General features: G+C 44.8%; 1 protein-coding gene across 1 annotated transcript; it reads left to right on the top strand.

The window, feature by feature from the left end:
• Positions 1–40,587: 40,587 nt before the first annotated feature.
• CLDN11 (claudin 11) lies at positions 40,588–137,391 on the top strand. The gene is made up of 3 exons (XM_069618765.1): positions 40,588–41,298; positions 49,152–49,316; positions 133,101–137,391. Exons 1-3 carry the CDS (start codon positions 41,073–41,075, stop codon positions 133,334–133,336), a joined length of 627 nt encoding a protein of 208 aa, XP_069474866.1. The 5' UTR covers positions 40,588–41,072; the 3' UTR covers positions 133,337–137,391.
• Positions 137,392–144,179: the final 6,788 nt, after the last annotated feature.

Here is a 144,179-nt window from a genome sequence, read left to right as displayed (position 1 = left end):
CTCTTGCTGACTACTGCTCATATTCTGAAGTGTGATATCAGTTATCAATTTATTTATAAAGTGTGATAGATATATATTGTTGAATTGTCCAAATAAACCTTTTTAATTTGCAAAAGAAACCTACTTCTTGGCTCAGTGGGGTCAGGGGGATTCTAAGTGGGGGGTGTTATACAAGGGTTGTCATCCAGAGTACTGAACTGGATATAAAAATACATCAATAAGGGTTTTCCTCAGCATCCCAGACTAGGCATTGACTTAGCTGTAGTGTTGATTGAATATCGCTTACAACGTCAGCGTGTAATTTGAGGAAAGGCCCTTAGCGTGTAAGCACATCTGTGACGTAATGCGCACGGGTGTTTCCCACAACATGGGTGCATGTTCATTGTACACGTGAAAAAACTGCGCGTCCGGGTGGCACTGTGTGTAATTGGAGGAAAGGCCCTTAGCGCGTATGCTTGTAAGTGACGTGGCACGTGTGGGCTGGCTTAAAAGGTACAAGTAGGACGCCATTTTCTTGTACGCGCTTTTTGTGGAGAGTGAGCGGGTGATTCTTGTACTTCTTGTCAGTTCACACGCGATTACTTCACAACGGTTCATGTTCGTACTCCCTGTTTACTCAGACAGAGTTCAAGTCTTCTTTTGGCGGGGGTGTTGCCAACGCGCACACGCGCATCTTTTTCATGTTCTTTTTTTCCAGGCAGACGGTGAGTCGCGCACATATTTTCCAACTGTGGTTGGCCCCATGTGTTACGTACCCCTTCAGAGGTCATTGTCGGCTGCGTGTATTACACATACGCTTATTTTTGTGTTTCTGGGTGCCACAGTGTAATGCTGGTTCATTTATCCACGCACGTTGTCTACCAGGGGTTGCATGCACGTTTCATTTTGTTTTTGGGGTGCCTGTGCGTTGCGTGACCCGTCATCTTCCCCCAGGGGTCACAGACAGCCTTGCTAGAGCACTAGGGTACGAATTCCATCTAGTACCCTACCCCTTTCCCCCCAATTTCCCAGGACAATTGTTTACTGCAACTCCCATACGCTCAACAACATCAGTGCCATAGTTGGGAGGTGATCAAGCATTAAGGGAGGCAAAGGTGGCCGACCTCCAAAAGGTGGGCGCAGTAGGGGACATGGCCAGGATGTGCAGGGTGGCCCAAGAGGCCAGTGTGTGGAGGACCAATCGGGGCCACCTATGCCCCCATCCCCCCAATGGTTGGGGGAAATGTAGCTGACACCATCCCAGTTCAGCCCTTGTTAAACAGGCCCATATTGTCAACTGAACCGGCACAGGATGACTCCCAGGCTGACTTCCGTGCCACCAAGTCTAAGCCACGTGTGGCGGTGAAAGTTTCTGTCACCAGGCCACGTGGATCTGGGGCAGCAATGTCATCTGCTGCCCCAAGTAGCCAGGGTGAGGAGGCTGCAGGGGCAGCTGCAGCTCAATCCACCCCAGCTCCGAGTCTCCCAGCCGGGACAGTGTCAGTCCAAGTCCTTCACACCGAGGTTGGTCCTGCCAACATCACCCTGCAGCCAATGCCTGCAGTGCGACATTTGGTCATTGTGCCTTTGCAAACTTCAAGTACCCATTTCACCTGCGCTTCTGCCCCTACCAACCAGAGTGGCGTAAGCCACTCAGGATTCGCACCACCAAGAAGAAGAAGGGTGCACTCCGGCACGTCAAGGAAGCCTAGCTTCAATGACGCCAAACTAGATGCACTTGTGGCCTATGTGTTGGCACATAGCCACAAAATGGTGGTGATTGCAGGGTGCAAGACTATGCCTGCTCCACGTAGGGCACACTGGCAGACTATCACAGACCACATTAGTGCCCTTGGATTTGTGAGGTGCACAGCTGATGATTGCTATAAGCGGTGGAATTACCTGAAACGCAGAGCAAAGAACAAGCTGGCTTCCAATCATGCCTCTTCTCTGGTGACTGGCGGTGGGTCTCCACCAGAGGACGACCAACTCACTGAACATGAGTCTGTCACTGGAGGCTTCATCACAGAGGAACAGATTCGAGGCGTGTGAGACCTACCAGATTTTGAAGCATTGTCCGGTGAGTGCCCATGCATGTGTGTGCAATCCATGTGTATGTTGCATGGGTGATGTGTTCTGATTGAGTGCCAGGTGAGGCTGTGTAGTCATGACTGGTATGCACTACCCATGTGGTCCCTCCAAACTATTCCCCGGTCTTGGGTTTGGGTATGACAGTATCCCTTCTGACCACAGTTGACAATTTGCACCAGTTTACTGCAGTTGCCCTTCAACTGTCATCTTGCAACTACATTGTTCAAAATGTTTTCCTGTTCATTCAGCCTGATTGTTTCAATCCTTGCCATTTTTAGGACACATTTCTTTGACGTACTGCCACAAATGTGACACACTTCTGTCATACATTACACCCCACAATGCCCCACGTTTATTACCTTGTTATGGGAATGATTTAACCATTCAGGCTGATTGAGTAATGGGCTGCACACAATCATTTTTGGGCCCTGTTTGAATGTTGAACATGACTGTTGTCTTCTGTCATGTTGAAATGACCAACCATTGATGTATTCATCTGCCTGCCATCACTGCATCAGTGAACACTGGATCTGTTGCAGCGTGTGGCACATGCGTGTTTTGTCACACTATTTTGTATGTTTCATCTCATCATGTCCATCTCACATGGATGGGTGACAGTACTTATTTCCTACTTATTTCCTACCATATGGCTGCACTTGTCAAATGTACCATGGCTATGCTACGTGCCATCTGTGTTATGGCATGTGTCATGTATGTGTATTGGACATGCCACTCACAGGCTATTGTGTGCTGCCAGTGCTATCCAGCATGCTGAACATGTGTTGCTTTTCCATCTTGGAGTCCTCAGTGTGTGCTTTTTGCCTCCCCTTCCAACTCATTGACAGTGCATGCCACAGTTATAGTCATGTGGGACATGTGCAATTTATGTACTGGATCTCTGCCTCGTCAGGCCTATGTGTGTGCTATGGTGCTCATGCCTGTTTCCATTTGTTGTCTTTCATGTTTTTGCAGGTGATGAGGCACTTGATGCTGTTGAGGACGAGGAGATGGTGCAGACCCAGGAGGAATCTCAGCCACAACCGGGCACCAGTGGAGGACCTGGGGTGGTGGTGGGTGAAAACCCAATCCTCCTGCAGACCATACCGTCCAATGGTGTCTCTGGGTACACATCCGCAGACCTCTATGAATCAGGTGCTGAATCGGACAGTGAAACATATGTGCCATCGCAGGTGAGTGTTTCTGGCAGGGATGCTGTTCTGTCCAACCCACCTGCACGGGGGGTAGACCCCTCTATGGGGATTTCAGTGTTGGAAAGTCCGCCTGTGGCAGTTATGGATGTAGAGCCACACTCCACAATATATGCTCCTGTTCCTGGGCCAGCAGATCAAAGGGGGAATGCAGTCCTGCAGCCTCAGGCAGTGCCAGCACAGCAAGGTGCAGATCACCTTGCCCCAAACAGGTGTGGTGCCCGCCAACACGGTGGTCATGCGCCACCAGGCAATACTGTGTGGGAGAACTACATTTACAGTATAGCAGCACAACAGGGGGCATCGTGTGAAATGATGGCTCAGGCAATGGATAGGGTGTCCACTTCCATTCTCCCCCCTGAAAGGCAGATGGAGCTCCAGCAGCAGTCACCAGACTCCATTTGCCACTCACACAGGGAGGACATGTTGGCGTCCAACAGGGACCGACGGGCTGCACTGGAGACTCTGCGTGCAGCCATATCTGTAGTGTCACAGGCCCACAGGGAAGCCCTGAGGTTAGAACACGGGTCCCTCAGAGATACTCTAGGTGAACTTGAGTTTCACGGAATTTTAGGTCAGAACAGCAGCTGGAGCAGCTCACACGTTCACTGTCAGCTGAACTCCAGGCAACCCGTCAGGAGATCCGGGCATCACGCGAGAACATGCTGCCTCCAATATCACGGCCACCTCCTGATGTAGCAGCAGAGGGTGATGACAGCGGCGGCAGTTCTCCCACTGTAGCATAGCCATGCAGGCCATGAGCCCATGGAGGTTTTTTTTTTGGATTTTTTTTTTATTTTTTTTATTTTTTACAGTGTGTTGCTTTGTGTGGCTCCCGTGGGCATCCACTGTGTATTCCAGCTGGGCACATGCAGGCTTGTCCTGTCTTTGGGTTAGATGCTTGGTTTCCTGACACACACATCCCTCCTGCTTCCCCTTTCCATGGGCTTGCAAAGGGTGTGACCAAGTGACAGTAACTTACACAGTGACATTGGGCTCCCATGAGTTGTGTGTGCAGTCTGTAGTCAAAACTGTGCGTACATCCCTAGTGGGGATTGTTGTTAGATTCTACACTGCATGGTGGATTGATATGTGCTTGTGCATCCATATCTTTCTCCTTATATACTTGTAGGTTCTTCATGTCTTCACAAGGCCATCTCCTTTGCAGATGCAGTTCATGTTGTATGCAGTACACTGAGCCATTTGCCTTACAGCAACACTCTGCAGTTGGAAGGGGGCGATGTGCTGCCTTAGTCAGGCTGTGAGACTTGCACTACTTTAATTTTTTGCTGTCATATATTGCCATGCTTTCATCCTGTACTGATGTTTTCGGTTGCTGGTAAGAATTTGTTCATGTGTGGTGTTTCTTATTGATTACTGAGAGCATATTTTCTGTGGAGTGTTTACATTAGGGACAGTGCACTTTGTGACACTTGTGTCATGTGTTGTGCATTCATTTAGTTGCTTTCACATTGTATGCCATGCCATGGTGTGTTGGGTAGCTGAGATGGGGAGGGGTTGGGTGACATGGCACAATTTTGATGTGGTATTTTGAAAGGGAGTAGTCATTCCTGCTACATGAATGTGTGTCTTTTTGTGACACAGCATTGGTGTCTTTAAGTAGGTAGGGATGCACACAATGTAACACTTCCAGGTGAACAATCTCAGGCTGGTATGGTTGTGACAGTTGACTGTCCCTTTTGTCATCATCATTGATTGTCAGCTGGTATGTGCCAGGCCTGTGTGCACTCCGCAGGGGTTGAATTTTAGGTGAAGTAATTTTACACAAGCTGGGTACGGGCTGCCTCACCATGTGCCCTTTCACCTCCCATGTGCAGGGGCCGTGCATGTGGTTGGGGATGTGGGGGCACCACCATTTCCACCGGCATGCGCCGGCATGTTGCAACGTTGTGCAGGACACATGCTGCCACTATGATCCTGCACACTAATGGGGGCGAGTATTGTTAAAGACTCCAATCAAGCATTCCCACTAGGTCAGTGCCTTGTCTGGGATTGCTCAAGGGAAGCCCTTATTTATATATTTTTATGACAAGTTATAATCTGGATGAAGATCCCTTGTATCACGCCCCTCTCTGAGAATCCCCCTGACCCCACTGAGCCAAGAAGTAGGTTTGTTTTGCAATTTGAAAAGGTTTATTTGAAAAATTAAACAATAGATATATATCACACTTTTATAATAAATTAATATTGGATATCACACTTAGACATATGACAGTGAGTGATCAACAATGGATGATGTTATACTAGCACACTGGTTTAATTACTTGGGAGTAGTATAGAGGATAAGGTAGCTGAGAATGCATTATATGGTACAAGGAAATGCAAGGTGGGACAGAATGCAACACAGAAATAATTTGATATGACTTCAGCAAAAGATAATATGATTACTTCTCTCTGACAATTCACTCCCCCCCTATGCAATGTAAGGAGATGGAAGTAACACACACAGTCTTCAGGAATACAATCACAGTAGAATCCGAATTCAGTTCCCCCCTAGCAAGCTTAGATCACAAGGATGATTTTAAACACAGGCAAAGTACTTTAAATGTGGTATCACAAACGGTTCAAGAGATACGGACGATTTTGTGAAGGTAGTTTTTCAGAAATGAAATTTTAAAGTTTCAGAATGACAGATGACAGTTTTGCAGCTTTGAATCAAAAGAAGGGACATGATTTCTATGATGCAGTTCTCAATAGGTTAAAATAGTTTGAATTATATTATTTTAAACTAAGAGATTGGTTTTGCACAGTTCTGGCTGAGTACTCACACTATATTTTGGAAAGGAATGCGACTGCGTCACGGATCAGGTCAGGATTGGCTGGACTCTGGTACTGGTTCTGCGCACAGCGATCTGGATCAGCTCTCAGCACTGCACAGCGATCTGGTCTCTCTGGATCTCTGGTCTCTCTGGATCTCTGGTCTCTGGAGATTGATGGATTTGAAGTCTGGAGTCTCCCGGCAAAGCGTCCCGCAAGAAAGTGGAAAGTGAATCTCCCTTTCTGGCTTCCAGTGGCTCTTTTTATGTCTTTTGAAAATGGGTGTGGATACTAACTTTCTGTGCCCAACCCACTCACGATTTGATAGGTCAAGGATTTCTCTTTGACCTGATTTGAGAAGGGAACAATGAGTCAGAGTGATGAGGTAGGTTTATGGTCAGAGGATCCTCCCCTTGTCAAATTGCACACAAGTCTATTTCTGATCCAAATACCCATTTATCTATGTATCATTTTTCTAACATTATATGTCCAGTTAACATATTTTCTGTAACACCAAACCATCCGATCCCTGTCTTTGTAAGATGTCGTGTCCACTTATGACAGAATTCTGCCCTTTTCATCAAGAACACAACCTCTAAACTTTTCCAGATTTTACACAAATGTGCACAAGGGATATGGGTTTCAGATGATAAAGTGTCAGATTTTTAACATGCATACATTTGGAGTAACAACCTTATTTTCCGCTACTACTCCCCAGAACATACCATAGAGTCCTGACACCTCTTAAAATGTGCACAGAAAAAGCACAAGAATGATGATATTATTTATATAATTTTTACAAGTCCGTACTATGAATTATCCATCTTTTTAAAAATGATGCTCTGGCCCCAAAGGGGTGTGGTTTTCCAAAGCACATGGTGGAATTTCTGGTTTGTCCACTTCCCCCAACCCAGTTTTCTCACAGATACAGTGCCCCTCGCCGTTTCCTTCCAAGAGGAAGCCATTTACGACCCCCCTAATTTAACATTTGCCTGGGCCAAGGAAGGCTCATTGTTTAGTGTCCTGCAGTCCCCAGGTGCTCCTCCCCTGATTCAATCAGGGAGGTGTCATCTCCTTTTGGTGGGGGCAGCAGAATGCAGCCAGGCCTGGGAAGAGTGGCTGAGCAAGTTTCAGCTCGGGGGTAGTTGCCGGGCAGAATTCACTTTCTTCAAGCCAGGCTTCAGCCAAATGTCACTTTGGTTCCCAGTTTTCTACATTCAATCCAAACTTGCAATTTTTACACATGCAGCTAGAACACTGATTTTAAGTTCAAAACTATGACATTTAAACAATTTCAACCTATGTGACACTCAAAAGTAGGTCACTCATTTATTCTAAACATTTCGATTTTAGTGGCTTTAAACCCAAATTCACTTAAGCTGCTGACATCCCCAGCTATTTTCAATACATACATTAGACAATGACTTCCTTCAATTCATTTCAGATAGTTTTACATTGTATCCACCTCTTAGTAAGTCTTTCTTTGGCCTGGTTTGGTTCATTTGTTCAGTTTTACACAAGTGTCTGGTGGTTTTAAAAGGCTTTCTGGTAGTGGTGAGCACCAGTATTGCATCAATGTTTGACATTAATAACAACAGATTTTGAACAGCACCATATTCCTTAGCACTGATTTCGCTCATGGTGCTTCTGGCCCCTCACACTCACACTGGTGGGTGGCAGGTCAGGCGACTGTTTTGGTGTGCGCACAAACTGCACGGTTCTCCTGGATTCTGGCGCAAATGTGGGCTTTTCCGCCCTCTTGGATGTCCTAAGCCCACAGCACCAATTGTTGCAGCATAATAGTCCAAATGTGGGTCATGACACCCAACAAGCCCCCCCGCCTGATTGCGCTTTGATTTCGAGTCGAGGGGGAGTCCGCATCATCTTCTTCCAATTACGCAGATGGCACAGTTCAGCATCTTTTCCTCCATCCGGTTGGATCGATCGGTTCTCCTCGCCAGTCCTGATGGGAATATTGGGCGGTACCCTGGGACCCTCGGATCTTTGCTCCCGGTCTCCAGGTCGTCTTCCGTGCTAAGTCTCCGGGTTTCATCTCTCCTAGGATGATCAAGCAAAGCGGCAATACACATTCCCAGACATTTTTCCACCACTATTAATGCTGTGGCGAACATATACATTTATACATCCGGGTACATTTTGAAGTATTATTTTAAAAAACAAGATATAACAGGAAACATTTTCATACCAGAATCATGATATTTTAGAGACTATATGCGGGATATTTTAGGGTTGGAACTGAATTACTCTGGAGCGGCCCCCTCTGGGATTCCAGAGGATTCCTCCAGTTGCTGCAGAGTGTGCCTAGGATGGCAACACTTTGGCTGATTTATATGGACCCACTTGTCTTCCCCTTCCACCAAACTACCTTTGGGGATGCGGATCTTGTATGCAACTGGGGAGACCTTGTCTATAATTTCAAAGGGTTCCTTCCATGTAGGCAAACATTTTCGCTGTTTGGCCTGGTTCCTTTGGAAATTGTATAGATAGACCCGGTCTCCCACATTATATTCTTTTCGGGTAGTTTCCAAATCATAGTGCGTTTTCATGCTATCAGCTGATCTTTCTAGATTCCGCTGAGCATAGGCAAAAGCATGTTGGAGGTGTTTCCTCAAATTGTCCACATACTCATGAGTTGTGGAGGCATTGATCAACGTCTGCTCTTGGGTCCTGTAGAGCAAATGCTGGGGAAGCACCATCTTGCATCCAGTCATCAACTAAAATGGTGACATTTTGGTTGCTGATGAAGGGGTAGATCTGATGGCCATTAGGACCAGAGGTAATGGGATATCCCAACTTGGCCCAGAATCTGCCACAAACTTTTTTAATATGCTCACAATGGTTCTGTTGTATCACTCTACTGCACCAGAAGAGGCTGGCCGGTAAGCAATATGTAGCTTCCTTTTGACCCCCAGTATCTCCCACATCTTTGTCATTACCGCGCTGGTGAAATGGCTACCTCGGTCTGACTCAATCCTTTGAGGTAGACCAAAACGGCAAAAGATGTGGTTAATCATCAGGGCAGCTGCTGTTTCTGCCTTTCAGTTTGGGGCCCGGAGACCTTCCACCCACTTGGTAAACAAGCATGTGACCGTCAACATGTACTTGTTTCCTCTAGACGAGTGAATCACAGGGCCTACGAAGTCGATTTGCAAATCTGACCATGGCAGTGTCATCCCCCTCTTTTGGAGAGGTGCCCGGTGTGTGAGGGACGTTGGCTGAAATTGTGCACACACAAGACACCCCTTCAAGTATTGGTCGCAGTCCTGCCCCATGTGTGGCCAGTATGCAACCTCTCTTAAGATTTCCAGTGTTGTGTGAAACCCCCTATGACCGGCGGTGGCCGCATCATGGCCGTGACTTAACATCAGGCTTCGGAATGAGGTAGGAACCTGTGATATTTCGTGCTGATGAACCCCTTCTTCCTCCCCTTTCTCCACACTCTCCTCACCTGAGCTTTCAGAGTAGTCGGTGTCCTGTAGATTCCGGCGGCTTAGATAGTCTCTTTCCTTTTTGAGAAGCACTTGCTTGTCATGGAAAGAAGCCACAGTGACTGCTGGTAAACAGCCGTCCCGGGACTCTTTTTCCGGAAGCAAGCCGGAAGAAGGGAAAACCCAACTTGGGGTAAAAAACCCTTCGAGAAGAGAGTCCTCCAAAAAGTCCAATAGTTCCAATGCGAAGCAGGCGGGAATGGAGGAAGATGCAGGACCAAACTTGCAGGCTGAAGGAGATGTGAAACTCCGAAGGCTGAGAACCCCCAGTGGACCCAGTGAATAGGCACACTGGCAGGAATGAAGTGAATGCTAGCCGTAGTACGGCTAGGACCGAGGAGCAGGGCCCGGAGGGGAAAGAACTGCAGGAAACTGGAGAAAGGAAGGGAGGAGGAAGAGCCAGTAGAGGGGAGAATCTCTACAACAGAGAGGTAAGCAGAAAAACACGGGAGAAACTACCCCGCCGCCAGAGCAGCAGCAGCGGGAAGAGGGAGAGAGACCAACTTGGTGCCGTGAGCGCAACAGCAGAGAGAGAGAGGCAGAAACAACCGCTTCACGAGGGGCGCGAAGCACGAGAGCAGAAAAGTACAGACCGCTGGATCCGGAAAGCAATGAACAGAGACCAGCAGAGAGACAGCACTGAGCGAGGAAACCTGAAAGGCACTGGAGTGTATCCAGCAAGGTTGCAATGCAGCGACTGCCTGGGAGGAGGAGGCAGATAACCTCCCGGCAGTCCTGCGCCTGTCCAATGGGCGGTCACCAAACACTAAGAAGGGACTAAAACCTTCTCCCACGCTGTAGTCTCCAACGCTGAAGAAGCCGCCATTCGTGACGGCGGATGACAGTATGCCCCCCTCCCCACCCAGCCGCCCCGGGCTTGCCTGGGTGGAGGCGGTGAAACCGGGCCAATAATCTGTGAGCTCGTACCTGGGAAGCTGGTTCCCATGAGTCCTCCGACTCAGGGTAGCCCTTCCAGGACAGGAGATATTCCAGCCTACCGCGATAGAACCTGGAATCGCGTATTTGGGATACCTCGAATTCATCTGACTCCGGCAGGTGAACAGGAGTAGACCTGGGAATGGGTCCGTGGTTTAAGTCAGGATAATGAGGTTTGAGAAGAGAGGAGTGAAACACTGGGTGAATGCGGCGAAGAGTGAAAGGAAGCTGGAGGCGATAGGCACCCGGATTTACCCTGGAGAGAATAGGAAAAGGCCCCAGAAATCGAGGAGATAATTTAGAAGGCCGTGTCCATCTGGGCAAGAATCTAGTGGATAACCACACCTTGTCCCCTGTCTCCCAAGCCGGACAATCCTTGCAGTGTCGGTCAGCACTGGACTTTGACCGTGTCCTGCTGGCTTACAGACTCTGAAGAGCTGAAGTCTGGTCTGCCTTGATGTTCCTTAGGACTTCTTCTGCAGCAGGAGAGTTAGTGTAGCTGGGAACTTCCAGGAACAACGAACGAGGGTGTACCCCATAGGTGCAGAAGAAAGGAGAGAGTCCGGTAGCAGAATGCTTGGCGTTGTTATAAGAGAATTCAGCCGTAGGAAGCAGAGAGACCCAGTTGTCCTGATGTTGAGTGACATAGCATCGGAGGTATTGTTCTAGAGTGGCGTTAAGACGTTCTGTCTGCCCATTGGATTCCGGGTGAAATCCTGATGAAAGAGCCCTTTCTATACCCAAGTGGTTACATAAGGCTGTCCAGAACTTAGATATGTACTGGCTTCCACGATCAGAAATAATCTTTTCAGGTAGGCCATGTAATTTAAAGATGTCTCGTGCAAAGACCTCTGCCATCTTGGCTGCCGTGGGGAGTCCAGGAAGGGGGGAGAAGTGTGCCAGCTTAGAGAAAGCGTCAACCGTGACAATGATGCAGGTACACGATTCTGAAACAGGTAGGTCGACAATAAAGTCGGTGGAGATAAGTCCCCAAGGACGAGAAGGTAACTCCACCTGAGTCAGAAGCCCCAAAGGTTTCCCCAGCCGATACTTGGCTTTGGCACAAACAGGACAGGCTCTTATGAAATCTGAAACTTCTTCCTTAACATTCGGCCAGAGAAAAGATCTTGAGAGAACATCCAGAGTGCTACTGGATCCTCTATGCCCCGTTGAAGGAGAATTGTGGCACCATTCTACAATCTTGGTACGCAGAGGACCCTCTGGAATATACAATCTCTTCTTGTAGAAAATCCAGTCCCCCTTCTGTTGGAAATGAAGTGAGGAACGTAAGAAGAGCCGGGGTCATTCTTGGACCAAAGCCGTCTTAACCTCTTGCAGGAAAGAACTCACCAGCACAAGAATCCGATTGCGGGGAAAAATGGGGTCAGTCCGACCAGAAATCTCCTCTTTGGCGGAGTCTTTGCGAGACAAGGCATCTGCTAGGCGATTTTGTGATCCCGGTATATACGTGATCTGAAATTCGTATTGAGAGAAAAGGTGAGCCCACCTGGCGTGCCTGGAATTAGTACACTCCAGTTCCTGAAGAACCTTCAGATTTTTGTGGTCAGTTCTGATCAGAAAACGGTGTCTGGCCCCCATGAGTAGGTGTCGCCATTCTTCCCAAGCGAGTTTCATGGCCAGTAGCTCCTTTTCCAGTACTGAATAGTTGGGTTGACTGGGAGAGAGTGTCTTGGACAAATACGCCACCGGATGTTCTCTTCCCTGAATCTCCTGGAGGAGAACTGCCCCAATTGCGATGGCTGATGCGTCTGTCTCCAGGATAAACGGTAGGGCTTGATCAGGGTGTTGAAGGATGGGAGCGGAGCAAAAGAGCCCTTTGAGATGACTGAAACTCTTTCCAGCTTCCACCGACCAGAGAAACGGAGAGGCCTCCTTTTTGAGGAGTCGTGTAATGGGGTACACCACTTCCGAGAAATTTGATATAAACCTCTGATAGTAATTAGAAAGACCCAAAAACCTCTGCACCTCCCGCGTGGAAGTTGGGGCTGGCCAATCCAGAATGGCTTGAACTTTGGTCTGATCCATAGCTATTCCTTCTACGGATAGGACGTATCCGAGATATTGGACAGATGGGACTGCGAATTTGCATTTTTCAGCTTAGATGACAGCTGGTTCTTTTGGAGCCGGGACAATACCTGGGTAACATGTTCCACGTGTTCTTGCATGTTGGAAGAGAACACCAAGATGTCATCCAGGTAAACTATGACTGATACCGAAAGGAGGTCAGAGAACATCCTATCCATAAATCTCTGGAAAGCCGCCGGTGCGTTGACAAGTCCGAATGGCATCACCCTGTACTCATATAGGCCGAAAGGAGTGCGAAAAGCTGTCTTCCATTCATCCCCTTCAGGTATATGGAGCAAATGATAAGCGTTTCTGAGGTCCAGCTTGGTAAAAACTCGGGCTCCTTGCACAGCCTCGATGATTTCGGTGATGAGTGGCTTAGGATAGCGATCCCGCACAGTGACCTTATTGAGACCCCGTTAGTCAATGCATGGCCTGAGGTCGGTGGTAACCTTCTTCTTGATAAAGAATAGAGAAGCTCCGGCGGGAGATTTCGATGGCTGAATGAGCCAATTCTCCAGATGTGTGTCTAGATAGTTTCGTAGCACCTTCTTTTCCATCTGGGTGAGGGAAAACATTCGCCCAAACGGAACTAGGGCGTTGGGTTCGAGATCGATGGTGCAATGTTTGGGCCGATGAGGTGGTAGTCGGGCGTGAAGGCTCTCTCGAAAAACTTCAGAAAATTCTGCACAGTAAGTGGGAAGAGCATGAATGCCCACATGGTCATCTGAGAGAATCCTGACAGACTGTGGAAATTTTTTTTCTCCTCTGGAAAACAGTTGGCAGAACAATACGAAGAACAAAAACTCAGCTGGTTCTCAGTCCAATTGATTAGAGGATTATGCTTGCGAAGCCAGGTGATACCTAGGATGATCGGAAAATGCGCCGCCCGAATGATGTCGAATTGGAGAACCTCGGAATGTTGGTCAATGGTCAGTTGAAGCTGTTCAGTGGTATGGGTGATGGGTCCTGAAGACAAGGGAGTCCCAACGACTCCTTCTACCTTCTGTCCTTCCTTCCGGGTGATCCGAGTCAATCCTACCCTATCTGCCCATAGGGTATCCACAAAATTACCCCCTGCTCCACAATCCAGGAGGGCTAGAGTCTTGATCTGCTTGCCCCTAAGATCCAGTCTCACAGAAACTACCATGAGTCTGGAATCTTCTTTATTCCCTGAAGCAGATACCAAAAGAGATACGTAGGGACACTGAAAAAGGTCGGAAACCCCTCGGTCACTGGCCCCTATTGGCGCTGAGGGTATTCGTTTCCCGACTTCTTGTCTGGTAGTTCGGAGCAGTCTTTAAGGAGATGTTGATCGGAACCGCAGTATGCGCACAATCCCTTCTCTCTTCTTCTTCGTCTTTCCGCAGAAGACAGAGGAGCTCTAGTTGCGCCGATTTACATGGGTTCGTCAGAAGCGTGGATGGAGAAGCGACCAGAGGAAGAGTGTGAAGGAGGATCCGCTGGAGTTCCCAAACCTCTTTCTTTGCGGCGTTCTGCCCTTCTCTCCTGAAGACGGTACTCAATGTGAAGAGCCGCGGCGAGTAAGTCCAAAAATGTAGGAGAACGGGGAGATCTGGCCAGCTCATCCTTAATCTCCTCTCTCAACCCTCTCCTGAAGACTGCGTATTGAGCCTGTTCCGGCCAACCTGCTCCAGCAGCTAGTGTCTTAAATGAAGAGATATAAGACAGCACGTCCAAGGAACCTTGCCTAACATCTAGTAAGTCTTCAGAGGCGGTAAACGACAACTCGGGACGTTCAAATGTCTGTTTCAAGAGATTCTGGAACCATGAAAAATCCTGAAGGATGGCATTACCACTTGTCACCAAAGGAGTGGCCCAGGTCAATGCGTTTCCAGTCATATTTGATATAAGGAATCCTACTCTGGCTTGGTCCATCTAAAAAGTGCGAGGCCTGAACGTGAAATAAATGGTGCATGCCTCCAGAAACTCTTTCACTCTCTTGGGAGAGCCATCAAACTTCCCTGAAGAAAGAGCCATGGGTGGCAGTTCCGGTGGGAGAGAGGGTTCTCGTGTAGCTACCATCTGTCTAAGGAGGGCATTCTCCGTCTTCACCGCCTGCATCTCTACGGACATTGCCTGAAAAGCCTTCCAAAGCTCCTGTACCTGTTCGTCAGTGGACATTCTGATAATCTTTGGCGTTGCAATCTGTGATATTTCGTGCTGATGAACACCTTCTTCCTCCCCTTTCTCCACACTCTCCTCACCTGAACTTTCAGAGTAGTCGGTGTCCTGTAGATTCCGGCGGCTTAGATAGTCTCTTTCCTTTTTGAGAAGCACTTGCTTGTCACGGAAAGAGGCCACAGTGACTGCTGGTAAACAGCCGTCCCGGGACTCCTTTTCCGGGAGCAAGCCGGAAGAAGGGAAAACCCAACTTGGGGTAAAAAACCCTTCGAGAAGAGAGTCCTCCAAAAAGTCCAATAGTTCCAATGCGAAGCAGGCGGGAATGGAGGAAGATGCAGGACCAAACTTGCAGGTTGAAGGAGATGTGAAACTCCGAAGGCTGAGAACCCCCAGTGGACACAGTGAATAGGCACACCGGCAGGAACGAAGTGAATGCTAGCCTTAGTATGGCTAGGACCGAGGAGCACGACCCGGAGGGGAAAGAACTGCAGGAAACTGGAGAAAGGAAGGGAGGAGGAAGAGCCAATAGAGGGGAGAATCTCTACAACAGAGAGGTAAGCAGAAAAACACGGGAGAAACTACCCCGCCGCCAGAGCAGCAGCAGCGGGAAGAGGGAGAGAGACCAACCCGTTGCCATGAGCATGACAGGGGAGGGAGAGAGCAAGAAACAACCGCTTCACGAGGGGTGCAAAGCACGAGAGCAGAAAAGTACAGACCGCTGGATCCGGAAAGCAAAGAACGGAGATCAGCAGAGAGACAGCACTGAGCGAGGAAACCTGAAAGGCACTGGAGCGTATCCAGCAAGGTTGCAATGCAGCAACTGTCTGGGAGGAGGAGACAGATAACCTCCCGGCAGTACTGCGCCTGTCCAATGGGCGGTCACCAAACAATAAGAAGGGACTAAAACCTTCTCCCACGCTGTAGTCTCCAATGTGGAAGAAGCCGCCATTCGCGACGGCGGTGGCGGATGACAGAACCACCCACTGATCATGGCCAGCTTGGGATTTCCTTACCAACAATCCGTCTTGGATTCGGAACATCTTTGGACATTTCATCAACACTCTAAGGTCCTCTTTCCCAATGTAATCGGTATCCGTCAGGGGAAAGTTCTCAGTGTCCTCAATGTGTTGGTAAACCTTACCAATTATTGGATCCCCCTTCTGAGCCGTAATGAAATCGGCATCTGGGGTCTCCTTACTCCATTGTGCAGTTGAAAGATCATTGTGAGCATTTGTCTGGGACCTAGTGATAGCAGTGACCTGGATTTCCCCCAGCAGGGACTCTATTTCTATTAGATCCCCTTGGATGCCCCCGGTTTTGGCCAGCTGATCAGCTAAGTCATTTCCAGTTTTGTCTGGTCCCTCTACTTTGGAATGACCCTTGATCTTTTTCCAGTAGATGGTCATCCCATTCGATGTGACCAGATCATCAATATCTTGGATTAACTTCCCATGTTTCAGGGGTTTGTTATTAGCACATAACATGCCTCTGGTTTTCCAATTAACCAGGTGCTCCACGAACCCGTTCCGTACATAATCCGAATCTGTGATTATGACCAGTTCATGGAGTTGATGTTGGACAGTAGTGAGGATGGCCTGATGCACAGCCATCAACTCTGCCACCTGACTACTTCGGGGACCAATTTTGTACCCAGCGGAGGGTTCTGGAAACTCCTTCACCCATGCATTCCCTACGCCGGCCACCAGTTCTTTCTCCCCATTGTTGTCAACGTGGTAAGAGCATCCATCCACATAGACAGTGGGCATTCCCTCACACTTGTCTTCTCCAAAGACTTTGTGGGGGGAATTAAGGTATGCCGCCATGTTGTCCTTTATTTTTAGACTTTCGTCCTCAAGACAGTTTTCTCTGGCACAATCATGCAAGTCAGCCAGACCTTGCGCGAGGGGACTCTTCTTGTTTTGGTCATATCTGACCTCCACAGGAAAGCCTTGCATTGACAGAATCCAGGAAGTAATTCAGGAATTACTCACATTTCCGGCCCGGATTCTGTCACTTTGGAGATATTGCAGAGGCTGGTGTGGTGTCTCCACTATGATGTGTTCCCGCTGGATGAACGGGTGGTAATTCTTCAATGCCCACACCATTGCCAGGAGTGCCTTCTCACAATCGTTGAATTTTTCCTCCACAGAGGATAAAGTTTTGCTCGCATAGGAGATTACTTTATTGACCTTGTCATGCTTTTTTACTGCCATCAAGCACGTATTAGAGAACCCTGTCTCCAGGAAGAACTCCTTGTTTCTGACAGGGTAAGCTAGGCAAGGTGCTTGTGAGAGGCTTCTTTTGAGTTGTCTTACTGCCTCAGATTGTTCTGGACCCCATTCCCACTTGACCCCCCCTTCAAGAGATGAATCAGGGGTCTGGTGATCTCTGCGTAGCCCTCAATGAACTTTCTGCTGTAATTAGTCAGTCCAAGGAGGCTCCTTAGTTCCTGCAGAGTTGTAGGATCCTTTAGTTTCTGGAGTGCTTCCACTTTCTTTTCCTGGGGACAGAGACCCTGAGGAGTAATCTCATGCCCCAAGAAATTAACACGTGTCCTACACCACTGTGCTTTTTGGGAGGAAAGTTTTGCTCCGGCGGCCCTCAACTGGGTCAGGACATAACAGATCTCCGCTATGTGTTCCTCAACAGTTGAGCTTTTAATGAGGACATCATCTACATAAGCCATGTTACCCCTTGCACCCAGTTCGGGCATGGCCTTGTGTAGGAAAATGTTGAATTCATTGCCGGAGTTGAGGTATCCGAAGGGAGTCCGGGTCCATGTGTACTGCTGGCCCCCAAAGGTAAAAGCCAGTTTGTATTGGTCCTCCCTACTGACAGGCATGGTCCAGTATCCATTGGTCAGGTCTATTGCAGTGAATACCTGTGACCCCTGAATCTGGGCCAGCCCTTGGTCAATGTAGGGCAGAGGCCATCGGGAAATATGGACCCGTTTGTTGAGCTCCCTTAGGTCGGCGCAGAGTCTCCACTGGCCGTTTGGCTTCAATATTCCCAGCACCGGATTATTGTAGGTGCTGTGTACTGGACAGATTATCCCCCGGGACTCAAGGTTCTTAATTATTTCAGTAAGGGACTCCATGGATGCGAGAGGCAAACGATATTGCTTCACAAACACTGGAGTCATGGCAGGGTCCGTGGGAATTGTTGTTGTGTGGATGACAGTGCGACCACAGTCATATGAGTCTACCACATAGAGATCTTGGAAATCCAAGAAAACTTGTTTCAGCTTTTGCTTCTGTTCCAGAGTCACACAGGCATCAGCTAGGTTGACTCTCTCTTCCACCATCTGCCTGAAGCCTGGAAAGACTTCTGGTTTTGCTATCTCAGCGGCCTCCTCCAGCTGGGTGGAGAAGTCCCTGGTCAGAGTGCTGATTTGGACTGGAGGCTTCAGGTGGGAAAGACAGCCCTCATGGACCTGGAAAATCACCTCATCCCTTCTGAAGTCACAAGTCACGTCTTCCTTGCCATAAGGGCAGGAAGTGTACACCAGGAGGTTCCAACGATGCCGGGTAAAGATCCTGTCTGGTGTTGTATTGTCATCACTGTCACTGTCAAAACAGTCCTTGGGGATTGGTCCTAACAGTTCATTTCCTAAATCAACGGAGAAATGTCGGTCATCAACCGCCATTCCAATAACGGTGCCTGCGGCTAGAGTGATACTTTTTAAGTCGCTGTTATCCACCTCTATTGGAATGGTGTCATGCTCTATATTGACTAATGGTGTTGGGTTTACCCCCAACCCTTGCTGTTGGAGAGAAGCATTTAGATGTATATAAGCATCAGGGTTTTTCAATTTTTGTCCTCTTTTAACTTTCACTTCCAGGGAGAATTGTCGGGTCCTTTCTGGGATGGTGACTTCCTCTTTAATCTGAATTTCAACTGCATAAGGTAGCAATTGAGCTGACCTAAATGCTTTTTCTGGATCATCAAAGCCCATGGGATTATCCGCTAATCGGGACCAAGTTTTGAAGTTTATTAGGTCCAAACTAATGGCAAAGCGATTGAGAATGTCATTGCCTAAGAAAAAGGCGGCAGTGACGTCTCGCACGACCCAACAATTATGGACTATGCTCTTGTTGCCAATGGAGATTTTGAGCATAGACCTGCTTGACAGGAGATGTTTGGAATTGGGTGTTTCCAGATCCATTTCCCATTTGTCTATCAGTTTGAATGTGGGAATGGCTGGATCTTTTGAGAGTTGGCGGAACATGGCTTCGCTAATGAAGCTCTTACCGTTGTTCACACACACTCGGGCAAGAACACAGTCCTTCCCATCATTTAACTGAACCGGGATGAATAACTGCTCTCCTATTTGCTGAACATCAGCCAGGCTCTGAGCTGATTTCACATCTTTCTGAACTATTGGCGTGGGAGTTTCTGATTGTGGATTGGTAAAGAATTTCAGAGTGTTTCCTTCCAGGAATAACACCTTAAACTGGAAGGAAGGTTGATTTTCAGAAATAGAGAGGACCCCCCCATTACCAGTCTGTTGTCCTACTGCTATTACTGTCACATCTGGAATTTGGTTGTTCTGGAAGTGAAATTCTACTTTGTCAGATTTTTGTTCAACCATGTGGCATGTGCCGTTTAGACTAACATGGTTGACACTCTGTTTTAATTTTATTGGTTGGCTAGTTTGGGTCCAGTGGACCTTGTTTATGCAATCTATTAGGGGTGACAACCTTCTCAGGAGGTCATTCCCTAGTAAACAAGGCGTGCCCTCTGGAGTCACTACTATGATCGGGTGTTTCAGCTGGTGTCGCCCAATTTTGATGTCCAAATCTGCAGTCCCCTCGACAGGAATTTCCTTCCCGTCAAAGTTCTGAAGTTGTCCAGGAAGAGAGGTAAGAGGAATGCCGTAATTCTCCCCCCTTCCTACATCCAGTGCATCAAAGGCCCTTCTGGACAGAAGGGTAGCTTGGGATCCAGTGTCCACCAGTGCCACAATTGTACCCTGCCTCTGTACTTGTACCGGGGCATAATATCTTCCCTCCTTCTCCTCAAGGGGGCACAGATAATGCACATTTTTGGGCAACTGGTTGGCTAATTTTTTAGTTTTGGACATTGCGAGAGAAAAGATTTGGGCAGACTTCTGTGGAGAGTCATGGGAATCTGCAAGAAAAAGTTTGCAACTGGATATTGATGCAGTTTTTGATTCCCCTGGTTCTGGTTCTGGGCCACCCCCCACCCCCTTTTTGGAGGCAGTCACCTGGATGGGTTTGAACCAGGGGTTTTTGGTCTTGTTGGTTCTGGGATAGAATGATGGGCGGCAACAGCCCAATCCCCACATCTATCCAGTCTAGGTTGGAATCCCTTGGGACCCATTTTTCCTTGGGAGGAGTTCCCCCATCTCTGAAGGAGAAGATCCTTTTCCCAGGATCCTCTGAGGATTCCCTCTCCCTCAAATTGGAAGACCTGTACCTCCTCCACAAAATGGGTCTGTTTGGGTCCTTTGTTTCTCCTACCTCCTCTTTGCTCCTTGGGTGGCAGACTTTCAGGGGTAGGAAATTTTGTTTCCAGTTCCTGGGTTTCCAGGGGCTATTTACAAGTGGGGTAGGAAGCTTCCTCCAAGGCTTTACACCCCCCTTCCCCTTTTGCCTCCTCCCTGGGAACCGGTGGGTTATCGGGGTGCTGCCCCCGTCATTGTTCTGGAGCACCAGGCCCAGATTTTGGGACATTCTGCGGTGGCATGCTCATCTGAGTGTTCTGTTGAGCCCTCAGTATGTGACCCAGATCCCGTGCCATATTTTGGACCTGGCGCTCAAGTTGAGAAACTCGCTCAGGCTGATACGGGGTTCTGTTTTCTCCCCTGGGCTGATCCCGGGAAGGGTAGCTATCCCTTCTCTGGTAATACCCTGGGTTGGGAAGATTTGGGTACCCCTCCACCCTTGGCCTCCCCTCTCCCGGATTAGGTTGCCTGGGCTCAGGGAATTGGGGAAAGAAGGATGGATGGTTTTGGGGTTGGGAATTGGGTGGATACCTGGGAAAAAATGTTCTGCCCAGTGTTTGGGGAATTTCTCCCCTCTTGCGGGAAGTTAGGAGGGAAGTTCCCTGGGTCAGGTGCTTGGCTGGATCCCCCCCCCCCTTGGGCTGGAGGAGTCCACACATAACCCAGGTTTGGTCTGTTTCCCTTGTAGCGGGGACTTACATAGTCAGGGGAGCGAGCGACCCCATTTGTGGGATTATCTCCTTGACTCCCTGTCTGTGACTGGCCTGAGGGCCTTCTGGCCTGTGAATTGTTCGGTGCAGGCAGGTATTTAGGCCCCTCCATCTCCAAATCTAAAACGGGGGCAACCTTTCCCTCTGCTACCTTGGCAGCAGCAGGGGTGCTGTTGGTTTTGGGGTTTTTGGGTTGATTCTTATTTTCCACCGGTTTCTGCACCTCATAGATGCGGGTGGCTTGCTCAATGACCCAGTCTAAAGATCTTTTCTCGTGAAAATCTCTCACGAGCTGGGTCATTATGTATTTGAGGAGTGCATGGAAAATTGTGTTGATGAATTCTCTGCTGTCCGTCCGCACCCTTCTGGTGGTCTGCGCAAAGGCACGCTTCAATTCTTGCACGAATTCTCGTGGGGCCTGATCCTCCCCACATTGCAAATTGTAGGCTGCCTTGCGAGCCTCTTGGGGATTCCGGTGAACAGAAAAATGTTTCAAGATGGCCGCCCTATAGGTGGACCATCTTGAATGATTTTGGTCCTTCAGCCCCGCAAAGAAACTGGAGTATTCTGGGGAGAATGTCCATTTGACGTACTGGATGCAGCTACTGCTGTCCTTCAAATGGAAAGTCTCCATCATTTGCTCATAAAGCTCCAAGTGTTCCCAAACAGAATACTTGGCTTTCTTGTGATAAGGGGTGATGACACTCCTTATTGCCTTGATCTGCTTTAAGGGCCCTTTTTGCCTTATTGGCCTTTTTGGTTCGGGTAACCCCGGTCCATTCATCCTCTGACTCAGAAGCACTGCTCCCACAGGTTCCCGTCTGATCTTCCAGGCTCTCCCGGATTCTGCGAGCCTGGGAATGGCTGGCAGAATGTGGGGACCTGGTCTCCTGTGTCCTGGTCCGCTCAGAGGAGTCTTCATATCCCTCCTTGCTGCCAGGATTTGATGGGTACTCCCCCACTGACATAACTGGGCAGAGGTTTTTAGGATGCCCTTAGTGGGCCTACTCTCCTGGGGTTCCCCACTAAATTGCACTGTGCTTAGGTGCCAATACCTGGATGCCCACCCATCCATTCCTGGGAGGTACTGGCCTATGAACCCCATACTTTTGGCCAGATAGTAATATGCCCTCCCTGTGGCCCTGTGCTCATGTGCGCCAGGGGACATGGGGGTGGCAGAGTCCAAGGACTGGGAGAGATGCAGGCCTCTGGTACTAGGGCTCCTGAGGTTATGCTCAGGTGTTTCCCTTTCCCAGAGAACTTCATCGCTGTCAGCCCCTGCTCACTGTTGCAATGCAAGAGCCTGCACTTTCAGTTCCTCAGTTAAGGCCTTACTAGACTCCATCAGTCTCTCCTGCATGGCTACCTGTTGCTGGAGCCTATCATTGTGCTGACAGAGAGCCTCATTCTCTCTCTGTGCCTCCTGATTGGTCCTGGAATACTGGGCCAGTCTTTGCTGCAGGAGGGTTACCTCCTGAGTCCCATCCCTACTGGCCTGCTCCTTTCTTGCCAGAGCATCTTCCACCGTCCTGGTGTGCTCTAACAAGTTCTGATGTTTTTTTTGGAGGTCACCCAGCCCCTGTAGGGCCAGGTGATTTTCTTCCATTTTCCTTTTTAAGTGGCAGGCTTCCTGGCCTAAGGTATCCCTTTCCTGAGTAAGAGCCTGCATCTGTGCCGCCAGGTCGTCCCTCTGCGGTTGAAGGGCACCAGCTTTCTGGCGCTCTTCATCAAACTCTGCATGGGTATCCAGGTCTTTCAAAATCATTTTATTGCTTTCCTCTTTCTCTCTGTCTAGTTGGATTTGCAGGGTGGCTACCTGCTCTGTGCATGCCCTTTTGAAATTGATCTGTTTCTCCAGCTTTTTCTGGCACTGCAGTAAGCAGTCCAAACTGTCTTGGTGCTCCTTCTGTAAAGCCAGAATGCTGGTATCCTGGTCAGCCTTTTCCTGTTGCAGGATATCCATATCCTCCTTTATTTTAATGATGTACTGTCTACTATCTTTTTCTGACTCCTGGCTCCTGTGCAGCCTCTGCTCAGAAGAGTCCAGGTCAGATTGGGCCTTCTCTAATGACATCAGTTGGCTATTTGCCAGATCTTGGCCTTCAGCACATTTGTCCTGTATGGCTCCCATATGTAAATATAAATATGCCGCTACCCTGGCAATCTTGTTGTGCTCATCCTTGGCCTTAGAGGCCATATATAGTTCACTCAGGGCCACATGTAACGGACCCTGATCCCTCCATATATCTGACCCTGTTCCAGTGATCTAGGGTGCGATTGCCTGCAACCAGACTGCCTGGTCCTGATGAGCCCACTCACCTCTTACAAATAGCTTATGTAAGAGGTGTTCTCTGGCTATTTTGATATCTACCAAGGTCCTCATTCTGGAACTTGATTTCCTTCCTGACTTACAGAAGTTTGTATTTTATTTTGCAAAACAGACAGTTTCCTTAGAGCGTTCCTTTGAGGGGTGTTTTTACAGTGTAACACGGCATGGTGATCCGACAGAATTTATATATTCTGTCAGTTAGCACACTGTATTAATCTGCACAAGTGATAGATCTAATCCAGAATCCCCGGCTACGAGTCCCCACTTTGTTAAAGACTCCAATCAAGCATTCCCACTAGGTCAGTGCCTTGTCTGGGATTGCTCAAGGGAAGCCCTTATTTATATATTTTTATGACAAGTTATAATCTGGATGATGAACCCTTGTATCACACCCCTCTCTGAGAATCCCCCTGACCCCACTGAGCCAAGAGGTAGGTTTGTTTTGCAAATTGAAAAGGTTTATTTGAAAAATTAAACAATAGATATATATCACACTTTTATAATAAATTAATATTGGATATCACACTTAGACATATGACAGTGAGTGATCAAGAATCGATGATGTTATACTCGCACACTGGTTTAATTACTTAGGAGTAGTATAGAGGATAAGGTAGCTGAGAATGCTTTATATGGTACAAGGAAATGCAAGGTGGGACAGAATGCAACACAGAAATAATTTGATATGACTTCAGCAAAAGATAATATGATTACTTCTCTCTGACAATTCACTCCCCCCCTATGCAATGTAAGGAGATGGAAGTAACACACACAGTCTTCAGGAATACAATCACAGTACAATCCGAATTCAGTTCCCCCCTAGCAAGCTTAGATCACAAGGATGATTTTAAACACAGGCAAAGTACTTTAAATGTGGTATGCAAAGAAGGGAAAAATATGCTAAAACGATTTTAATTCCCTCTAGAGGTTCAGGGTGAGTGAGAGATACTTTAAATCAGTTCAGGCCAGCCCTATCAATGATTCAGGGATGGTTACCAGGTTGAAAACAGAATTCCGTAATTGAAGCAGAGACAAATATTTTACACGTGGCTGAAATGAAGCAAAATGTCAGCTTTAAAATAAAAGTTAAATCACGCTTCTATCACAAACGGTTCAAGAGATACGGACGATTTTGTGAAGATAGTTTTTCAGAAATGAAATTTTAATGTTTCAGAATGACAGATGACAGTTCTGCAGCTGTGAATCAAAAGAAGAGACACAATTTCTATGATGCAGTTCTCAATAGGTTAAAATAGTTTGAATTAGATTATTTTAAACTAAGAGATTGGTTTTGCACAGTTCTGGCTGAGTACTCACACTATATGTTGGACAGGAATGCGACTTCATCACAGATCGGGTCAGGATTGGCTGGACTCCGGTACTGGTTCTGCGCACAGCGATCTGGGTCAGCTCTCAGCACTGCCCAGCAATCTGGTCTCTCTGGATCTCTGTTCTCTCTGGATCTCTGGTTTCTGGAGATTGATGGATTTGAAGTCTGGAGTCTCCCGGCAAAGCGTCCCGCAAGAAAGTGGAAAGTGAATGTCCTTTTCTGGCTTCCAGTGGCTCTTTTTATGTCTTTTGAAAATGGGTGTGGATGCTAAATTTATGTGCCCAACCCACTCACGATTTGATAGGTCAAGGATTTCTCTTTGACCTGATTTGAGAAGGGAACACTGAGTCAGAGTGATGAGGTAGGTTTATGGTCAGAGGATCCTCCCCTTGTCATATTGCACACAAATCTATTTCTGATCCAAATACCCATTTATCTATGTACCATTTTTCTAATATTATATGTCCAGTTAACATATTTTCTGTAGCACCAAACCATCCGATCCCTGTCTTTGTAAAATGTTGTGTCCACTTATGACAGAATTCTGCCCTTTTCATCGAGACCACAACCCCTAAATGTTTCCAGATTTTACACAAATGTGCACAAGGGATATGGGTTTCAGATGATAAAGTGTCAGATTTTTAACATGCATACATTTGGAGTAACAACCTTATTTTCCGCTACTACTCCCCAGAACATACCACAGAGTCCGGACATCTATTAAAACGTGCACAGAAAAATCACAAGAATGATGATATTATTTATATAATTTTTACAAGTCCGTACTATGAATTATCCATCTTTTTAAAAATGATGCTCTGGCCCCAAAGGGGTGTGGTTTTCCAAAGCACATGGTGGAATTTCTGGTTTGTCCACTTCCCCCAACTCAGCTTGCTCACAGATGCAATGCCCCTCCCCGTTTCCTTCCAAGAGGAAGCCATTTACGACCCCCCTAATTTAACATTTGCCTGGGCCAAGGAAGGCTCATTGTTTAGTTTCCTGCAGTCCCCAGGTGCTCCTCCCCTGATTCAATCAGGGAGGTGTCATCTCCTTTTGGTGGGGGCAGCAGAATGCAGCCAGGCCTGGGAAGAGTGGCTGAGCAAGTTTCAACTCCTGTCGGGGTAGTTGCCGGGCAGAATTCACTCTCTTCAAGCCAGGCTTCAGCCAAATGTCACTTTGGTTCCCAGTTTTCTACATTCAAACCAAACTTGCAATTTTTACACATGCAGCTAGAACACTGATTCTAAGTTCAAAACTATGACATTTAAACAATTTCAACCTATGTGACACTCAAAAGTAGGTCACTCATTTATTCTAAACATTTCGATTTTAGTGGCTTTAAACCCAAATTCACTTAAGTTGCTGACATCCCCAGCTATTTGCAATACATACATTAGACAATTACTTCCTTCAAGTCATTTCAGAATATAGTTTTACATTGTATCCACCTCTTTGTAAGTCTTTCTTTGGCCTGGTTTGGTTCATTTGTTCAGTTTTACACAAGTGTCTGGTGGTTTTAAAACGCCGGCTTTCTGGTTGTGGTGAGCACCAGTATTGCATCCATTTTTGACATTAATAACAACAGATTTTGAACAGCACCATATTCCTTAGCACTGATTTAGCTCATGGCGCTTCTGGCCTCTCACGCTCACACTGGTGGGTGGCAGGTCAGGCAACCGTTTTGGTGTGTGCACAAACTGCACGGCTCTCCTGGATTCTGGCGCAAATGTGGGCTTTTCAGCCCTCTTGGATTTCCTAAACCCACAGCACCAATTGTTGCAGCATAATAGTCTGAACGTTGGCCATGACACGCAACAAGCATAGCAGCTGCCCACCAGAGCGGTCAAGTGAGCGAAAGCATGACTTGAGCACTCCGAATGTGCGCTCTACTATGCTCCGGGTTGCAATATGGGCTGTGTTGTTGGGTGGTGTGGTGGGGTTCCGAATTGGCGTCATCGTGTAGGTGCTCAGAGGGTAGGCACTGTCCCCTGGGGAGGTGATGATGGCTATCATTAATGGGGTTGTCACATTGTTCAGTATCTAATATGCATGCATGTGCAGAGGCATTTATACTCACCAATCAGCCATGTGTCGCCATGCCGCCCAGCTTCCAGGTCCTGGTTTAGGGGTGACATTCTGAAAATGAAACTATCATGGCTTGACCCTGGATAGTGGGCATATACTGAAGTGATTATTCCCTTGGAATCACATACTACCTGCACGTTGATTGAATGCCAGTGCTTGCGGTTTAGATATATGTCTTCAGTGGCCCTGGGAGGACGTAGTGCCACATGGGTGCAATCAATGGCACCTAGCACTTTGGGGAGGTGTGCCATCCCGTAAAAGTCCTGCACCACGGCCTGCCATTCTGCAGGTGTTCTGGGCATGTATATGTGCTTGCGGACTGAGGGGCGTGCAGTCATGATGGCCAACACCTTGTGTAGGCAGCGTAACTGTGTGGCCTGTGACACACCCCCCACTATGGCACTTGTCTGCTGAAATTACCCAGTAGCCAAGAAGTGCAGTACATTGAGCACCTTTTCCAAGGGGCTCAGTGCTTGGGAGCACAGGGTGGGTGATGTGAGGTCATCCTCCCACTCCCTGACCAGTTCTAAGGTTATGTGTGGTGGAAACCTGTACCTCCCATACACCTGGTCATCAGGCATCCCAAAAAGGCTGGTCCAGGGTAAAAAAATGTGGGGCCTGGCTATCCTCCTCCTCCTGCGGTGTCCCACGACCACTGCTGCGAGGAACAGTATATTCATTTTAGCGTCTGAGCTTGTTTGTTGTTTGCACGCACTTTTATGCTGCGCGGGGCCGGTTATGCCTGCTTCCTGCTGGCGTACGTGTTTCCGGATTAGCGTGTCTTTTTTGGCACACTCCTTTCTCCTGTTCGATTCCATGAATATGTGTTGTTGGCGCGCGTGTGGGCATTGCGAGCCTTTACCTCCTGTACTTCCCCTGTAACACCCACATTTTTGCGCATTGTTCCCCATTCCGCATGTTACACCCCGTGTTCCGCCCACTTTTGTTGTGTGCGCTGCGCTAAGTGTTCTTTCCCTGTGCACGTAGCGCACGCCGTTTAATGACGTGTGCGCCCGTGTGTGCCACCCACGATTTTAGCGCACATCCCAGGATTTACACACGCACTGAATTCCATGAATCGATGTGCGCAGCTTTGGCACGTGTGCGCTGCGATTTTCACGTTTGCGCTCCCCATTTCGGCGCACATTTATTCCATGAATCAGCCCGATTATGATCAGCTTTTTAAAAACAAATAAGGATGGCCATCTTCCAAAGGTGATTTCTGGGAACTGGCTGGTTCCCTGGTTTTTCAGCATATAGAAATGTGCTGAGGGAGTAGGACAGGGAAGGGCTCCCTAAACTGGGCCAAGCTGGTAAAGATACGGAGTGGCGCTAAAGGGGGTCGACAATGATAAGGCCCGGTTGTGTCTGCCAAGTGAGGCCCGGCAAGATTGTGTGCAGTATCTGGGGTGGAGGCATTAGCCTGTATCGTGTATACCAGGTGCAACTCAGATTTAAAAGTAAGTCATGGGATGTGCGCACCGGGGATTCAGAGTGTCCAGGCTAGGGGCCCGATTTATGGAATCCGGTGCAGAAATGGTGCAAGGGCTGCGTGCTGAGAAGTACCCTGCACGAGCCATTGCACAGAAAAAAGACTGTGTGCCATGATTATTCATGGACAACAAGCTGCGTGCGGAACTCCTACTACACGCCCCCATGCACACCAAAATGCAAGCCGAATGACTAACACGGTGCAAGCCTCACGGCCACCCCTGGCCCAGCATCCAGTACCCCAGCGAAATTGCATGCCTCACCTCGCAATCCCTGGCTGCACCCCACTTAAAACACATGCCCTCCCTCGCAAGCCCAGGCTGCACCTCAGGGAAATTGTGCACCCCACTTGGCAATCCCAGACCGCACCCCAGAGAAAACACGTGTCCTCCCTCGCAAGCACAGGCTGCACCCCAGCCAAATTGCATGCCTCACCTCGCAATCCCAGGCCACATCCCAGTGAAAATGCGTGCCATCCCTCGCAAGCCCAGGCTGTACCCCAGCAAAATCGCGCACCTCACCTCACAATCCCAGCCCGCACACCAGAGAAAATGTGTGCCCTCCCTCGCAAGCTTAGGCTGCACCACAGCGAAATTGCACAGCTCACTTTCCAATCCCACCCTGTACACCAGCGAATTCATGCACCCCCTCGTAAGTGTGGACTTGCAAAAACGGGACTCTCCTACACCCTCAGCACCCATCCTATCCACATGCCCCCCTATTGCGCATGAACCACTGTAGTCCAGACACCACCCCTCAGCCCCCCTCAGCTGTTACATCACCCACATGCAGCCCACTCCAGACTGGACAACACCCACAGGCAGCCCCTCCAGACTGGACACCCTCCACAGACATCCCCCTCTAGACTGGACAACACCCCCTAACCCCTTCACCTATGGCACCCCCCTACAGGCGGCCCCCTCCAGACTGGAAACTCCCCACAGGCAGCCCCCTCCAGACTGGACACTACCGCACAACCTCCATCACCTGTGACACTCCCCCACAGGCAGCCCCCCTCACCTGTGAAACACCCCACTGGTAGCTCCCTCCAGACTGTACACCCACATAGGCAGCCCCCTCCAGACTGGACACCACCCATACCTCCCCTCACCTGTGACACCCCCACAGGCTGCCCCTTGCAGACTGGACACCACCCCCCAGCCTCCCATTTTATTTTTTATTTTACTTATTTTTTCCTTGAAGTGTTCTGTTAACATCTCAAGGTCATGACGTTTGCAGTGGTGGACATGCAGGCATGCATAGTGAGGTCACCTTGCATGTTTGCATGGTGGTGCACAGGTTGGCATGTGCAGGTAAATATGGTTTCTGTGTACCATGTGAATGGTACTTCACTATGCCTGTTGTTATGTCTTCTCCCATGTTGTTTCAGTAATCTGTGATCTGGCGGTGATTGCTGTCCAGGTGAGACACCCTGAAACCTTTGACGTCCATGCTCCCCATACCCTCCACCAGTCACTGCTCCTCTTGTACCTAATTTTGAGACACAGTTCCGGGTAAAGGTGATGCAGAATTCACACCATGCCAATGCATTCAACAGTTAAGCATGAGCACTGTCTTGCATGTTGAGAATGCGTGATTGGTCACCATGTTTGCTGCATGTGTTACTTAACTTATATGTGCTTTGCATGCTAACATGCCGGTATGGTTATTTAAGTGGTACTCATGCAACTGTGTTACCTACCTTGGTCAATTCATCTGTGGCCGCACCTACTGTGGTTTAGAGCATGTCATTATCCATCTCCAACCCAGGTAGTGTACTCCTTAATGTGGCATTTCTTTGGGCTTCCCTCTTTGAGTCACTCGCCCTCTCTCTGTTGTGGCATGCTCCACTCCTGAGCAGATCAAAATCTATGTCCTGTCACCCTCTTGCACACTGTGGTACTCCAGCAGTGGGTGCTTCCTGCTTAATTTCTGTATCAATTCATGTGTTGTCATGAATGTTCATTTTGTTTCTGTTGTCACTATGCATGTGGATTGCATTTAGGGAAGGCATCTCCCAATGGTGTGCATCGTATGCAAGGCAGGTGGGTACCCTGTACAGGTAAGTGAAGTGCATTAGCAGACTCTTGTGTGGTGTTTGCATGGGAGTCTTGCATCGTGTGTGATCACTTGGGAGTGACTTGTCTTGTTGGGCACCAGTACTTCTTCATGGGTGCATGTTTCACAGGGTGTGCTTCTGGTGATGGATCTGGGCATGGTGTTGTTTGGATGGATTGGTGGGGCCACTGGTTTTGTATTCTACATTGTGGGCGTTCAAATTGTGTGGGACTTTCATGGGTTTTTGGGAGTGGGTTGCATGGCCAGCTGTTTGTGGCCTGTGACAGGTGTTGATGGTCATGCTTTTGTGTGTCTCATGGCACTTTTAGCATGTCCAACTAGTGACACTTCAAATCCCTTGCCATGTTTGTGGGGTTATGGATCGATAGCACATTTGGGCTGTCTTGATTATGGATCAATGATTACGGGTTGCAGCACCAGTTAAAAGCCACAAACATTTGAGGATTTATGCACTTTTCTGGGATGCTATGTTGTGTACCAGCACATTAGGGTTAGTGGTGTTGGTGCTTTCTCATGAATGTAGCATGCATGCTGCACCATGGTGTTTGTAGCTTCAAGTTGACCGCAGCTGGGTGCATGGTACTGCTGCATTGCATTGAATGCAGTTTATGAACAATTGTATGCTGTGACAATATAGTCTGCATCGACCATGCACTTTTTGTTTGAATCCTACATTTAGCATGCATTTATCCTTGTTTGCTGGATCTCATTGCTTTGCGGTGTCTGTTTATGTCTTCCATAGCAGTTCCCTCCATGGCAAGCCTTCCATTGTGACATCGGCCTTAGTGAATGTATGCGTCAAGCATGCTCCTGCCGGGAGTGAAAGAGGTTAGTATTTCTGTACTTGCATTCTTGTGTTTTGCATCGCGGCTGACCTCTAAAAAATGTGCTGCCAACTTACAAACCCATCCACTGTATCTTTTGCCCCTAATCCTTCACAGTCCCTTTGTAAGGCACTCACATCTCACTTATTTTGAAAAATCCGGGACATACTGAGCATCCTTGGGAAATGCTCTTCCAACACAAACCTCCCCCCACTAGCTCCCTACCACTTACCCTCCTCCTTCCTCCTGCTCCTCCTTCACTCCTGTCTCCTCTGAGGAAGTCACCAGAGTTGTGAAGTCCATGAAGGTCTCTCTCCAAACAGGTGGGGCCATGCTCATCCGGAACCATCAAGGGCAACATCTCCTCTCTGGCCCCTGCTCTTGCTGATCTTTGCAACCAATGCTTTGCTGTTGGTTCATTTCCATCCTCCCTCAAGCACTCTCTTGTGCACCCCATCATTACAATACCATCTGCAGACTCTTTCTGCCTAGCCAAGTAACGCACCATTTCAATCATCACCTTCCTGGGGAAAGTGTTTGAGAAGTTGGCCCTCCCCCAAATCAATGCCCATAACTTACTTGTTTGCGGACTACATGTACACCAGTGTGGATTCAAAGCTTCCTGAGCCATGAACACTGCTCTCCTCAACACCCTTGAAGAACTTCTTGCATCACTCAATTCCTAATCACCTGCTGTCCTCATCTTCCTTGATATTTCCTCTGCATTTGACACAGTGAACCATTCCATCCTCATTATAATGCTCCATGATATACTACTTATCTAGGAGCAGAGAGTGAAGTGGCTCTGCTTTTTCCTAACCAACCATTCCTGCAAACCCATTCTTTGCCCTTCTCCTCCCCTACTTACTCCTCCACTATTGGTGTCCCCTACGTCTCCATTTTCTTTTGGCATCTTTGACATATACATTTCTCTGCTGCCACGCTTCATTTCCTCATTCTCCCACAAATTCCAGTGCTATGCTGACGACACACAACTCTTCAGCAAAGTTCCTACTGACACACTTGCATCTTCATTCATCCCCGGCTGCCTCTCAGCCATACTGGCCTGGTTCACTGCAGAGGACCTTGGCTTGTATGTCTTCAAAATTGAGAGTCTCCCTATTGGATCCCATGCAGTCTATTTCTTCCGTTTTCTCTGGCCTTCCGCCATGGGCTCACCCCTTGCCCCCTCCTCCGAAGCCAGGAATCTTAGAGTCATCTTCCACTCCACCCTCTCCTTCATCCATCATATTCTGGACATTGTCAAGAAGTGCCTCTTTCAGCTCGTCCTTCTCAAAGTAACTGTACCCTTCCACACCTTCACCCAGAGACTCAATTGTATCCGTGATCTGGTTCTCTCCAGGCTACACTACTGCATCAGCCTCCTCCTTAATCTTCCTTCGTCCATCCTGCAACCCCTCCAGCTTACACAGAATAGGGCAGCAAGACGTATCCTTGGCCTCAGGCCCAGGGGCCGCTTCTCTCCTGTCCTAAATAGCCTTCTCTGGCTCACGGTCTCAGCACGGATTACGTTGTAATCCCTGTGTATCATCCATAGGGCTATCTGGGGCTGGGTACTACTCTATGTTCAATGATTCCTGCTCAAATACTCCCCTTCTATAAACCTGCGTTACTCTGGCAACAACTCCTGTGTGTGAAGCACTTTGCTATAGAAAACGGTGTTGGTCTATCAGTTTCCTCAGCAGACTGCCTTCTGTGTAATAGCCTTGCTCTCCCTCTGCGTCTTGAGCAGGACCTCCCTAAGTTCCCAATAAGCCTCAAGTCCTTTCTCTTCTCCTCTTCCTTCTCCTCCTCTCTTTCCTGATGATCATACAGTAGTGTGACTGATGTACAGGGCACTTATGTATCTCTGGGTCCTGACCCCCCACATCTATCATCCAAGCCACTGTGTATATACTGCACTTGCTCACACTCAGCCTCACCACGGTCGGTTGCACTTATGTTTATCTTTTCTTTTTCTTAGCACTTCACCCCAAGCAGTTTTTTGTGGGCTCAATTATCTGCATATGTGATGTCTTCTCATTTTCATGCAGCATGTTGAATGATGCATGCATTGTGTATATGCCATTGCTAGTGAATGGGGCTATGTGACATGCACACTAGCTGCATGAAATTGAGTGGGACGGGCAGTGTGTGGGATGTTGTTTATCAGTGTGAGTGTTTTGTGTGTTTGCATGCAGTGTGCAGGTGTTTCTGCATGTGTGGTGGGACACATGTTGATGGTTGTCTTGTGAGTTGTTGTTTGCATATGTTGTATGTCACTGAGGGGTGCCCGTGGGTCTTGCATTTTTTGGTGCACGGATGTGTTAGCTGCATTATGTTTCATTTTGTTCATTGTCTACGGATCCTTCGATCAGAGAATGATGGCTATTTAATGGGATGAAATTTGACTGTCAACTGCATGCCAAGAGGACAGGTAAGATGTTATGATATGATATCAGATGATAGTTTATTTGTATAGCGCCTATACGCAATGTGTTTCAAAGCGCGTCAATGCAAAGGAGGGAACACAGGAAAAATACAAACAGTGAACATTCTTACTAGGTCTTGAACAATAAGAATGTGAAATTTACTATCGTACTCGGCATGGAGACATTTCACATAGTGCAAGAGTTAAGACACAGATAAGGGAGGGAGGATGTGGCTGGGAAGGGAAAGGGAACAGACAGGTGTCTAAGTACTAGGCCTGATGACATTTGTGATAGAGCCGAAGCATTACAAGAGGAGTGGGTGAGTGGAAGTAGAAGGAAGGAGAGGAACAAAACAAGCGACTAGGCCTGACTGCATTTCCGATCGTTTTGGAGAGGAAGGGGGAGGAAGAGAAACAAGGGGGGTTGGGAGACAAACGATGTAGCTATCATACTATGTCTGAGGACAGTTCTGATAGAGTAAGTGCATAGAGTAAAGAGTGGCAAGGGGAGAGGAGAGAAGGAAAAGGTAGAAGGGTAGAAGAGGAGAGAACAGAGTGAGCAGTGAGAAAGAGTGGAGAGTCAAGTGGGGAGAGACTTATGCAGCAGCAGAGTCGGTGATAACACATAATGTTGCAGGGAACAGCAAATGCAAGCCAGGATTCAGGATGGAAATGGCACAGCATGATACACGAGTGAAAAGAGTCCACATAGTCAAAGACAGACAAGCATTTGCAACAACACAGTGATGGGGGAGCAATAGTGTATCAAGACTAAACTCCTGCAGTGGTATGATGTGGGGGGCAGAGGGAGAGGGCTAAGAGGGATGGGACGGCAGTATAGACAGGAGTAAGCCATGGCAGGAAACACAAGCAAACAAGAAGGAGGGGCATGGGAACAGCACTAACTCATAGCATGTTTACCTGCTGTCTGAGCAGGGGTTGGGGCCCGGGGTCCTCCTTGTCCAAACAGATTCAAACAGGAATTGCCCTTTTCTTTGTCTGCCCTTTGCTTTCGATGCCCGGGTGAGAGACGCCTTTGATATACATTTAAATTGATCGTTGTGGGATGTTGAGGGACGTGTGGTTCAATACTGCACTGCTTATAGGGACACGTTTGCACGCTTCATGGACAATCAATGACATGTGTGCAGATATTTCAAATTGTGCGTGTTGAATTTTGTGTCCATGTAAATAGTTGAGGCCATGTATGACTTGCAGGTGAGGCATGATGTTTCAGGATTTATCACTTACACATTTGAATGGTACGTTAGTTACTCAGATCCACCAGAGCAGAAAGAGACCACTACTGTGGGTATGGTGTGCACGATACAAATACTTTAACATTACTTATGGGATGGTCTGGGTGGCACATAGGTGATTTAATTGAATGGTTGGCATGGTGGTAGTGGTGTACTTCCTCTTCAATGTGTTTCTTTTTGAAACACAAAATGAAATGTATTTTAGTTCTAAGGGATGCACACCATTTAACACTTCCAAGGGCACCTTCCCAGGGTGGTTTTGTGGGCACAGTGGATTGGCCCATTGTCACCATTGAATGGCACCTGGGATGTAGCGGGATGTAGCACTCCACAGGGGAGGGATTTTAGGTTAAATACAATTGCACAAGCTGGGTACCTGCAGCCTCTCCATGTGCCCTTTGCCAAGCCATACACAAGCGGTGGGCCTGCGGGTGTGGATAGGGTGCCGCCACCATGTCCACCGGGATGCCACGCCATGTTGCAACATTGTACAGGACACATGCTGCCACTATGGTCCTGCAGACTACTGGTGGGGCATATAGCAACACAGCACAAGAGTGGTCAAGGGAGCGGAAACATGACTTGAGCACTCTGAAGGTGCGTTCCACTATGCCCCGAGTTGCAATATGGGCAGTGTTGTATCTTACCTCAGCAGGTGTGTTGGGGTTGCGTATGGGCATCATCATGTATGTGCTCAGAGGGTAGGCACTGTCCACCGAAGAGGTGAAAATGTGAAAATGGTTGTCATTGTCATTTGTTGACAGTGGGCCTCATTACATTTTTACCAGCATGGCTACCCAGAAACTCGGGTCTGGGTCTCAAAAAATGGGAATTACCGGGCAAGTCTGACCTTTTCATGCCCGGTAATTCCCATTCGCGGGACCCGGACCCGGTATGTCCCCATTCCCATTTGAGCCCCCATAGGGCTCAATGTGAATGGGGAAGATGGTAACAACGGTCCCATCAATAACAGAACCGTTGCTACCATCCTGTTCTCCTAGTGGGTGCTGCTCTGCACGTCTGGTCTGACCTGGCATACAGAGCGGCTCCGCGAACAGAACTCGGAATGTTGCAGTGAGGTAACAACGGCGCCGGTAGCACTAACGGCACCGTTGTTGCCTTACCGAAACACTTATAATGAGGCCCAGTGTCTATTGGTCTGTGTACAACATGCATGCATGTGCATGGCCATCAATACTCGCCAATGAACCATGTGTTGACATGCTTCCCAGCTTCCAGGGCCCAGTGTAGAGGGGACATCCTGAAGATGTAATTATCATGGGTGCTGCCAGGATAGTTTGCCTACACTTCGGTAATGCTGCCTTTGGCATCACACAAAACCTGAACATTGATGGAAGCCACTGTTTCCGGTTGTGGTAGATGTGCTCTTTTGCTCCAGGTGGACATAGTGCAACATGTGTACAATGGAACATAGCACTTTTGGGAAGTGCGCAACCTCATAAAAATCCTGGCCACTGCTTGCCTTTCTACAGATGTTCTGGTCATATAGATATTCCAGCAGACAGAAGGACGTGCATTTATTATTGCCAACACCAGGTGTAGACAGCGTGACTGCGTGGTCTGTGAGATGCCAACGACTATGGCGGTGGTCAGTTCGAATGAGCCAGTGGCTAAAAAATGCAGTAGAGGGAGCACCTTTTGCAAGGGGCTCAGTGCATGGGAGCACATGTTGGGTGATATAAGGTCATCTTCCCGCTCTGTAACCAAGTCCAGGATGATGTAGGGGGAACCTATACTTGGCATAGACCTGGTCATCAGGCATCCCAAAAAGTCTGGTACTTCGGTGGAAGATCCGGGCCCTGGCCATCCTTCCTCCTCCTGTGTTGTCCCAGGGAGACTGCTGCAACAAATGGTGCATTCATCATGGCTGTATACGTGCATTTGTTGATCGCACATGCTTTTTATGCAATTGTTTGTGTGCGCATTGGTGTAGGTTTTTCGGGATTTGCACGTGGTTATTCGCACGCTGCTGATCCCTCTTCAATTCCATGAATAAGGTTGTTTTGCGTGTGTATGGCCGGTGTGATTGTTTGACGGTGGAACGTCCCTTATAACGTCCACATTTGCACTTGTTTTGTTTTTTTAGTTCATTTAGTTTATACAAACTTTTTGAAAATGTAAGAAAGAAAAAAAAAATAAAGAAAAAAAAGAAAAAAAAAGAAAAGAACATAGAACAAAACTATTTGTCGTTTTTTGTCCTACTTTACAACCTTTAAAATGATCAATTCATTCTACTCAATGTTACACTAATAAATGACTCTTAATTCCTTCCATTAGATCCTCATAGTTCCTTATCCTCTTAGTCTCGAGCTTCACTGTTCAAGTATAAGGGCTTTTCTCTAATTGGATTTGAATATGCTCTAAGAGTCTCATCGTGCCAATCATCAGCGCTTTACTTTCGCCAATGTGAAGATGTTTCCACCATTCTTTGGAGTTGTACGACTGGAATGAACTCTTCACCTTCCCCAAACTTCCCATTTGCACTTGTTCTTCCTCATTCCACGTGTCCCGCCTCCTTTTTAGGTGGCTGCGCTGGCTCGGCCGGCCCTTCCCTTGGGAGTCTTGCGCAAGGCGTTCATGGGGTTGCAGAGACGCGTTGGACCAGTGCGGATTCCTTACAAGTCCCAGGTAAGACCGGCGCATTGTGCTCCATGAATCGACGAATGAGGACTTGTGCTCGATTTCACATGCAAGTCCCCTTTTTGCAGCTCAGATTATTCCAGAAATTGGGCCCTGTGTCTGCCAGGTGCGGCAATGCAGGGAGGCAAACTGTGCGGGTGGCCGGGCTCTTAGTATGGCGCTCCCATGATGAGAGGAAGCACTGCGCTGAGAGCCCTGCCTGCAGAGATTATTTGGGAGAAACACATCCTCTCCTGTCATTGGCCAATTTGTGGGCCCGTTATCAGTATCTCCTTCTCTTTCTTAATGATAGGTGCTGTTCCCTGCAGGTAGCTCTTTTGCCTGAAAGGGATGGTAAAATGGCTTCTTACAGATATCAGCGCATCTGATATGGAAACAAAAGGAGAGGTGGGTGTACTGCTATCATTTTGGACCACCCGCTTTTACTTATTTTTCCTTAATGACAGGTCAGAAAGACTTTTCAGATTCTGTCAGGGCGCTGCCCCTGCTTGCCCCAGCCCACTTAAATACCTAGTGGGGGCCTAACTTGATTGGCAATAACTTGAACCACCTGAATTGCGGGTGGGTTTAGGTCCGGTGAACTCTTGTCTGCAGCACCCACATATTCCAATCTGTGGCTATGCTTTGCACGTCTCTCTTGCAATGCAGAACCTGTGTCCTAACCCCACCAGTTGCAATGACATGTTTAGGTTGGGGCTCCCCTGCTGACGAGGGGATTTGAGCTCTCCAGTTCTCTATTGCATTGCAGTTGTGTGCTCTGCACTCTCATGAAATAGTGAAGTGTTGGGGCTGTGCACTCCCATGTTGAAATGTTGCTTTTGTGACGTGCAATCTCGTCTTGCAGTGGGGTACTTCTGGTCTGCATGTCCCTGTTTCCGTGTGGCTTTTGTGATTTGCAAATGCCTACTGCAGTGGCGGGTGTTTCTAGTCCACACGCCCACATTGCAGAAGGATTTTTGGCTATTCAGTCCCCTGTTGCAGAGCTCATCATATCCAATACACTCTTGTGTTGCAGTTTTGTTTTTGTCCGAGGCACTCTGCTTTTGCAGAGTGAATTACTGCTCTCTCTGTACTTCTCTGTTGAAACTCAGATTGTGTCCTTCAGCAGTTTCAGTGCAGGACTTGGCCCTGCAATCCACTGCTACAGAGCTGTTTTGCTCCCTGTACGCCTTTATGATATAAAGTGTCATTTTTGTTTTCTGCACTCTCCTGTTGCAGTGTGGCATTTGTGCTTTGTTTTCATCCAGGGGTCGAAGTCCAAAAAACATTTAGTGGAACTATGCTCTCATCTGACCTGCCCCCTTGCAGACTCCCCCACCCCGCGTAACCAAACACCATATGTGGGGCCTGCCTTTCCTCCACTCCATCACACACCGCAATGTTTTACATGAGTATTAAATGACTACTATTGTTGTCAATCATTGCCTTCCAGAGCATGCAACTTTATGCACCCCACATTGGCACTTCTTAAGGCTCATACCCAGGATAATAGCCACACGCCCCGCCCCATTAACTGTGCAGACCACAGTGCTCAGCTATTCCTGCTTAATTTCAGAATAACAAGGAAGATAAATGCAGAGTGAGAGCTTTCAGCTTGCAAATAAGTCCCAGAAAGTCTATTCACATTTACAAACTCAATCCATCACCTGTGGGATAACGCAGGGAGCTCTGACACTGGATTGTTACCGGCAGGTTCCCAGCCCACTGCTCTGGGTGACTTAAAGTAAGGGAACAATGACAGGTTTCCGGGAAAAGTAAGGGAACGTAGTACCCTTTAGTTCCTGTCCACTTCGACCTCTGCTTTCACCCGCTGACAGGAAATGACTGGGGCATAAAATCAGCCCAGGCAAAATGAAAAAGTGGCAAACCATCACGCGTTATAATGTGTTCTTTTCCAAGCAAACTGAGTACTAGCCAATGGGGTGTCATTTGTAAAATGGGGTTCACATAATGCGTTAAAGTGCATGTTGGTTTGTAGCATTAGTTAAAACCAACGTAGTAACATATAAAACTCGCCCACTATGGCCAGAAAAGTGGAACGTTCTGGGCAACAAAATTGGCCCATTCTGCTCTCTTGGGGCGACAATTCAGGCATTGCCCTATTGCTCTTTAAACTCTCTTCCTCCGTCGCAATGAACTTTTAACCGCAATGTATGTCAAAGGGCAACTACATTGCTGTTTCTTTCATTCTTAAAACCGCCATCTTGTCTGCTGATGTTATCCGCATTCCGTCCGCACAATGAGCCGTGAGCACTGTTGTATTATTTGGGTGCTGTTGCACAGTGCTTTGATAGCACTCTTGCACTTTTTTTTATTGTGCTTTGGTTTACACAATGAAACCTTCATAACACATAACTATGCAACAAACGTGAACATAAAAAAGAACAGATACATCACAGTACTAAGATTGATTAAAAAATCTTTATAGAACACGTTTCTGTCCTGTGATGCTCGGGCAACTGGCATGTGGCTGATGGCTGCAGTACTTTGCACACACATCTGGCTAAGGGAATTTGCAGTACTGTTCTTTTGCGAGTGCATCAGCATAGTGCACGCAGTTATGCCTGTGTTGCTGTACTTTTCACTTGGCTGCAGTAGTGAAGTTGCTGTTTCTGACCTCCCTCGTAAGTGGTCGAAGTGAGCGGGAACGGTCGGGAGCGTTTTCCACTACTTTTATTTTTTATTAACAGTTTATTAACAGTTCGACCTCTTTTTGCAACCATGTTCACCATTTCGGAACAGTTCTTTGTTAAGTTAAAGCACACTTCTCCACTTTACCAGCTGATAGCAGTTACAGTTAAAGTGAAATTGGTTTTAACTCAATTGGCTGTCACGCAGCATGGCTGCAAACCTTGAAAATGTGTTGCACGTTGCTCCATGTCTGCCTACTCTAGCCCCCGTTTGGGTCACAGTTCCACTATTTGTTTTGGATCACGTCTACCACCGCCCTGGTGCCTCTGTTCTTTCTGTGCTAAGTTTTCTGTATAACTGTCTTGTCCCAGCTCCCATACTTTCGGTAGCGCTCTGTCAGACTCTGATTACAGAATCGCCTGCGCTGATTGGTCACCCGAAACCGCTACTTTCCTCCTCGCGCCCTATGATTGGTGGGCAGCTCTTTGGGATGTTCCGCCTGGGCCAGGGGCGTGCCTGGCGCCGCTCTCCATCCCGATGACCAGTGCAGCGGCTCAATAGAGTCTTCTGCATCTTCTGGGAGGCGGATCGCCCTCTGCGGCTGTGACTTGCCGGAGGCTCTGTGAGACTTTTTGAACCAGGAGATTTAATCGCACCCCGTGTGGCACATCCGTGACTGCATTGCGCAAGGCCAGCTTGCCATAGGACAGAAGGCAGAGGCAGCTGCCAGTGCTGTGGCTGTTGTTACGCGCCCCTAACTGGTGCTGCACCCTCCTTGCAGCTGTGTCCCCTGCTCTTGCTGCTGTTACCCTCTGTGATTACTGCTGCTGTACCCTGTTCTCAACGCTGGCGGACTCTGGGCTCATACCCCGCTGACCTGTGATTTCACACCTGCTTCCCTCTCCCTCCTGTCTCTGCACACCCTGCAGGCGCCCAGTGCTCATCCTGCGGCCGGCCAAGGTCCTCGCTACCTCAGAGCCCTTCTCTTAACATTGCAATCCCAGCTCCTGCTGCACTCCCTCCGAGTGACCTGCTGCATCGGGCATGGCTGCCACAGGGCTGCAGTTCGTAGCTTTCATCGCAAGCTTCATCGGCTGGATCGGGGTCCTCGTTTCGGCTACCACCAACGACTGGATCCTGACCTGTAACTACAGCATCACTACCTGCAGGAAGCTGGACGAGGTGGGGTCCAGGGGTCTGTGGGCGGACTGTGTCATCACTATAGGACTTTATCACTGCAAGCCGCTGGCCGACATCCTGCTACTGCCAGGTAAATACTCCCGCCGAGCCACCCTCTGCTAGGGCAGTGTGAGGGGCGCCTGCCTGCCCCCGAGGAAGTCCAAAAGGGGATGTTAAACTTTGGGGTCATCCGCATGTTTTAGGACATTCATTTTCAAATCTAACTTGTTGATTAAAATAACAGAAGTGACCGCCTTAAATAGGAACAGTAAGGTTGGGTGGTGTTTTGATCTTTGACCCAAAAGCCCCATTACAACCAACAAAGCGCCTATTAGTTGCATAGGAAAACTAGCACTACAAACTGGCTTGCATTTGACTGTTCACCCATTCCGATGTTTCTCTTCCTAGTCCTATTCCGTGATATAATGAAACATACAGCAGAAGAGAGAATGCAATACTCACAGACGGCTATGGACAGCATACCCCATAAACCAACCACTTTAATCGCAAAGAGCACAACCAATCCCCCACTGCCACCCATGCATTATAACCGATGATGTGTTTGACAGCCGCAAGTTGAGGTGGGGTGCTACTGCTATATAAAACAAGCACTGGCAAAGCCAACTGTTTCACCTTTTGTGTTTTTCTGGGATACTCGTTTGTCAGGCACTGCTATAATTGCACTGCATGGCCATAAGATGGCAACATTTGGAAATTGGAGTGAGTACATGGGCATATGATGTCAGTATAAGCCAAATGTCCAAGTAATAGCTATACATACACACGCCAATTCTGTTGGCTTTTTTTTTTAACAGGATTTCAGTGCAAGGAAGAGATGTGAGGACACATAATGATTATAAACCATGTAGCCGGTGGTACACTTTTTAACACGACTGCATTACCCTTGGAGCGCATTTACTGCTCCAATGAATCCATTTACTGTCATAAAACTGTCTAAAAATAACACCGGCACACCCTACACAGCAACCGCTTTGATGTTACTAAATGATAGAACAAGTTCAAAGATATTCCAGGAGGGTATGTTTTTGGCAGGGAGAGGCAGATAGTAGGTGGTAATGGCCACGGGCAGTCAATGGGTGGGTAAACAACCAAACAACACAGACACCCTGTGTGTGCCTCCTTACATTCCAACTCCCACTTCCCACTATCCCAATGGAATAGTCCTGCATTGAGGTGGCACAGCCAACACCAAAAACCATCGAAATATATAGTAAATAAATACTGCAGCAAAGACATAGCAGCTTTAAATACTAGATGACATTCCATATTAACAAAGAGTCATACGTCATAACAATACAGTGGAAACGTGAAACATGTGTGAATTGGTGCACAGCTATCATTAACACGTTCCTTTAACTTGTACCAATGGGCATTTTCTTGGGCAATACAATCAGAGGAATGTCCTGAATTATGTCTGCATATGTGTTACCAAAAGGTGGACGTAGGTGTGTTTTCTATTCACATAATGTTGAACTATTATTGAATCATGGCTTCTCCTCCTTGAATACAAGGTTTGATCCTGGGCAATTTTCGTAACGGTTTGAAGGCCACCATAAAGTCCGTGCATATACCCAGTCCATTTGTTCGCATTGTGTTATTGGTTTCCGTGCTCAGAAACGAGTCTGTCACTCCCTAGAGATATGCTTCCCCCGTTGGGGCAGGGCCGGGTGTACAAGAGATTACTCCCTGGCACCCAAAAAAATAAGTGGTTCACATTCGTAAATCACAATTCAAGAACTCTCTGACAAAAAATAAATAACCTGGTTGAAACATCTTCGGAAACGTTTTCCTAAATGGGGACTTTTAAAGTACATTGGGTAAATAGCATTGTATTGGACTGTAGTCATTGATGTAGCACCATGTTCCTATTTGGATGACCTCAATGTGCATTGTGGTTGGACCGCCCTTGGGGACCGAAGTCCAGGTATGGGAAAACGTTCTAAGAGTTGACTTTAAGATGTGTGTGTGCATTTGGCCGAGATTAGGTTTTGGGGGGACTGACTAGGCTCCAGTAAGCAACCCAAGAGGTCAGGTATGTGGGCATGTGCTGTAGGTGTTCAGGACAGGGTGGTAGTGCAGGAGACTCAATGCCAGCCAGACCACATTGGTCATAGGTTGTCGCTGTATGCTAAGGGCAGAGGTGTTGAGGGAAGTCTGGGCTTTCGGTGCGATAATTTATGTGACCAGCTAAACCGAATCTGTCATAGCCGTAGCTGCATTCTAGAGTGCGTGGGTGGAGAGCCATGCCTGTGGCAGATGTCCACAGAAGTGGTGCCTTTATATATACTTTAAACTCGGATGGAGTTTATCTTCGATGGCGCTGTGACAGATTTTTTCTGCCACTATGTGCCGGCCACCCCTAAGTCCCCCAGGGTGGTAGGCTGTTTGTCCGAGAGAATCTTCTACTGGGGGTTGAATGCTTAAAGTTCCCCAAGCTACAGGCTAAGAACTGGCTCAAACTAGTCTGTTGTTCTGGCCTTTGAGAATATGTAGGACAGTCCCAGACTACAATGGGCTGCAATCACTATTAAACATCCATTCTCAGGCTTGTCTCCCTGGCACCACTTGCGTCAGGAAGTAGCGAGTCATGTACATATGTTTATAAAACAACTGAAATTTGAGTTCAAAGCAGGCTCAATAACATGGCCATGTAAACAAGCACTGACAAAGCCAGCGGTTTGTGCTTTTATGTGGACATGCGATAGGTATTTGATGAGCACTGCCATAATTGCAGTATAGTAGCGGGTTCATGTGAGTGTCTGGCAAACAATATATGGACACAAGCCTAACTGGTTTACTTTGCCAGTGCATGTTCTTAAGAGGACTTCAGTGCAAGAAACATATGTGAAGGCATACAGATTGCTTACAAACCAAGAGTCTAAAGGCTCACTTGGCTAAGCTATGGTTTGGATATTTTTAACACCACAACATCATTTACAGTTGCAAGTAAGTTCTCAACTCTCAGTAGACTGGTCATAAATAGCGCTAGCAGGCACCGTGCAGCACACAGTTTAATGCTACTAAGTGATAGAGCTGGCTCAAAGGGATCCCAGGGTGTGTTTTGGGTGGTGAGAGGCAGGCTGTGGCTATGAATGGCTTAAAGTTTTTCCATGGCCATGTGTGGTCTATGGGTGGGTACATAGACAAATTACGCACACAGGTTGTTTATCGCACTCTGCGTCCCATCGCCCTCCTATGCGTTTACAATGCGACCATTTAGGCTGATAGGTCGCACAAAAGCACCATGGAACTGCCATAACTAACATTCCTATACTAGACACTGTAAACGCAGAACTCTTTCCCCCCAACATAACTGAACATTAAAACGAATTATGCATGGCGTGCCCCCGCTCCGACACCCCCACCAAACTGAATTATCTCTAGGCAGCAACCTTTACAATGGGGTCACTGATTTCAATAGTAGGCAAGGTATCGTACCTGGGCTGGTTGGTCCCTATCGGGGTTCGAACCTGAGACCTCTCCTTTTCCGAGTGAGCACTCCGCACATTGAGGCTAATCACAGAGCCTGGTGTCTGCCTAGCAGCCGATTCCATATATATATGTATATATTACACATCAAATTGATTCATTTCACCATTTTCCTTCTTGCGCTTAAAAAGATCAATCGTGATGCAAAAACCCCAAACTCCCCTCTTCCCCTTATCCCTGTAAGAATTGTATGGTGACACCTTTGAATGCGGGCTTTTTTTCCCTCCAATGGCTGATTTCTGTGGCACTGTTCTTCATGCAAAATACTAATGGACCAATTTGAAATTCCATCCTATGTTTTCGTTAGACCCAGTTAACTCCCAAGGTGACTCATAGCTGCTAAATGTGACTGCTTAGGCAGGTTGACGCGTTACAAACGATTTCTGCTGGAACACGTTGCAGCGCATACATACCATGCCATTTACATATATGGGGCACATTCTCAGCAAATCTAACGAAAAAGTGTTCAGAGGAAGTCCTTTATTAATTTATTTTTTACCTGCGAGGCATTAAAAAATGGGCAGGTCACCTTATCCATAAAGGCGACCTAAGCATTTCTGTAGGGTTACTCGGCAACACAAGTAATGCACTGGCCGTCAGCCTTGCACACATTAGTGTGTGGAGCTTATGTAAGACAGGTCGCTAGCACTCAAGTGGTTGTTGGGGGCTCATTTTTAAAAGCATGTCAGTGTGAAATGTCAACAAAAAGGGAAGCATGTTTCTATCCCTATTTAGGAGATAGAAATGCAAATGGGGCCGAAGCAGCGGTTCAAACCACTGGTGCACCACTTAGGAAAACGCCCTATCGTGCACTGCCCATCACTCGCTGCCTGTTCATGCATGGACAGGGGAATATGTTTGTTTTCTGCACATTTTAAAGCACCAAGTATTTGTGAATGTGTGATGCATTTTCAAATGTACAGAAACGGTCAGTGATTTGCACACACGTGAGAAGGAAGTTAAACGGGAAATCTGAGTGTGCACACCTATGGTTCCCTTTGTGAATGGGGGGCAACATGTGTGGGCGGAAATGTAGGAGATGCTCCATTGCATCTCCTCTTTTGCGCTAAGCAAATACACAAAATGTTCTTAAGGTTGAATGAAATTACCATCAGAGGGCCTGAATCTGAGCTGCATGTAAAATAGGAAAAGTGTAATTCTATGATGGTACAATACTTTTCTTATTTGCTCCATGTTCTGTATTTTTACAACAATTACACCCGGGGATCCAAGAAGGAGTCTGTCCGGGGTGCAAAGAATTTTTAAACTTTTTTTTTTTTTAAGTGCAATGGCCTCTGCAATTTTGTGCAAGCCCAATCTCCTGTAAAATAAACAAGATGGCCGCCGCCATAGAAAATAGAAAAGGGACCAAGCCCCCAACAGGTAAGTGAGGTAGGAGTGGGTGGGAATTGGGGTATGATGTTGGTGGAAGGGAAAGTGTTGGTTAAAATGCAGGGGTCTGGAGGAGAGGTCAGGGCATACTCAAAAAATGGCACTACCCAGAGAAGGGCTTTGGGTGCTGGTAAAATGCAGGCGGTACACTGGCAATTCTCACCCACGTTTCCAGCCAGCTGATTGGCTGAGCGCCCATCCCCGGGTGGCAAATATAAACGTAGGCACAGAATATGACACAAAAAAGAAAAGTGTTGTGACACCAGGAATTGCCACTTTTCTTGTTTTACTTGGAGCTCTGAAGCAGGTCATGCAAATAATACATGCAATTAGCAGATCTAAGCATTTCCAAAGTGCAGCTAGAAACAAACTGAACGTTCTTTGCAAAAAAAAGCAGAAGTACAGGCATCAAGGGCTATGAAAACGTGTTGTCATTATATGTTGTGATAATTGATGTTATCATTATTATGTGGGCAAGTGTTTTTTCCAATTACTAACATACTAATTATGAATTCTATCCATGTCAACTTAAAGAATCAATGTAAATACAGACTTTGGCCCTCATTATGAGTGTACTGGTGCAGGAAGAATGCTGGTAAAATGGCTGGTAATATCAGATCAGGCATTTTCCCGGACTGGCATACTCCGACTTTGCCAGTAGTGGCAGTAAACTACCAGCGGGCCTGACCTGCCATGAGTTCAAGACCTTAACGGCAAAGAATTGCCCCTATCACCGACACCATGACTACTGGTGCTGGACTCTATGGAATGGGAACTTAGCTCTGTTGCCAGTGCCTGTAATATCCCAGTAACACCAGAATATCTGGTGCCGATAATGTCAAGGCAAGTCTGCCGATAACCCGCAGGTGCCGGCAGACTCGTAATCAGGGCGTATGTGAAGCATCTTAGAATTGGAAATGTACTAAAAATCTTTCCTTGGAAACTTAGAATAAACGTCTCACTTGCCTAGATATCTTAGAAATGTTACTTTTTGGCTGGAACACAATGCTGAGAAAAGGTTACAGCATTTGGAAAAAAAAGTGCCTTGACATTCCAACAGGGGTTCAGGTGACATCTGCAGTCGGTCACCTTCTTCTCAAGGCTGCTCCACCCTCCGCTCCATCCCTCCCCCACCTCTTGTTTGGAGGCAGGATCGGTTAACTATGTTTTTTGTTAGTGACTGCTGGGCTTTCAGATAAAATCGTTCACGCTGCCAACTGCACCCCCTCTCAATATAAGACATGAAAAGCAAAGGGGCTAAAAGCAGACAAAAAGATTCGGCCCAGAAAAGAACAAAAACTTAAATAAAAGCACCAACCCAGAAAGAAGACAAGAGAAACAGGACCAAAGAAACAATAAATAGCAGGTGTAAAACAATATTTCTGTGGAACAATTCAGATGTTGTTGTTTCATTGGCCAATTTTCCTCTGTGTTTAGTTATTACCAAAAAGTACTCACATCCTGTAATGATATGATATGATAAGTCATTTATAACGCGCCTGTGCACACGTGTTTCTAGGCGTGACAAGACAAGGAAGGGAAGACAGGAGGACAAAACAGCGATCTTACTAGGCCTTGTGTCATTCAGATTGCGCATGTGTGGGGGGGGGCGGAGGAGGAGAAGGGTCAGGGGGTGGTGGGGAGCGTGCAAGGGACTCGCAAGTGCTGCCGTGAGGTGTTTCACAAGTGCAGAGAGTCAGGGGACTGTAGGGTTGCAAATACAGTCCCTAAGTGGCAGGGAGACCCCGGAGGGAGTGCAAGGGTAACTGGTCATGCAGGAGCATGATCCATAAATTCAGTGGGTGGCCAGGAAACCAGCAGGCGCAGCAGACAGGGACATCAGAAAGGGAGAGGGAGAGCAAAAGCACAGGCAAAAAAGAAGGCCTTGAGTTGAAGTGAGTTTATAAACACGCAGATCTTTGAATGCCAGGATGATGTTTAAAGTGAACTGTTTAACTACGTAGATTTGGGTCTGACTTTGGAAAGGGTATCTGCATACAGACTCACAATGGGCCTCATTACAACCTTGTTGGTCCGGAAACAACAATGCCAGTAAGCTTACCGGCACCATTGTTTCTGGACCGGCAAAGTACAAGACTGCCTGCCGGAGCCGCTGTGCCCGGCAGGTCTGACCCTGCCGGGCACAGCGGCCACGGTAGGCAGACTTTCATGAAAGCACTGGCACCATTATCAACGGTGGCGGTGCTTCCGTGGACCCCAGGGCACAACATTTTACTGGCTCCTGACTTCCTGGACCGGCGGGGTTGGAACCCCCTGCTCTTACCAGCAATCCAGTTGTGGGTAAAATTTACAAGTCCGGCGGCAACCTGCCGGTTTTACCGGCACAGTTACCGCCAGACTTGTAATGAGGCCCAATGACTTTCACCTGGATCCGTCTCCCTTGGTGTCTTACTGTTTCCCTTTGCCGGTGTCACTGGTAAAACTGCAGTGCTGAGGTGAGATTTCATTTAATGGCTGAATCATTGGCTGGCCATTGTACCAATTCTTGTAAACGGTCAGGACTGGGAAAGAAAACACTCCTTCCTATGGGAGGGGAATAATGCTATGCAATATTTTTTCCTGTGGGGAACCGGTATCAGCAAGCACACACTGAGGGCATTCAGAGGAAAGTGGTCCCAGAGCGCGAGAGGAACCCGTTAACTCCATCCATCATGGCAGTGCCCCACGCAGCCGTCTCCTTTGCTCTAAGCCGATGTGTGGTGGCATTGTCCTCGCTTGGTTGTAGTGGTGTTTTTCAAAGTGTGTGCATGAGAACACAATGCCTTATTTCTCGTTTGTGTTTCTGATGTCATTTTCTTGCTTGGGATTGTTATAAGACAGAAAGATTGTTATGGGGCCGTCTCCCGGAAGATGCGGCTGGTAAAAGGGTCTGTTGATCCTTTTGTGGGTTGATTAAAGCACTCTTGCACAGGAAGCCACGTTTGTGTGCAGCTGCATGTGGGTGGACAGGATAGGGGTGTTGGATGACAATTGCACATTTCCTGTGGTAGCCTAAACTCTGCTTCCTGTTGTCGTTCACAGCCTACATCCAGGCTTCCCGAGCGCTGATGATCACAGCCTCCATCTTGGGCCTGCCTGCTGTCCTGCTACTGCTCTCCTCCCTTCCCTGCATCCGCATGGGCCATGACCCGGGCACCGCCAAGTACAAGCGCTTCCAGGTTGGAGGAATCCTCGTCATGATCCTAGGTAATATCCACAATACACTCGCTGAACATGCCGACCTGTCATTCATTTGGCCTTCCACATCAACTCTCCCTATCCATGATGAACCTGTCCTTGCTTTTGCCCATCGGATAATTAAAATGAGTGCTGTGGAATTTAGCCAACCAGCCGATGGATATTGGCTGTACATTGATGTTTTGGGGTCCACTGGCCACCACTATCACATTTTTTCGAAATTCCAAAAGCACACAAAGACAACTGTTTTGTGACCAATCTGTGCGATTCGAGTGTTTCAGTAATGCAACAGCATTTTATAGGGGTGTGTGTTTCAATGAATGTGTGCAAGTCGAGTGTATTTAAGCAATGTATTCGTGGCAAAGGCATGTTTGAGCTGCATGGCTGAATGCAGTCTGTGCCAGTGGTTGAAGCGAGCGGGAACGGTCTGCAGCATCATTACACTTCTTTTACTCTTTACTGTTAACAGCTCTACTACTTTTTGAAACCATTTTCACCATCCCAGAACTGTTCTTTGTGAAGTTAAAACACACTTCTCCACTTTATCACTTGATAGCAGTTACAGCTAAACGGACATCTGTTTCAACTCAATTGACTCTCCGCCAGCATGGCTGCAGCCCTTGGCATATGTGTTTCACGTTGCTCCCTTCCTTCCTATGTGGTCCCCCACAGCAGTCACAGTTCCACTACATTTTTGGTACACTTCTATCACTGGTCTGTTCAAGTAGCTATGGGGGATACATGTTATATTATGTTCATTTGTTTAATACTTATTTGGAATGCGTGGTGTGGACGCACTGGGGACAGAAGTGATCCCAGTGCTGTTGCTCCCGAAATGGACAGAAAAGAAGGTAAGTGCGGTTGGGAGGGCAGGGAAGGAATCCTGGGGGGGGGACAACAATTACCTAGATCCCCGTCGTGGGGTAGATGGCAGCTTCCAGTCATGTGGTGGCTCGGAGGGGGGGATGGCAACTGGTAATTCCCCCATTCCAAGCCTTCTCATTGGCTGAGTGGCTGCCACTCCCGACACTGCCAGGGACAGAAGGGAAGAAACGTTGTGAACAGTGCAGTAGGGCACTGGAGGAGAGGGATTCCCGGTCGGGTAATGCTCGCACTTCAGCCAATGGAATGCAAATTTACAAAACACATGACCCATCGCTGCGTACATATTTTTCATAAAGACTACTTATATACTCTTAACAAAACCTTGATATGCCTCGTGCTATAAAAGGGCAGCTATTTTCGGGAACACCACCAGCATCACAATTCCGGTGCCCCTTAGTGGGAGTACTCCTTATGAATGGGATGTTTATTCACAGATGTTGTATATAACATTGCATTCATGAAGTCCTGTAAACAGGTGCCTTTTGGTGTTGCTTGAGCAAGCTCTTCTAGTGTCAAGTCTTTGGGAAGGGCTGTCTCTGATCAGACTCCCATCAGACTCATATGCTTCTTTGTAAGAGCAGCAATTTGCATTTCTTGATCTGGCCTGGGATGTAGAGGCAAGAAGTCAGAGTGGTTGTTTTAGCTCAGGGGCAACACATTTTTCTTGGAAGGATGACAACGCAGGGCATCACAGTTTTGAATCCTGGTCCCATGCTTAGAGGCTGGTTTCCGGGATGAAGTGACATAAAAAAGCTAAATCTTTTTTGTCTTGTGAAGGGCAAGACATCAGCTCAAAGTCATTTTTGCAATTCTTATATATGGTTTAGGAGCTGTATATTAAAAAGGTAGCTACGCGATTTGTGATCTCTGAGACTTTGAAATGGTGTTCATATTTGAACAGAACTACATGGCAAATATTCCATAACACTGAAATCTCTTGATGGCCTATTTGTGAGTATCATTATTCCTTGGGCATGGGTGCTGCACTGGCATAGACAACGGTGTAGGTTTGCCCTTTCTGATCACACTAAATGGCTATAGTTCCGCAGCTGCATGGTCTGGCATCTATTTGTTTTCCTTGTGTCAAAGTACCCCACTTTAGCATTAGCAATGAGTGAATCCTTGATGAATTGCAAAGTCATTCAAAGCATGTTGTTACAATCCCAATCGAACACTTTTTCTTGAGGTCTTCCAATGGTTACCTCAGCAGACTATAGACCACACCCTGAAGAAGGACCTTCACGGGTCCAAAATGCATTGGCGAATTGGCATCTGCCTGTATTTTTAATAAATAATTATATTTACCGGCTGAATATGTTTGCGAAGTAATGTTGATATTAAGTACAAGCATATAAGTTCTGTTTACATATTGTAAATAATCAAAACATTTCATTTACTGTGTAATAGTGTACAGCCTTACCATTGGCTCACGCCCAGGTCTTTGTTTCCAGTCTATTTGTGCATGAAAACTGTCACTCCACTCACCGGCTTCTTAGGAAAAGGGCCGTATGTAGAATGGCTCATAGTATGCCTTGATCTGGGGGTGAAAGTGTGCTTTCAGCATGGCTGTAGCAGCTTCATAGGCATCCTCTACATCAGATTTCAGCATTGACAAGCACTTCATGTGTAGCATTGGGGATCTCTTTACCACTGGTTCATCCTAACATGTGGCACAAAATAAATACCCTCGGGTCTGGTGTGCATTACAAATAAATAAACAAACAAACAAACAATATCCCAGGCGCATAGAGCATCTAGGGGCCAATAGACACAGCGCTGGCTCTAACTTGAAAAGGTGGCAGCTTGGCTGAACCATCCCCCTTTGTACCCTTTGTAGATACCTTGACAGAAGCAAGTGCTGCAAGGGCTTGTTCACTTATCTCAGAAAGCCATGTTCAGGTGCTCCTTACTCTGGGCCAGACTGTGCAGTCCACTGGAAAATATGTACATGTATGATGGTGGCTAGAAAACCTCTTTTTCACCAGCTAATAGGTGTCCGTTTCAGTAGGCTGCGTGCTAAAGACGTGCATAGACTCCAGTTGCTGGTACTATTCGGTGTCCAGTCAAAGTTTCGAATACATAGTTTCGAAATGTAATACTTTCGAAACAAAAGGATGGAAAAAAAATGTAAATGCTTTTTTTTAATGTATTTTTTTTGTGTGTTTCGTATATGAAAAATGAGTGGTTTTTCCCCAAAAAACAGGGGTTTGGGGTGGGACCCCCCTCCCCCGGGTGGAACCCCTTCCCCCAAAAAAAAACAAAAAAACGTGCATTCAATTTTATTTTGTTGAACCATACTATTCAAAGTTCTTCTCCCACTCCAGGAGCGGACTCTTTATTATACCCTGTTGTGACAACATATGTCATAGCCCATGCATGGGTGCATGCATGCATGTGAAAGTCTTCTAGCTCACTGGGAGCCATAGTATGCCTATACAGTGTAACACATAACACAAAGGGTACTGTTTATTTAACACTCCCTTTGCCGCCTTTTATAAGGGGGCACATTTTATACATCCCAACCCGCCCCCTCTTCTTACTGACCTTTCACCTTCTTACCTTTATTGCATTCCACCCCTTTTTTCCCTTGCCCACACATTTCTTCTGTTCTATAACAGACATTATTTATTTTAGGTACTGCTACAGCTTTCAAAAATGTAGACCGTCCCAAAAATTATTTTGATTGGCTTCATTGTTATTTCTTGTCCATAGCGACCTTTACATTAGGACTAACTTGGGTAGATGACGTAGATGACGCTTTGCAACAAATTACTTTTAAATTTAGATGTAGAACTTTTGTAGATAACAAGAAAGGAAGTATGGTCTGCACTATAGGAAAAAGTGTAGTGAGTAATAATATTTTCAGGTTTTTATGTAGCACTTTAAGCCATATTACTAGCAGTAATACATATCTGTTATTCATTCCCAAATTTAATGATACTGAATCGATCAGCCTAAAAAAATTGAAGAGCTGAGTTGACATTGCTGGGATTCGAACCTGGGAAGTCCTGGCTGGTAGAGGTGAGTGAAATGTTCACCTGTGAAGCAGAAAGTGCCGAATCCACACTGGAATCCACTTCTGCCCATTCTGCAAAATTAGCATTACGGTTCCGCTGCACCTGTAATTTCGCCCAGTTTAGTGTGGTTTTGCTTGGAGGGTGGTGTTTTGTTCCCATTTTAGTTTCATGTAGCGTGATGAGAAACTTTGCATGGGTCTTTTTTTCCGATCTATGTTAGTTTTGTGCAGCGACATGAGAAACTTTCTGTTTTTTTTTCAAACCATGCTAGTTTCATGCAGTGCCACAAGAAACTTTGCACAGTTTTTCGATTCATGATAGGGTAGCGCAATGCCACAAGATTTTTTTTTCGATCCATGCTAGGTTTGTGACACGAGAAACTTTGTGTGTGTGTTTTTATTTGATCCGTACTAGTTTCGTGTAGTGGCACGAGAAACTTTGCTCATATCTTTTTCAATTTGTGGGAGTTTTGTGCAGCAGCACAAGAAACTGCATGTTTATCCATGATCCATGCTAGTTCCGCACACCAACACAAGTAACTTCAAGTGGGCTTATTTTAGATCCGTACTAGTTTCACCCTGCAGCACAAGAAACTTTGCACTTTTTTTTAACTGTCCTACATTCACGCAGTGGCATGAGAAACTTCACACAGCTTTTTGTTCTATTCGTACTAGGATCACACAGCAGCATGCAAACATTTGTGCCCCTCTTTTAGATTCAGCTAGGATCGTGCAGCGGCATGAGAAACTTTGTGCGGCTCGTTTCAGTTCACAAGATGACACAAGAAACTATGTGCCACCCTTTTCGATATGCAGAGGTGGCTGAGTGGCAGATTTTGCAGCAAAATGGTCTCTAATCTTACAGATTTCGTTTCGGCGGCTGGTGGAAAAGAATTTCAAAATTTCGCACAGACTTACTTTCTGGTCACATGTCAGAGCTGAGGTATCAGTATGTCATCATTGTTGTCATAGGCTGCACAAAATGGGGGGCAGAGCTAAGTTAGTTAAATTGTTGCTATGTACTTTTCACCTTAAATCAGATCACCTTAACTCTCACTTAACATAAGGTTTTTCACTGAATTTCAAGGGTTTTGTTATACTATAGTTTCCTCGGGCCGACTAGCTATGGCCTTCGGCGAGGCCTTGTCCACTGTACAGGTTACACTAATAATTGTTCCAAAAAACCCATTGCCCCCTGCCTAGTAGCTGTAATCTCTGCAAGTGTAAAATAATTTTTACACGCCCTAATCCTGCGATCATTTCCCCAGAAATAATTTCAAATCCCGGTAGTAGTTCAGCATTGGGCTGATTCCCCCGATAATGGAAAACCCGTCAACAATTGTGGTAATGCTTAAAGATTCCCACGGTATTCACCCGATAAACCAAAAAGCGTTTGAAAATGTAAATGTATTCTATGTGCACACAGACACTTACCATGTGCCCCATCCTCTTTCTTGGTCCCATACTGCTGCCAATTGCTTTTTCCATATCCAACTCTCTCTCATTACCCCCATCACACTTCGGTTTGTGTGAGGTAGTTTCTTTTCCAGACGCATCTTGTGGTGTTGCCGTGGTAATCTTGCAAGATTCTCATGGTAGTCCCCTGATAAGTGGACCATTTTCTAAATGTGCAAAGCACCCTGGGAGATAAATACATTTTTTTTGGAAATGGGGGAACCTACTTCTCCATCAAATTCTTTAAAAACTACTGGACGGATTAACCTCAAACCATAGTTTTCGGAGGGCGAAAAAGGATGCAATCACATCAGGCCAGCGTTGAGGAGGTGGAAAGAGGATACACGAATCAAAGAGTGATAGGGGGTAAAGGAAGAGAGAGAGTTAGGGAGTAAAAAAGCAAGTGATGGGAGTGGGGGAAGAAAGGAGTAGGGGGACAAATGGTGAGATCCTGTAGAGTTTTTAATTTTGAAGCATTTTTCCGTTACTGCAGGAACACAGACACTGCTAAGCTACTGAGGGACTATGCATAATTAGAAATGATTTCTGGGAGATTATCAAGGGAATTGGGAGTGAACATTTCCTTTTTACACCTGCAGCAATCACATCAACTAGGCAAGAGGCATTACGTCTTTGGGAAGAAAATATTGGTCCACTAGCCCAAAGAAACTCCAGTATAACAAAACCCTTGAAATTCAGTGAAACATCTTTAGTGAAGATGGGGGTGAAGGTTATCAAATTTAATGCAACAAAACTCTTGAAATCCAGTTGATGTCAGAAAGGATAGCCATCTTAATTCAGCATACCCCGTTGCAAATCCCATGAGCACATCTGTATTCATAAAACTGAAAATGAGTGGGTTTGTGGCAAAGCATTGATCCTTATACAATTCCACACTGTTTCACCAATCTGCACCACATTTATCATAGTTACCTATTAGACCCTATGGACATTATTGGCTACATGACATTTGGACACCCCACCCCTTTCCCCGGATTGCAGCAAAACTCTTTTTTTATGGCCTGGAGAAGCTTTGGTCCTTATACAATTCACACTATTTAACCAATCTACACCAAATTATGCAGTTACCTGTTAGCACCCTCCAGACATTGCTGGCTGCATGGCATTTGAACGCCCCACCCATTTCCCTGGATTCCAGCAAAACTCTACATTTGTTTGTGGCTTGGGGAAGTGTTGTTCCTTATACAATTCCACACTGTTTCACCAATCTGCACCACATTTTGCATAGTTACCCTGTTAGTATCCTCTGGACATGACTGGTCACATAACATTTGGACACCCCACCCCTTTCTCTGGATTTCAGCACCTTCACACATGAGACGGTTGCCTGAAATCGGAGAAACATCAATGTGGTCGTAGAGGGCTGGTCCTCAACCCTAAAATGCACGTTTTCAGGGGCATTTGCACCGCAATGCACCATAGCGAACTGCACCACGCTAGGGTGAGGCAACAGGTGGGGAGGAAGGACAGTAAGTCCCACAATGCCACAGCACACCTACTCTCACCTCCCCCACAACATCTGCTCTGGGGTATGCCAGCCAGCCACACACGCCCATTCTCAGTGGAGTTTACTTCAGAGTGTAAGGCACATCAAGCAATAAGTGAATCCCAACAACATCCTACAGGATCATTGATTTTCATTTATGTCCACAGAACACGTTCGTAGAACGGGTACTTTTTGCTAGTTCATAATAAAACAGAAGGGATTCACAATGACATCATGGGGGACATGCACAGGGGTACGCTGTGTTAAGATTGTCATCACTTCGCACATTCGCTGAATTTCACGGGTTTTGTAGTGTTAAATCCAATGCTCCCCAAATTGAGTTGTTGCCAAGAAAAGACCCCAAACTGAAATCCCTGTTCTCCAAATAAATAAAAACACCTTGAGGACATGAGGGACACATACGCGGACCAGACTAAAACAACCATGATTCCTGCATGTCAAATGGGTAAACACAAATGAAAGAAGGACAATATTTGCCGACCTGCCACGTATGGTTATTCCCCATTAAACTCCATGCTGTATACACATATTTCAGTACATCTGCATGTTACCATTAATTCCAAATTGTTTACAAGGACATTTATTCCAGCTTATAAAGGGAAAACAGATTTATCTTGTAAACATCCATCTCTTCCTTCTCCCCAGACTTCATCCAACATACCTCTCCATCCATACTCCATCCAGCAGACCTTGTAACATACCACTCCACTGACTCAAAATCCACACACCTCTAATAAAACCCCTCTACCTTCCCTCTTCCCACACCCTCCAATACACCACTCCACCAACCCCACCCCCACACAACCTTCCAATCCCTCCCCCTCCATAGACACTAGCTAACACATCCCTCCAACCCCTAACTCTCCACCACACACCATACAATAAAACAGAGAACTGCTTAAGTGAAGTCGATTACTCATTTACAGTGTGTTTTCTTGTATTTGCCAGGTGTCCTGGGAGGAGGATTAGAAACTCGGAAAGAGCATTGACAAGGCCTTGCAACAGCGGACTTGTCAATTGATTTTACTGAGGTGGAGGGTATGGGATTGGTAAACAACATGAACTGCATGTGGGTAGAATGCACGCAATTCTTTTCAAAATTGAGAATAATAGATGGCAGCACTGGTTAGTGGCATCAGAACTGTCTCTCATACTTTGTCTCTGAATAGCAATTGCATCGGACCAGAGCCAAAGGACCCCCAAAATGTAAAGGTAAAACAGGCAAACATATTTCTCCTTCGCCTTATTTGCTAGCGTGGGTAGAGTGACGGCTATACTCTCAGTCGGGGTGTGAATGTTAAACCGTACCAACCAAATCAGCAAAGTACAACGGTGCCAAAATAAAAGAATGTCCCATCAAATGTATTTTTATTATATACTTTTAATAGAACAAGAAACCATCATCCTCTAAAACAGAGTAACTATCCTGACATGCAGAGAGTAAATGGAAGACCTGGCACAGAAAAAAGAATGAAACCCATTTGAGCGAAGTAGACACATCATTGAGAAAAATACCATTGGGCCAAAGTAACCACAGTAAATCAAGAGACAGCCCAGACACCAAAACATACAGCAAAAGGAGACGAAAAAAAGAAAATTGCATCGTTCCAGAGCCAAAGGACTCATAAAATGTAAATGATAGAACAAAAGTCGACTGACTGGAATAATTTACACACAGCTCCAAATGAAGTAGCAGTGTGCTAGACCACTCAATGCCACCATATGCCATCAGTGTATTCACGATAACCTCACACACCCGCCTATAGTATCAGAAACATTACTTAGACCTATCTTTAGTATCACAGACAGGAAAGTAACTACCAAACACATCACAACCTCCCCCCTGAATATGGATGCTACTTTGGGGAAATCAGTGAGCTGTAATGTTACTCACTTCATCAGATGCTCCGATGGATGTCGGATGGCCCCCATGTATCCATTCCCAATCACTCGTGCATGTCTGATAACACATTTCCTGCATCCGACCCACATGTCTGACTCTCCTCCAAACCTCCATTGTGTCCTTCCCCTTTCAACACCCCTCCAAGTGAATCCCTTTAATGTACAGTGTTGTTGTGTCCCAAACCGAAGGTTCTACTCCTCTTTCTCTCTACCTCTGCTAATCCGTGACTCAGAAACTTTGCTAAGCCTCCGAATCCAGACAGCTCTCCGTGTCCTGCACACACACAGGAACAGTGCTTAGATCAGGGTCCACTCAGATCTCTTGCAAGATTTGACATAAAAATAAGTGGTCAAGAACAAAAAAACAAGACAGGGGTTCTTAGAGGTGCATCAGGAGTTAATTGTAAGAGTCAATTTAAATGCGGATCCCTACGTGTCCATATAGTTGTGCAGAATTGTAGGTACTGTGTATACAGCACATGTAATGGGTTAGTGTTCATCAAGAGAATCGAGAAAGGGTGTGTATCTGTTGCTTCTTAAATGTCTGCCTGTATATTTTGCTTCTATGAAATGTGCTAGCAGGTATTTCATCAAATCCCATTACACCAAATACGTTTAATGCATTTTATCCGGGAGGGGGCACATTCTCCCCCAAGTCCACCCCACCCTTCTATGTACCCAAACCCAGACCAATCTACATTGTTGTGGTAAAATATGTAGTGTGAAGATAATTGATGAAATTGGCCTGCATTGAAAAGGGGCAATTCCAATATTTTAAGGTTAGAGTGACTTTGTGGTTGACTTGACGAATGAGAAGTGATCCGTAACAAACTTTGCGAGAATGTGCCATTGAAGAAATCTTGGGTGGACTGGAAATCAAAAGAAGTAATTAAGTGTTTTATTGGTTAATTAAACTATTTAACACAATGGGGCTCATTACAAGTTTGTCGGCCCGGGAACTATGGTACCGGTACGTAGGTCCCGGACCAGCAAACTACGAGTTCTGCTCGTGGGTGCCTTTACGCCTGCCAGGTCGGACCTGGTGGGCCTACCGGCACGTGCGATCAGAGCATGTTGAATGCACCGGCACCTTTGTGAATGGTGCCGGTGCATCCCAACTCCCCATTCCCATTGAGCCCAATTTTTTCATCCACATATGATAGAGCATAAAATGTAACACAGTTATTCAACCAGAGAATAGAGAGGCCCATACACAGTCAACAGTAATGTTAACTATTTCATATCTGGCATAGGCTTTTTTGTAGGTTTCCTCTAGTTTAGAACAGGAAGTGAATAAGTGCCTAGGGGTTTCAATCGCTGCTTTACATAGTCTGCAATATCTTTATGCATAGGGTATCCCGTCCCATGCACCTGTTTGGGATATGGTGGGGAGCATAGTTAGTATCTGTTAGTATCCTCTGGACATGACTGGTTATCTAATCTCAAATACATTATAAACCTGCACACCCTCACATCAAATAACTTTGTTAAGTAGAGACAGGGAGCATTTATAGAAAGAGCCTGCTTCACATACAGTTGGTATTTTATGAATCTGCCAAGATGGTAGACTTTAGCTTTCTTATCCCAAGTCTCAGCCATATTTTTAGCTTCATTTCACCGATCCCTATAAAGTCAGTAGCTGAGTGCCCAAATCCTATTTCCTTTATAAACTGATGCACATCACCCATCCATTCACCAATAGGGTTATCAGTGCAATCCTTTAGGAGACATTTGTATGACATGACAAACAACAGATCTTTATTGTTTTCCTTATCCACCATGCGTAGGAAGAAAATTCCCATCCTTATTTTTAATTGGGTTTCAATAGATATTAATCCCAGTTCACTATTAATTATTTCAATTGGGGTATGTCCCGGGAGCCCTAGGCCTCTTCTCCACAGTTTCCCTTCCAGTTTCCTGTCCCAGGTTCTCTCTGTTTGTGAAGACCTCCAAACCATATGTTAAGCAAGGAATAATGCCGATTTTATGTATCTTTAACAAAGCCTTCGATGAAATTTCCCATATTTTGTCTAACCAGCTTTAATACTGTGATGAATCAGCATTCTAGTTTCTGCCTAAGATAATTTTCCAGGGCCTTAACCATCAAATTATTTGAAATATACACACATAGATAAATGTACGTGTCAACAACTTCAATACTCTGCTTATCCATGGTCCAATTAAAATGTATTCTCCTCTTTTTCTTCAAATCTATAATCATTATTTTGCTTTTACGATAATTAATACTTAGGTTATTCAACCAAGAGTACACGCTTAGGCTGTTCATCCTGAGCTGAAATCGAAGTATGATCAATAGTGTATCATCGGCATAAGCAAGGCAGCAAATACATTTGTTACCTATGTTAGGTGGGAACGACCGAATGTCCTTCATGTGATCTCCCATATCAGCTACATATATATTATAAAGGGTTGGAGCAAGAGGGCACCCTTGTTTTAGCCCAAAATTGGTATGAATGTTCTCACTAAGATTGCCATGTTAGTCTAGTCGCACTTGTGTCTCAGTATCAGTATATAGCTCTTGAATTAAGTGAAGGATAGTTAGATTCAACTTGCACTCCGTTAGCATAGCCCACAGTCTCTCTCTATCAACAGTATCAAAAGCACTCTTATAATCGATAAAGCATAGGTAGAGGGCATAATCTTCTCTCTTCATGCACTGATACATTAGAAAGGTCAGTACCCATAAATTGGATAAGGAGCCCATCCCCTGTCTGAAACCTGCTTGAAATGTTGTCAAAAGAATGGAATTCTTAATCCAAGATTTAATTTCCGCTAATAATGTTTGGGGAAAAATCGTTGAGCATGCATCAGTCATTGCCAGGAGACGGTAAAATTCCCTGACACCTTTTTTGAACACCGGAATCAAGATAGAAGCCTTCCAGCTCAGAGGGATGATACCAGTGTTTATAATATTTACAAATGGTGGGATAAAATAGGCCCCCAATGTTCTGGTTTATGTTTATAGATTAGGTTCAGGATCCCATCAATATTACTTTTATGGTACATGCTACTGATATGGTCCAATTTCTTTGAGATATCGGGTTGATTTCAGGTCCTAATCTCAAATTACAGGTTCTGTGAGATTTATAGAAGCTCCAAAATTTCCGGCCATCAGCCTAACGGAGAACTTTGTACATATTAAACCATTGGGCAGAACCCAGAAATAATTTATGCCATTTAACAAAATTCTTATATTTGGTCTTTAATTTAGATATTTTTTTTCATTTCTCCCAAGAGCATCTACACCAGTTAGGTTCTTAATTTTTTTCACCACACTAGTGAGTTTTGATTTTTTTCCCGCTATCACTGGATCGTAATATTTTTTCTCCCGATATGTTGTGTTGACTCTAGGGGGTTTCTCTGGTTTAGAATAAAAGTTTTTGTATTCTCTGACACCACAAACATTTCAACTGATACATTTTCTTTAAATACCCATTTAGAGCACAGAGAATCAAAGAATACAGTAAACCTCTCCTAGTTTTTTAGAGACCAAATGATGCGGTTACCCAACAAGTTTAGCCTTGTGGTACCCGCAATCTTCCTTTTCTGTATCAATTCGATGGAAACATTTTTAACCACGAGATCACTTGCTGAGGTTGGAATTATCTGCAGTTTGCCCACCAATTGGCACACTGCAAAGGGAGCTAAGACATAGTCGATCCATGACACACAATTCCTAGCACTCCAGGTATACGATGACCACCAAAGTCCCAACTTCCAGGGAATAATTGTAGCAGGCCATTGGAGTTACCAAAACTTTCCCAAGGGTCCTCATTACCAGCTGCTTCCTCACAAAAATATAAATGTTGTATTATTGTTATTGACCATAAATCTGAAGTTTATATTAACCTTATTCCACTGGAATCTTGCATAATTTTGATCTCCCAAATCTATGAATAAAGTGTCAGTCTATTTTGGTCCACTCCCCCCAAATCGTGTCCAGATCAGAGATAATTTGTAGAGAAGCTATGTTATAGGGTGGATTATAAATGTTAATTTTGAGAATATTTTGGGACCGTTCACCAATTAAGAGTTCCAAAATCCCACCCAATATATATGGGGAGGGCAGACACTGTTTAAGTTTTGTGATGTGGAACTCCGATCTGACCCCCAAAATAAGACCACTAGCAGGTCTTCCCTCAATATTACGCCTTGCCCGTCGTTGGATAATTTGGTAGCCATCCATCTTAAATTCTTCTAACATACAAGTCTCCTCGAGTGCAAAGATGTGTGCTTCTAATAGAAAAGCCATCCCCACCTGATTCGATACAAATGAGTTAAAACCCCTCGTGTGCCATGTAATACAATTTAAAGCACCCCCCTCCCTGGCATTACTTCATTCCACCGTCACAACAGACACATCTTGATTACCCCTGGAGGCAAGATTAGCCATGCTAGGGATAATTTCTCTCAAACCCCTAATCATTTGTTGTACTGCATTTTCCAGGTCAGTGTCATTATTCATTATGGCTAGATCATTTGGGGTTTTTAATTTGGAGACTGTGGGAGGCAATATCTCATCAATTTTAGTTATTTCATAACCCAATTCGATGAGTTGTGGAGCATATGATAAGACACATTGGGCCTCATTACGACCCAGGTGGTACAGTGATAACGCGCCGGTAGAGCTGTCGACGCTGTTATCATTCTACTGCCTCATTACGAGGTGTGCTTGCGGGTGCCGGACTGCACGTGTGGTCTGGCCAGATGTGCATACTGGCACCCGCGAGCAGACCAGGATGCTAACAACGGACCCGTCATTAACCGGTCCGTTGTTCGCATCCTCCCCATTACCATTGAGCCCTATTGGGGCTCGAATGGGAAAGTGGATGTACCGGGTATGGGTCCAGGGAAAAGGGAATTACCGGGCCCGCAATAGTGGGAATGGCCTGGTAATTCCCTTTTATTTGGGACCCGGGCCCGGTACCCTGTTTGGGGTTAGCTATGCCGGTATGAACGGTATGGCTACCTCAAAACTCCTAATGAGGCAGATTCAGTGACGATTGGAGACACTGGATGGACAATAGCCCAATTAGACTCATACATCGAGCTGGGCACTTCCACTCTTGTCACACTAGTTTTGATAGCCCAAAGGTCAGAGATTTGATGGTAGAGTTCTAATATGTTTGATCTGTTAAGAAAGGGGCTACATTCGGCTAAATGATATATCATCAAAGGCTTCATGGACTGTGAGAATCGAGTCATCCTCATTGACCACTCTAGCCGTTACTGTCACATGTGGGTCAGTCTGTGTCCCCGCCGACTTATAGGCAGGATTATCTAGAACCATTTCCACCAGTTTTGTCATCCCCTCCTTCAAAAGCTGTTGTTCCTTAAATATAGTGTTAGACATTTTAAACAGTGCCTTTAGTATTTTCAGGCTCTTGGGTTCCCTCACTGGGTCTTCTTCAGATAAATCAGAAGATGATTAAGAGTCATCCACACGTGCATGTAGTGCCCCCACCCTAGCCGTAATATTCTCTAGGTCCGGGGATTTTTCAAGATTAGTAGATTGAGGCGATTTCACTACCCGCAGACCCTCTGGCCCGGGTGTGAGTAGGTGTTCCTTGTTGGTACTTGCTTCGCACAGATCCCTTCTACTTAGGTTTTTTTTAAATTTAATACCATTTTCAGGAGTGAGTTATTGTCGAAAGGATCAACCTCAGTGGGGTCGAAAATCTATACAACCTGCACTTTCTGTGTTATTTTCAGCTACCTCACCTGTGTCTGTGGAAGAAGCACCCTGTTTATTTATTGATTTTAGGTATGAAGTATTCCTATCATGGGCTAGTGCAAGCTCACCTCTTCTTTCCTGTACGGTTTCAATTACAGGTTTGGTCAATCCTTCAGAAAGGGCGCAATTTCTGTTGCTAATTCTAGTGGGGAGAGATTTTTTAGCAATCAACCCCCCATTCAGATTTTTCTTCACTAATTTCGCGTTGCTCCGTAGTTTATACCTTTTTTAACCACCTGCATAATCCAGGCACCAGACCTCCCCGGATTCTCAAAAACCTGACACTCCACTCAGAACACAAACAGCAGTAACAGCACTCGCTAGGCACTCGAGCAGGGCACGCGCGCAGCAGTTTATATGCAAGTTATATGGCAATTGGGCAGAGCTACACAATTACGGCTTCAAAGTCCACTATAAAGGGAAAAGAAATAGAAAAAGTACATAAACAGTCCACGTAGTAGGAGTTGAAGGTGAGTAGACTTCCAAGATCCTTTGTTGGCATATATCAGTACCTCAGGAGAGAACCTCACACTGGATAGCAGGATAGCAGGACCGTGGGGTAGAACAACGCAGCAGTACCAGTACTCGCTCTAGGCACCCGAGAGGTCAGTAAATCATTTTCAATGTGGCCCCATATTACACATTTTCAGCAAGACTAACCGTTTTCCTACAAGAACATTTGGAAATAAAAACAAAAACCACACAACAAAGCTCTAGGGTACAGGGGCCTACGGGGACAGTTCCCTATATGCCAGTCCACCCTTGGAAAGGGTCATGTGCCATGAATGATCTCTTTTGCTGTGGCAGCGTTAGAACTTGAGAGTTTGTTTACTTAATATAATGTGTATACTGGTTTGATTTGCAATTTAATTGTGTATAAGTGTCTGTAACTGTTGTTTGGCCAACACCTATGCTTCTGGATATTATTAGAGAGCAGAGATGTTGGAGTGTTTGTTTTCCTTGTACAGGCAATGGCCCTCATTACGACCCTTGCGGAAGGGGATTTACGCCGGCGTAAAGCATGGCGTACCTTTCCGCCTGACCACGAGTTTCCGTAGCGCCATGGTGATTTTTACGCCTGCTTTTTGCAGGCGGAAAAATCCATGGCGCTACGGGACTTGTTGTTAATTACGCCACCGTAATTTACGGTGGCGTAATTAACGCCTTCCCCACTCCCATTATGCCCTATGGGGCAAGAATGGGAATGGGGAAGGGCAAAATGGGGATTGGGGATTTACCGCCCCGCCAAGGTCGGGATGGGGCGGTAAGTCCGCCAACCACCATGGCGGAATTGGCAGCTTAGCGCCATGGACCAGGGTGCAAATTACACCATGGTTCTCCGCCAGGGTCGTAATGAGGGCCAATGTTTGTTTGCAACATTGTGATGAAATGGCCACTGCTCTGTAGGACTCCAGGGATCAATAGTGGCTAAACCACTTCCTTTGCCCTGACAGTACTACAAACCAACAGTGATCCCAATCATACATGTGAAACAGGCGCAGTCACAAGATATACCTTCTTCACCGTTTGTAATAACATGGGCTGAGAGCAGGATATACTCTTAGGAGGGCTGTGATTATGATGACAGTAGCAGCCCAAACAGCAATGGAATAAGACTCCTAAATAATAATCAATGTCATATAAAAATAAAAAAGAAACTTTAAATAACCACACCAGTATGCAAATACATGACTATAAAAAAAATACTAGCAAAAACCCACTCCATGGAAACAACACAGCAAATGCAGACCACGGATATGAGAGCACCCTGGTTAGCTAGAATGAAGAGCAAGACATTACAATAATGCCACTTTTAAAAGCATATGTCTTTGAGAAAAAGTTGTGAAAGGGTGGCTTTTCAGTCACTATGGTCCCAAAAGTCGGCCATGGAGGCTGGACCTCTCAAACGTCTCTTAATCTCTTCTTGGTGGTTCCTAGAGTGTTGAAATGGCTTTCTCTGCGCTATCTGTAGGATTCGGACTGGGTTTGAAAGTGGCACGTTGTGGTGCTCCAAACTTGAAAGTCAGCGACCAGTTGGGTTTAAGGGTTTAATGCAAAGATCTGTGAGGTTCGATGCAGCATCAGAAGGGTGTCTTTTGAAGGGTCCACAGGGTCAGGGTAGAATGGTGAGCCGGTTCGATGCAATGGGTACCACTAGGTCGAGTTGTCAGGTGAAACAATCCTTCTGGCGAGGTCCACATTAGTTGGATGTGAAGGTCCTGGCAGTTCGAGGTGCCCTACCCGCAGCAGTGAGCTTATTGTTCATGCCAGAGCATGTGGCGCTTTCTGCTGGTGCGATGCACTAGTGAACTGGTTTGATGCAGCAAAACAGCGGTTTGAGGTGCAAAGAGAGTATCAAAGTCAACATCACAGGTCCTGAATAATGGTTTGAAGGTGTTTGAACATGGTGGACTCGGGTTCGAAGGAGGTTCAAAGTGCTGGAACACAGGAATCCAGCTGCTTTTCCTGCTCTGATGCCGTAAGACCCAATCCGGGGCTCTGGCACAAAATCTGCCATTTTTATCTTCACTCCCAACATGGAGAGGTTAGCTGCCACCTGAATGAGTCCTTCACAACAAGTGAGGAGCATGGGTACCGGTGCAGCTGGCAGAGACTACAGGTCTTGGTCCAACAGAAGTCACCCTCAGTGTTGCCTAGCGATGTTTAGGGGACAGAGTTTGCCTCTGTCTTGGAACACCTCTCTTCACAACTGGCAGAGGGCTTTGCAAATGAATTCTATCCCCACAGGGACCAAAACAAATTCCACTGTTCTTAAAAGTTCAAGATAAATCAAAGAATGAGTGTGAGGCCCTTTCCTTATAAAGGTAAAAGGTCACAGGGAATTGGATAAAGCAATTCTCCTTTAAAGAGTGCAGTCTCTGTCACTGTGACAAGGGATGTTTGCTATCTTGCATCACACCCAAAGTGCTCTGCTCAGGAGGAAGTGGTGAGATAGGAAGGAAAAAGATGCCCTCATAAAAACAAAAAAATAACGAGAAACTCTTCCTCTAGTCCCTTCTGCCTTTCTGGCTATTCTAACTCTGCCCCCTTCTCAAGACTTCAGCTTTGAAGGCCCTTTGGTATGCAAAGGCCTCGTGTGAAGGTGTCCTTTTTTTGATTACCAGGATCTCTCCTGCTTTAATTGTCCTTGACTGGTGGAGATATACTACTCAACCTCCAAGAGGGAAACAAGTGGCAGTCTTCCTGCTCTTTCCTTGCTTGCACAAACTAAGACAGGAAGATTCAGCTACAAATCCTCACAGCCGTTCCATAGCAGGCGTTAGGTCACAGGGTTGATATGAGTATGATACCAATTTGATCTGGCTTTTTAAATTGTGTGAGCATACCAACATCAGGCATGGCTTATTATTTAGAGAGTACCCTGCCACCAGATGGATAGTCCCACAATGATCATCTTTTTAGGTCAGAGGTCTACATATACATTCAGCCTCTGCCTGAATTGACTTTGGTGTCACAGCAGCTGTCAAACAGGACACATGTAACCTTTGAACCTGCTCTTTTCCACTGAAGATACAGGGCTGCAGAACCAGACAGTGATGCAGCAGTGAACACATGTTCACTAGGCATTTTGCAAGGAGCTTTCGGAAAGGACAGTCTGATCAGCAGACCACCCTTTCTGAGATCAATTACCTGCATCATTTTACTGTTTATAAACATCAAAACAGCCGGTGCCTCTACAACCTCACCAGATATTAATCCTTCACAATCATATATTGTGGTATTTGCATGAATATGCGATTAGAGTTGGCTTCAAATAATGTATGCCTGTGCTTGTAGCAAACAGCTACTGTGAATTGGGATAAAGAGCAGGGGCACATGTGCATTGGCTAAGGTTGGGGTGAGCAGAAGAGCACAAGTTATGGGCTCAAAGGGGGAACCTCACAGGAATCTCACAAGATTTACATGTTCATTCTGTAAGACACGATCAGAAGAAAAAATGAGTCACACAAACCAGAGAGTGAAGAGGGGCAATGGAAGATGGTCAGATTAAAAATACATATCGAAGGGAAGTGAGGCAACCTAGAAAAGAGGAGGGGGACAAATGGGCAGTGCAAGTGAGGACAAGGATGACTTTTATAATTTTTGAGGGGTTTTCCTGTTACTGCATTAATTGGAAAATGTTACCTTGCCACAGGAATCACACTGTAATATTGCAGGAATCATTGCCAGGAATTATTCCCATGAGAAGAAGCTGTTAATTATTATTGCTGGAATAAAACACTGTGGAAAACATTGTATAGCCTATGGATATCTGTAGCTTGTTTATAGGGCCTAATCACGAGTTGGGCGGTAGCCCTTAGTAGCCGTTAAATGTGGTGGTAATGCTATTAACGCCGCATTTAAGGGTCTGCCCAATCACGGTCCTGGCAGCAAATAGATGATAAAATGCTGATCATCAAAATAAGTGCATACATGTTTCTCTCATTATTATTGTAAGGCAACAATTATAAGGGCTGATTTACACTGAGACTGAGGGCCTCATTACACGGTAGGCGGTAAGGGTTTACCGGTACCGGTATTTTACCGATACCGGTAAACCCTTACCGCCTTACTACGAGGTCCCTTTGCGGGTTGGGGAAATTAACGCCTGCTTTTTGCAGGCGTTAAAAACCAACGCACAAAGGGACCAGGGAGCTAATTACGGTACCGCAATTTGCGGTGCCATTATTAGCACCTTCCCCATTCCCATTATGCCCTATGGGGCAAAAATGGGAATGGGGAAGGGCAATGGGGAATTTCCGCCCCACCAACCTTGGAATAGGGCGGTAATTCCCCTTTCCACCAAGGCGGTGCCAGTATTTTACCGGCAGGGACCAAGGTGCTAATAGCACCTTGGTCCACCGCCATCCATGTAATGAAGCCCTGATGTTCAAGGTCATCATCTGCTGGAGTAAAAAGCTCATAAGGTGTACTAGCACCGATCTTTCCCCACCACTGGTAGTGAAAATGTCTCCTGCTGGCAAATGTTTACTTGCTTTTCTTGACATGGTCATACACAGGGAATCACATTTATTAATAGAATAACTACTTCTCAAGGTCAGTGCTTGATCACAGTGTAACCATATCACACAAACTGTTGCTGCAGAAAAACACTGGTGTCAGCAGAAATAAACAGTGCAGGAGAAGAAAGCATCATGTCAGACTCAGACTAGGGCCTCATTACAAGTACAGTGGTGCAGTAAAGCAGCAGTAATTCCACTAGCACAGCATTACTGCCACATTACTGCACTGTTGTCCTACCAGGTTAGTGATGAATCTGCCACCTTAATGCTGAAAATCAGCAACATTGGTGGAATTACCACCAGTGGTAATTCCCCTGAAATCCCCATGGAGTCTTACGGACTCCAAAAATGGGGACTAACATTGTCCTACCACCACTTGTAGTCCTTTGGCATATCTGCTCGACAAAGTGGCGACAATGATATTTCCGTTTGGCGGTATTTCAGTGGATGTACTGCCAGAATACCGCCAAACTCATAATGAGGCCTGTTTGGCTCAGTCTAATTGGTAATGCATGCATATGTGTATTTGCTCTATCCTGTCCCACGCTTTGTCCATCCCTATGGATTTGTCTGGGCTATGTAAGCCTCCCAACCTACCTACTACAGAACCTAGGACAGGTTTACTCTTCATAGTAGCACATGGCCTTTTGGACATGCTAGGTACAGTCCCAGGGGTCCCCGAGGTTTTGGTTACCCCAAAACTACAGCTAAAACAAGAGTATTATTCTACAGCACTTTAGTCCTCTACTTTATATGCATGTGTTTTAAGTGCTCAGAGAAAGTCCACATTTGTTTGGGAAATATGTTGGCCAACCTTTAGACAGCTTTTCATCAACTGCTGCTGACTGACTGACCTACAGCAGAGTATTGATGCATCCAATTCGTGACGCGAATACGCTTTTGAAAAGTCCTAGTGCCTTGAACGTTCACAGATGTTAGTTCCATGCTTTCATCGGGGGCCAGCATCCCCGGTTGCATCCATGCAGCCACTCACTTGTCAATGATAAACGACTAAAATCTGAAGATTTCGTGTTGTTTTGTCTGACCGCTAAAATGCTCCCAAACCACTTCATGTTGAAAAGAGTTGCCAAGAGGACAGCAAGAGCAGCTTTATCCAATACGGATTTTGAATCAGTATCACTTTGCATGCTGGGGCTTTTAAGCCCATATACATCATCGAAAAAAAGCATAATTGCCCCAGCCAATCATGCAGAGCCACGGCTTCGCTGCACAGCCACGGCTGGATAGTACTGATCATGGTTACATGTCATTAGTTGTCACATCTGTTTTTTTAGTTTTTTTGAAAGAAAATGGTAGTGCAGAGCAGTCCTCAAAAGTGTCCTCCACGGATTATGCTGCTAGTGTGTTATCTGGGAAATTGCAATACTCCAACTTTCCGGAATTGGTTGAAGGGGGATATTAGTTGGAAGGAAAGTTTAATCACCTAGCAAAGTTCATTACATTTCCTGGAGCTCTATTTTAAACGGGTGCCTCTATATCTTTTGACAGAATATGTATAACTATTTTCATCTTTACTGGCATATGATTTATGATTGGCATTTTCCCAGTGTGATAATGGTGCACTGCACTGATTCTAGTATGGGACCATCAACTGTATGGGCCTCATTACGACCCTGGCGTTAACCAGTGGCGCTATTAGCGCCATGGTTAACGCCAGTAACTTACCGAATCTGCCATGGTGAAATGGGGAATTACCACCCCATTCCAAGGTTGGCGGGGCGGTAATTCCCCATTTACCATTGGCGCTTCCCCATTCCCATTTTTGCCCCATAGGGCTCAATGGGAATGGGGAAGGCGGTAATTACTTCAAGGTCCCTTTGCGGGTTCCTACCTTAACGGCTGGTACAGACCAGCCGTTAAAGTCGGGAGCCGCAAAGGGACCTCGTAGTAAGGCTATAAGCGGTTAACGGCGCCGCAAACTTTTACAGCGCCGTTAACCCCTTACCGCCTGGGTCGTAGTGAGGCCCTATGTCTATTGTGCAACCAGTGTTTCAATCAGGCCTGCAACCTTCCCACGGGCTCCTAAATGATTGCATTCATAGAAATGCTCCTAACTGCTGTGGCAGATCTACAATCTGAAGCCGTCTAATAATTCAAATATTTCCCTTCAGGAATGTACCTCATATGGTATTTCATGCAATGTCTTCTGAATATCGGTCTGTAAATGTACTAGTTTGATACATTACTGAAATCACATTTTTGCGAGAGAATCTACACCCCCAAATACTTTTGGGCCACCAATCCAATTTGAGAGGTAATTTATCACCATTGGTAATACCAGTTTAAAAACAAATAAACAATCATTCACAATATCAATAAGGGGCCCGCATCTGTGGTGCCCTGGAGGATCCTATTCCAGTTCGACCCTCAACTGTGGTGATGTGTCCTTACCTTCCAACTGACCCCCACATGTGACTGTAATTGTTGTTAACACATCTGCATTACCTTTGAGCAAGCTAAGAACACACAACTTATGGTTCCTTCCTTATCATCTGTGCCACACCGATACCAATACAGAGTGTTTTATATCTTTGCACTGCCTAACAGGTATGGGCTGTTGGAATGCAAAGAGACCCTCTTATTTTTTAAGAAAAGTCACATCCTAACCTTTAATACAGATTAACTTAATTAGAGATGATCCTTCCTTGATGAAAGGCTCCCACCTATGTTCTGCAACAGAGCCCCCACATAGTAAATCAAGAGGAAGCCAGAGATACGGAGAGCAACTCCCCCTTCCCTCCCCTGCCCTTCCCTGCGCTTGCACGATCTGAATGACACAAGGCCTAGTAAGATCGTTGTTTTGTTCTCCCTCTGTTTCCCCCTCCTTGTCTTGTCATGCCCACGAACACTTGTGTACAGGCGCGTTATGAATGCCATATCATATCATATCATATCAATTATGAATCCAATCGTCCTCTACAGACGTAAGTAAGTCAGAGTCACTAACCTATTTGTGAAATGGACCCATTGAGTTTAGTTCCATACAGTGCAGTTGGATCTCAGCAATGTTCTAGCTCAATGCTGAACACTGTAAATAGTGCCTTGAAACACGCCCTGATGTCCATGTTTCTATCTTTGCTTCAATCACTAAGAAGACTGGAGTTGTTTGTATCAATTCCCCATTAGAACCCTGGGAGGTGCCATCAACCAATGAGTATGCTCGGAACGCTGGCTGTATTCACTAAGGAAAGCCTGCGTTCAAAGCATTTTCATTGGTGATAGACGCTTCCCTTCCCCGCTCCTCCTTCACCATTTAGCAACCATGCAGTTTCCTACATGGGTGCTAATGGTGTCATTTAAAAGAAAAAATGAAATTTACCATTTGTTGCGCAGCCCGGTGACGCACATAGCTGCTCTTCTGGAAGTCTATTGTCCTTGTTAATGACGTCACACAGTCATCAATATGGAAAAGGGACTTCCCTAATAGCAACACTGGCAGAGCCGAACAGCACCACAAAAGTACGTTTCTTCCTTAAAAAAAATGTAATCAGCAATATTAATCGAGGCAGTGGAACGACCCTGTCGGTAACAGCATCGCCACCTCGTTAAGGAATCCTAACTTTGCTCGGGCCCTTAACTTGGACGGCGGGCCGTTACTGACTGGATCAGCCCGCCACCTCGATTAATATCATCTCATTATAATTCTCTGCTGTCTTTTAAATTAGGCTTACCATGACCGTATGTTCGTTGCACGTTAGGATATTAACATTGCTTTGCAATTCTTCATTGAAACATAGACTCCAATAGGAGGCAAATACTGCCAGACCCACACAGCATACGCTTTACTCTGCCTACCCTGTATATACAGAAATATGGTCTCCTGCTTTGCCCCTGAATAAACAATGCTATAACTTTCCTGTGCGCATTTAAGGTGTTTTTCACTATGCTACATTTCCTTTATCAGGCTTCAGCGAGAATTCTGTGTGAATTCAGTATCCGTACAATTTAAGATGACTGTCCCATGTTACTTCTTAAGACCCAAAATGTAAATATTTTTGGGTGTGCCTGTAAAATCAATGATCCTTTAATTTGCTGTTCCAATTTGCTTATCGCTTGATGTGCTTTGAACCCTGAAGTAGACTGCGCAGATAATGGGTGCATGTGACTGGCTGACATACCCCGGAGCAAACGTTGGACGGAAGGGGAGAGTTGATGTGCTGTTTTATAATGGGACCTTCTTTGCTCTCTCCCACCTGTCGCCTCACCCAGACGTGGTGTAGTTCATTGCGGTCCATTGCAGTGCAAACAACTCAGAAACTGTGCATTCTCTGGCCTTGAAACATGGTTTTCCATAGGGACCTCCAGTTTTGCTCCACGTGTCGGGATCAGTCCTTCTACGACCACATTGATGTTTTGCCAATTTCAGGAAACCGTCCCATGTGTGAAGGTGCTGAAATCCGGGGGAAAGGGTTCAGGCGTCCAAATGTCAGGTAGCTAGTAACTATGCAACATGTGGTGCAGATCATTGAAGCGGTGCGGAATTGTATAAAGAACAACACTGATGAAGTACCAGATATCTTCGCACAGTAGGAGAGGAGTGGAAGAAAGATTGGCAGGTTCTAGGACCCAAAAAAGGTACTGAAGGAGCCTGATGTCTAGCATGTCACCATATCAAAACCTCCATGGGGAAGTACCCGACAAATGCAGTTTTTGCATGAAGAAACCTTGGTGAGCTATAGGGCCCAGGGAGTGCCTGCGGGCATCTGACGCCTAACATAAACCCGTATCTACTGTTTCCACATTCAGATCTGCAAATTGCTGCAAAAGTACAACTTTTGCAGTCTCGCTGGACCTGCACGAATACCAAGTCTTAAGACCACTGAAGATTAACTGGGCGAGGACCAATGTGAGAACAATTGCAATCCGAAAGAATTGGGTATGGTTTGGGTATGATTTAAACATTTAATCTCATCTAGTTCCCCTGTGGAATATTTTTACCCAGATTCCAGATTTGTAGAATGCCCACTATCTTCATTAGGAGCCGCATTGATACAATCTACTCCTGGGAGGCTGGAAGCAGAGTGGTTGCAAAGGCTGAGTATGGACCGACATTTCGGTGCAGTGTGGTGTTTGGCATGGATCTGAGCCTTTGTCACTTGTTCCCTTTTTTTCATTAGCTGGTGTTTGGCATTGGTTGCAATTGTAAAATAGGGGTGTGGATTAAGGTTGCACTAAAGGGGTGTGGATTAAGGGTGCCTCCCTGAATTATTGGAACATTCTCCGAGCTGCAGGCTGAGTTTCTAATATTGTCTTGAGAATGAAGTTGCAAGTTGACCAGTGAAAACAATCAAAGGTGAAATCTCTTCTGAATCGACTTCTTTCAATTCCTTGCATACTAGCTCCTTAGTATCACCACAGAAAGTAGCTTATTCTGCAGGCGTAGTTGAAGGCAGCTGTCTCACCACAAACTGCAGGACACAAAGCATGCTGCTGCCTATACTGAGCTCGAGTGGTAAAAAACATCACCCAGGTCACTGTTAGGAAGGATGGCACCTGCAATATAAAAGTCTATAGACTTTAAGGCCTTGCTCAGCTTAATCCAAAGAACTGATGACATCCAAACACCTGAATTAAATCGGTTCGAAGCAATGGGTGATGGGCTACAATAAACCATGTTCATTTCGAAGTCACTGGCTCTTGTGGTCTCACTGATAATGAATGTATCTGGAAAGCTTTGATTGGCTGAACTTTAAGTGTGGAAGCTCCATAAAGATTCAGCTAGGACCCAGAGGTGGTTTCTGCTAATGCATCCACATTTGTTTTGAATGTAACAAAGGTCCCCAATATCCAAGGTACAGAGCAACAATTAGTTACGGATAATTTGACAAAGACCCAAACAATAATTCCTGAGGCAATGGTCATGGAAAACGGATCGATTCCCCATAATCGCCATAATCCACCAGTTGGGTAAGGGCAGTTCTTAAAGGATGTGGCAAGGGGTTCTGATAATGATCTGTCTAATCTGCTGTCTGTGCCCAGCATTGATTGAAGTAAGAAAGCTTGTGTTGTAGAACATACCCTATATTTACCTTGCCAACCGGCACTGTTGGTGGAGTGTGCTGGCTCTAGTTGCCAAATTAAGTGCACCAATTAGGGAGACCTCCAGAACACTCATGAATATTAGGGAGACCTCCAGAACACTCATGAATATTAAACATTGCTTTAACAGCTATCTAACAGGTCCCTTGATTGGTAGGTGCCCATGGCCTACATGTATTCTTTAACAATTTAAATGTCTGCCTGTGCCAGTATCTGATATATTTTGACTGGTTGAATACCTTGGCCTCTATGACAAATTATCCATTCCACTTTGGCAGGGAGGTGTGATGAGGCTTGCTATGCAGCCAGAAAAGAACTATGATTAGTGTTGAACAGCGGGAGAATTATATTGCTCTGGTTCGCAAGAAGAGGATTCATAATAAATATTTGTATTATGGAGCACAACATGCAACTATAAAACAGCTTGGGAAGTGTTTATCATTGCAGCAGGTGCATTCAAGGTCCACGATTTCTGGAGGTTGTGGTAGAAAATCAGGTGACAGCTATTGCTAACATAATTGTGATGCACATTTCACCTGGGGGTTTCATTGTGCATTTCTCCAACCTTTCTAAAATATGCACAGTCTTCATTCTTGGATGACTGCATTTGCCTACAGCAGCATCAATAGTGACTCCCCAAGTAACACTAGCTCCCCCGTGTATTGCTCTAACCAATGCAAGAATTGCAGCGGCTTCAAAGCAGTTCAGAACGAGCCAGGATTGGATTTTGTACCTATGGATATATTTCAGATACTCCCAGATCTTTGACTACTGCTTCTCGTTAATGTTTTTAATCCTATGATTTTAATTCAATGAATTTCCTGAATCCTGGTGAAGCATGGTAATCACACCATCATTTAAAAAAGGAATTCAAGGGTCTACCTCCAGCCATTGGCTAATTTCACTGATGGGTAGTTCATTTTAGGGAAACTGACAGATAATCTTAGGGGACTTACATGATTGGTTCAATACAAACAACATCTTGGGCCTCAGTATGAGTGTGGTGGTTTAGAAATAAGGGTGCCAGTAGCAACGTACTGGCACCCTTTTTAAACCGCCACACTCCAACAAAGCGGGTGGGGCCATTAGACCTGGCAGGTCTGACCTTCCGGGTGCAAATGCACCCATCCGCAGAGGTGTCACAGAAGCACCGGCACTGTTAACAAAGGTGCCGGTGCTTCCATGAACCCATTCCCGCTTGTGACTAGACAGGAATGGGGACTTACCAAATCCGCCGCTTCACTTCCTGCTCGGCCAGGACGACACGAGGCAGATCTGATGTTACGAGGATGGTGGAAACCCGCTGGTAGCACCATCGGGTTAACACCATGCTCTTAATGAGGCCCCTTGTCTCCAATTCTGTCAGGATTTAGAGAAGGGTTGGGCACATGTATCATTGTAATGGAAGTTTATCTGCTTGTTGAAAAATCAAAGTGTCAAGAATGAACCCATTTTTGTAGCCTGCATTGACCTCACCACATCCTTTTATTATGTGAACCAAATCAGGCTGTGGAAGGTCCTTTCTGACTTAAATATACCAATCAATTTTTACTAGTGGTTATGACATTGCATACGGAAAATATGGCCATTCTTCATAATAGTTGTAGAGGCAAAGTAACTTCACCTTTTAAGACACCATGCAGTGTTCATCAGGGCTGGATGCACACTGCATTACCTGTCAATGTGTTTTGGAACTCCTTGTGCGGCACACTCTTTTAAGTAGGAGCAGATGTGCCACATGCAGAGTCATTTTCTATTCCACTGTTTGCCTATGCTGATGACACAGTGCTGCTAGGGTTTACTTCGTATTCTTTGCTGTCTCTTGCATCGTCATATGCCAAGACATCAGCTGCAATGGCTTTTGCTTAAAGAAGAAGAGAATGTAATTCATATGCATTTACAACCTCTGATGACATAATTGAGATTGTTTTCTCATATAATTATTTATGGTTTAGATTTCCCTTAAAGTTGAATGGCAACAAGGACATTGGGTAGCAGCCCACCTAAGAGGATTTAACAAGCTATTATCCGGTTTTCCAGATTCTACAATCATTATGAAGGACTATGTTCATGGTTTGTGAAGCCAAAGTAAAATCTGTTTAATAGGATGGGACAGGAATATGGGTTTTTAAAAACAGAATGTTTGCAAAATTTGGGAACGTGTTTAAATAATTTTTGGGGTTTTCTCATTTTTCTCTCACATATGATGTTCATGCTGAAGTGGATACAAAAGATTATTGATTGTTGGAAAATGGCTCCATTTTGTTATTTTTAAACACCTGGACCAATTTGAAAGCTCCTTTTCTCAGAAGGTTTTGGTGGATATCTGTCATAGTTAAAGATTGATAGAAAGTCCCTGTGCTAAATATGGTTTATTAGAGATAGCTATATTTTCTGGCCTAAATCGACATGTGGATTGGAAAAAAATGTGAAAGTTACATGAATACTAAAATGAAATTTCCTCCTCAAAATCAATATAGCCCACATAGGGAGCACAATGAGTTTGTGAAACCAATGAAGAAGGCGTTGTAGTAGCCATAGCAAATGTGTTATAACCATATTTGGATTGGTGACCATTTCTTGAAGATTACACTTTGGTAAAGATAATGGCCCTCATTACAACACTGGCGGTAACCTATGGCGCTATTAGCACCATGGTTGCTGCCGGTGCTGTAACGAGTCTGCCAATGTTCAATGGGGAATTACCACCCCATTCCAAGGTTGGCGGGCGCCAATTCCCCATTGAACATTGGCCCTTCCCATTCCCATTTTTGCCCCATAGGGCTCAATGGGACTGGGGAAGGCGATAATTACGGTAGCGCAAATTGCGGTACCGTAATTACCTCGAAAGTCCCTTTGCGGGTCCCTACTTTAACGGCTGGTCCAGACCAGCCGTTAAGGTCGGGTCCCGCAAAGGGACCTCGTAATTAGGCACTAAGGGGTTAACGGCGCCGCAGCCTTTTACAGCACCGTTAACCCCTTAGCGCCAGGGTCGTAATGACCCCCAATGTGTTTTGAATGCCTGGCATTTCATTGTCATATTGGTAGATGGACAAGATTGTCATTGATGCTGTTTGTTTTCCCGCTTTGCCATTCAGGTATGGAGTCTAATATCCATGTTTTATTTTTTTGTCCATTTTACCAAGAGATTTGTAGAAGCACAACTGCCTCTTTTTAAAAAACGTTTAAAGGGAGACCACTAGGGGGCGCAGATGTGATGGTCGCATGAACCACAGTCTCCCTCTTCGTGCCTGAGAAACGTCAGCTTTCGAAGCGGTGCAAGGAGAACCATCTGAATGAAAAATATACAGACAACATCAGGGAACGATTGCGCACCCCCAGAGGCAGCGACATTGCTAACTGCGCAGTAATTACAGAGAAATCTGCAATGAAGCGAGGCCCATTGGTGCCTCGCAAGTGAAGAGAGAAGGGCGGGGAAAAAGAAAATGGCACCCGCGGCTCTCATTGCGTGCCCGTGAGACAACGAAGCATCCCACACCGAAGAAACCTGAAGGACAGCCAGGGCAAGTGCAGAGGCGAGCTGAAACTGAGCAAGGGACTGCCCAGACTGCGAGCGGAATACCACAACAGGAACGAGAGAGCCCGGACTCAGCCCCGCATTGACACCGCCTCCCCGTCGGGTGGAGAGCTGAGCGGTGACATGGGCACTGGAGGAGTTGGCCCAGCGGAGGTAAGCCCCTGGCATCAGCAAGAGCGCGGTCCCTCCTCTGCCTGCCGCGGGCCCCCTCTCGAGCCCTCTGCTGCAGAGGCAGCTCCACGCCCCCCCATATCCTATGAGGTGCCGTGCATGGGAGCAAACTCTTCCTCATCTGCACTGCCAAAGCCAGCGGTGGGCGAACCTTGTAGCACTGCCTTCCATGACAAGGCGCTCCGGTTCCCACCGCCAGGGCACTTTTTGCCACTAAGCCCCACAGGGACTGAAGCAATGAGACGGGGAGAGGCATAACCACTGACCAAACAAGAGCAAGCCAGCTTTCCATTGCTTTGTGAACTGCAACCTCACTCAGAGCAGGATCAAAGAGCACACCACTAGAAATACGAACAACACAGGACCTAGTCTGGGGACCCTAGGCAACACCAGCAACGGTTCGGTTCAGAGAGGAACAGCCATACCTCCTCCAAGAAATTCCCTCCTGGAAATTGCCACCGAACCTTCTCCCCAACTTCCACGACCCTAGGAAGCCCCCAGCCCATTAGCAGCTTCACATAAGTGAAAGTACAAGGAATAATAGCTGCCACTAAAGCGCCTGCACAAGCACCAGAGCCGCCCACTGTGCCCCACGGGGAACATAAATTACGCCAATATGGCCACAACACAGCCAACTGCTCCCGCGCCAAGGGAAATTCTGTTGAAGGCCTAAGAAAGGTGGGACAAATAACAGGAAATGAAGCTGCAAGTGTGTGGGCGAAGAAGGTAGTGTCAAAGGCCTAACCGCACCATCTCGCAAATCCGAGCGGTAGTGGAAGCGCACAGAGTTGGGCTCCCCACTGAGGTCTGATCAGAGCAACGCAAGCAAAGGAAGTAAAACCCCTCAGTTAACTAGCTCTCGACACAGCATCAGGAGTCCATAGGCTCCGCCAAGGACAAGGCTGGATCCGCGCACCTTAGCTGCCTTGCAGAAGTTCAGCCGCACAGACACAATGATGGAGGCAGAAGAAGTACAAAGCTCATCGGACATTCCAGGCAATGACTGTGACAGTGCAACTAAATCAGAAATCCGCCTTCTTTCAGCGAAATCAGATCCATGAAAAACAGCCTCACGGAAACAGTTTCAGACTTACAAATAAAAATGGCAAAAGTGGAGGATCGGTTGGAAGCAGTTGAGAGCAATCAGGAGACATTGCCACCATGCAATACGAAGCCAGGCTCCTAGACCTTGAACAAAAAGAACGTGACATGGAATCCAAAGTCGACGACCTAGAAAATCAGGAGCAGCATTCCAACATCCGTATAATAGATTTGGAAGAAGAACAGGGTGAGACTCCCCTTAGCTTGGAAAGCAAAGTGAAATCCTTGATATCGAGCCTATACAGCCACGCGGATCCCCCAAAGCTTGAGTTTGACAGGGTGCATAGAGCAGGCGGCCCACCAAAAGGTCTCCTCTCGGTCCTCATCAAGTGCCATTACTATGCACAGAGACAAGACATTCTACAGAAGGTAAGAGAAAGAGACACAATAGAATTTTGAGTGTCGGAAGTGAAGCTATACCAGGATCATTCAGCGATGATGCTGGCGAAAAGAAGAGGATGCCACCCCCTTACAAGCTCGTTACAGGAAAAGGGGTTGAGGTACCGATGGGGCGACCCCTTTTCCCCTTACATTTGAATACAATGGAGAGGAATTCAGGTTAACCTCTATAGATGAAGCAGAGCAGGCTCGCCACCATCTCCAAGGCCCCTCAGCAGGGTCAGAGGCTGAGAGTCGGAGAGAACCAACGGGACCACACCGGGAATTGGCCAACAAACACCCAAGGAGCAGCCGAGCCCAGTTAAAATGTAAATACAAACATATCAACACTCCCTGAGTGCTCCAAGCCACTCCTCCTTGCTGTGATATGTCATGGAGCTCTGTCTCCTTCAAAATCAGCCAATGCAAAGTTCTAGTATAGTTTCACGATTTTTGTAGAATGAGATAAATCTGAAGTTGTGTTAGCCACTGGATGTGCAATATTCATTGTCCCGCATTTACTTACAAGCGGTTATCTCCTCGCACCATTATAACAGTATAAGCTCAAGCCCGGAGAGGGGCCCTTGTTGAGTGGCCCTTCCTGAGTTAGGGCGTCTCCATTTTGCTTTTTTTTCCTTCAAGTGAAAATGCTCTCGGTAGCATCTCACACAGGGGGGAGGGAGGGGGGAGGGAAGGTCCACTCATCCATTTAAGAGAGTCAGTCTGCAACACATCAAAATTCAGTGCGCGCACCCCACAACATTGCGACTTATTTATCACTTCACAACAACGAAGAGTAGACAAACACTGAACTACTCATCAAGCAGTGGGGCAGTAATGGGTACTCTCCTTGGTAGACATGGCTCGCTCTGATGGCATAGTCTTTGGTTCCCTAAATGTGAATGGCCTCAACTCACCTCAGAAAAGGTCAATGCCAGCGTGACAGTTTGAACAATCCAAACTGGATGTTCTTTTTATACAAGAGTCAAAATACACTAGCGGGGGAGAGAGGAGAATTCCGGGTAGAGGGATTGGGGAGGCGGTCTGGGCATTCGGACCTCAGAAGAAAGGGGGAGTGGGCATTATTCTAAGAATGTCCTTGGGTGTTCAAAGAGAACAAGTACATAAAGACACCCAGGGGAGATATGTGGCACTCAAGGGTAAATTTAGGTCCCATCGCACTCTGCTCGGTTTACGCCCACCAATGAAAGTCAATCAAACTTCTTCGAACCCCTGTTTGATTTTTTAGAAAATTGGAGGGAAGGCACCCTAATCTGTGGAAGGGGTTTCAATGTGACAGCAGATCGAGATCGCGATTGGCACCCGGAACATCAAAACATTCTCCCCCCAAGTAGTCTCCAACGAAACAGATTCCTTAGCCAACTGAAGGAACATCACCTAATAGACACCTGGCGCACAACGCATCCTGAGGAAAGGTCCTCCACATTTTTTTCACCACCGCACTGCATTTTTTTGAGAATCGATGACCTCTTACTGGGTGCAGAAAATGAGAGTGATATGCTAGGAACGTCCATTCAAGTGGTAGCTTGGTCTGACCATGATTTATGTACTCTAGACCTAGACTTGGGTCCCTACCATCCCCAGAACGTAGGTGGCGGTGTAATGATTTTTTGTGTAGAGACCCAATATTTAAAGAAACCCTCTCCAAAGCCATTACAGAATACTTTGAAACCAATGAAACTGACGGAATGTCTTTGAACACAATCTGGGAGGTCGGGAAAGTTATGATAAGGGGGATTTTAATATCAGAGGGGGCGGCCAAGAAGAGGCTTAGGATACTCAGGGAGGGAGAGTTGAGGGTAGGTATCAGTCGGTTGGAGCGGACTCTGAGGGAACATCCCATCTCAGATGATGAAGACACAGTCTTGAAAATCAAACAAATGAGGGAGGAATTAAGGGATATATGGAACGGCAAGGCACTCACACAGCTTAAATACCTCAAGCAGAAATTCTTCGAAAAACTAGATAAGGCACATACAATGCTGGCCAACAGGCTCCAAAAGCAGAGAGCTGACAGGGGGGTATTTAAAATCAAAGACGAATCCGGCACTCTCCTCACAAACCCCCAAGACATTGTAAACTGTTTTTCCAGATACTATTCAGAGCTGTATTCGGCCAAGGATAGTAGTACCTCTATAACAATCAAGGAATACTGGCGACCCTTCCCCGGCCACCTATTACTGACATGCTCAATAACCACAATAGAAGTGCAGGCAGCCATCTCAGCCCTTAAGGTGGGCTCGGCACCAGGGCAAGATGGACACACACCAGCCTTCTATAAAGCCAACTCTAATACACTCTCCCCATCCCTCGCTAAACTGTTCAATTCAATCTTGGAGTCTGGACAGGCCTCTGAGTCCTTTACAGTATCTATAATCATAGTCATCCCCAAAAAAGGCAAGGACTCCTCGGAATGCCCTTCATACCGGCCAATATCCTTAATAAATATGGACGCTAAAATCTACTCCAGCATCCTGGCCGCCCGGCTGGCTTTGCTTGTTCCCCAACAAGTCCACTCGGACCAAGTAGGATATGTAAGAGGCAGGCAAGGGGCAGACAACATCAGAAAAACTTTGGATCTCATGGCTAAACTCCAAGAAGCAGGTGAAGATCCCCCTCTATTATCAGAAGACACTGAAAAGGCATTCAACCGCGTAGAATGGCCATTTCTAAGAGCGGTCCATGGGTGGGTGGGGCTGGGGGCAGCGTGGATACAGGGGCAAAAGCTATTTATCAAACAGCCCAAACTAAAGTTTCTATTAATGGCATCTACTCCAACCTTTTTAACCTCACCCGAGATACAAGGCAGGGCTGCCCATTCTCACCCCTAATCTATGCCCTGCTGGTGGAGCCTTTTGCTCAAGCCATTCATTCTAACTCCGTGATCAAAGGCACCCCCTGAGGAGATAAAGAATACAAGTTAGCAATTTTTGCAGACGACATCCTCCTGTACCTTACCCAACCATTGGAGTCCGTCCCCGCATTCTTCAGGAATTATCACACTATGGACCTCTCTAGGGGTTTCGAGCTAATCTCCAGAAAACTATAGCAGTACCTCTGAAAAGGAATATCAAGCTACTGGAACCTTTAAAAACAAACTGGAGTTTCAAAGTGCAGACTGACTCTGTCCGGTACTTGGGAGTGAACATCACATCTCTCTCCCGGACCTCTTCGAGACCAACTACGTAGTTCTGTGGAAAACTATTCAAAAAGATATCATTAGATGGCTTAAACTACCCATGTCCTGGATGGCACTGTTTACGACCATTAAAATGAACATCCTGCCACGGTTCCTATTTTTGTTTCAATCCCTCCCCATTATAGTACCAGAACCCTTCCTTGCAGAGGTAAAACATTCACTACTGACATTTGTATGGGCAGATAAAAAACCAAGAGTACTGTATGCCACATTAATTCAGCCTAAAGATGGAGGAGGCATGGGTTTCCCAGACCTGGGAGAGTACTATAGAGCAACACAACGCCGGGTACTTCGGATCACTTGTGTGAAAATCGGGAAAAAAAATGGGTAGAATAGAAAATGACATTTTCGCACCAGTCACGTTGGGAGAATGGTTGTGGGTTCCTCTATAGGCCATGATGCAGAGAGTTAAAGAACATCCCTTCCTTAAGTGTTGTGGTTCCTCTGGCACCCAGTTTGAGGAATGTGAGGCGTAACATCATGACCCTCCCACCTTAGCTGTATTTGCCCCCCCCCCCTCCATTCGGGACTTCCTTAGTGAGGTCCAGCGCTTCCAGCGCTGGTACGAAGCTGGCCTCACTTGCGTTGGGCAACTGTGGAAAAAGGGTGTATTCACCTCTATGGAGGAACTGACGTGCGATTTGCAGGGAAAAGAGGTACCCCCTTTACTTTTCCTTCAATTAAGAAGTGCCTTGAACGACGCCCGCTGGGGCTATTCCTTGAAGCGCGCATTGAAGCCATTTGAACAATTACTAAGCTCCCCTCAACACACGAGAGGACTAATTTCACGAATATAGAAATCATTGCTAACAAGAGGCCACCTCCAGCGCCCATCATCGGAGGTTAATTGGGATGCAGAGCTGGCAATAGCATCTCGTCCAGAGATATGGAGGGGGATAAACAGAGCTGTATGGTCATCATCCATTGCCATGCAATATAAAATGCATAATGCACGCCTACTGATGAGATGGCATTACACTCCCTCACGGCTGTCCAAGATGTTCCCTGGCACCTCCCCTTACTGCTGGCAATGCTGCAGAGAATGTTGTGATTATTGGCACCAATGGTGGCTATGCTGCAAGGTACAGGTGTACTGGAAAGAGGTGCTGGGGTGGATACAGACAGTGGACGGGGTCGCCAGAGAACTATCACCAGTGCTCGTGCTGTTTGGGGTGGAGCCAGATGGGGAAGAATCATGTGAACACACACGCCACGCAATCTGCTACTCGCGGCCAGAGTATGTTTGACCATTAAATGGAAGTCAGCAACACTTCCAAGAACACGCCATTAACGAAATGGAAAACCTCACATCTGCTGTGCATGAATCCTGAAGAAATATAGAAATGATTTGGCTCCCCTTCTTAGAATATTACACAGCATTCTGGGAACCCATAAACTAGCCGATCAAACTCATTTCAAGGAGCGATGAGTCGTACTAAAAACACTGCCCCAAAATGTTTGACATTGGATAAATTTGAGTAGTACATTTAAGTTGCACATGGTGATGCAAATGGTGTAAGCGGTGACCAGCGCACAATCAAGTTGGGTTCATCAGCCCGTATGTTGCTAATTTTCATGTTGCTCATGACTTGCGAAATGGGATGAACGTGGAAGGGGTGGAGGGTGGGAGGGGAGGGGTAAAAGCACAAGTTGTTGAGTTTACTATTGTTTCATATTTACCTAGATAATGCAACAAGTTGACACCATAAAATGGTACTGTGATTTTAACATGTATCGAAATTGACTTGTCGAAAATTAATAAAAATATATTTTTAAAAAATGTTTAAAATTTGTAAATGTTTAAAATGTGTCATTGAAGATCGGCGTTGTTGTTTTTGTGATTCAGAACAATTCTTGTTAAGTGGCAGTTATGTATTTTCTGCAGCAAACTCGTGTCCGGGTCTGGGTTCCGTAAAAGGGGATTACCGGGCCATTCCGACCTTGGAGGGCCCAGTAATTCACTTTCGCGGGACCCGGACCCGGTACATCCCCATTCCCATTTGAGCCCCATAGGGCTCAATGGGAATGGGGAGGATGCTAACAACGGGCCTGTTAATGAAGGGCCCGTTGTTAGCATCCTGGACTGCTAGCGGGTCCCGCTCTGCACCTCTGGTCTGGTCAGGCGTCCAGAGCGGGACCCGCTGCGCAGACCTCGTAATGTGGCGGCCTGGAATGAATGGTGGCGGTCCCTTACCAGCACCGTTCATTCCGTGGCTGGCAGCCTTGTAATGAGGCCCAATTGTATTTAGCTGAATTGTGAAACAGGTACTTGTAGCTCTGAGTATTAAGCTCTTTTGAGCTTGAACAAATGGCTGTATTAATGTTGTGGTTATTTTAATTGTTTTGTAAGTATTTTTATTGTACATTAAACAGACAATCTCACAAAATAAAGTTGACTGGCTGGTCAAAAATGGCGGTCAAAGTACAGACATTGGGTCTCACTACGAGTTTGGCGGTACCTGTGCCTGTAACACAGGCACGGCTGCCACCAAACCCATGATTTTACCGACACCCGCGAATGGGCAATTACCGGTTCATGCCAAGTTTGGCAGACCCGGAAATTGCCCATTCGCGGGTGCCGGTAATAAGGGACTCCCCATCCCCATTCGGCCCCATAGGGCTGAATGAGAATGGGGACCTTGGATGCACCACTGAGTGCCGCACTGCCTGGCAGGTCCGACCTTGCGGGCAGGGCGAGACCCGCGAGCACAACTTGTAGTATGGCGGCACGGTGACAACGGTGCCCGTAGGCTTTCCGGCACCATTGTCACCGTACCGCCAGGGACGTAATGAGGCCCATTGGGTTGCTAATGTGTTGAGTTGTCACTTCAGGGTTACAACCACTGGGTACAAGTTGCCTTAGATCTCTGAAGAGTCTAGGGTTATACTGTTTTTGGGTTTCAAAAGTAGTACCAGTGCGCTATTGACTACTGTGGTTGCTTTTAATGGTTACAGGCTGTGTCTACCACTCCATAAAGCCCACCCAACTAGAGCTTTGAAGAATTTAAAGAGATAATTGAATTGGATTGAGGTGAATTGCGCTCTATTTTCACAATATTCCTGAGCTACAAATGAGTAAACACTCCAAAGTCCTTCTGATAGGTTTATAGATATGTTTCATTCCTGATATGGTCAGCCATATCCATATCAGGAATTAAACATATCTATAAACCTATCTGGACTTTGGAGTATTTGCTCATTTGTAGCTCAGGATTATTGTGAAAACAGAGCGTGATTCATCTGAATCTAATTCAATTCTATCTCTGAAGAGAGCTCTTGATTTGCTGTGCTATCTGAACCCTAGTTCCAAAATGTAAGATATATATTCACATGTTCAAGACTTGGGTTAACATTGTATTACAGTAGATGGATGTAAACGAGTTGATGTAGTTTTCAGTCGACCCGATTTTACTACCCAGTAGTAGACAACCCCGGCCTGAGTACCCACAATTCATAGCTTCTCTGCTGGGTAAGGTTGGGTCGTTAATATGACCCTCACTTGAGCGCATTTGTCAGTTGAAGCAAATGCCCAGTCTTCCTCCCTGATATAACAATGGCCATGGCATTATTAACTGATATGCAGAACATTTATTTTGACCCCATCTGAATTATTTGCTGCCATCTTGTGGAGACCTGTTCTGCATATCGTGGGCCTATGACATACAATTGAAACACTGCACATTTCACTGAGTATAATATTGGTATAACAGAAGTACCACAAGGACCACAGCATTGCTGACACTGTGCCGACATGCCTGGACAACTATATTTGTTAGTGGTTGTTTTATTGTGCTTCTAACCCAAAAAGCTTTACGTGGATTGCACATAGTAATGGCCATGATGACAATAAGTTTCAGAAAGGAAGAAGAAACTACAGAATACCAAAGTAGAAATGAAAACGCAAATCACCCCAACTCCTAACACATACGTTGAAAAGTATCGATTGGCGCTAATTCGCATGAAAACAGTAAACACAGGGAGCTCAATTTTACCAACTTAAAGGCAGGTGATGGCACATCAGGACTTCACCTCTGCAAAAGTTGCCATCAGTGACCTGTGATGTAAAGGGTCCAGTGGAAGATGTCCATGCTATTGATTCCTGGCAAGTTCTTCTATCCAGCCATTAGCAAATCCGCGTCTGCACTGCGACGGGTGCGTAACCCAGCATGCAGCATCATACAATAATGTCAGCTGTGAATGAATAATACTCTGTACACACTAGAGCTTCACCATTGGTCCCAGAATAGAGAAGCAGTCAATTACTACCAGAATACATAGCATCTCATACATTAAGCGCTTCTAAAAAGAAATTGAAGTGATATATTCAGAAAAGGGAACCTTTCACCTCCCTGTGCGTATCTCTTCTTGGTTGCTTCCTGTCCCGGACATCAGGTGGGTCACGGTTATCAGGCATAATAGTGGCATTAATCAACAACGCATTGGACACCCTATACGCCCGAACACAATATAATATGCCCCGTCTCATGAAGAAAGTCAAGGGCAAGCCCTTAGGTACATTAGAAATTTGATTATGGGCCTTAAATTGCCACAAGCAAAGTGCATATGCCAGCCTCTTAAGAAAATGAGGGTATTATTAGAAAGGGTTGACGCCCACCATCCTAATAATACACTATTATTGTGAGTGTGGCCTGCCAGGTAACGTCCATGGGTCCTTGTGGAATACTGTCAAGCCCTGTCAACACCCCTACACTGTCCCTCATATCTCTGAAGTGTGATTTCACTGCTCCCAACACTAAAGGTCACTAGTGATCATTTATTTTCATGGTAAGGCTAACAGTGTTCATAGCACGATTCCCCATGCCTTTATATTCTCATTAATGAAAATAGGATATTGTTGAATTTCCTCATATCCAAGCATAACCCAGTTGTGGTGTTTCCTGCATCGTTCTCACTGCAGGAAATAACCGCCTGATCAGAACATTTTTACTTGTAAACTCCATGGATTAAAAATATAGTTGGACGAAGGGAAGAAGTCTACTTGGCACTTGGCCCATCATCAGGCGGAGGGATACCCTCTCTGTTATAAGATAACGCTATCAACCAGGTCAACAAAAAAAAGTAGCCTCCTATTGTGTGGATCAGGGTAAGATGCTAAAAGGCAGCAATAGTGCAGCCCCTACACAAACAGCATATCACAGTTGTGCAAATTAACTTTCAAGTTTATGGTTTTCTCTGGCTTATGTGTATTTAACTGGCAAAGTATCAGCAATTCAGGCCCTTGTCTGTCTGGTATTCAAGTTGATAAGCTTATCGCATTTAGGTTCCCCGGGAATATTAGCCAGACTGAATCAGTGGAGTTCTGTGAAACCTGACTTTAAACTGAGACCGTTTAGTACTCTCAATCATGAGGGCAGCGATAAAGTGAGCAATGACAAAAAACGTGCTTTTCAAAAATAGATTAAAGTACTGAACAGGTGTGCGGGGGTCTCAGGTGAAGAAAGACGAGGCATGAAAAAGAGAGTGACAAACAAATATAAAATGTGGCTGACGTTCCATTCTTATTGTGACCATTTTGGGCTGAATCGGGCCATTTTTGGGAAACTGATAAAAAAAGACTCAAGGGGGATTTGATAGATACTTCACCATAAAAACAAATCCCAAGTAAAGCTACAATCATCCTGTGTTTCGGAAGAGACATGGGTGCACTTTTTTTAAAATGAATTCAAGCGCAACACAACTTCTCAGACTCTAACGACACTTAACAAGAGTACGTCCAGGTTTTGGGATTTTAAAAATTAGAGATCGGATGTAGAAATGTTAATTAACAAGTTGAAGCCCTTGCATGCCTGTGGGCCAGATGGGGTCTCGAATATAATCTATAAGAACAACCCCCGGCTTTGAGCTGACATTCTATTCAGCCTTTTTCCCCATATATCGAAAGTTGGGAAGTGTGCGGAGTCATGGTTAAAGGCGACACTTGTCTCCATTTAAAAAAAGGAAAGATAGAGGATCCCTTCAGTTATCACCCAATCTCCCTGATTGACTGCTCCTCTAACATCTTTGCATCTCTGTTATTGAAGGAGCTGTCCCATTGGGCAGAGAAAACAAACAGATTTAGCCCACTAAAAAAATGGGTTTTAGAAAAGGTGTGTGCAGTCTGTTGAGTAGCTTAGCCTTGTCAGCCTACACTTCATATGTGGGAGGGACCTTTGGCCAGTCTTTATATGAGGCAGAGATAGATGTATCTGCTGCCTTTGATACAGTGAACATCATACTACTCTGGAGCAAATTAACAAGGTGGGGAATAGATCCTGGTGTCCTTCAGATGATACAGCCGTTATATACAGATAACACCACAAGTGTTTGTGTTAACACACTGGGACAACTTTCACTGAGTTTTTATCTAGAGAAGGGAGTACGACAGTGGTGTTTTCTTGCCCCAACCCTGCTCAATCTCTATCTTGCAGATTTGTGGGACGTGGCAGGCATCTGGAGTGGGTATTCGCCAGCATGGCAAAACCTGACAGTAAATTGCATTGCATACGTCGACAATATAATTTTATAGATTATACGCCGGCCAGGCTTCAAAGGCAGTTTGGTGGTATAGACATGTACCTGAAAAAGAACAATCTAATGACTTATCCAGGTAAATCATATGTTATAACCTTTGCATCCCAGAGAAAACGTAGGTAAGTGATGCAGAAATCGAACACCACAATAATTTCAAGAGTGGAATCTCTGTGTTATTTGGTGCTTATTTTTGTCTCCAACGGGCAGATGGAAAAACGCAAACTGAGGATGGAGGTTAAGCACAAGGATGTAGAGCAATGTTGAAGATGGTTAAATCCAAGCTGTGTGCTTTCTATTTAAAACGCCTGATTGAATTCTACAGCCAAAAAGTGTCTGTCATGGTGTTCAAGAGTAAAGTGCTTTTTGCTCTAATACACAGTAAGCCCAAGATTTAAAACGCCCTGAGGACGGCCCAGTCAGGGTTGAAACACGTGTTGGCGGTTTATTGTTGACAATTTATGTTCTAAATACTTTTTGGGATCACAATCTGTGAAGCTGCAACAGGTTTTTCATTGTTAGTTTGTGTTGTGTTACAATACAATTTCTCTTATTCTGTTTATATTTGGAATCACAATCTGTATATTTGCCTTTCCCATTGGCATTTCATGTCTTAATTTTTTCCTAAATCAGAAATTGTGAAACTTATGTCTATAGGCATACATTGTATGACATACCCCTGACTAAAATCATATATATAAAAACTACAAGTGACTTTGTAACAGTGTCTTGGTTTCAACCTCATTTGACTCTAACAGTCTTAATTACTTATTGGCGTGGAGCGCAGACAGTGAAGACCCCTCTCAGTTTTTGAGGCATAGATATGTCAAATTTGCGACAATGGTGGATATGGATGGATCTGAGTTAGCCATTAAGAAAAAAAAAATAGGTGCTGGGACACGATGGACATTCAGGATCTGGGAGGTTGCCTTATATGAGGATAAGGAAATATAGCATATCCCACCACATGGACAGAGACAAAGATTGTACATAAGAAGGTTCCCCTCACAGATGTTCCGCAACCTTTACTAAAAATACTGATTACATTGTTTGCCATCATTGGAGGCCATAGGGCCCACATTGAGGATTCCACCGGTCATGCAAAGTTGCTGGTGTGTGATACGACACCACTGGAGTTGTTATTCCTTTTAACAATGGAATGTCCTGCATCTGCCAAGGAGAGGACGTTGAGGTTGGGGGCATTCCGCCATTTGATGGAACAATCTCTGCAGTTGGCTAATTCAACTTTCACTGATTTTGGCTCTAGTTACATTTTTACAATTCATTTTCTTAAAAAGTGATGAGATAATGTCACAGGGGAGTGCAGATGCAGGCATTCTATGTGACTAACATCTTTTGTAGTGGGGGTTGGGACGTTGTTCTAGGAATTAGACAAATTGCTGGAAAACCTCAATGGCTGGGATGGTTGTGTCTTTTCCTAGGTTGTGGATTGTGGAATGTACCGTACTGTTTTGGGTGATCTTTGGCTCGTCTCTGTATGAACTGCTTATTGGTGTGCTTTTCTTTATTATATGGTTCCTAATTTTACTTATTTTATTTTATTTTATTTTTTTGTATTTCTATAGTTTTTTATGTGATTGTTACTATAGATAGGAATTGGAGTGTCGTGCTTGTTTTTATTGATATATTGTTTTATATTCCTGTGTAAGGTACTATGTGTACTAAAAACACAACATTGTTTAAAAAAATAGGTTCACGTGGCATATAAGGGCAGCACCTGCCTCCAAGCGGGTGGTGAGGTCCATGACAAGCGTTATTATGAGCTCATTACGTAAAGGCCAGCTGCGAATGCTCTGGCAGACGGATAACTTGCCTTGCGAGGAGATCATCTGTCTACCGAATGCAGTGTTCCCACAGAATGCAGAAAATCATGGTCCACACAAATCTTGTCTTTATTGCAGACGGAAACAATTTACGGAAATAAAAATGGTGCATTGCTAGGAAATGGATTTTTAAATGGCACTAAAAGTGGGTCACATCTTCTCTTCTTTTTTCTGACTTGACATCATGCTAGAATCACAAAGTCAATATAATCAGACACTAAGGGCCTCATTACACGGATGGCGGTAATGGTTAACGGCCACCGTTAATGGTAATGGTGACCATTAACCATTATCGCCTTACTACGAGGTCCCTTAGCGGGTTGGTGCTTTAACGCCTGCTTTTTGCAGGCGTTAAAAACCAACCCGCTAAGGGACCTCGGAGCTAATTACGGCACCTCAAAATTGCGGTGCCGTAATTAGCGCCTTCCCCATTCCCATAGAGCCCTATGGGGCAGAAATGGGAATGGGGAAGGGCAATGGCGGAAGGGGGATTTACCGCCCCTCCAACCTTGGAATGGGGCGGTAAATCCCCTTTCCGCCAAGGCGGTGCCGGTATTTTACCGGCATGAGCCATGGCGCTAATAGCGCCATGGCTCACCGCCTACCGTGTAATGAGGCCCTGCTACTAAAATGATAACGTCAGGCTATCCCGTCCTCTTATTGTGTTTGGAAAGCTCTGGAGATATGCATGTGTAGAAATGCACTCATTTGTATTGCTGCCATTTACAGAACATGTAATGTTTACTTGACCTGTAATTAAAAGCACTCATTTTCAACAACTCTCATCTTTGGATATAAAGTTGATAAAGGAAGAACTGGTTGAATGAACACAGTGACTGCATCCTTTCCATGGGCTGGCATACCTGTTAGACATTCTACCTAAGTTGTCTTTTTGTGTACTTGTTCATCATAGGAGAAGCCCACTAGGCAGGAACAGGCCCAAATATATGTATGTGACGTTTAACAAGTAAAATGTAGCTGCCTACATAAATAGTAGTAAAATACGGTTTGTTAAATGCTTCAGCTCAGTTCAAATTATGACTTTCTCACTGTATGATTTCTGTGTATTCTTTTATCCTTCAAATATTCAAACTAAAGTATCCCGGAGGATATTTTCCTGGAAACGTTCATAAGTTAGTTTGCTAGGATAATTCATCACAGGCGTTTTTCATACAATTTTACACGTAACCTGTCAACCACCAGCTGAAAGTAAGACTTTGTGACGCCTCCGTGTCTGCTGGTACGTTTCCTTGTTACGTTTTCTGATGAATGCCTTCCTCTCTTTGCTGACCCTGTTTCTGGGGGAGAGTTGATTGTTTCACTTGTTTCCTGACTTCCTGGCTCCCCCGCTGGACCCCCCTAATGATTTCACGTCTTCCTCTTCCTTCAAACGTTGATAAGAACGACTCTACAGTTTCTGATTCAATACCTATGCATTGTTTGCACGTAGAGGATTTCATCCCGTGTCATCCATGATTGGCCAGTGCTCGGAAGCACGCAAATCCCTATTTGTGTGCCACGAAGATTCATATTTTTTATGATGGACCTGACACCATATATAGTCTTTAATCTTCTGTACGTGTTTACGCCTATTTCAGGAGTCCACACCATCCATGCAGAATCTCTCTCCAAACATCCTTTACTATTTCTAGCCCACTTAATTCCATCGTTCTAGTGTGTCCTGTACATTCCAAGAATGACACATATTGTCCTGCTTCCTGTGTTGAGTGCCCTCTAGTGGGGAGGTAAGGGGTGAGGGCTGAGTGAGCATGCAGGCTAAGGTGTGAGGGCTGGGAGATCATGCAGATAAGGAGCGAGGGCTGGGATGACATGCAGTGTATTGTATGCGGTCTCAGAAATAGTTTTCTTTGCAACAAGCCCTAATGGGCCTGGTTGCTTTTGAGGTGGTAATGCCTACTTTGAGGTGGAAACCCCTTCTTGTGCATTATCTCTGTTATTATGTTTACCCATTCACCTTGGAAGCCCTTCTTCCTGCCCAATGGATGAATTGCCACTCCTCCGCTGACAGACGGTTTGCTTCGGTGAACCTCTCAGGATTTTACATAATCTGCTGTACATTGTCCCACACCCAACCATAAGTGTTCCTGACTGCTCCAAGGAGCACCTTCACAACTGTGAATGGACGTTGCCATGCCTGTGATTGCCCTTCCTTGTTGTTGGAGAGTTTCTTGTGAACTTTGCACGCTACTTTGATCTCTTGAAAACACACTGTTTTCCACATTTCATGCTCTATCTTGTTTCTCCATTTATTTATTGGTTATTTATAATTTGCCCTGTATACAAGTGTTTTGAGGCCTATCCTCTATGTTTCACTTCACTCACTCTTGTGTTGCTGGCTTTTCCCATCCATGGTGGACATACCCTTGTGTTGGGGGGCCAAACCCATACATATTTAAAACGAGAAACTCCACTGGTGGAATGGGGAGTTAATCTACGAGCTGCCTCTGTATTTGTAAATACCTTTCTCAATTGAAATTGGTGGCAAGAGCATCTACCTTGATAAATGTCTCGAACATTCCACTGGTCTCGGGGTCATACAGAGAACTGGTGCTGTGTATCACATTAATTTCAAGCTAAGCAGCTGATTCCTTTAGACAATAATGGACCCCATTATCCATAAATACTGAAGCGAGATACCCTGCTCTTCTAAATACCTTATCTAGAACCTTATTACATCTTTGATTCATACGTTTTGGGCAAATCCTACTTCCAGCCATTTGGTTAGTGGATCTATGAAAACCATACAGTATGACTGACTCCCAAGGTAGGTTGTGAATGGTAGTGACTGTCAGAGGGCTGGTTTGAGTAGTGTATGTTTGCTCATTGTTCACACAAGTGAGACACTCTCTTATTAACCTTTACACATGCATGTCACACGCCGGGCCCCCACAAACCTTGTCTTATTCCCTGTTTAGTTTTGGTCCTGATGTCCTTTGTGAGGCATTTTGATGATCCTGCTAGTGAACCCCTCAATGGAGGAATGATCCAATCCCCTCCAAAGATAAATCCTTTTTCCAAAAGTAGTTAATCTCTGATTCTCTCTAGGGTTTTTCACTCACGTTTCTGGCTGGGGACTTTACTCATATAGGTCCCTTTTTCTAGTTTGGCCTTTATAGTGCTTAGAAGTGTGTCGCTGCACATTGCTGTTACCCAATCTTCCTTGGATGAACATCTTGTTTCTTGATTACCTAGTCTTCTTCTTCTGATCCTTCATTAATTTCCTTACTATTAATGATTCAGGATAGACAGTCAGCAGCCCTATTCTTTACACCCGACACATATTTTATCGCCCATATGTATTCCTTTAGGCCCTTGAAAATGGTCAGACGTAAGAGATACCTTAGCTAAGTCTTTCATGGCAGAATTTCTTTTAAAGTATTATGGTCCGATCAGAGTTCAAACTTGGTACCTTGTGGAAAGGTCCTAAACTTCTCTGCTGCTCATTTGAGGGCAAGTAGTTCTTTCTCTATAGTCAAATCGTTCCTTTCAGGATCCCTTTGCACAGAGAGGGTGCTTTGTTTAACAACATTCTATGCTCTTGAATCCTAATTCAGTCACCATTCCAGACAAATGGGAATCCTTTTGTAGCCAACTTCCTGATTTTGTATGTGACACTTGCAAATTGGGTACACATCTGGCATAGTACTCAGCCATTCCTAGAAAGGATCATAATCGCTCCTTGTTCTTGGGAGATGAAGAACTCTGTATGGTATTTGCAAAGTCTCTCCTGGGCTCAATACCTCTTGCTGATATGACATGCCCTAGTCACTGACTTCCTTCGGCATACAACTTATAATTTTCCCTGCTCAAATTAATTCCTGTGTTATGAGAAGTTCCATTGCTCGAATTAACCTTGCTCTTTGGGTCTTCGAGTCACTCCCATAATTTCGAACATCATCCTGAAAGGATACAATACCTTCCTCCTTTTGAAACAAAACATACATTATTCTTTGAAACTCTGGTGCCTCGGACACTAATCCAAACAGCCTTCTCACACATTGAAACAACCCTTGAGGTGTTTTGAAGACTTTCAAGTTCCTAGATGATGGGTGTAATTTCAGTTGATGGTATGCCGACTTACGATCTAGTGTGGACTTCGGCGGTAACCCTTAAATCCGGCGGTAGTGCTATTACCGCCGGATTTAAGGGTCCGCCGAATCAGGGCTTCGGCGGATTTCGCCCCAGCTCTTGGCTGGGGCCAAATCCGCCGAAAATTCGCGCTATTACCATCAGCGGGAAATCCGCCGGCGGTAAGAGCGCACATTTTCCCCATTGAGCACAATGGGGAATGGAGCATTCCCGAATGGGCTCAATGGGGAATGGGGACTTCCAAGTCCGCCCAACTCGTGATCCCGCGCTATTAGCGCCAGGGGCTATGGCGGTCGCGCTAATAGCCCCCACGCTACTAGCGTTAGCGTTACCGCCGAGGTCGTGATCAGGCCCAAATGCACTTAGTAATTCTCTGTTATTGGGCAGAGGATGTCTGTCATGAACAATACATTTGTTGAGTGCACTCAGTAGGATGCATTTGCCATTTGGTGTCCATACCACTACTAGGGTTGACATGCATTCTGCCCTATCTATCCTTCCCATTCCTCCTTATTCCTCCATGGACAACTGTTCCATTTTTGCCTCTTTTCTCAAAAATATGGGAACATTTCTGACTATGTGAATGGACTCCGCTTTGAGTTTTATTTGCTGCATGAACTCCTTACACATACTAGGTGCTGTAAAACACATCAGTATCTTCTTTTTACTGCCCTTTGATATTTGGTGTACCCTCTTGAATTTTATGGCATGTGAAAACTGACTCTTCAGCATTTTGGTCTAATTATGTATCTAATGGTTTCTATTGTGTCCAACGGAAAAGAGCAGCACTACCTTTCTGCTACACATATACTTTTCCTCATGCATTCCTGTCTATGGATCCACCTACTTTTGTTCTGGAGTCGAATATCATGGTGATTATGGTTTTTGCCACTCCAAGATGTGCCATAGTTCTTTCATATCCATATTCTCATTCTTTATCACACACAGATTAGCCAGCCTCCCTTTGTTTGATTTCTTATCTCTCTGTGGATATTCTTTCCTCTTCAATTGTGAAGACTGATTCTTCTAGCTCATAACAGAACTCTGACACATAACCTGCTGAGGACCGATTACAGCAACCTTTACCAGACTGGCCCCTTCTGTTGCACTTCCTACATGTTGCTTTGGATGATGGGCATATGCCTCTATTCTCTATGGGGACAGGGCTATCACAGTGATCACATTTGGTTTGTTTCTTCTCAGTCAGTCTTTCTTGAATCATTCAAGGTCATTGTTCTCCTATAAGCTGGTCTTCTTCTATCCAGGGATTTGTTTTGCACCGGATGTGTGTTTGAAGATGTGTGTGCCTTTTGTGCTTTCCTGTCTATGTGGCACTTTAGATATAACTCTTTGGAACAGTCTCTGGTATGATCCCCTTCCTTAGCCACTCCCAAAGCCTCTGATTTTGTGGGCTTTCCTTTAGCCCATAATGCATCCTTAGTCTGCTATAAATGAATTCCTACATTAACTGATCTCTCAAACTTTCCTCCAAATTCGTGCCAAATTCACATGAAGCAGCCAGCCCCCTCTGGGCCGTAATATTCTGTTCAGCTGAATTCCCGGCCTCTTGTACTCGCTTACTGAAATGGTAGTATGCAAGTATCACACTAACCTTCTTTTCATACTATTTATCCAACATTCTAATACATATGTCGTAGTAATTTAGTCCATAAGCTTCTAATGGATTAAGGGGTGTTAGGTTTTTCAGTTGATCCTGCCCAAATGTGCCCAAGCAATGTATGAAGAGAGACTTCTTTCTTTCGACTGCGTAATGTGTGCCACAGGCATCTTTCACGCAGTGCTCAAATCCTTCCCTACACCCATTCCATGGTACAGGTAGTTCTCTTAGGTTTCTAAAAAGAAGTTGGTTTTGGAACACCCTGCATGTCTGTCTATGTGTTTTACAATTGGACCCGGATCCTGTTGTTCGGCGGAATATGTGTTTTGAGTTTTATTTTGCTGTCTATTGTTTCTTAATTATGCCTCCAATAGTGTGTGCGTCTCTTATCTTACATGGACGGTAGATTTACTAGCATTGCTTTACTTAGTTCTTCTAGTGTTATGTTTTTAGCAACTCTACCTCCGTTATATCTCATTTCAGTGAGCACACCTGTAGGACCTTTTATGTATAGCAGGTGCCGTGCTTTAGATGCCGTGGCACTGTGGATCAGTGTTATTGATGGCAGCTGCTGTGTCACACGCCTGTAAAGGGCACTGAGTATTGTCGTCTTGTGTGCCTGAAAAATGATCGCCCTACTGTGCACTTTGGCTTCGCTCACGCACAGCTAGGAACACAGTGATGATTCTGATGTTGCATGTCAGGATGCATGGATCCTGCTAGGGGCTGCTGCGTCCCAGCTTGTTGCCTTATAATCAGTCCCTAAATTTTCTTTATGCATTTATGCACATATCATGAGGCCCAGCATCCATGCAGTTGAGCTCTTCCTTCTCCTGTGCATTCTTCAGTATTCTGAACATTCCAAGAATGCCACTGCCTTGTCTATAGAAAAACTCTACTGAATTATTAATAATTAAGTAATACGCCCCTCGCCGTGTGGGCATTTGCTCAGGCCTTAATGAAGGCCCAGGGCATTACCAGGTGCAATAATTACCCCCTATTGTGAGGGCTTATTGCTATAAGTACCTGGCCTGTTAGACCGGGGTACTAATAGTTAATTATTTAAAGTTGCATGATGCCTTCAGCATTGCACAAATGAAATAAAGTAAAGAAGAAATGACCCCCACAGAACGGGAAGAAGGGACTGCATGTAGTCCCTTCTCCCTTTCTGTGGCAGCCATTGAAAAATGAAGAAAAAAGTAAATAAAAAGATGGCCGCCATGGAAGTGGGAGATGGGAGTGTATGTAGTCCCTTCTCCCTTTGTATAGTGGCCATTGAAAAAAGTAAACAAAAAAGGTGGCCACCAGGGAAAGGCAGGAAGGGACTACACATATTCCCTTCTCCCTTTCCATGGCAGTTAGGATGCAGAGGCAACCGGCCCGACAAAGGCACTAATTATTTTTATTGACTCAAACAAATGTATGTAATTTTAAATTTATACAATCCCCTGCATTCCGCCTTCTTTCAAAGTATTTTATGAAGCACCTTCAATTTTCCACTTCAACATTGGTACTTTTCTAACCATCCCAACAAAAAAACAAATGTTGGCCTATGGTGGCTTATGCAGAACAGAGATCATTCAGATTCATAGGAAACAGACTGCTTGAAAATTGGTATGTTATGAAACAGGTATGTAATGAAACCTTTAACACATTGGTTCTACGTTATTTCGCTGCGGTATTTTTCATCGCAGGTTTTTTCATTGCCTTTTTTTTTCTCAGAAAACCTCCCCAAACCCCCTCTTTTTTTGTTTTTTGTTATTCCCTTACACCCACAACCATATATTTAATTTTTTAACCCCCCCCAAAAAAAAACGATGAGTTTTTTTTAAAATAAAAACGGCTATGAAAAAACACGCGATGAAATATACAGTGGTGAAATGCGTGTATACCAACACATTCATTCCACGAGCACAGAGCAGTCAGTCTTTCATAATAAAACATAAATTATGTTTCACCAACTATCATAGTGAACATTTTGCCTAGGAATACATTGCCTAAGAATAAATTACTGTACTTTACTGTACACGCATGCATTTGGAATATACAGCCATGTGCATTTGTGTGTGCTTGTCTGGATAGGTATTATAAAGTAAACAAGAGCAGAAATTCATGGAAGTGCCTACAAAACCTAGGTTCATGCATCTGCAATTAATGGCTCAAAATCTAGAACCAATGGATATGCTCAGTATCTGTATCCAGCTATTAATTTTATGTAAGGATGATAAAGATGCATGTTGACATGTTCATGCTGCATCATGTAAAATTGTTGCTGCCAGACTGCTGGTGTATTTTTGCAAACTCAGTAATTTAATGATTTTTTTTTAAATTGACTTTACAAAGAATATTGTTAAAAGCAACAGATTGAAAGAAGCGGAAGGGGGATGTAAACATTAACAGAAAAAAGGGTCTATGGGGTATCCCCCTTAAAAAAATCGGCTACTTTTACCATTACTTTTCTATCAATGCAACGAGCACTGGCAGGGTAGGCACCATTATTTTGACATGGATCCAAAAGATATATCTATACTGCACCATCAGAACTGTAGTATTCTTAGAGCCCCTAGCCTTGTCTTAGTATCGTTATATTGTGACCCCACCAGGGTGTGTCCAGACCATAGTCTGCTGGCAGCAAGGAATAGATGAGATGCATTAAAAGGCGTAGAAACTGAGTTAACAATTAGACGGATTAGTTATATGACGCACTCGCAGTGTGATAGAGGGGATGCGAAGGAGAATGTTTGTTATAGTATGGATGTATGCCTTTAGTATGAACATGCTTATAAAACAGCGTGTATGCAACTACAATGAATATATAGCTCCTAGTAGAGTGTAACATTTGTGTGAGCAGCAATATCCAGGCCAGGAGCTGCATGGTCCTAAAAATAAGTACTGTGTCGTTGCTTAATGGGCTTGAGATGGGCTTAAGTGGGCTCTTGCAATGTGGAGACTGTTCACTCTATAGTTGTTATGAAACCACTCCTGTAAACAGGGAAGGGCACGTTTTGCCGAGCAAGCTGTCAAAATGCTTCAGCGACAAGATTTCAACATATCAGGAAGGATGCATTGGGAAACATGGGCTAAAGGGTCAAGAGGTGGAAACGGAGAAACAAGAATATGATTGTCCCTTCTCTTAGTATCTAACAGAGGTGCCTTAGATCTAATGTGCTGATATACAGTGAAAACAGCAACAACCAGTGGGTTGTTACAGGAATAAGCAGAGTGATGTGAAAAATGATAAGAAAAAGTTATTATGATGCTTGGAAATTCTTATTTCTTGTTTTATTATTTTATATACAGCACTACCATGTGCCTTGAAGTAGCTTCCAATTACTTTGAGACACTACCATGTGTTGCAAAGTCCAGGAAAGACTATGCATACATTCATTGCTGTATATGTAAAACAGGAAGTGCAGGTACTCACCAATCGAGATTTTAAGTGGCCCAGGGGCTCAGCCTGTAATGGCCTGAAAGTTGATCTTACGCCGGAGCCCGGGCAAGTCACATTTACCCATTTCAGTCCATCTAACACTGTGCCACACTCTGTTTCCGCAGTTCTCCACTTGTCTCACTTTCAATGCTTGTCTTGCTCTTTGTGTCTTATTGTCTCGTGTCCATTTCTAGGGGTCTCTCGCACCACAGTCCTACTTCAGTCACATTGCACACTGTTTAACTATCTGTGCACGTCCGTATTGTTCAGAGCTTGGCAGTTCGAACATGCTGTGCTGAAACATAACAGTGATTCCAACCAAAATGTCAGTATAATGGTTTACTATTAAGCCATCAACTGTAAATTTGATCCTGTCAGCCTAATGCAACCCTCTCTCAAAGATGCTCATCAATAAAAGACTGTCTGTGTCATATTGTGACACCAATTTTGTGATGTACAAATGATGGCGGTTTTGGAAACTCCGAATTCTGCAGGCAATGCAAAGTGAAATTAAATTATTTGCCAAGGTGAATACACTTTGGTAAAACAGTGAATCTGGGATTATTTCACAGAAATAATCAGTTTGTTCTTTTGAACATATGAATACCCATTTGAAATGGGGCTTTATATTTTGTTTGTCAACCTAGCAGACTTCATGGATGTAAATTAAGCTTTAAAAGGGGAGTCGTAGTATTGTTTGCATTATGGCTCGCTTCCATTATTTATATGGAATTTGATAGGAAATGGTGATTTATGTGATCTTTTTTAGTCGGAAACGTTTATTACAATTACAATGACTTAAACATTTACATAGTAGAAAAGTCACTGCTTATAACAAAGAAAAGTGGTTCGAAAGTAATTGCCCAGGTTTTCCAAATCAATCCGTGCTCCATATGAAAACTCTCAAGGGGCACCATGGGTAACATGCACAGCCCATTTAGCGAAATGTGTTCCGCTTCAGATTTGCTGGAAGTTTTGGTGCTGAATGTTTGTCTCTTTTTGTTTTACAGTGTGGGGCCAGAACGAAACAATATGGACACTGCGAGGGAGGGGGTGGGAAGTGGTGGGGCAGATGGGAGAGAGCTAGCACAGCTTTCAATATCAAAGGCTGCAGGAGCAATCTAGTTTAATAAAATACTTTTCAGTACCGGTACTGTCTTTTTTGGTTTGCGAAGTAAAGGTACTAATTTTACTCAAAATAGAAGTGCATGTACTAAGGTGCTATGGGCTGAGTAAGAAGTGAAGGTACTAAGGGTTGGGTAGGACAAGCCCATTTACAGCACTGCATACATTAATAAAGCTGCATCAAACAAAGAGGATTTAGAGCACCACAGAACCGTGACGGGCACATTGTATCAGGATGAGGAAGCTCCACGCGTAAGAAGACATGACCCCTATCATATGCACCAAGCAAGTGAGGGTAGTAGCATGGGGTGACAAACTGGTTCCCTTCTATCATGTTATGCTGCTCTGCTTTGACTGTTAGCATGAGGCTATCCCATTCTCTATAGAGTGATCTATTCCATGGTAAGGACATCTCACAGGACTGGGAAGCAGGGAGGCAGGCTTTTAGGACCTAATCCAACAAAGCTAAACACCAGCACGCCCACAAATCGTCACTGGGGATTCCCTCAGCCAATCCACCAGCCAGCCAAAGTGGAGGGAATGGGTGTGAAACAGAATTGAATGTACCCCTAAATGGACTAACAGACCACATAAATTGTGGCCGAGGCAGCTTGTATCCATTGCGATATTTTCGTTTACAACATTTTTGTGCATGGTTCGCAGCCAGGCGTGCAAATTCCTGAAAAGTGAGCAAGACAACCCTCTTTTCGTTTCCTCCCTTATGGCACAGTTACCACAAAGGTTTTATACTTGATCAAGCACTTGGCTTGTGCTGAACAGTTTTAATCAGAACAGGTTTAAAATATCTATCCAACTGCAGCTTGTGCTGTCCATTTTTCTTCTGAGGAAAGCCATGTACAGATATGGATACCTACTTAACTATTTCCAATTGTAGCACCAATGGGATCAAAGTTTTCATAGACAGATAAATAGTAGCAGGAAGCCTCACAACAGTAGCTTGTGCAATTGTCCATAAATCTGGCAGTGAACAGGCAAACATCTGCACTTACAACGCCTTTATAATATTGATGCCCATTGTCCATTGATGGCCTCCGCCCCTCCATCTCCCCTAATGCCATTTGCCCACCCTTATCTTTCTACCATATCCTGAAAACATGTATTAATTTCTCTTTCACTTCCCACCTATTTAAACTTTGAAGCTTGTGAGGCTCTCTGATTGCCCCTCCATCTCCCCTGATACCACTTTCCCATCCTAATCTCTCTATCAAATCCTGAAAACATTTATCAATTTCTGTTTCATGTCCCACGTGTTTTAAACTTTGACCCTTGAGAGGAGCTACGAGACCCTCTGGGTACAGTCAGCATTGAAGAAATATCTATTAAAATGAATGAAATAATTGTCAGCAAGTTGTTGATGTGAGAGGAGTCAGAAACTGTATTTTGGATCTCCATTGATAGATTTCATGATGCTGATTCCTTGATCAAGTTTGAATATCTGATTTGTACCAGCAACATGTCGGAATGGACCTTTAATCACCTTAATGCAGAAAAGGTCCCACTGTTGTTGATAAAGCCAGTTTAGTGTACAAAGCTCGGAGGAGTGGTTAGATGGTGTTGCAGGACCAAACTAACCCAAGTCTCAACAATACAACATCAGTTGGCATCTTATATACTTTTTTCAACAATTTAAAACACTCTCCGATACATTAATACTCTCTTCCCCTTAAATATGATTGGACAAAACCTCCTCAAAGATATCCCATCTTTTCCCAATTCTTCCATTTTGATTGCCCAGTTTCATCTTGAGTATCATCTTCAGATCATAATCAAAACACACCTCTTCTTGGGATTCGTCTGTAGTAGGTCATGATGTCAGTACACAGTTAAACATTGGGATATCAAACATAATTAATTGCTGTTAATAACTGGCCTAAGGTCTTTAAATTTAAGGGTGATTGCACATGGTCCACTTACGTATTTTAGTAAATAGATGAAGATCTGAATAAATAGGATTTTCTTGGAACTACTGATTGCAATCTCAGTTCCGCTCTGGGCGCTCCGAAAATATCTTCTAATTTATGCAGCCAAATACAGCCTCTGATGACCTGGTAAACACTTCCAGGACCCTTACCTCAGGCCTCATGTTTACTACCAGCAAACAAATGACTATCACTCTCTAAAGATTTTAAAGCAAAAGGTGAAATAACATCTGTTCCCTTGCAGGAATGTAAACATTGTTGTGTTGGTACGCTGACTTTCTTGCTAGGTAACAAATTATTCTTTCCATCAAGAATGTCCCTGCCACATAGAATCCATGTACAAAAGTTAACCGTGGAGCAAAGCACCCCATTGGGCCTCATTATAAATTCAAACTGCGAGTGAAAACTATGAGTCTGCCTGCTACAGCCGTTGTGCCTAACAGGTGTCCCCCTGCTGGGTGCAGCGGCCACGGTAGGCAGACTCTTCACGTGAGCACCGGCACCATTACTGCCGGTGCTCACGTATCCCACTCCCATCGAGTCCTATAGGACTCTATGGGAATGGGAATTAACAAATATACAAGCGCCTGACTTCCCGGCTGCCAGACTTGTAATGAGCTGGTGGCACTGGGAAATCAGGCGCGGGTAAATTATTACGGGTTCAGCTGCAACCCACCAATAGCACTGGCAGGGTTACTGCCAGACCTGTAATGAGGCCCGGTTGTGTGGATTGTGTTTGTGTTGCATTTGCAGTTTGAATATAGCATCTTTGTATGTGCGTGAAGATCAAATATGTACACATTCGAAATGATTGTAACACTAAATGTAACATATCAATACCGCCATTTGATTTATAAGCGTTTGCAACACTGCCGCAGTTTGCTGCCATGCCCCGTCATCAATATGGTGTGCACAACATGAATCCCTTAGGGACCCTCCTTGGCCACCCGGACAAACTAATCATAGAAGTCTGGAAAAAAGAATTAAACAGTTCAAATAGGATAAAAGTAAGAATTTGGATGGCTTGATCAAGTATCCCCCACATAACCATCATTCTGCACACAATCACACAAGTCTTTGTTGTCTTCTTGGGCACAGACAAACAGTGGTGATTAAAAACTGATATTTTGAAAACGCATTGCTTTGTATATGTAGGGTCATGGCAGACATTCCCTCAAGGAATTGTTATTATAGACAAGTCACAGATGTCAGCATGCATTGTCCAATCTCGAAATCTTTAGTAATGGGCTACCGAGCAGCCAGAAAAATAGCCCAATGTCATTCCGACCCTGTAGATAAGCATAACATGTGTGTGCCCTTGATTTGCCCTTGCTCCCCATCTTGTACTAGCTTTGTTCCTCTTCTATTCAGTGAACATCTAAGCAGCAGCATATCTGGGACCTTCTCAGGAGCCCTGGTCATGCCTCTTCACCGCCACACTATTGTACCCTTCCTCTATATTGTCAATCACTCCATTGCTTCCCAACTAGATTCACAGTTTAGAAAATCCAATACATAAATACTGTGCATACATAGAGTGAATGTGACCTTGCATGTGAACAGCTGAATGCAGGCCACAACAATTACCCACCTTCAAGCTACCCCTTTGCAAAATACCTGCAGATGTGAATGTTAACTGCAATTCTGCTACACCTTGTTACACTTTCAGCAGAAGCTATCCATTCCCACTGGGTGAGCAGCAAGGTGCTGACATTTAATATACCAACAGTCAGATTAAGCTGGTCAGGTAGCTCACTCAGATAAGCACTCACCTCTGCTCCACCTTTCAAGGTTGCTAAATTGAGTATTGTTAATTGAATTACAGTAACACACAGGCCTTCTGAACAGAATTTTGACTTTCCGTATTGGCAGATGGTATATTTCACCTTTTGTCAGAAATCCTTCATTGCATAAAGGATTCCTACTTCACCTTGGCAGGTTGTAAAATGGCGAAGCTGGCTGTATGACCGCATGCCTGTTAATTTTTGCCCTGCGGATCACTGGATCACTAGATGTTAATGTTTTGATTGGGTGGACAAAAGGGCCGTTTAGTGTCTGTGGTGACTCCTGGGGGTTGGCATGCCGTGCACTGGTTTCACAGGTGCCCTTTGAAGCCTTCAGAAAAAACAAGCCACACTAAGAGTAATAAAAGCCTGGTCTTATCACCAACATTCTTCTATGTCTTATTATTGAACATGCAATCTCCTTGGCCCTCGTCAGGGTGTTACCCGACCGGGAATTCCTCTCGCCACACGTTCCTTCCTTCCCCAGCAAGGGCAAGGGCTGGGGGTGGCAGCCACTCAACCAGTGAGGAGGCTCGGAACGGGGAAATCCCTGCTCCGAGCCACCACACTGCTGGTGGCTGCCACCTTCCCCTGCCGGGGATCAGGGTAAGTGTTGTTCCCCTCCCCCAATCCAAAGAATTCCCTCCGCTCCCCTCCCCACCGTCCCAACCCCACTTACCTTCTTTTCTGTCTATTTCAGGAGTGGACACGCTGGAGCACTTCTGTTCCCAGCACTTCTGCTCCCGATCTGCGACAGATCAGCATGGAAAGGAATTTCCATGGCGGCCATTTTGCTTGTTTAATTTTTGTCATTCATTTTCAATGCCCGCCATGGAAAGGGAAAATGGACTTTGTTTTCCCTTCAGCGGCGGCCATTCTTTTTTCCATTTTTTGCAATGAGGCCCAATTGTGTGGATTGTGTTTGTGTTGCATATGCAGTTTTAATATTGTATCTTTCTACGTGCTTGAAGATCTAATATGTATACATTCTAAATGATTGTAACACTAAATGCTCGGGCCTGTAACTATTGGCTATGGGGCATTACCTAAAGTGGTAATGCCCCCCTGCTCGGGGCCTATTGCTTAATTCAATCATTCCACTTTAGTTTTTTTCCCATCCATTGGTGATGAGTATCTGGTCAAGTGCAGCATGCAGTAACTTGTAAGACACCTTTGGCCCACTCTAACAGCAATGGTAACATGAAGAGGCTTGGACTGGTGGAAAATCCCCACCAGCACCAGTGGATAAATTACCACCCATTACTATTGCATTTTCTGACATGCTTGATTTCTGACACATGGTGGTAGCTCTTCCTACCATCGGGTGGTAAAGGCTACTCCATTAGGTAATGGACACCCTTTTGCTTATAGTGCTACAAAATTGCAAAAACTGGTGTAGCAAGCGCTATATAAAAATGGAAACATATATGGGCCTGATTCGCAGATCGTTTCCCTATGGGATTGCACCTTTATAAAATGCTTTTGTGAATCAGGCCCATAATGGTCTACCCTTAATACAAGGGAATTGTTTCAATCTAGTCAGCGGCAGCTGATGATGGGCCTCTACAGTTCCCTGCCATAATGTGTGTTTGCCACCTTGCTGCTCTTTCAGTGTGGTGCTGAACTCAGTGATTCTCCTCCTGGTGTCTGTGTTCCACTTTTGTGCCACTATTCATGTGACACTGGCTTTACCCATCTGCTGAGATATGTTGTGTCCAAACTTAAGGAGCACAATGGTGTAGTCTCCTTCAACTTAATGTGAGATGTTCACTATAACAGTATAGTTCCATGGCAATTCTATTTAAATATAGGCATGTGAGAACACCTCAAGAGGTAAGGGGAAGAAGTGGGAGCTGGCAAGACAAGAGGTTCATGCAATCAAAACGGAAGAGGAGAAATTATGTAATTTTGGAAGCCATATAAACAATAGGTGTAAGTGTTGGTAGCATAATGAATGTACTGTTCAATGCATTGCCTGAATTTAGCTTGCTCTGTTCAGTTAGCAACACATCTTACAATAGTGAGGCTCCATTTTGTTGTTGGGGGCATAATCTATGCAAGTCACTGAAGAGGGCCAGCCGTGGACTGGTCTATTGCGACCTCTGGAAGTTTGTCAGTGGGATCCTGCAGCTTAGGAACCTTTTCTGTGGTCATACTGGTTTTCTACTCCTCTTAGCCCCGCTCCCCTTCAGCCCACCTCCTTCCACCCATCTCCCCTTACCCACGACATCCTCTTAAGGTAAGGATTGTGTTATACAGTTGCCAGTATGTTATTCCTCACTCCTCCAAATGTTATATGTCAGTTCTTTGTTAGGTTTAACTACTTGTATTCCCTCTAAACGGATAACTGTGCTTTAAAATAATCTATTTGGACCTAGTATTTGTGCATTTTCTAGTGGGAGATCCCTCCTAACCCTAATTAGCAGGGGTACACAAGGTGTAATATGGGGCCACTTTGAAAACTATTTCCAGTGCCACAATTGGTTTTTCACCACGACTGCACAATGATCAACTGAAATGTTTTTTGAAGCAACATAGAATGTTGAGAGTTGCAATTTTATATGAATCCTTTCAATGGCTTCATTTCACTATCTACCCTCTTTAGTGTCTAAACATTAAAAGCATTTTTTTAAAAGGTAGCAGGCACCTCTCTCTAGAAAGAACATGGCATGATAACCTGTTCTGTGTTTTTTTTACCCACTATGATAGACTGCAGCCATCGCTTTTTGCTCAATGTTTCTTTCACAGATGGGAAATATCCATTTGCATATCAGTCTTTGTCCCACCCACATGGGCAGTCCAGCACCAAAAGGCTATGGCAATTCCCTTCTGAACAAGAGTACGTATAGCAACCCCATACACGTGTTTCAGCATTGCTGGGCCTCATCAGTGAGGTGGAGCTGTGCCTCTCTGAGCTCAGTGAGCAGAGAGCCCACGTCTGGGTTCCCCCAGGTAACTTAGGGTGACCAACCCCAAGTTCCTTGCTTTTTTTTTTTTTAAAGGTAGCAGGCGCCCCTCTCTAGAAAGAACATGGCATGATAACCTGTTCTGTGTTTTTTTCCCACTATGAGAGTCCGCAGCCATCACTAAAAGTGTTCAGTGCAGCGGCTGAGTTTCTGTCAGAATATCAAATCACTCAATGCACCTTTAACGTGAAACAATGAACATTATTAAAATGATTGATTGCCTCATACGAGCCACAGAAGAAACAAACTAATTTGGGTACTGCACTTTTCATTGGAGGCGTGGAGAGAAGTGGTGGCTTCTGTGAGTGGTACAAGTAGAAGGATGGCGGCTGCCAATGACGTCTATTGTTAGTCAGGTGACAGTAATTAGCAGGGTTGGATTGGCCCTATCGGTCGATCGGCTACTGGCCAATCGACCTAGAGGACATGGGGCTGGTTTTCTGGGCTGGGCTGGTTTTCAATCTATGACTTGACAACTGTAAGGCAGGCTGCACCCGCATGCCACAGTGCGCACACTGTTCTTGGGGCGGTCGGGCCGCACCGCAGCATTTACATTTTAGAACATGTGTTATTGTTTGTGTTTCCCTTTGCCACCGTCATGCTCACGTTCACTCAGTGAGCTGAGCTCAGGCCACGTGGCGCTGCCCAGGGCTGCAGGCAAAGAACCTCTGGACTGGAGTGGGCTGGGCGGCCCTGCCCCCGGCCTGTGAAACAAAGTGCCTTGCAACTTGCAAGTTGCTTCCTTCTGCCCACGTCTTCTGCCATGCCGTGGCCACTGGGCTGGCCACGCCAGTAGCCAGGACAGCGTTGGTGGGCTGTCCGGATGTTCAACTGTCTGCTCAGCAGGGGGGAGGGTTGGGCTGGCTTGGGCCGGGGCAGCATAAATCATCAAAGTAAGGTAGCACTCGTAGTTACCTTGCTTTGATTTGCATGCATGCATGATGTGTGCATTATAAATTATGATGCATGCATCAGGCAGCATGCATGCAATTATTGCAACAACAAAGTGGAGGGGCGCGGGATACAGTCCCGGACGGTGCTCGGGCCTGGCTCCCGCTCTGCTCACACAGAGAGATCAGACAGTGCGTGTTTCTTTGCAAATTGCAATTGCAAAGAAAGACGTGTTGGTGTAAGAACTCACACCTGGCCTTTGGCAGCAGGGCAGGCTGCTGGAGGAGCCTGGAGCCAGGCTGCCTCCAGGGATGGGCTGGGCAAGCAGTGCATACATTAAAGTTGCTTTCAACTTTGCAGGAAGCAAGCAACACATTTGTTGCAAGCTACTTTGCAAAGTTGAAAGCAACTAATGTCAATGAAAATGAAGCGAGACTCCATGCTGCCACCAGCCCTCACTGCCCGTCACCTACTGATTATACGTTGCTTGGGCCCGGCAGCCTCTCTCTGACCCTGCTGACTGCTTGGACTGAGCTGAAGCCTGCCCTAACACATACAGGTCTTGCTCTCGGAGGGGAGAGGACTGGGCTGCAGCTTGCCCTCAGCCACACACAAACAGGAAGACCACTACTGCCAGGAGTCCAGGATCAGTCACCAGGGTGCAACCGGGCGGGTAAAGGACAGTACAAGGAGGAGGCCACTGTCCACAGGAGTCCAGAACTGACCATCGAGGACCTGGACCATAGCACAGCGGGTAAAGCAGCAGTGCAGTAGCAGCCAGAGGGCCACTGCCTCCAGTCAGCCCAGGAGGGCACATAGAGGCACTCAGGCAGCCAGCAGCCAACCAGGCCAGCCAGCTGGCACAGAAGCGAGGGACCCACCGACCCCACAGCCCAGCACCACCACCCCACAGGTCTATGCCACAGGCTGCCTGCCTGCTGCTGCTGGCAGCAGAGAGAGAGAAGGTAAGATCATACTTGTAACCATTCAATTCTTGCTTGTGTGATGACTGTGCTGCCAGAGGAGGGTACTCCCCGTCCACGTTCCCAATGACTAAGTTTGCGGATGTGTGCTGCTCTTGATTTCCACATGACAACACGTGCTTGCCATGCATGCATATTTAACAGCTAAGATGTGTTGTGCTCCAAATGTAAGCATTTCTAAGTATGATATTTGATTTGTTACCAGTCCACGGAATGCAGCCAGGGCTATTTTTGTCAAAGTGGTTTGAGGTAAAGATTTTGCCGCACTTGGAAAGCGTGCAGCAACATTTTCCTGCCAAAAAAAGATGTTTTCAGAGCCTGTGAACTCACTTCCAGGAAATGTTTTGGGTCATTGGCTGTCGGGTCTGCCCCGTAAAAGGCCAAAGCTGACAGAGTCATCGCGGTCATTCATGTTTGTTGTTCGATTGGGGTGGATGTGCACCGCACAGGCACAAAGGCGGCCTGTTGGGTGGAGGGAGGGGACCTGCACTCTCGTCCAAGTGTACCATTAGGAGACACTCCTCTTACACCCTTCACTGGGGGATGGATGTGTTCGAAGGTGCCTAACATTGTTATTTTTTGCAACACCCTGGCAACTCTGCCTTCTTCAGTGTTCGTTCGCTCGCCGGGGTGGTCGGTCAGTGGGTCACCCATAAAAGCATGATTCATTGGCTCTTGATTCCTCATCCTTTCTCCTTCCTGTTGCTTACACAGTCGAGCTCCAGTTTCCTGGTCTTTACATACACTTAACAATAAAACAACAAGCCGCACAGAGGTGTTGCTAAATGCATCAATGAGGGTACATGTGTTCAACAGATCTTCATGTATGTGATATCTCTCTCTTGTGATTAGTAAACACGGTCCAGTATAAATGGGCTCAAGCAAGAAAACATTCCTTAAAAAAACAGCTCACATTTTTGCAAAAAACATGCATTTTACATAATATTTTAGCAAATGTAAATGATACTGATGACTTACAGTAGTAATACACCGTACGGACTACATGAGAAATATTTGACAATAGCACATCAAGTGGCCATTGACTAGTTTTCATTTGTCCACAATGAATGCTTTGTTGTAATGTGTCTATTTTTCCCATCTCTGGTATGCTGTTCAGGATGTTTGTTTGCATTTATGAGGTAACGAGTGCTCAGAGTATAGGATCTCGTGTGAGTGCACTGCTTTCCCTATTTTGCCAACCTCTGATCTGAAGCCTGAAAAGTAGATGCACGCAGGCTCGAAATGCAGCCATATTTGCACCAGTCCTGCAGATGAACTTAACTGGTCTGCTGTCAAATCTCAGTTACCAGTTTAATGGTATCCACCACATAATAATTGCTCATTTTACTATAGCTGATATGATAGCTCAGTGGGTTGAGCGCTCGCTACTGCGATGTGTGTGTGATCTGCAGGTTCGAATCCCAGCAAGACCATCTCAGCAATTCATCCTTCTGAGGTCGATAAATGAGTACCAACACAGGTTGGGTGATGTTTTATGCATATTTGTTCTATAACAAAGAGCTTAAACGTAAGTGCTATACAATAACATATTATCATTTTGCCTTTGAAGTCTGCTTGCATTCACAGTAATTTGACAATATGGATCTATACACATAGATATTAATGATACATATCGTGATCCATTCTTGTATGCAAAGTTACAATATTTTATGAGCTGTGTTGTAATGTAGCAAACTCATGAACGCTCCATAAGTAGCATTATCTGTAAAGTCGTGAATTGACACGGATGATGGCTTGAGGGCCACTTTTTTTGAGGCGAGGGGTGGGCCACTTTTTTTTCAGTGTCCGGGACAATTTCTTGTCCCAGTCCGACCCTGGTAATTAGACACAATCATATTTTGACAAATATAGCAGGCATTGTGTGCTGTGGAACTTTACTTCACATTTGCTTAAAACAAGAAGAAAGTGATACACTGTTAAGAGTATCGTATTATCTCACTTGGCCTGTGGGTCCTGGAAGGCTGTTGTTTTGGGAGCGCTGTCCCTTAACAAATGTGTGCTCTTTGCACTGCTCACAGCCCCCTTGAAAAGTGCAACTCAACTTTGTTAGCCTTTGTAAACTGAACACAAATGTAGAAAATCATCTGTGTGTCTTTAATTTGCATTCATTTTGATGCCCCTGTCATTTCATTAGCCACCAGTCAACACTGAATTCTGGTATCCTGGTTGATATCCTGGAATTCAGTATTATCAAAGAGCTGCATTTCAGCCAAGTAAAACCATCAAATAATGGTATTTTTACAAGTGGCTTGAATGCCAGTTTAAAATGTGCAAGCCATTTTAAGCCTGAGACACACATTGTTTGAATCCTTTGTGCCCAGTCGAACCCAATTGTTTAGAGAGGCTCGTATGACTTTCAAGCCGGTTTGCCTATACCTATTTATAACCATGTGCATATATCCTTGCGGTTTATTTATATGTACTGTGCAAAACCTTAATGAAAAGTTTAGAAATAAATCCACCCAGAACGAGTAATCTTTGGCCTAGCATGTAATTTACTTTGATTCATCAGCAATCAGTTCTGCATTCCTTACATCTATTCATGTATATGTGGCCATGCATTCCACACTCTTACTCCTCTGCTGCTACTTTACCAATGGAAATGCAGGGACTATGTGGATTAGGGAATTGGGATTCAATCTGAATCCCTGACACACCCCTTGAGCCAATCCTAGCTCTGCTTAATCCTTTTTTTTCTGAACAACAATGCAATCCCTTTCCCTTATTTTCACCCATATCCCTTGTTTAACTGCTAATGCTCACTGACAACCACGCATTCCTTAGTCTCATCACTGTCTGCATATATTATGCCATTATTCTATGAAATATTGCATTTGACTCTGTTGCAACTTTATTCCAATGTAGGATGTGCGAGAGGCTTTCCATGCGAAATAGCTTTAACCCCTTAAGTGCCAAGGAGGAGTACGCTCGTCCTTTTTGCATAGACTTGCAAAATAACCTGGCACTTATTAATGAGAACGACAGAGGTGGACATGATGTTTCAACCCTAAAAAAACATTCAAACTAATATAAGGAACCATTCTGTCTCAAGCGTTTTGCAGAACTGTATGGGGGCGTGCCCTCACTATGAGTCTTTAGACATGAAGAAAGCCATTCCCCCTCAAGGGGCATTCACTAACTGCGGAGAAGCAATTCCTCACAAGAAGTGTACTTAAAGAAATGTGTTCTGTGAGAGGATAAGCTCATGAGTTTGCGCACTATAAGAGAATGACAACTGCACATTACTCTGTTGACCTGTAACTGGTAGCTTCATACATTCCAGGGTATGCACAGGTGGATCCCCTCACTTTTCCCTGAAGACATGAGCCCATAATGTAACGTACCTGCTTATTTTGCCAGTGGTTTGGACGTCTACAGGCGGAGACAAAAGCCTTCTGGTGCCAAGGCTTCGAACACTTCTTGATACAGAGGGGCAGTCAATATGTTGCCTTCCTCCTCACCCCAATGTCATTCTCCGTCCTCTTCCCATCCTAGCAAAATTAAATATAGGAAAAATTAAAGTGCCATACTCAAATAAGCATTCTTCAGAAATATTCTAAATATGTCTGCAAATTATTTCTTAGAAAACTTAAAAAGAATTTGGTGCTTCAATTTTTATTGATTTTGGACACTATCCCACAACACCGTAGATGATGTTATCCTCATTACTTTCCAAATGATTTATTTTTAAACACAAAAATGGAATATTGTGCCCATTGTATGATTTGTACCTCATTTAGGAATAATTGCTCTACATCCCTCACGGTTGCATCTATGCAAAGTAGTTTTGCTCAGTGTTACCACAGTCTCCCCTCTTCCTGTCCATCCTCCTCTTTCAGAATTCCCACTCACCCCCTGCATTCATTCTTTCTTCAGTGTGTCCTCTATGACCAGACCCAGACCCTCTTGATATACCATCACTGTTTGTTGCTTTTAATGCCGTCTGCCAAAACCCAAGTGCAGACGTTGTTTGAGGCTCCTTTACACCCTCGAGTGCCTGGCTCCTGCCCCCACAACCCATTGAGCACACAATGGTGCTTTCCAAAACATCGTTTGAGCCGTGGCTCCCTGGGATGAGGTGGGTACAGAGATGGATTTGCCCCCAAGACCCCACCTCTCAATTAAGGAAATGCCTGACAAACTCAAAACAGAACTGAATCCCAATGGAATTGGCTCTGTCCTACTTTGGAATGCCTAATCTTGGTGTAGGGCAACAGGCCCCTATGACTATCTCATAGACCTTCTTCTGGGGGTTTGGGTTATTATAACCTGAGAGCAGCAGTTTGGAATGCGGACCTGCAAAGGCTAGAGGACTTGAAATGCAACTACTAAAGTGCGAACGTTTCAAAATAATTTAATAACAGAAGTCATTGGCCAACATAAAATAGAAGAACAAGTTAAGTATAAGAAATAAGATTAAGGGAAACAAACACACACGCTCTTGATGATAATAGAGGCAGAAAAGATGGAAACAGCTGGTTAGTGGGATGGAAAGGTGATTGGTGGGTGTTTTTTTTAAAAAAAGTGAGCACTTTTTTACATTGACTTTTGAAACTCAGACTCAAGAATTGTTCAGTTAAAAAAATACAAACCCATATTTTCAAGATCACCTTTTAACAATCTGATTGATGGTCTCCACCCTAGGGATGTCGACCCTTGCAGATGGACCCCTGCTGAGAAGTTGATTTAATTTGTCCCATGATACCCCATGAAGTTGCCTTCTGAGTGTGCTGATGCTGCTGCAGGCCCAAAATCATGAATCTACCTTTCAGAGCAGAGGCCGCAGACTATCCATCATTCAAAGCAGCTCCAGGGTCAGATGGGGACTATGGCACACAAGCAACCCTGCCAATGCCTCACCCTGCCACCGCATCCTCACCCTCACCACACTCACCCCTCGGGGCGGATACTCCCCTCCCCTCGCACCTCCAGACTTCTCCCACTGCACACCCCACACAGACCCCCTTCCAAGCATTTGCAGCCCTCCAACACCCACCTCACCGCCCTCGCTGCCCTCTAGCCCCTCCGCTTTATATCAAGACCTTCACTTCCCAAAGCGCTGCTCGGGCAACCCTCACCATTACCCCACTCTCAGCAGCCCAGACGACCCTCACACACCGACCACTGGCACCCCAGAATCTTCTAAAACATAGAACCCGCTACACCCTGACCATAACTTCACTTCACACTTCACCCTATCTATGTCACAGATCCTTGTCTGCGCCTCTCACTTACACCCTGATGACCACCCCCACTTCATCCAACACAGTAAAGTCACTCTTCAACCAATCCTTCTACACCTCTGTCCCTGATTCTATTCAGCCCTCCTGGAACTCCTTTGGAAATAAGCATCATGACCCCCTTCTCTGATATGTCACCGCCCCCCCACATGTCTGCGTCCCTTCATCTCCAATCCCTCTCAAAAACCCTATCTGCCACCCTTTGCCTACTTCTTCCCCCTTCACACCACTGACTCTACACCTCAGACAAGGGACTCTTCAGCAATTCCCTCTCACATATACCCTCCACTTCCCTCCACCACTCTGGAACTCCCCATAAGGAACTGCACATCATGAGCACCTTTCTCACACACTCCAAGTATGCCTCTAGCATTCCCCCCTCCCCCGTCAAGAGTGACACCCCCTTCCATTTACAAACCCCTCCCCTCCAATCATCCCCCACACCACTGCCCACACCCTCCCCTAACCTTCCACTGATTCAGATTGAACCCTCTCACAGAGAATCCCCACCCCTACCCTCCCTCACCCCAGCTGTCCTTCCTCTGTCCTCCTCTCTGCAGGCCAAAATATACAACTTAATTTCATCTGAAGGCCCTGACATTCTCTTCATTACAGAAACCTCGTTCTCCGATGATCTCATACCTGTCACACACAAAGCATTTTCCTGAGGCTACAAAATATTCGTGCACAACAGAAATAGCAGGGCACGCGGCATCACCATCCTCCACAAATCGCACCTCACCATTTCACAATCTGAGGAACAAGCCTGAACGCAGACTGCAAATCCCTCCTAGTGAAACTTCTCATCAACCCCTCTCTTTCCCATAGTTTATTACTCATTTACAGACCTCCCGGCTACAACAGAAACTTTGCTGACACAGTAAGCAACTCCCTAGTGGCCATCCTGCGCCCACCACTCCCTCACCATGCTAGGAGATCTCAAAGTATGGTTTGATGTGCCGCACAACCCCCTAACACATTCAATCCTGGACAACCTTGCAGCCCTCAAAATGACTCAACAGATATTAGGGGCCATACACACTGCAGGACATACCCTAGATACAATCTACAGCTCCTCCAATCTGATATCCACTCTCCCTATCCGCCCACTAATCTGGATGGTCCACGCAGCCACCCTCTTCTCACTATCGACTGCAGTCCCTCCTCCCCGCTTGACTATCCCTGGACTGTCCACCTGCTTCCTGTTGTGTAACAAGGTTGTAGTAATTCTGCATCTAGCTGACTCCCTGCATGCTGCCCCTCCCAATCTCCCACTCCAGGGAGGTCTGCCCTCCATCAGTCATTTTGACCTATGGCTCTCCAATGCCCTCACACTGCTCAGCCCCTTCACATCCTCCTCCACAGCTGAGGTCCTTTCCCTAGATGGTTCACCCTTCCCTCAAATCTCTCAAAACACTTAACCACATCCTGGAATACAGATGGCCGACTTACCCATCTTTCCAGAATAAAGCTGCATACGTCATATCAGAGGCTGCAGGACAGAAATCCAGAACGCAAATAATCCTTCTACTGTAACAGAATCTCTTACACCCATAACACCACAGGATCGGCTCTGAATTCAAGACCCCTCCCTGCGCCTTCTCCCCTTCTCCCCACTCTTAACCATTTGGTTATGCCCTCTCAGACCACTTCCACAGCATAGCTGTGGAAAGAAACTTCACCATCAGTGCTAAACTAGCAGCGTTCCTGCCCCGAACCCCTGCACTCCCATCCTACCATACATTCTCTGCCACCACCCACCTTATCTCCTCCTCATTCTCTCCTATCTCATGACCCGAATTCCTGAAGCTACTTGCCAGCAGCCACCCTCTGGATCCCCTGCAGGTCCATGCCCCCCCACCCTTCTTAAAGATATCCTCTCCTCAATCTATGCAAGCAGCATCACAAGATCTATCATTAAATCTTCCCTCACCTCAGGCCTTTGACACTATCGAACACTCCTCCCTCTCGGACGCACTCCATTCGTTTGGAATCAGGGACACATCATTAAGGTGGATTTCCTCCTTCCTTGCTAACTATTCTCAAATCACCTTGTTCCTCCCTTCTCCTTTACACCCTCCCTTTCACCAAACGTATCACACAGGGGTACCTAACTATCCCCCCTGTCCTTCAACCTCTACCTAAACCCCAGCCCTGCTCTCATTCACTCACATAACCTTACCTGCTACAACTATGCAGATGAGCCCTAGATCATCAACAAGATCCCTAAAACCTCTTACAACCCCCTTCCCAACCTTATTTCATGTTTCACAGAAATCAACCACTGGATGACGGCTAGCCACCTCCTCCTTAACACCTGTAAAACCAAAATCATTATCTGCGGAAGACTGCCACCTTCCACCAACCCACCCCATGGCCGTCTTCCCTATGCCCTCCTCCTACCACATCCAACTCAGTAAAGAACCTGGAGTGTGCCACAGACACAGTTATGGCACTCTCACACCACATCAACAATGTGTATACATCGTGCTATCTACACCTTTGTATCGTCCGATGCATCTTCCCTTACATTGCCTACCCTCACAGAGTCACTGCAATCAGGACCATCATCCTCTCTCGCCTTGACTATGTCAACTCCCTATACCTGAGCCCCCCTGCTTCTCAACTCAGAAAACTCCAAAGGGTCTGAAGCACTGTAGCTACACTCCTGCTACCTCTAAACCTCAGCGAGCACATCAAGCTGACATTGTGTCCTCCACTGGCTACCTGTCGGGAGATATTGTGCCTTCAAGTCTATGTGCATCACCCACCGTGCACTGCACAAGACAGGCCTAGAATACCTACAACAGAAGCTCACCGGTACATACCCAGTAGAAACCTGAGATCAAGCACCACACTCCTCCTGGTCAACCTCCACCACTTGAAATCGACCAGAATTTTTTTTAAATTTTCCATACATGATCCCACCATATGAAAGTGATTCCCATCAGCATCCGCAGTTTAGAGGACCACCTTGCCTTCCAACCAGTGCCCAAACAAGCTCTTTCCACCTCTAATGCTATTGTGCCCTCCTGTCAATTAGGCAGCCAGACTAAGGGGCCCCCAAACAAAGTATTGAGCGTAGCAGAGAAAGGACTCCAGCATAATACAGGACAGGAAAAAATGAAACAAGAAACTCTGGTACGTATCTTACTCCATGTCAATGGAAGATAGCCCTGAACCACCCAGCCGCACTCATATGCAATCACACGCTACTCCAAGACACATTGCACAACACCTCTGTCATTATAATGCAGCTGAGCCCCAGAGCAAAAATGTGGTATGTCTAGACACATAATCAGTCTCCAGGACTCTCCCTGTAACCTGACAACACCCAGACACAAGCCATTTCGAAATGGGTCGCTAGCAGGGACTTGGCCACCCTACTTCCCTTCGTATTGGCTAAAATGCATGTGCACATTCTATACTCCTCTGATGAATCTCCCATTCCACTGGCTTTGGTCCCCCGAGGGCATTCCCCTACAGTGCTATGAGACCATACAAATGGGAATAGGCACTATAGAAATTCCATTTGACCTTACATTTGCTTACAGTATGTTATCCTCGAACTCGTTTTTTTTTGTACGAGGCCCACAAGAATAGACTCGCTCTGTCTTTTTTAGAATTACACTTTGAGAGATCGTTTTCGTTTATCCCATAATCCATTTTCCAGCCCAGAGCTGGAATGAAACGTATTTTCAAAAGTCATCAATAAGACAACGTAATAAATATTGAACTTTCCACTAGCACAATCAGCCAATGATGGGCATTTCTGTAATTCTCCTCAGCGCGTCTAATATCGGCCCAGAAAGTCATTAAAGCACGTGTTTATGTTTCATATCCTTTCCAGTTTAGCAGCTCAGCAACATGTACCGCAAAATCAATGGTGACTTAGTGGGGAGCCGAGCCATGGGGCTCTGATGAAAAGTAAACAGACAGTTCATAACCACTGCTTAACAACCAATGCTTTAAAGTCCAATCTGTGTCTATTCAAATATTTGTGATATGCATCTTGAGGGAAGGGCTCCATTTGTTACTGTGAAATATTTAAAGACTACAGGTTAATGTACAGAAGTGTTGGGGCCTCATTACACGGTAGGTGGTGAACCATGGCGCTATTAGCGCCATGGTTCATGCCGGTAAAATACCGGCACCGCCTTGGTGGAAAGGGGAATTACCGCCCTATTCCAAGGTTGGCGGGGCGGTAATTCCCCCTTCCACCATTGCCCTTCCCCATTCCCAATTTTGGCCCATAGGGCATAATGAGAATGGGGAAGGTGCTAATTACGGTACCGCAAATTTGCGGTGCCATAATTAGCACCGAGGTCCCTTTGCGGGTTGGTTTTTAACGCCTGCAAAAAGCAGGCGTTAAAGTACCTACCCGCAAAGGGACCTCGTAATAAGGCGGTAAGGGTTAACGGTCACTGGTACCATTACCGGTGACCGTTAACCCTTACCGCCTTCCGTGTAATGAGGCCCTTGGAGTTTCCTTTTTAGTTTTTTCTATTAGGTGTCGCTTTTGACACCTATAAGCCAAAACGATTGCATTAGTTCAGATAGGGAGAAGTGGCATATGAGGAGGGTCACAAAGCTTGCAGGTTTTGTTTGGGTATTTGCCCCTCCATTGACTGCCCACGGCCATGCTAATCTCTATGGCCATTCCCACCCAGGTCGTGCCCATCCCTGTCCAAAAGAACTCCTAACGGGAATTATTTGAGCTCAATTTAAACAAGCCCTACCATCAAATACTGCACTGAAGTGCCTGGCAGTGCTTTTTCAAAGCAGTCTTCTAAAAGTGAATGGGCCTCATTACGACCCTGGCGGAGGACCATGGTGCAATTTGCACCATGGTCCATGGCGCAGAGCTGCCAACTCCGCCATGGGGGTTGGCGGACTCACCGCCCCATTCCGACCTTGGCGGGGCGGTTAGTCCCCAATCCCCATTTACCCTTCCCCATTTCCATTTTTGCCCCATAGGGTATAATGGGAGTGGGGAAGGTGTTAATTACGCCACCGTAGATTACGGTGGCGTAATTAACAAGAGGTCCCGTAGCGCCATGGATTTTTCCGCCCGGAAAATCCGGGCGTAAAAATCACCATGGCGCTACGGAAAGTCGTAATCTGGCGGAGAGGTACGCCATGCATTACGCTGGCGTAAACCCCTCTCCGCCAGGGTCGTAATGAGGGCCAATGACTTAATTCGATTTGAAAACTCACTACTCGTTTAATTAAAATGTTATAACTAGGTATGCCTTCAGTCACTCGATTTATAAGCACTCAAGTGCCCTTCAATGACGCCCTGTTAAAAACAAACATTTGCATAGGCAACAGTTTTGCCTTGTGTACAAGTATGAGGCATTTTCCAGGCACTGCTATTGGATGCCCAGGTACTGGGGCCACTTTGTACCTGCTACCTTCAATGGCCAGTTAATACCACTACGGTTGTTCCTGGCAAATCTCTTTACCTTGCATATACAAAAGCCCAACCTGTTGGAATTGGTGCATTGATTGTTTTCAGGTGTCAGCCAAGGAGTTTGGAACTTATCATGTGCTTACTTTCATTGCGGATCACAATTTAAGGCAATCCGAGCATATCTAGTGTGTTTGCCTGTGCAATTAAATCGACCCTGCTTCCTAACACTCCATCTCTCACAGCATCCATCCTCAAAGGTACAGCACTAAGGTTCATGCAGTGAAGGAAAGGCAAAAAGCTGATTCAGAAAGACAAACAGATTGCATTCGATGCATCTTAGTTTAAGCAGATGCACTGCTGGGCTTCATGCATCGGCCACTGCCAGGAATGCAACAGTGCAACCTAAAGCAAGCCTCACCAAAACCACTTGCATCTTCGTATACCCAGCTTTAGACATCACATCCACAGAAACAACCTAACCTTTCCAGTTCCTTCCATGAGTCATCACGTGCAGCCACAAATCATCAGTTACAGTAAGTTCTGCCACCATATGCCAGAGGTAGCCATATATGCCCACCTACAGCCAGCAAATGTACAAGTCCAGAATAATAAACCAAGTATTCCCTCATATTACAAGTATGTCCTCTTATGCCCGTAGTAGGTACTACTCATATGTTAAATGCAGACATTAGTAGTTGCCACACACCCTTGAAGGATGCTTTGTCAGTTAGTACAAGGGCTCACAGGAATGCACTTATTAGCTGTAGCTACACCCTGATGTGCACCAATAAGAATGAGACACATTGCAGATATTGCTATTATTCTGTTTCTGGTTCCCTGGTATTGTAGTTGTAATTTATATAGAACATTTTACCATTATTATAATCTCAATGAACTGGTGGTGGTAACGCCAGTGGGGACCGACATCCAGAGTGTTGTAGCTAACGGAGGAGGATTTTAATGCGTGTGTGCATTAGGCCAAATAAGGCTTAGCCAGACTCCAGTAGAGAGTAACCCATGAGGTAAGGCATGTGGATGGGTGCTGAGAGGAGTCAGGAGATGGCGTGGGTGCTAGGGACTCGCTATGTCTGAGCTTTGCTAATCAATATGTTGTATCGTGGCCACATTCTTCCTCTCTTAATATAGAGCTATGAGAACATAACCAAGTGTGCATGCCTCTAACAGACTACTTGTCCCACACTGCTGCCTCAGTCTGTACATCTGTTTTCAGAGTAGGAATATCACAAAATGCACACCATTTCACGCAATGCTGATGTCACCATAGTGTTACATGTGCCAGTAACAAAGCTGTCACCCAAGCTGAACCAATGGCCTTAGAGGGTCATCTATCCTAGAGAGGTCTGTGCTTTACTTAAGCAATAAGCCCCAAGTCACGGGGGCATTACTGAGTCAGGTAATGCCCTGGGGCCCATAGTTATAGACATGAGAGAAGCAAGGGCCTTAATAAAGGCCCCAGGGCATTTCCTGACTCGGTAATGCCCCTGCGGCTCGGGGCTTATTGCTTATAGTACCCCGGGTCGCAAGACCGGGGTACTAATAGCATTTTTTCTGTTCCAAAGTGCTGCAGCGTTTGGGAACAGAAAAGAAATGTAAAAATAAATGGCCGCCAGAGAAGGGAAAATGGAGTCCGTTTTCCCTTTCCATGGTAGCCATCGGGAGCAGGTGCGCTGGGGACAGAAGTGTTCCCAGCTCGTTCGCTCCCGAAAAAGGAGAAAAAAGAACGTAAGTGAATTTGGGAGGGTGGGGAGGGTATTGTTTGCAGGGGAGGGGGGAGGAAGAAAGAAAATTCTTACCTGCATCCCTGGTGGGGGCGGATGGCAGTAAAGGTAAGGAATCCCGGCCGAGGGATTCCCGGTCGGGTAAAGCCCCGGCAAGGGCCAATTAGAATGTTTGTTACATTCTGATTGACCCTCGCCGGGTACCAATTAAATAAATATCTCCACAAGGCATTGTGTCCCATAAACCCGCCCCCCCATTAGTACAGAAATTTGAATAGGACAACATGTCACACAATATCCTGATACTACTGTCAGTAGAGCAACAGCAATATGACTATGGCACACTGCACCCCCTCAGCGTAGAAACTATGACATTGTAGCAATCAAGCTATATTGCATGGCTTTTATGCTGGGGGGTGCAGTGTACCTTCTGTAACATGTAGTGAATGCATTCTGTCTCCCCGAGAACACATGCCAATAAAGAACTTCAGACACAGAATGTACTCTACCTCAAGTATAAATTCTCCACAACCCTATATACCCACACATTCCCAGTGTCTCACACAAAGAAAGCCCACACATGACTCCATGTCACAGACTGAACTCTGTATGATTCATTACAGATGCCACTTTTGAGCTGCACATTCAAGGGGAAACTGCCTCATTGTGGGTGCTCATAACACAGTACTACATATCCTACATGGCTGTTGCCTTTAATCAATGAAATGGCAGTCACTGAAATGATTGCATCAGTCCAGATGCACTGATTAGCACCCCAGGCTGAAACCTCTGATCTCAGCCTGCATCCCACAGAACTTGCAGGTTGCATCCTCTACCCTCTCTGCCATTTTCTAGCCACCCACACTTTGCCTTTTTTTAATGATCCCAACTCCCCTCCCAATCCCCACTTACATGATTGTGACTGCTTCTCGTTTTTCCACCCAACATGGTAATGAGAGAAGGGCTCCGAATGGAGCTCCTCCTTCTACAACCATGGCAGCCATCTTGGCAAAGTATTTTCATTCATTAAACGGGATACGTACAGCATCCCGTTCAATGAATGAAAATACTTTCTTTTCAGCGCCCAGAGTTACCCTTTTTGGTAACCCAGGGTTCTAATGTCATTATTAACCCGTTCCACAGGCTACCCTGGGGAATTAATGTCTCAACGCACTTGTTAACTTCCCCTCTTCTCTTCGGCCTTTAACTCAGGCTGCTGGGCCATTGCCCTCCCTGGTTTAGCCTGTGGAACCGGTTAATAGTGCCATATTATAGGATCTCATTGGTCAAACAGCAGGATGCCCTTTTTCTAGGAGAATGATCAAGAGCAAATAACGTGTTCTATGGAATGGTGCCCACTCAGGAATGTCTAAAATCCTATTTTGGCTCGCTGTGGCATACTCCAGAGGAAAATCAATGTTCATATCAGTCTGGACCAACACCGAAATACTTTGCATTTATTATATCAATAAGAGTAGATATCAAAGTAATATCAATGCACGTATTGCAATGCACAACTCTACTATTCTACTTTCTTTTGCCGACACTCAGATTATATATTTACTTACAAGGAGAGACCCCTCTCCAAAATGGCCGCCATGCTGAATAGCACCAGAGTGCTTCCGAAATGTAGCATGTTGTTGCACTGATTGGCTGCCTGGCCTCCTAAGCCATCCAATCAGGTAGCCGGCAGACGAACGCCAGCCCCCACCAAAATCCCATGCTCAAGGCCCCTGTCTGAGCCTGTCAGAGCATGTCGGAGCACCTCCACACTGCTGTACTCAAGCCTGTTCATCCACAGAACACTCGACTAGGCGCCCACAGTATCCAGTAAGTGCTTTAATCGTTGCACAGAACTTTTCATGCTCACCTCTCCTAGTGAAGTACCACACTGACTTTCTTCCCCATGCACAATATACTGTGATTCACCAAAAAGTATACCGTGCTTGTCCTTGCCTAATGTCCATGCTGTGCAGTCTCTTGCTCCTCCTGTGACTCACTAGCAAACTGAAATTGAAACGCTGGGCCTCATTACGAGGTGGGCGGTAAGGGGTTAATGGCGCCGGTAAAGGTGCTAAAGCCGTTAACCCCTTACCACCCTATTCCGAGGTCTGCTCGCATGACCTGCTAAGGACCAGGCGTCCTTAGCGGGTCCCGCAAGCAGCCCAGCATGCTAACAACAGGCCCGTCATTAATTGGCCCATTGTTAGCATGCTCCCCATTCCCATTGAGCCCTATGGGAGCTCAATGGGAATGGGGATGGTCCGGGTCTAGGTTCCGTGAATGGGAAACTACTGGGCCCTCCAAGGTCGGACTGGCCCGGTATTTCCCCAGTCAGGGAACCCGGACCCAGTACCCTGAATGGGGATAGCCATGCCGCAAATAGCGGCATGGCTACCTCTATTCTTGTAATGAGGCCCGCTGTCTTCCTTCCTGCAATCTACCCCAACCTATTATACTACAATGTTCACATCTGTGCATCATATTGTAAAACAGCACAAACCCTGAACTGTATGTTAACCCACCTGTTTGTTTGTCCACCCCACTGTGCTCCCACTGTTGTGAGCTTCTGTAATAAGCTCCTTAAATATAGCTGACCTGCCCTGACCCAGAACGCTGATCCCCTGACTCGATTAACCCAGTCCCAAACACAAGCTAGGAGCGATTGGGTGCTTGCACAACATGAAACCTCTCACTTCTTATACACAACCTCAGTTGGCCATCAAAGAGTCGCTACAAACTCTAAACAGAAACACTACCAACCCCCCTAGCTTACAGAAGCTGCAAATGGCATCTTCACTCCCTGACTCAGATACAATTCCTCCCACTAACTTTCTACTGAAACTACACTCCTTCACTCATCCACACACACCCGACAGGAATACTCTAGACTACCCTGAGCCTAGGATCATATCGCACACCCATCATGACACAATCCCATGCGCTTCCATCCTGAGAAACAAACACCTAGCCTCCCGTACACAATCTTCCACTAAAAAGTGTTTCTCGCCTACCTTGTCCGATACCAAAAGAAATCATTCTTCTTCCAGTTGAAAGCAGACATTCGCCAGACAATATGCATCACGCTGGTAGGAGCACTGATCCTATCCTGGATTGATTATTGTAACTCCCTGTTTGCAAGATCTAATGCCCAAAACTTGAGTTAATTACAAGTTGTGCAAACAATGCAATTAGAGCTGCACTCATTATACCCAAACATGAACATATCTCATTTACCAGACAGAACATCCACTGGCTCCCTGTCCATGATTGCATTAAATTCAAAATCCTCTCACTTACACACCAATACCTTTCCAACAACACCCCTGCTTACCAAGTCAACCAAATATCAAACACCCAGTCCAAAGACCCACCAGATCCACCTACACCATTCTAGTAACTATACCTAGATTTAGGCAACAGATAGCAGGCGGTGCCAGCTATCCAGTGTTTGCTCCCAGATTATGAAACTCCATGCCCATAGAATTAAGGACTGACCCATCTTTGTGGTCCTTCCGCAAAGGCCTTAAAACTTGGCTCTTCACCCAAGGCTGTAACTAACCAAAGTTTGGGCTCCCACAGGATGATAACACATTTCACTGCTCTTCTATTGATTGTATACCTTGCATGTCGTTACCTAATCACCTACTTCACGATGCGATCACTAACTCATGTAACGATTCACTGCATTAGCTGATCTGTAAATAATGTATGATATGGATGTAACCTGTAACTTTCTACCACTGTGTTGGACTGCATACAACTGTAACTTCATGCAACAAGATTCAATGGTAACCAATTTCTTAAGTTAAAAGTGTGTAGATGCCTTTGGGTTTTGTGTGCTATATAAATGACTAAATAAAATAAATAAATAAAGAGTACAAACAGAAATCTCAGATATGTGTTTCCGCCCTGTTTGGCATTATCAATGTGATGAGACTGTGGTGCAGAGATTTGCTCATTCTAATTAGAGAGGGAAAGAGTGTCAGGGACAACAGATTTACATCAGAATGTCTTTACTAATTTAGGGTGTAATAAAATGTTTTAACTTGGGTACATTTTTTTTTTTTTTTTAATATCGGTCAGCAATAAAATGTTTATGGCTATCTACCCAGAATGAAGAAGGACAAGTTACCGGTCTGTGGAAGGTCTACAAAAAGGTTTAGTTCTCTGTGCTATACGAAAGGAATCTGTAATCTAGTATGTGCTCTCCCTCATGTGGCCCCGAGTCCCATCTAGTGGAATAAAGGTACCAAAGGGATCCATTCCGTACTCAGTGTAAAAGCCCCTGCTGGAGCAATTGTAAAACCTAAGTCCGCAATGAAATATCGTTCACTAAGGGCTTAAATTACTTCACATTTAAAGTCGATTTTATTTAAATCAGCATCATATGCACAAGCTCATTAATGCACACAAAAATAATTGTATGTACCTAATATGCTTTAATATGGAAATAGATATGCAGCCATAGAAAATCAAATATCAGAATACATTATATTTGGACTGAAATATCATATGTTTCTCAATAATATATTTAAGCTGGTACATAAAAAATTGAGGAACATATCTCTAACTTTCTAAAAATATCATACACATATATTCATACATTAATTTGAGCTTTTTCTATAAACAATTTACCACATGTTATATTTCTGTACAATTTAATAATGTGTTCTTTTCAATAGTGGATCTTATTGTTGATAGACATACATATACCATGCATATTCACAGATTTCCCTCTTAAAAAAGAGGTATTCGTTCTTAAGGACTAACAGGTTGATGATATAACACACATGTCAACTATTTCTATACTTACAATTAATATTTATAGGCAATAGGTTTTGGCATGTAAATGGTGCTAATGCCTTCCTTAGGACCAATGGATTCACTTTAACATATAACAAACATGTAAACAATTCCTACACTTGCAAACAAGATTTATAAACAATACATTTTGGCATGCAAATAGTGATAATGCCTTACTCGTGACCAATGTATTCAGTTTTCAAAATAAATGAATATAATTATATGTATAGCTAGTTAGAAAATAAAATAGTCAAAGATGCAGATAGTTCTCAACAATCTATTCCCAAGTCTCCAATCATTAATCATGAGACTAAATTCGCTATCACTACCTTCTAATTAGATTACAATAAGAGTAGATAAACATAGAACATACTCCAAACAATTCAAAATGTGAACCTGTTCCTTTAACACAGATATCTTCATGTAAATGTCCCATAGATTCACACCATGTATCATATAATGACATTCGTTTCAATTTCCATTTCTTATTTCCAGTGCTGGTTTATGCCTTCTTTGCTGTAGTTCGACCATCTCGCTTTCAATGTTTCACTACAAATCATTAAAAATAGTTAAAATGAAAACATACTTTAATTTGCCAGTGGAATTATGTAATTGATTTTTATTAAAAGGGCATTTAGTGCAAAATGTATTTCACATGAATTGTTCTTATTTTCTATTAGTGAGAATTTTTTAAATAGAAATTCTTAATTTTGCTTTTGCCGAGTTAAAATGTCTTCCATAGTATGGGTCAATAGTTTCATGCTCACATGTACCCAGCTCCCTTTTCATAGGCACAAAGACATTCACATTATTTAGTATTTCATCTATAAAAGAAGCAATGGCCAGATATATAGTCTGTGCTCAATTTTCTTTTTTTACTTTATCATTATAAAGCCCCAATCTGATGTGTGTCAGAGAATGTTTTGGGACAGCGAGGTCCAGGTTGATTGCTTATAGTGGGAGGTTTTGGCCAACGTTCCCTGCCCAATGTGACTAAAAGCACCATATATCTGCTAGCTGACCAGTTACTACTGAAATAGCTTATCACTGAAAAATTATGAAGTGCGGTTTGTAAATGTTGGCCTCTTCTTTCAATGCCTGGGTTTATCTCTTGTGAACGTCTGAACCTCCAGGGGTACATTTAATAATAGTGTTCACATCTACTATGTATACCATTATTTCATTGTATGTTTATAGTTCTAATTCATACCAATAATCACATGTTGGGGAAAGTGATGTCCTTTTTGATAAAAGTGGGTGACTTCGGTTTGAACTATTCCCCTCTCTTAGCGATCTTTGCAGAGGTGGAAACATGATGTATGAGATTGAAATTTCATCCTGAGCCCCAATATAGTAAAGTCTTGGTTGAGCAGAGGAAACTGGTTAGATCAAATCTTAAAAAGCTAAAAACCGAAAAGTCTAACATTGTGTGCAGAAATGAAAAACAAAGAAAACAACGATACGAGAACTGGCTAATATCATTTGAAGTGATCAGATCCAAGGATGAGGCAGAGACGGTGATTAGAGTGATTTGTAAAATGAACTCAAAGGACACTTGGTCACTCATCAACAACACCACTGCTCAACAACAACTTCTTTTGAGTAATGGGTCTCAGAAATTCACTTGGCTGATCATTATACAAACGTGTTTGCTGTGATTGACAGAGATGTTAAAGGTATGAGCGAAAAATCCTTGAAGGTATGGTCATTTGTGTTTGAAAAAGATGACATCACAGATTTAAAATCAAAATTAAATTCCTCGCATGCACTAGGACCAGATGGTTTGACAAACTGCATGCTAAAAGCAGCCCCAGAGACACAGTTGGTATTCATGGTATCTTTGTTTAGCCAGATCATGAACATAGGAGATCTGCCTCCCTCCTGGACCACGTCCATCATAGTTCAAATTTGTAAGAAGGGAGACGGATCTGATCTCAGGAATTACAGACCAATTGCACTCTTGGACGTGCTGGGCAAGCTTTTTGCATCCATCCTGCTTAAAATATTTATGTCTTGGGTAAGCAAGGAAGACCACACTGATCCGAGGCAGATGAGTTTTACAAAAGGAGTTGGTACCAAACTCAATCTTTACCTGTTGATCGTCATAAAACTCCAAGCCATTAAGCAAAATCGAATTTATTTTTTGGCATTCATTGATCTACAACAGGCATTCCACAGTGTAAATAGAAATAATTTGTTCGGAATGAGCTACGATCCTTAAATTGACCAAGACTTGCTCCAAGCAATTCAAACCTTCCACACTAACACCTCAATACGAATCAGACTTAACAATCAGGTCATGCTATCTAGAGACATTAAAACTGAAAGAGGAGTTAAGCAAGGGTTCCCATTAGGGTCTGCACTCTCCAAACTGTATCTGTCAGACATTCATGTTTGTTTAAATCAGGCAAAATATTTTCCACCAAAGATCAATGGGCATCCCATTTCTTGACTAATCTACGCTGATGATCTGGTCCTGGTTGACCAGACCCAAATTGGGTTGCAGCGGAAATTGGACCAATTCCAAAAACATATGACTGACAATGATCTAGCAATAAACACAAAAAAATCAAACATTTTGGTCTGGGAACAATGAGCAGGAAACGTTGAACCACAGTTAGACAGAGGGTGGGACGAGAACATCTAGAGCATGTGGACTCCATATTTTATTTGGGAATTTGCTATAATAAGAGCATTAGCGAACAGGCTTGGGCGGTAGAACTCAAATCAAAAGGTAAATTGTTAGCCATACAGGGATCCATATTACATGCCGGATATTGCAAATTTACATTGATGCCCATGATAACAATTTACAACCAGAATGTTTTTCCCGTCTTAACATATGGAGCCGAGGCTGGTCTGAACCTATTGTGGAAAATGTAGAACACAATGGAGGGGCAGTTCTGGAGGAAGATCTTGGGTTTAACAAAAAGTCTCATAGTAGTGGCTATTAGATACACACAGGGTCTACAATCCTTGCACTCAGTTCTTCTTTGGAAAGCCTTTTTGCTGCTAAGGGAAATTTCCATGGCAGACTTGGCCCGCCCATATAACATATTATTGAAAGAGAAACACTCATGGCCCTTGATGAAGTGTCACGACAAATGCATGGCACATTTGCATGCTTTAGACATGTCCACCGGGACCCTAATAACCAACCGCTGTGCAGTCAAGCAGAAGCTGAAAAGGCAGTATTGGATAGAAATCCAGCGCCACAGAGTGCAACATGAAATGGTGCTAGCTCTATCACTTGAATCTCGATCAATGAATACTATGATTAGGTTCTTAATGAATAAAGGAATTACTGTCTGCCAGGAAACAGGGGGGTTGGGAAGATCCCAAATGTTGTTTCTGTAAAAAAAAAAAAAACAATAGAATGCACAAGACACTTGGATAACTTCTTCTACCACCCTCTCTGCAAAGATAACTTTATACTTAAAAGCACACGTTGATGATGAGCACATTGACTGTGAATGAGTGCTGCAGACTATTTTTGTTGGGAGAGAAACTGTCTCCTGTGTGTGCCGGTACGCATTTTTTGTATAAAGTTTTACATTTAAATTTACAAAATTGTGCGTGGTGGGGCTACTGGACCCCGGTATCCTCTTCTTTTTTTTCTTTATTTGTCTTTCCTTTTTCTTTTTAATCTGTGAAATATCTTAAAATGTGTTTCTACTGAAGGGCAATTATGAATTTAATTTGTCATATGTTTTAATACATGAAACGTTTGAAATAAACTAACCACAAAAAATATGTCCCTTTTATGCCCTGTGCACTGTCTCCATGCTTATCAGCTCACTAGGGACTGCAAAAGGGCTGCTATTTTGCAGAGCACAACTCTTTAATGCAGCATTCCCAGATTCTTGTCTATACTGGCATAATGGATCTAGGACTCAGTGAAAAGTTTTCTTTTGGGATTAAAACAACCTCTAATTTTGTTAACTGTCTTCATAAATGACTTTTGATATTTGTTTTTCCCAAGGTTCTTCCAATAAATCATCTGATTTCATGAAATAAGTTGTCAATCATGTTAATAAATAGTGATGTTACACTATTGAATTGAATTAGTGTCTATTGTTCTTTATTAATAATGAGTTTGGATTGGTAAGAGTGTCAGTGCACTGCAAAGACTGGAAGTGATCATGAGTAGGGTATACGATATTTGCATTTGTACACCGCCCCCATTTCAGCACATACATTCCCTTGTAAACAGTGTGACTTGTAGTCAGGCACTGGTGGTTTCAGAGTACTGCAAGTTATTTGGTGATCACATCCTCTGTCAAGCAATGTTTCCATGCATGGGTAACATTTCTCTAAGCATGACACTAACTTTAAGTTATCAAATACTTAAAATACAATAAAATATCCATACAATTAGCTATTTCTCACGTTTGGATAATTATTCTGTAATTGTTGCACACCTCACAAATACTGGCAAAAGCTTGTTGCTGTACACTATAAACCTGACACGGCAAAGTGCATCGGTGATGGTGAGCCAATTGAATCCATGCAATGTGGTAATCACCAGAAAAACTTGATATGATGTGTAAACAAACTGTTACTATAATCATTCAACTCTTCAGAGACAGCAGAAACATTAACATAGTCCTGCAGAATAAAATACTTTAAAAATCTGCATTCCTAAAGTGAAATATGGCTTCCCTTAATATGCAGTCAATGACCTCAAGTTATGTATACTCCACATAGCGTTTACTGCAAGTTTCAAAACAGTATACAGCAGTAATCAATTGTCACGTTTGCAAAAGAAAAAAACACACTTTTATCACGTCAAACTAACAACATGCTTGTACTAGAAAGTATCTATAAATCCCCCGTGGATCAGCTAACCCTGTCGAACGTTATTTATTTATATTGCATGTTAGTCTATTGTTATTGAACACCATTTTCCCACATAAGGGATGTCATCCAATGGGAAGCCTTCATTTGTTTTAAAAGATTCGTTTCTCATCCCAACACAATCATGGTGTATGCATTGACTACTACAAAGATTTGTCTAAGGTGGCTTGATTTTAAAACGTCTTGTCTGTGAAGTGTGCAAACATCCACCAGCCACTATTGTATGTAACAAATAGCATATGAACTTATATCTTAATGTTTTATGTTTGCAGATTAAATTCAGAGGCCCAACAAAATATTTTTCTTTACTTTCCATATTATTTTAATTGTCTACTATGAACAGTATCAGAGTGCTTATTTCATGAAGAATTGTGTTTTGTTGTGTTGAATCAACACGTTTTCGTTCCTGTGTTACCTTAGTGCAAAAATCACTGAATAGTTGTGTTACTTCTTATTTCTCCCCAGCACTTTGCGCCATTATTGCTACCATCTGGTTTCCTGTGTGCGCGCATCGCGAGTCCCAGATCGTGACTTTTGGCTACTCGCTATATTCCGGCTGGATTGGGGCTGCGCTTTCACTCCTGGGAGGCTCAATCGCTGCATGCTGTATGGGAGAGTCTCAGGCTTTCCTTGAGAATCGCTTCTACTACTCCTCTCAGGGATCCGGCTCACCAACGCACGCTAAGAGCGCAAACGTGTAAAGAACAATCCCTCGGACGAGCAAGAAGGCAGACTTTACAAAGATTCAATTTGATGTTTTCCTGATGGACTACTTAACTTATGTGCCTTCAGTTGTACTTTGTTTATTATGGAGTACCACACCTTCTACCAAATCCTGAAGCAGAAGATCAAGACACGTGCCTTATCACTACACACAAACCTGCTAAGAAGGGATTAGTCACCAGAAACCCTACAGTGCGTGTTTTTGAGAAATGTCTTTTTTTTTTAAAAGCATGAACATAGCATAGAAAATTAGATCCCTGGAGGCATACATTTTACTTATTATTTCCCATGTAAGTTGTCTCTATACATGTATGAGTTTTTGTGATTCTCAGTAAAATTGATCCACAATGTACAGTATGTTGTGCATTGTATTTGTATTTTAAGTGATACTTACTGGAGACCATTTTCAATGCAAGAGCTAAGCTATGATTTCAGGGTAGATGTTTGCCAGTTGAGATGATGTGTGTGCCCTGCAAGAAAATGTGCTTTCTTTGTTTACCAATTAGATATCTCATGACTGATAAACAATAGCAAGGAATTAGTGTGTCATGATGGATAGTTTAATTTGCTTGCCTTTACATTTCACTTTTGGCCACCACCCGGATGCAACAGTGCTTAGATGGGCCCCTACTGAGAGGTGTTGCAAGAACATGAGCAACTCTTTAGCTGATGTTGCATGTTGATATTGTTTACTGTGCCCCATTAAACTGAATATGAGTGCTTCTTCATGCTGCATCCGATCTCAGGTAAGTAAGGCCCCTCTGCTGTTAGTTTTGCAAACAGGTGTTCATCCCCTCTTGCCACTACAATGGCACCACTTAAACTTAGCCACAAGGTCTCAGCTCCACTATCTGAGTTGCTACACTGGCAGGTCAGAAGCAGCGACACAGGGCGTCCTTCAGAGCACGTCTGTGGTCCTTACTCATGACACTTAAACATAGCTCTTTTTGGACATATTCCAGACACATGCCATATCACCCCCACACAAAGTCAGCACTCTAAAATGACCAGTGACACATTTAAAGCATAGTGTGGACCCTCCAGTGGTAGCTTACAAATGGCAATTAACATAACATAACATATGCACTATTTTAACTGCTTTTACTGCAGCACAAATCGCTGCACATGTTGTCAAATGACAGAGCCATTCAGACCTCCAGTGCAATCTCATGCACCATCATTTCTGGCTTTTCTTAAGAATCCTGCAAATTCATCATCATTTAAGATTGCATAATTTACCAGGTCTGTTCTCCCTGAATTAAGTGGACAGTGCTAATGGTCGTATCTTACATGAAGGGGAAACTATAGAAGTAATTTATTTTAACAAAACTAGTTTAGACAAGCAATAGTTTAAATAGTGAATTGAGAATGTGTTATGTGCACAGTGATTTTGCCAATGGGGTATCCCTCATTTCCCATTACATATGTATCGTTGTATAAGTCTGGGAAATAGGTCAAAAGTTCATGAAAGAACACCGGATTCTAAATGAATTGGTATAATTAGGATTTCAGAAGCAAGGGGAATGAAAAGCTATGGTTTGTGAACTATCGAACAGGGGGGTCAGAAATCTGCATATTTGATATAACAGAGGAGGGAATTCACCAAGAAGGGGCATGTAATCCCACATTGCAATGGAAGTTCAGCATCTGAATTACATTCGTGTTGAGTTTGTGCACAACTCTTTAAATAGGGTGCACATGGATAACAATCTACAATGTGTGTTCTTCATTGTACAGTATCTAGGTACTTGGTTGGAGCAGCACTCGTCAAATAATCTACTGTCTGGGAGCCTGTTCCTCTGATGCTTAAATTCTCCACTTTCCAGAACATGTTAACACCCTTCCTTTCCATTACAAAAGGATAACCCGCGACAGATGTATGACAGTTGTACTTTGAAGCTCACAACAGAGTTTGTGGGACTCAACAGCCACCCCTTAGAAACACAGAAGATAGGTTGCCATGAATGAAAACAATCAGATGCTCAATTTTTGTTTTTTCCTGACACAATTGCTGTCTCAGTGTGAAGGAACTTATGTTGCACAATGGGGTTTAATGAACTTCAATGGGCCTAGACTCATCAAATCGGTAGTGTCTGACCTGGAGCACTGTAAACTCCATTCAACAAATGGGCTACCACAGAAACATGAAAGTGCTTGGTGAGCTGATTGTGTTGTTTTCGATAAAGCAGTTCCGGGTGAGGATGGAGTCACAGAAGGAAGCCGATTCTGGAAGGACAATCCTCAAAGAAGGTAAACAGTCAGCTCCACCCGGGGTACAGGAAGATGGGGATTTGAAAAAGTGGGCACAGGCTAGAGGGGGTGTGAACAGGCAAACTGCAAAGGGGGTTCACTCAGTACAGATAGGATAGGTGTGATGGGTAGGGTTGGAGTGGTTGCAAGTGTTGGGAGAAGGCTACTGTGAAAGTATGGGAAGACTCCCTACTAGACAGGACATTTGGGGCGATAGGACACAATGGGAAGGAATGGTGGTAATAGGTTCTGTGGAGAAGTCAAGCATCAGAGGAACAGGATCTCAGATAGCAAAGCATATGACCAGTGCTGCTTGAACACAGACACCTAGATCCTGCACAATTCAGAACACAAATTCTAGTTTCCTACACTCACTAAAGGAAGACTATCACACATTCCACACACAGTAACCAACATCTGCTTCACGGTGGATCTCACTATCATGGGGTTTTATGAACATGTGTACATGTTGCTCATAATTGGGTGCACGTCTCTTTCATTACCATTGGAAGATGTTGTCCTGTGATTTCAAAACATTCAGGGATGGTGCCATGACATAAACGTCATATGATGTAACCCTGTTTTCTGTCACTTCACGTGACATGTATTCGATTCATATGATGAGACTTTGCTTCTTGGTATGGACTAATTGTACTTATAGAGTCTTGCAAGCAGCACAAAGGTGCATTTACCAACAGTGGCATACCCTTTTCAAAGTTATAAAGAAAAAAAATTAGAACATTGCAATGTTGGATGTTCACTTATAGACAAAGCGATGGCAGAAGGCGTTAATGGCTGCTGTGCGTCTTCTGTCCAATTATTGCAATGGCTCTACTTTGAATGTCCTTGCTTTAAACAGACAATTCTACCCTTATTGGGTTGAATTTTTTTATAGCAGTCTTTACCGGCTGGTAGCATCCACTGGCCCTCACTGAAGTTAAGTTGGGCCACAGGCATTTCTCACCCAGTAATGACCCTCAGAATGCAGCACTTGTTGCTTAAGTAATAAACCTAATCCATAGAAACCGAATCCACGGTGCTACATACATTTTAGAGAAGGTGCAAAGCGGTGAGTACTTGGACATATCAGGCCAACAGATGCCCTAACGTGCCTTCTACCGTACATTGGAAATTCTCTGCTTTCTGATGCACCTTAATCATGGTATGTTTCGTTCAACATTTTCCAGATTAAAAATGGAAAATGTGTTTTATTTGGTTCAGAATAAAAGCAGAAGAGGTTCCTTTAAGACCTGACTTCAATTTGTCACCTAACCAGATGCAATAGTAAGGTTTTTTTTTTATCTGCCCAGTGGAGTTCGTTTTAATAGAAAAACACAAAATAACAAAACAATAACAAGAAGAATAGAAAAATAAAATCATTGTTCAATTCATAAAATGTCCTACAGCTTTTTTTTAATTACTTACATGTAAATACTATGTAAATTACTAGAAATCACCATACTCTTGTTAAATCCTGAGGTCATAGCCCACAGGGGTAATATTGTAGATAATGCTGTCATTTTTGTTATCTATTTTTGTAAATACAGAGTGCCAAATAATTACTCGCTTTAATTATTGTTTGCATCCTTTGCCATATAACATTTCGTTTTATTCGTTCTTGTGTGTTGCATTTAACCAATATGAACACATAATCTGAATTAAATTGGCATTTTAACAGATCTTATCCATTGAGTTAAGGACTATCTTTGTATCACATACTGTGTAAATTGCAAAGATGTGTGATGTTTTTCCAAGTAAAGTGCAATAAACAATTGAACATGTACTATTTTCCAGGTTTTGTTTTCCTTGTGTATGCGTTTGACCTTGGTTTCTACAAATAATTGACCACAATGGTATGCAAATTAGTTTGGTTTGTAATGCAACAACTGTGGCTACCTTTGTAGTCTTGTTACAGTTCCTGCGACCCTCTGCAAACGTGTTCTTTTCTCACTATTCATTACATACTACTACTTCATACTACAACAGCATTGTTACAGCACTGTCAAAAGCTCCCTAAATTCACTCTTTTTCAATATACTGCACATGTTCACTGAGCACCACCCTCAACTTCATTATTTTCATGTCGATCCATCCTATACAGAATTCTTCCAGGATGTCTGGCCATTGGGAAGAGAACATGCACACATACCCATATGCAAAAACATCCTTATGTACAAAACCAATTTCCATTCACATACCATATTCTTTAAATATTTTGCAAGAGTACCAGTGTTGTGGAGAGGAAACATTTTCTATGGAAACAAGAAAGAGGGTTGCCCTGAAACCACAATCAAATTAGAGAAGCGAGACATATTTTCCTTGCAACCTAATCAACAAGTTAACTGAATGTTTATATTTGGTTCATGGTTTCACACACTTCAATGTCAGGGTGACAGATGAGACAAATGAAATGAACACTAAGCCTAGTGTGCATTATGCACTTAGTAATTCATGCATACAACTCTTTAATCATAGACATATTGGACACATATAAATATCTATGAACATTATTATGCTCCCAATATTCTCTTTAATGTTATGAACAGAGGTCATGCACCCTCAGTAGTGCTAAATTTTACCTTCCCCTTTCTCAGAGGGCTATTTTGAAATAATATATGTGCTTATTGTAGGTTTTGTAAATGTGCTTTGATCAGTAAGATAAGTCCATTCTTCTTATTATGACTACACTAAATACGTGAAGTCTTAATTAGAAATGAACATTGTACAATTCGAAAACATGGCACTTTACAGTGACAGTACAATTGCAAATTACGTTTTTATTAGCTATTTTTTCCAACAATGAACGCCATTTTCTTTCTTTAAGTGGCAGCCTGAGGTTAAAACCAATAATCTGTTTCTACTTTCAGTTCAAATGCAATGTATTATTTATTATGTGTGCTGGCCAATGATTGCTTGGCTGTTGCTGCTGAACCTACACATGTTTTACAGTATGCACAGACACTAATATTTTAATAGAAAATACCTAAGGAAGTTATAGACCTTGCTGCATGCTTCTCATTCCCCTGGCAAGGCTGGTCAGAACCCAGCACCCCCACAGAAACTTTGGAATAACTGTACAAATGAACGGAAAGGATACATACTTTTCCTAGCTTCCTGGCTGCTAGCACTTCTAAACTTGAAATTGTACCCACTGCTTGAAATCCAAAAAGTACACAGGATCAAATTGTGGCATCCAGACAACAACAAAAGGCCCCCACTAGTCATTGATGGGATTCTGCATCACAAACACGGCAAGATGATTTTAAAAGCTTCTAAAAAACAAAATACATTTATTTCTGAGTATCACAAAATGTGTAATTTGTTAGAAGTCTCCAAACTGGCCTTGGAAAAGGGGAAATGTTTTCTGTCGCTGCATCAGACCTTAAATGGTATCTTAAACATGGTCTGCCAGACCCAGCTTGATGACCATCACCAAAGATGGTAAAACCATGGAAAATACTGACCCCGATGAACTGGCAGCACTTTTGGATAACCTTGAATAAGGGTCTATGGAGATGTCTGTATCTAATAATAACTTCAATGGCAATAATTCCGCTAGACAAGCTCAAAGCAGATAATAATAATAATAATAATAATAATAATAATAATAATAATAATAATAATAATTTAGCATTTAGATGATCACCAGGAGTGATGTTGTTACAAGCAATAACCTAAGGACAGGAAATCTTCACCTACAGGGACAGGTATATGGACAGCTTAATTGAAAAAGGATCATATAGGCAGGAAATCACAGTCTTATCTGAAAGATATGGCGATGTCTTCCACAACATGAACATCTCATGAATAGATCCTTTTACTGGAACATCATATGATCATTGCATGCGGGGAAATTGTGTGACTGTCTATTGACCATCAGTTCTCAGCCTAGAGGCCTTGCCTTAGCGTAGGAATTTAAAACCATCTATTCTTGACCCTTTTTATGACTTTAGTTGGGGAAGGAATATAACAAAACATACTTTGTGCCTGCTTCTGCTGCTCGAGCACATTTCTTTCAAGCTCTTTTACCATATACCCTTGAGATGTGGGTATGTGTCGTCACTTACCATTAGGTTGTTGAACTACAATAACCTTTATAACTTTGTCAAAAGGAAAAAGATCTTATGCTCTTTAAAGTAAAAGGCTGGTTGCCATTCTATTTCATTAATCCTAATGTTTCAAGTTACTTAAAACCTGGTAAAATGGTGACGGAGGACTCATTACAGCCAAAAGTCACATAAACCAAAAGATATGAGTGTTGGATTTTTTATGCACCCTTCATGGCCTAAAAATAGGTTTAATTTCTTAATTGAACAGGCTGATGACAGAGGTAGGAACAGCTCTAATGATATGGAGACGGGGTGGGATGGCAGTAGGGGATTTGAATCTTGAAGAAGAGCCAAGGCTGGAAATAGCTGGGAAACAGAGATGTAACATTCATAGGGAAATGGGAATTGTGGCTGACATTATGAAGACCCGGGTCTAACTGAGCCATTTCATATACAACATCCCAGAACCAGGGAATATATACACACACTTCTTGTATTGAATGGACTGGTGCCAGATTTGATTACTTTATCTTTTCTATCTCGATGTTGAAAAAGTTGTTGGGTTGCATGGATCTTCCTAAGGATATATCTGGTCACGACCCAATTTCAATACACATTGTGCTTTCTTCTCCAACACCTGTTAAGAGTAAATGGAGAAAGAAGACCAGTTATTTCAAACATCTAGCTGATAAAACGCTCATACATGTAATAATAACTGCATTATTGGACAGAAATAGTGGTTCTGTCTCCTCAGTTAGGACATTATAGGTAGTAACGAAGGCTTTTTAAAACGAGTTTTGATACAAAACACCTCAATTCGTGCAAAATTCTAGATAGAGACTCATAGAAGCTGGAAATTGCAGACAAAACCTGTTGAGACCATTACATATGTACCCCAGATCCTTTGCTGTTGCAACAATGAAACAAATGTATCATTGGACACAAACAGTACAGAATATGCCTTATAGTGTCTCAGACAGCGCAGTAATATATTTTAATAATACACATTAGTAATACCTCACTTGATTAACGATTAGAAACATTGGATGCAGAGCTTGGCCCCCCATTGTTTAGACACAGAAGCAAGTAAAATTCTAGGGGTGGAATTTTCAGAGCAAGAAGTTTAGGGAGCTTTCCAAAAAAAATAGCCACAGGGAAATCCCCAGGAGAAGACAGCGTTGCAATAGAATTGTATTAATATCGTGGGACACATATGTTACAACTTTGACTAAATATTTCAATGAGACAGATAAATAATGAATAATTTAACAGGGTTTTATTTCTGTCCTTCCCTAGCATACTGAGCCTGTGTGATTTTACAAGTATATCAACATGTGTAAAATAGTACTTCCCAAAAAGAGAAAGGCAATTTTCTCGAGCAGAAGACTTACATTTGAGCCAATGTGCATACCCGCAATGTGTTGCTCATGTGGTTTGAAATGGAGCTACACTTCCAGTTTTGGCTGCTGATTATCATTGTGGTAGTGCCACCAAGCTGAAATGGCTTATTATACATTCCCATTTCAGGTGAAAGTGTTTTTCAAGACTTAATGAACCAACCATAATGGTGCTGGTGTTTGGTAAATATTTCACAATTTTGCAAACATGAGGGTACTGTATTGCATTCATGATCCCTAAACGAGATGTTTTTTAAATGTGTTTTGTAGGTGGAGAAGAGCGCTGTATTAGTGTTAGACAAACATGTGTTTTGTTGGTAGAGGAGAAGGCCAGGGAGCACAAGGCCAAAGCAACGAGGAGCCAATATGCTCATGTGCATTTTGTAGGCATTTGCAAAAGTCAAAGCACTGTTAGGTACACATTAATGCTGTGATTGGTGAAGGAAGCAAACACATCAAGACCTACATGCATTTCATATGTGAAATGGATGGCAAATCTGAGAATCCAATATACATTTCAAAGGGGGAGGAAAAGGCCAAAGCTGCTTTAAGCAAACATCAATTTTGTAAGAAAGGGAGAAGACTAAAGCAGAAAAAAAAATACAATGTCTTGCCTTTTGTAGGCAGAAGGGAATGCCAAATAAGTACTAAGCACATACGTGTTAGTGGCAGGGAACATTGCAAATCAGTGTAAGAAATGTGGCATTTTGTCTTGTAGATAGAAGACAATGTCAAAGCAGTGGGAAATACACATGTGTTTTCTAAGCAGAGAAGATGACCAAAGCAGAGTTAAGCATATGTTTGGTGTGTTTGCGGATTCAAAGGTCAAAGCCGTGTTAGACTGACATTCATTAGTTGGCAGATGCAATGGCCAAATCAGTGTTAGGCACTGCTGCTCTCATTCCACTTTTAGCATTTAAAAACCCAGGGCATCCTCCCTTCAGGATATTTGTGTTTTTTTTTTCTTTTTTCTCTGGTTGCATTGTTGTCAGCAACAGTTGGGATGGTTTAGCAAATGGGTAGCAAAATAAGTGTTGTGGCAGGAGGACTAGTGGAGAGAACAGAGCGGAAGGGGCGGACAAAAAAAAAAAACTCTCCTATACGGACCCGGATAAGAACTGCCACTTTCAGTGTCTGCTTGAGAATGGCTCTCTGCCTGCACACCCCCTGAACAAAAGGACAAAACAATCATGCACTGTCAGATTTTGAATTCATTTCTTTGCAATAATGATTTAATATACGTTATTTGATCGTTGCTAAATCTATGACATAACAAACTAGAGAATATACTATGGGCCTCATTACGAGTCCAGAGGTTACCCTGCCGGTGCTACTTGCGGTTTGCTGTCGTACTGGTAATATTTAACCGGCGCCTGACTTCCCGGTGCCAGTGGGAAATTACAAGTCCAGCGGGCCGGGAAGTAAGGCGCTGGTAAAATGTAAGTCCCCATTCCCATAGAGGTCTGCCTACTGTGGCCACTGAGCCCGGCAGGGTCAGACCTGTTGGGCACAGCGGCCACGGCAGATAGACACGTAGTTTGCCGGTCTGGAAACAAGGGTGCTGGTGAGCTTACCAGCACCCTTGTTTCCGGACCGGCAAACTTGTAATGAGGCCCTATGTCCAGCCTGACCCCGTAACCCACTAAAGTGTAGTCCTACCTTTTTGTTGGCAGCTACTGTCAAAATGTGAGTCCTACATTTATGTTGGTAGCATTTTCCGGTTTTCAGTTTGAAAATCTGGTCACCCTACAAGAGAACCTCAGTTCTCCTGTCAGCCCATGCCTTCCAAATGTCAGCAGGTCTCCTTCCTCACATCACAAGCGAATTCTAAAAAACAGCATGGCTTCATTGACAGCTACAGCACATGTTGCCCCCCCTCACCCTCTCAGCGCATCCTTCCCTCGTGTTCCCCTGGCTGCTTCAGGGATGGTGGAGGGTGGAATCTCAGCAAGTCTCTTGCACAGAAGCGTGTGAGAGGGAGAGAGCGAGATTGCTAGATCAGCTTATAATACACTGGATACAGATAGTACAGTACGAAAAACAAAAACAAATTCATCATGCATCAGACGTTATAAACAATGAATCAATTTATGTTCATGTTCTTTCAAGGGCATTATACAAACTAAACATATTGACCCTGATGGACTAATTCCACTATTCAAGCGCACAGCCTCCATGGTGAGTGCCTGAGCGCATGTTATCAACACGTTAAAACCCCACAATTACGCTAAATGTGCCATGCACTTTCAAACACTACTTGCACAATATGTGATTATCTCAAATGCAGCTACTCTCGTAATAATAATATCACATTTTCATATAGATTTTCATGCTGGATTTCTCCCTCTCTTATCCTTTGAAATAATAGATGTTATGATTACCCAATTTAATTCCCCAGGATTGATCAACCTCACAATGATGAAGGATTTCCTCCGAACAGGCGGGATTTGATCTTGCACACTTGAGGCTGGCCAAGTGTCTGATCATGAGATAGAAGTGCTTAACTCACTGTTGTATTGTACTCAGTGGTCGAAGTGTACAAAAAGAAGTAGTGGAATTATGTTCCCTGCTGGCCTGCCCCGCTCCTCACAAACCCCATTGCCCTGCCCCCTCCCAGACACAATCCAAACGCCCAAACAAACACACCTGCGATTTATGGGAATGTGCAGTACAGTGGACCGAAGTGCAAGCTTCAAATTCTTCCTACACTTTTATTTTATTGTATGTAAATATGTGCTCTGTAACACGCTTTGGATTAAGGCGCTATATAAATAACACATCAATATAATTATTTTAACACAAAACCATTCCAGAACGGTTTCTTTTTAAAATAAAATTATAGGAACAGTGAAACTTAAAAATAAAAAGTATAGGAGCACCGCTCCCGACCGCTCCCGACCGCTCCTGCCCACTTCGACCTCTGATTGAACTAGAAAACAGGTAATCACGTCGGAAACAATAAAGGCCTGATTCACGAGCATTTCCAATGGGATTTCCAATGGGATTGCTGCATTATAAAACGCTTCTATGAATCAGGCCCTAAATGTCTTCATCCATATTCAGGCTCACAATGGCCTATAGCGTAATAGGGCAATGCCTGAACCAAAAATTCAAAATGCTAGAGT

This window comes from Ambystoma mexicanum, chromosome 10, assembly GCF_040938575.1.
Source record: "Ambystoma mexicanum isolate Mex_15411 chromosome 10, UKY_AmexF1_1, whole genome shotgun sequence".
In the NCBI taxonomy this organism is placed as follows: Eukaryota; Metazoa; Chordata; class Amphibia; order Caudata; family Ambystomatidae; genus Ambystoma; species Ambystoma mexicanum.
The sequence above is the reverse complement of the archived record's forward strand: the minus strand, read 5'-3'. Positions and strand labels throughout refer to the sequence as shown.

What these genes read in the sequence shown, in the direction of transcription:
- CLDN11 (XM_069618765.1), top strand. Translation starts at nt 41,073, where the DNA reads ATGGCTGCCACAGGGCTGCAGTTCGTAGCTTTCATCGCAAGCTTCATC. An exon ending in CGACATCCTGCTACTGCCAG is followed by an intron (nt 41,299 to 49,151) that starts GTAAATACTCCC and finishes TGTCGTTCACAG; the next exon opens with CCTACATCCAGGCTTCCCGA. An exon ending in AATCCTCGTCATGATCCTAG is followed by an intron (nt 49,317 to 133,100) that starts GTAATATCCACA and finishes ATTTCTCCCCAG; the next exon opens with CACTTTGCGCCATTATTGCT.